Consider the following 121,896-nt stretch of genomic DNA (forward strand, 5'->3'; position numbering starts at 1 on the left):
AAGGCTTTTTTAAGTTTTCACAACGCTTTTATTTTCCATACGTTTAAGATTATAAATATGTAATACAAAGAATCAAAATAAAGAACGGTTTACAATAAGACAGTTATTCAAGTGACTCCAAGTGTTTGGTTATTGGAAGTCCCGTTTTTCAGTTCAGGTTCATGAAAGGTCAATATTCTTTTTTTTTTATTCTAGCTCCAGCGGCTAAACTATTAGTAACGGTTTTGATTTCTCTTGAAAATGCAACTGGTTATTTCCAACGACCAAAACTCGTTTACAATTCTGTAACTTCATCGATCTATAGAAGCTCTTAGTTTGTTAATTAAAATATAATTACCTCGCCAGAGTTTCATATGTCTCGCTATAGTTTAAGAATCGTGATATGTTATGCCAAGCGTGTTAGGGCTCCGCTGCCCATCACTATCAGCCTCTCGGACCTGTCAAAAACCTCCCCTTATATCTTAATGCCCGTTCTTGCGCATTTTTACCCATGACATGCGGCGCGTTCTCGACGGGCGTTTTTTCTATTGTTTCTTCCAAGAAGCAAAAAAAAAACTTGTGAGTAGCAGTCAACCTATATATCAGAGGTTAAAAGTTTAAGTCTCGCTTATCCTAATCTACATACATCCCTTCCATCAACTGTCACCGGAGGTAACACATAGACCCCCTATTGACAGAGGAAGTGGTGCCTTGCCGACTTCAGCCGTGCAGTAAACCTCAGCTGGCCAAAACCTGTCCCTTATTCATATGGCATGACCTTTTTGTAATTTCATAAAAAGAAGAACTTAAATCATGGCATTGCCATACATAAAACATATAATCACAATTATTACAGATAAAAAATACAGGATTTATCTTATTTTTAGGAGTTGTTAAAATTAACCTGCACCCCCTTCACACACACACACACACACACACACACACAGTTCCAATTAATGGAAGCAAAAGGATTATAATGAGGCGACTAAGAGTACTAAAGATTCCAGTACTCTAATTTAACTTTAACCCAAGTACTACTATATATCAGTACTTCAATAAGCAAAGAAATGATAAAAGATAACATATTTAACTTTAGGATAACCTATAGGTTATTTAAGTTCATTCTATGTAATTGACACACATCTTCTGCGATAATGACAAATACTTCATCCATATGTTATCCTGACCATAAATATATATATTTTTTAATATAAATATAGTCGGCACTTATATCTTATCGGGGGTAAAACCTTTCCTTAGGCTGTACTAGCCTTTTTGTTTTTCTCAGTATTTTCTTAATTTTTTTTTGTGCCTATTTTTGGAGTGCCTGTGCACCTTAACACTCATCGACAGATCATGTCGTCACAACAACGTAAAGAATAAACGCATGAATGTGAATTGCATCCTTATCCACTTCTCTCTACACCCTCTCATGCAATTCTGCACGTCTGCACGTCATTCGTTTTACGCCGCCACCTGCCACCCTAAAGCAGCACTAAATCATCTGCTCCACTGCACACACATACCTAACATACCTAACTGTGGCCAAGCTGCCCCAACAATACATACATACATACATACATACACATACATACATACATACATACATACATACATACATACATACATACATAGTAGTGGACGAACCAAACAAGAGGGATGCTGTTGTGCTGTATAGAAGCAGATTCAATCACTGAACTGACATTGTGTTTTGTTATTGACTCTAATAAAGTGCTGATACTTGAACGACGTGTAGTTGTCAGATGGAAATGTAGCACAGATCTTTTGAATGGCACATGATGGCATTCTTTGGTTCTTACCAAGTATTCCCCAACAAAATCTCACCAGCTGGCGGTATGCCATATAGTGATACATTCTGTAAAATACAAGATAATACATAATAATACTAATAATAAGCTTTATTTGTATAGCACCTTTCATACAAGAATTGCAGCCCAAAGTGCTTCACAGCAAAAACATAACAATTAGTACAGAAGGACAGAATAAGAGCATTTACAGTACAATAATCACAGTGTAGATGTAAATGAGTCTGAAGTACCATTATAAAAATAGCAGAATTAAAATAATATAATATAGCAGAATTAAAATTGTATAATAGCTGAATGAATATCTGGTAAGTGTTCCGACAACTATAGGCAGCAAGACGGTCAGTAGGCAGACTATACTTTATAAAACAGTGCTATCCTCTGGTCTGTTTGTTAGCTAATAGCAAATACTTTATATACAGCCTCGTAATATATGACATTTGACATCAGACACAACGATAGTTATCAAGCTTTACAGACGTCGATGTGTCTAAGTTGAGATAGAATTTAATATTTAGCTATCGAGCAATTTGCGGACAACTAATCGGGCTCCATAACAATTCAAGAAAACGAAGCTATCAACTCGATATAGGATAGATTGTGATCTATTTACGATCGATGATCTTGAATGTTGAAATACATGTGATAAGAGCAAACATTGAAGATATTAAATTTGATAAACTGGTGTATTGAAGGCCCCGTAAGGAACCGGTGTGTATTAAAACCCTAAGGAAAGTCCGGTAAGGAACTGGAGTATATAGAAGCCCTAAGGAAGGCCTGAATGGAATTCAGTTGAATATAGAAACCCTCAGGGAGGTAGTTAAGTGGAACTTAGTTGGTAAACATTAACATTAAATGTTAAAAAAGTCCTTTGGGAGGCAATAAGTATAGTTTAATATTAACTTCAAGACTTACGGGAAGCCTAGCTTAGTAATGTTGTGGCAGAATATTGAGTGTAAGCCTGAATTACGTGAAGAAGTTGATGACGATCGTCTCATTGTCTCAGTGTCATTACATCTCATCTCCTTAACATAGTGGTAAAATAAGAATGTTACGGATACTAATTGTGTTGTTGTTGTGAGAAAAGTATACATTTCTCAAGCAGGCTAAGGCTAAGGCTAGGCTAAGCTAGCGCTGATATTTAGCTAATGCATTTGAGTCTTTAGATCCAGTGAAAACTGTACAAACTGACTGGTGGACGGTTGTGAAATCAAGGGGAACCGTAGAGTGTATGTGAAGTTGTTTTAAGTTGGAAAAACGTGAAAGAAGGAGACGTTTTTGTGAAAAGCCTCATAGATTAGAACCAGCTAATTGGGGCTACGTGATGCTGTGTTGCTAATTCCGGCTACTTGATGCTGCTTAGCAATGGGAAATCAAATTGTGATAAATTAAACCTTGAGTCTTACGCTGGAGCATTTTGGGTGGAAATAGAAACCTCCATTTTCTGACCTTCTTCATCCGGTTGGAATAAAAAATGTTTTTAAAAACACATCCGGTTCATAGCTAAATGCCTCTGGTGGACACAATTGAAACTACAGCTAAAATTTGATGAAAGTTTTCCAAAACTTAAATGCCTCCACCTGTAGGACGATAATAGAAGTGCAATTAAATTTAAAAATTGTGCAGCAGCAGACAAGTTTGTAAATTACAATTGAAAATCAAATTGAAATTCAAGGATAAATTAGATGGATTTTTGAACTAAGGCATTTTTTCATTAATACATTTTTTTTGTTGAAAGACTTTTTTTATTTTTTTTTATTAAGAATTCTTTATGATTACATTTTTTGATAATTCTTTTTTTGATTAAAATTGTATTTTGTTCTCTATAACATTGATTGATTGAACATTTATTTTTTCATTAAAATTCTCTGTTTATTAATTTTTTGATTACAATTTTTATATTTTTGATTAAAAAAATATATATATTTTTGTAAGTTGACATTTTTGTTTAATATATAAAAAGATTTGATTAACATTTTTTCTGATTAACATTTACATTTTATTACATTTTTTATTGCAATTTTCTGATTAAAATCTTTAATTGCAATTTTCTGATTAATATTTTTATTTGTTCTCTATAACAATGATTAATTGAACATTTATTTTGATTCAAATTTTGTTTTCATAAATGTTTTGATTAAACTTATTTTTACATATATATAAAAAAAATCTACTTTGATTGCCATTTTTATTATTACAATTTTGTTTTTAGATTAACATTTTTAAGAAAATCCTGAAAAAAAAATCTTTTGGTTAAACATTTATGTTTTATCAAATGTTGTTTTTTTTTTTTTTTTTTTTTATAATTCGTGATTTAAAAAATACACAAGGCTTGTCCTTTATTGGGATACTGAGTACATCAATTACAATGGCGGACAATGGGGACCCAAACCCAGTCAAGACTGTATCCACACTGGACCTTAAAGTAACTATGTTCAAAAGGCTGGAAGCCTCTACTGAACCTGCTGAAAGGAGGAAAGTTAAAGAGAAGATGGAAGAGCTGCTCCAGCTGTGGCAAACAAGAAGACTAATCTCAGAAGATGACAAGCCAGGTCTTACTGCAAGCCAAGTCACTTCAGCCTGCCCAGTCACTTCAGCCTGCCCAGTCACTTCAATACTCCTCTGGGGGTCTGGAGAGCATGACCACGGACAAAGAAGCAAGACAAATGAGTGAAGACAGAAGTGGGATCACAAGGAATGGCAGAGCTATTGCATCGAACAAACTATCATGAATACGTGGGACGTAATGGGACATAAGGGATTGGACCACCAATGGCGAAGGATTGTGGAGGTTACAACGGCAATGTTGAGAAGTTCTCATCACAATCTGGAGGATTCCCATGGGAAGCGGAAAAGAATCCCAGCAAAGAAAGCTTAGGTAAAGAAGACGGCCAAATACACCATTTTGGAAGGAAGCATGACAGTGGCTGAACAAGCCTCCATTGTTAGCAGAACCAGAAGCCAGAATCAAGAAAGGGGGTTACAGGCCCCCCTCATGGCAACTCAAGGAGGGAACATGATATACCAACCATGGAGTCATCGGGATATGGAGAGTTAGGTATCCAAACTTCCTCCCCTCAGCGGCGGAGGACAAAAATGGATTTCTGAATTTGAAAAGTATACTGCAGGAGACCGAATGTGCATGGGTGATTTGAGGAGTGTCATCACCAGACTGGAAGGAAGTCTGAAGGCGAGGGAAATTGACGCTAAAACAGGATGCAGTGAGGCGGTTGATGAACTGTCGTTCAATGCATACAGGAATCTCTACTGGACTGCCCTGAGAGACACTTACCCCAGCACCCGCAGCCTAACAGCTTTGTCCAGCCTGAAAAAAGGAACTGAGGAAGACAGAGCGAAGGTATCTGGATGGATAGCACTGGAGAAAGACATGACTCCTCCCCAACAGTCACCATGTATGCAGTGGTAAAGGCCCTGCCCCCTCGAGTTCGAAAACAACTGGAGGATGTGGTGGGACTAGACAAAGTCTGATGAGGAATGGAGAGAATACCTTGTACACCACAACCTTAAGAACAGGAAAGCAGAAGGGGAAAGCAACAATGAAGTTAATATGCTAACCAAGAGATTGCTAAGGATACAAGTAGCTGAAAAAGATACTGAGGCTTCAAAGATTAAGAGAGAGAAGAGACAAATGGTGATGGGTTCCACAGGTGCAGTAGAAATCCAAGCAGAAGCAGGAGGGCAATCACAGCAACAGATTGCACAGCAGATGAGTGCTCATCTCTATTACCCTACAGGCCAGGACAGTGCTCCTCCCTATTACACTGCACCCCAGTTTAGTGCTCCGCCTTACTACCCACCGGAGCCACCAAGAGAACAGTGGAGAGGGGGAGAAAATCGCTACAGAGCGAGACCACAAGCCCGGACTAATGCATCCTTTGTTTGTGGAGATCCCACTCATTGGATCAAAGATTGCCCAAGTCCACAACGTATTCAGGGGTACGGGCCCCCACAGTACATGCAGCGTGGGAGGGGACTCCCTAACGATCGAAGAGGAGGGATAGGACAAAGAGGTTATGGGAGAGGTGGCAACCCACCAAACACCCATCAAATGCCCCTCTCTGCTTGGGAACCGCCCCAGCAGTGGGATGGCTCCTCCCAATGAGGATGCCCAGAGGATCCAACTGCAGGTGAAGCTATTTCAGCTAAAAATGAACCAATGGTCACCTGTACGATAGAAAGAGAAAAGATGGAGTTGATGGTGGACACAGGGGCTACAGCAACCTGTCTGACTTCCCTGAAGGGAAAAGTACCACCTCTCTCCTCTAAAACCCTTCGGACAGTTGGATACTTTGGAAGATCTGAAGAACAGAAGTATACAGTGCCATTGGTTACTGCAGTTGGTAAACAATCCCTGCTACATCCCTTCCTATATTCCCCAAAATGTCCTGTAAACCTAATGGGCAGAGACTTACTGGTCAAGACAGGAGCACGAATTATGTGTTCTTGTGATGGGTTGGTCATACAGTTTCCAGGACAAATACCCCTGCATGAACATTACCAGGATGATAAAAGAATTATGGTGATGGCTGCCAGCCCCAATCGAGAAATTGAAGAGATCACAACAACAGTGTACTTGACCCTCTGCATTGCACCTACAACTACTTACGTCAACCAGACGAAGAGTACCAACAAGCCTGGGAAGAAGAAAAAGACAGAATGAGAGAGCAACTGATGGTCAAAGACATTTATATAGGACCTCAGGGTGTGGCTGCATATTGTCCTCTCAAGAAAGAACAGCAACAATGGTATGCACTGTCGACTGAAGCCGTGCCACATATCACACTGGCATTGGCAATAGGAGCTGAAGCAAGATCTTTAGGTTCCATGGTCAAAAAAGCCAGAACAATGAACTGGCTCCCCACCAACATTGCCCGCGTATGGAAATCTGACGACGAGACAATTTGGAAAATCACTCATCACAGTATGGATGTTGGCATCTTGGAACAACACAAACTGGAAAGGGATCATGGGGGAGAACACACTAACCATCCTGATACCGAAGAATCCCTAAAGAAAATACCACACTATCTGTGAGCTACTGGAGACTATGATGTAGGTTATGTACCTAATCATCAGGTCTCAGTCACTCTGAGACCTGGATAGACGTCATATTGGTTGCCTCAGTACAACCTCAAAGAGGAACAGATTGAAGGAATAGGAGCAACAATCTCTGGACTCCTAGGTGCAGGAGTAATCAGACCCTCAGACTCCACCCGGAACACTCCTATTTTGCTAGTCCCGAAAGCAGGCAACAAAGGCTGGAGAATGGTTCATGATCTAAGAAGAATCAATTCAGCCACAGTTTCACAACACATCCCTGTACCAGACCCCTATGTGGCGCTACAAAATCTGAACCCTGAACACAAGTACTTCACTGTAATAGACTTGGCAAACACTTTATTTTGTTTACCATTGGATCCTGAAGTACAAGACCTGTTTGCATTCACATACAAGGGACAGAGATACACCTACAACAGAATGCCACAAGGGTACAAAGACAGCCCAGGCCTGTTCAACCAAGCTCTGAAAAAGGACTTAACCATGTTACGCCTATCACAAGGTGTAACTCTGATCCAGTACGTTGACGACTTGCTGCTCGCAGGTACTTCTGCTGAGTCATGCCTACAAGCTACAGCTAATCTCCTCAAACTACTTGCGAGCGCGGGATACAAGGTGAAGAAAGAGAAAACACAATTCAGTCGCCTTCTTAAGAAGACTAATTTCTGGAAACAGCCTGACCTTAACCAATGCACAAAGGACCTCAATCCTGTCACATGGAAAACCAAAGACTGTAGAACACATGCTGGCATTTCTCGGTCTGACGGGTTATAGCAGAACTCATGTACCAGAGTACGTCAATCTGACCCAACCTCTCAGAGACATGCTTTCGGAAGCAGGAAACAGTAACCTCACCGCTGAACTCATCTGGACCACAGAAGGCAAGGAAGCCTTCACCAAGACCAAGCACGCCTTGGGACAAGCTGCACATCTCTGCTCCCCAGACTACAATGCTGATTTTCATTTGGAAGTTTCTGAAACAGAAGGGATGGTAAATGGAGTTCTGTTCCAGAAAAAAGGGGGAGAGAGACATGTGCTGATGTACCACAGCTCAAAATTGGACATTGTGGAACTAGGACAAACAGGTTGTGCAAGACACCTGGCTGCACTGGCAAAGACAATCAAGAAGACAGCACACGTGGTGATGTGCCATCCACTCAAAGTAAACACTACGCATGGAGTAGTGGCTTTTCTGAACTCACAAGCTTTCACTTTTTCACCAGTCAGGAAAATACTAATTGAAGAAGTGCTGACTAAACCAAACATCACATATGTGGCAGAGACAATTAACATGGCAACAGGATTAATTAAAAAAAACATGACTCTCATGACTGTGCATTCGACTCACAACAAGACCTCAAGATAAGGCCAAATTTGGAAACAGAGCGACTTCAAGATCCAGAGCAAACCATATATAGCAGGGGTGGCCAACCAGTCAGAGGTTAAGAGCCAAACATGTTACTATGTTACTGCAAAGAGCCACATCATACACACAGCCACAGATGCTCACCCCCCCCCTCTCCTCTTTTGTTCTCAGCCTTTCTCTGTGCTCCCTCACTCTCTTCCTCCCCTCTCTCTCACACAGACACAAATTAAAATCTAACACACACACTCAAAGACCCTCCCTCCCAAAAACGCACACTCCCTCACACAGACAGACATACACAGCTCTGCTCAGGCAGATTTATTGTAAATGTCACACACCATAATATTGAGAGAAATTGAATTAAACCTCTCCTACCAGTATTCAGAGGCCAGTTATTATCAACAATGAACATTGTGTGCACTCTCACACACAAACTCTCAGTAAATATTTTTGAAAAAGTGTTTTATCTTCCTATGCATGTTGCTTATTTAAATTAGTGGGACTTCTGACATTCCTTGCCTTGAACAATCCTCCTCAAATCTTGCGTGTATTCCGTTGTGGTCACTTGAAGCAATACTTTCACATGTGTGTCAGTCAAAACAGATCGATACTTTGATTTCACGTGTTTCAGGGGAGATAACACCGACTCACAGACGTATGTTGACCCAAACATTGATAGTAGCTTGAGTGCAGCCCGTTTGACATTGGGATATTTTTTCCATTGGCACAGTTTTCCAGAACTCAAGGGTCCCTTCCCTCAGAACAGGTTTCAGTCGGTCTTGAAAGTTCAATCATCTCCAAACAAGTTAAAACTTTATGTAAGTACCTGCCAAATGAGAGGAGACCTTCCCTTATTTATTAAAAGCAGAGTCGGACAAACTCGTGTTTTTTGTAAAGTATGCCATTCAGATGTTAGCATTGCACACGGTGGAATAAGCAATGTTCGCCAGCAAGAAAAATCGTCCAAGCACAAGCATGTCAAGAGGCACAAAACATACACTGTCAATGACTTCATATGTGAAGGCAGACCAAGTGATCAAAGCTGAGGTAAAGATGTCAATGCTTTGCGCTAAAAACAATGTAGCCTTCAGCTTCTGAGTTGATTTCAGTCGCAGTATAGAGGACATGTTTCCCGACTCTGCTATCGCAAGGAAGTCCTCGTCGGGGGAAACAAAAGCCACACAACTCATCAATCATCAAATAAATTGATGATAATAACTCATCAAATAAAATCCATAAATCTTATAAACATGTCTGTACAAGTAATACATACTTTAAATAAACATGTATTTCCTGAATGCATATACCTGTCCCTTATGTGTTTACTTTTACATTGGTGGCTGAGAGCTGTTAAGATATGGGCGGGGTCCGCTTGCTTTTAGCAGGGAGGGAAAATGCACTAATTCTCCCTTTTGAAGAAGTGTCTTAAACAGTTTTAGTTTGTTAACAAATGCACTTTGCAATAGGTCAGTCATATGGTCAGATAGTGTTTACTCAACGATAGGTTTTTCCCCCCCTCGAAGGTGATTGGTTCACTGCATCGCTGGCATTTTTGTGATTGGCTCTTGGGCCACATCAAAATTAGACGCGCTGTCATGCTCTCATACTGACAGCACACATACACACACGTACACACAAATAAAATTCAATATGAACTGAAGAGCCTGAAACTGGGAAAACAGCCGCATGCGGCTTGAGAGCCGCGGGTTGGCCACCCCTGATATATAGGGACGGCTGTTGCTATAAAGGAGTAGAAGGAAATGTGGCTTCCTATGCTGTGGTGCAACAAAATGGGAAACAGATAATAACATTGGAAGCTTATATCATTCCACAACCAGCCTCTGCGCAGCTAGCAGAAATAGTTGCGTTGACACAAGCATTAAAACATGGAGAAGGCAAGAGAGTAAACATATACACAGACTCAGCCTATGCACATGGAGCAGTCCACATTGACGGTCCTCAGTAGATCAGAAGAGGTTTTTTGACTTCATCCAAAACCCCTGTTAAACATGCTTAAAGCCTTGAAGCCTTAAGAGCCCTACTAAAAGCTGTACTGCTGCCATCACAGGTTGCTGTAATAAAGTGCAAAGGCCATCAGAAAACAGATACAGCAGTAGCAAAAGGCAATGACGCAGCAGATAAGGCAGCTAAAGTAGCAGACGGTTACATACAGCAAATGATTTGTCTAAACAGTGACAGAGAAGGAGAGCTTACATTGGAGAGCATTAAAGAAATGCAGAAACAAGCGGGTGTATATGAATAAACACAATGTTTCCAAAAGGGTGCCACCCAGGCAGAAGGAATTTGGAGAGCACATGATGGCAGGCTAGTGGCACCAGCTAAATTATGCCACATGCTGATAAAAAAAGCTCATGGCCCCACACATGTTGGAAAATTAAGAACAACAAGGGATATCGAGGTACAATGGTGGCATCCATACATGAAAGAGATGGTGGAACATTTTGTGACAGAGTGTGACACTTGCAATAATTTTAATGACAAACAAACATACAAGTGTCCAATGGGTCAGTTTCCAGTTCCAGATGCTCCATTTAAGGAGATATGTATTGACTATACAGACATGGGAGCAGAGAATGTTGTAAGAGGATACAGATATATCCTGGTAATGGTTGATCGTTTCACCAAGTGGATTGAAGCCATACCCTGAAAAAAAGAGGATGCCAACTCTGTTAATCAAATGGTTACAGAAGGAACTAATACCAAGGTATGGAGTACCACGCTGCATAAGATCAGATAATGGGACACATTTCACCAGGCATAAGCTTGCAGAAGTAGAGAAATATTTTGGCATAACACACAATTTTGGTTCAATCTATCATACGGCAGCACAGGGTTTGATAGAACGTGCAAATCAAACACTCAAAAGAAAAATTGCTAAAGCATGTTATGGTAACAAGTTAAAGTGGGTAGATGCTTTACCCTTGGCACTCATCTCCATGAGATCCTCACAAAGCAATCGAACACATTTGTCTCCACATGAGCTGTTAACCGGTAGACCAATGCCCGGCCCTCCAAGAGAAGGAGGGCATGGGCCTGTGTTAGATCTATGGCAAATTGAAGTAGATGAATATATCAGGGCACTGACTAAAATCATTGGAGTTTTGTCTACACAGGTGCAAGCAGCAGCAGAGATACCTGAGGGACCACCAGAGACTCCTGTTGGACCAGGTGATTAGGTAAGGCTCAAAGTCCACAAAATAAAGTGGTCTGAACCTAGGTGGACGGGACCGTGGGAGGTGATTGAACGCACTTCACACGCACTCTGGGTAAAAGATAAAACAGGAGCTAATTGGCACCACCTCACACATTGTGTACCTGCACCGGCGCCTTCTCGCTCATTGGCAGAAGTTAGACAAGATTTGTACCTGTTAGAACAAAACGCTAATGAATAATTAGATTGTGAGTCTAGAAAAAGCAACAGAGGGCAAATTGTCCTTAGATTACCCTCACTTTACACCTCTTACGATTACTTGCATGTCTGTCTAAGTAAGCAGATAAAACCAGTTAACATTAATTGAAATAGACAAGAAAAATAATGAAAAATAATATTTCTCTGTGGGGAAGCACTTCGGTGTTGGGTGCTGGGTTAGCATTGCTTGTAATCCTTGTAGTACTCCCCTTGGCATGGTGGGAGTTTGGGCCGCATGAATCAAGTAAAGAACCAGACAATCTAACAACTAAACAATTCCAAAATGAAACTTCACCCCATAACACCCTACTGATGAAACACATGAAACGCATAAAACTCATGAAACTTGACGAAGCCATAGATATTAAGGAAGGTGGAATTATTGTTACAGTAGAGAAAGGCAAGATCACCTCGTTTGAATTTGATGTAAACACCATGATGTCTGCTAATGGCTTCGTATGGAGCACACATTGCAATTCCAACAAAGCCAAGTATCTATGTACACCTCCCTGTTATTTGGAGATGTGTTTGCACACTCGAACGGAGGATGGATTAATCTAGACCATCCTTTGGTTGAAAAATGGAGAATCATAAAACGAAGCGCATGTCAGTGCGGTGTGAGAACCACCTTATCCTAATCCTGATCCAAGAACTTTGCCTGCTAATGGTCATCCGACAAATTAAGTAACCCTGTGGTCATCACGATTTTCTACCCCGACATCTCTGATTCTGGCCTGTACTTTCTAGGTATATCAAAGAATCCTAAAGACCCACTGTTCATCTTTTGGTTGAAGGTAAGAGCCTGAGAAACACCCTATAAATTGCATGCTGACTTAGCCAACAAAGGATGAAAGTGACTTATCTGAATATCACTAGTCTTTAAGAAACAATGGCAGTGGAGACAGGATATCAAGAGAGAAATGTGTGGTTGGATTGGGTGAGATACTCTGTTGAACAAAATCATCAGACGAACTGTGTTGCATGCGCCACTGCTAGACCTAAATTAGCAACTATGTCATTCCCATTGAATCTGAGTAAAGACCCACCAGGTCTCAGGTGTATGCTCACATTGTACAAATGTATTTATGCCGAAGGCTGCACATCATTAGCCTTGTTGTATCCAGTGACCAGGAAGGACGTCATTCCACCTCCATTCAGAGCCTTTTCAGAGGGCGATTATGAGTGCATCAGTAAAACCAGTGGTGCAGGCACTGAGGTAGGACATTTGAAATGGTGTAAATCTACCATCGGGGTTACCTCAGGAGGGATGGTTTTTGCAACAAGTGTATCATTCATGTTATTTGCCAGAGCTGACGTATGGTGGCACTGTGGTACACAAACCCTGTATCCAAATCTACCAGCAGACTGGGTAGGTACCTGTGCGTTAGTACAGTTGGTACTGCCTTTCTACATAATGCCATTTATTCCCGAAGAACTCATTGATCTGTCTAATGGAGAAAGTCCCCAGAGTCGAGTTAAACATTCTGTTCCCGATGGAAGTTTCAGCTCCACAATTTACATAGACTCCATAGGAGTACCACGAGTTGTGCCAAATAAATTCAAAGCTAGAAATCAAATACTTGCGGGTCTTGAATCCATTTTCGTTCGAGTCACTGCTAACAAAAATGTAGATTGGATCAATTACATTTATTACAACCAACAGAGATTTGTGAACTACACCAGAGATGCTGTGACTGGACTGCATGAGCATCCATCCATCGTCTACCGCTTATCCGGGATCGGGTCGCGGGGGCATCAGCTCCAGTAAGGAACCCCAATCTTCCCTTCTCCGGGCCACATCCTCCAGCTCCAACTGGGGGATCCTGAGGCGTTCCCAGGCCAGTGAGGAGATATAATCTCTCCACCGAGTCCTGGTCTTCTCCCAGCTGGACGTGCCTGGAACACCTCCCTAGGGAGGCGCCCAAGTGGCATCCGAACCACCTCAACTGGCTCCTTTCAACGTAAAGGAGCAGCGGCTCTACTCCGAGTCTCTCACGGATGGCTGAGCTTCTCACCCTATCTCTAAGGGAGATGCCAGCCACCCGTCTGAGAAAACCCATTTCGGCCGCTTGTACCCGTGAGCATGAGCAATTAGAGAAAACTAGCCTGATGACACAACAGAACAGAATTGCATTAGACATGTTATTAGCTGAAAAAGGGGGTGTCTGCAAATTGTTTGGATCTATGTGTTGTACTTTCATCCCAAATAACACTGCCCAGATGGATCCATTACCAGAGCTTTGGAAGGACTCAACAAACTCAGCAAAGAGCTAACGACAAATAGTGGGGTAGAAAATTACTTCACAGGCTCCATGGAGCGTTGGTTTGGTCAGTATAAGATGTTGATGTTGAGTATTCTGTTGATTATACCGATACTAATAGGTATATTAATCCTGTGTGGATGCTGTTGGATTCCATGTATCCGCACCCCGACCGCTAGACTGATCACCACTGCCCTGACCAAAGAGAGAGAGACAGAGAAAGGTTCATTTTTGAGGAGGAAACCAAGTTACTTTTAGACTATGATATAGGGGAGTAACAACACAGGACTGGAAGAAGACAATGTTGTGTGAATAACTCCACAAAGTGTTCATTGCTGCCATACCTAAGCCACTGATTATACTATAGTTGTCAGGACAGACGAGGACCCAGGAGTGCAATTTCGAGATCAAGGTTTTATTGAAAACACACACACACACACAACAGGGCCGAATGAGGCACGGCAGTAGTACAGTTCAGGGATATTCTAAACTCGTAGTCGTAAGGCGGAAGGCAAGTCGGGTTTACCGGGGCTGGAGATCAGAGTAGTAGTCAGGCAGGATTTCCGATGTAGGCTTGCAGATGATCTGACAAGTGTGGACTGAAAAACAGGGCTTTCTATACAGGGCATGATGAGTAGTAAATGCAGTGCAGCTGGTAAGTTAACGAGGGTGGAGCAGAGACAGGTGGAGATAATTGAAAACAATTAGTGGTGTTACCAGGCAGGGAGAGGGCTCATGACAATAGTCACAGTCTCTCACAGTCGTATATAGATATTACAGTCTTATACAGACATTACAAGTTTACTGATATTTACAGTCTTTTACTGGAAGTGTTTTTTATTATACTGAAGCTAATTGTCTTTATACTGGAATAAAAAGTCAAGGTCTTTGTTTTTATACTGAAGGTATTTTTTATTAAATTTCATGTTTTCTACCAAAGGTACTTTTTATGACTGAAATAAAAACCAGCGCACTAAGAATTTATTCTTGTATACCATATGCTGAATTTGTACACCACTTGGTGCCTTATATTTACTGGATATTATACACACCATAAATGATGTGTAAAGGGGGAATTGTGAAGTAAATAACTCCTGATTGTATTAATCCACACTTGAAAGACTATCATATGTATTTGTCTACCTCAATCAATATGTATTTCTGCACAATATGTATTTTCTGCACTGAATGTATTACGAGCACAATATTGAATGTAAACACAGTAGGAACACTTCCCCTTTAAGAAAAACAGGTCAACAACCATCACTTCCTGATTGCTCACCAAGGAGCGTGACCGCGCCAACGGGGACCAATGTGGAGAAGGTTACCGGTTTTCTGATAACCATTGTTTTCCCTCTGTGGGAAAGGCATCCCTCATGATGCAAGTTAGTGATATAAGTATTATAGAGACTCCTTTGTTTGATTCTTAGAGTCTTGTATCAGGATAAGTTATATTCATGTTGGTTAGATAATACACGTGGAGGTACAATTAACCCTTTCAGTTTTAGGCAGGTAAAGCCAATGATTTTAGGAGGAATGATACATTTAGTACGGAGACACAAGTTTGGCCTGGTGAATCTGGTTTACAGTTGACTCATTTGTCTTTGTGTTGATCTCATCAGCTCATCTTTTGTTTTCGGAGGATTCCTTCTTTCCAACATATCAGGGTTTTTGTTTTCAATCTCAAATAAATTTGACTCTTAAACTAAGAAAGTGCATATGCTCCAAGACCTTCGTAAAGATTGTGTCTCACAGTGACAACAGTACAAACACACACAACAAACATAACTGTGTCCTTCAGTGGGACTCTCAGCAGCCATTACCTTACACTGGCTAGGTATAGTCAAGAGATTACTGTAGTATTTAGCCATATGATTTACGATCCTTGGTACACACTTCTCGCGAAACCGTCAGACAGCAACCTGGGTTTTTCTTAGTAATTCAGTCTGTGGAAACGGTGATGTGATTAGCATTCTCAGCTGAGAGTATTTTCCATGTTTGACTTATCACGTTAATAAATATATCGATTTAACTAGAAGTTTGCTGTTTTGATTCGACATTCAAGCTCCGAGTTCTTCAACTTTTTCCTCAACACTTCATATGTTCTTTTGCTGTGACAAGATCAATTTCCCCGTTGTGGGACTGATAAAGGATTGCTGATTTCTGATAAAACAGAAAGATACATGGATAAAAACATTGCTTTTTTGCACAGCATAAAAGAAAAGTGAAATGAATGGGTGTCTTAAAAAAATGTGCAGAGGTTATGAGTTCAATAATTAGTATCCTCACCAACACCTTAACTTCAGGACAGTAGCTGTTGGAGTCTTAGCATGTTCAGAAGAATTCACTGAGGACGATGCAATAGAGCAGTGGTCTTCACTATTTTTTACGTGAGAGCCACATTGATAGGACAAAGTCAATAGGAGAGCCACTTTTACCGCAAAGTATGAAAAGCACGTCTGTTTATTAATCTGTCATCCCACCCAGAACAATATGCAATGCAGCCAACCAATGCATTCAATAAAAACAGGATTATTTTAAGACTGGGATGATGTTGTCAAACAATATTTCTGCTGAAGCCAAAAAGCAGTGTTTCACGATTTTTGAGTGTGAGAAGTTCTTTTTCCCCGAGCCAAAATCCATGCGATCCCAAAAGATGCCTCAGTTAATCGTTCAGCTGTATTAGTTGTCCTGTTTATGAGCCTTTGTTGTCCAGAAAGAGAAGAAAGTTGCTCTTTTCTTTTTTTTTTCACTAATTTCTCTTTCAGGTGTGTAAATTTCGTTGAATTTTGGATGCGTCGTTTGGAAATGCGGCTCCAAATGACTTCGCTTGAAACCAGAGTGGGTCTGTTTGCACATTAAGCACAAAGGGTTCTACTCGTGGAGGACAAATAAAAATTCCTGTCCAATTTCCTATGCTCGTTTTGTACAGCTCGTACCTTTCTTTTTTTAATGGGAGCAGCTGTTGTCTGTCCACAAACCACATCTTCAGCATCTTCCGCTCGATTTCGCTGTGGTTTCATACTCCAAAGCCAAATCTTAATTTTCCTAGTTTGTCTATCCAACTGGTGTGTAAATTTTTTTTAATAAGAAATCGATCCATTTTATGTCTGTAGAAACACGTGCTAACTAGCATGTAATGGTGAAACGAGTCAACCGGAGCCAAGCTAATGCAACGTATGAAGTGTCAGCTTGGTCGTAGTATCCTCCAATTTAAATGTTCAAATTTAGCGATATAAATAGTTTTTTAGCAAATGTCCATATTCATAAGCATACTTAAGTTAACATATTCTTAATGAGCTTACATTTATTTATTTATATACTAGCCCACCATGTATCTACCCGTCCAAGAGCACATTCGCCATTGTAGCGCTGGATAGACCGCCAAAACTGACAACTCCGCAGTGAGTCAGTGTCCCACTGAGCAAGATTAAATATCTATAGTATAATATATACAGGGAGAGAAGACAGAGAAAGGGAGAGAAACACAGAAGAAGAGACGAGTGAGCGACAGACAGGGAGAGAAAAATAACTACTCATGGCGCTCTCCAAGAAGAGAGAAGTCAACAGAGCTTTCAACCCAGAATGGACAGACTCATTCATGTTCATCCTTCCCACTGGGAGCACACAACCAGTGTCTCATATGCTCAGAGACCGTGGTGCTCAAGTGGTGATGTGAAACACTACTATGAGGCAAAGCACAACGTTTTTGACCAAACATACCCACTCAAGTCTGAACTGAGGGCACAGAAAATAAGCTCTCAGAGCCCAATGTGATGTTGATTTGTGACAAAATAAAGCAAATAGGCCACCTGTCATCATCATCAGCCATAGAGAAAAGTTTAACCCAGGATGTGCTAGTCTTAGTTAAACTGTTCAATTGTTAAGCTGTGTTGAGACTGATTTATTCTAACATTGGTTGAGACTGTTGAATCAAGATGTGAAACAGTTAAAGAAAAAGGGAAACTCAAGCTGCTGCTGCATTTTATTTTATTTTTCTAAAATTAAGCACTTTATTTTAAGATGCCCATTTTTACAAAAGCTATTTTATTTATTTTCTCAATTTTATTTTTAAATGCAGCCCAAGAAGAACATTATACATATCTACAGTATTATATATATATATATATATATATATATATATATATATATATATAGTTCAATGTTAAGTGACAATAAATATTGTCAATGTTTTTAAATTTAAACGTTGATACTGCTACTAGGCTACTTCAATATATCTCACACTAATTCATAACGCAAGTTAGACATTATGATGCGGACCTTTGTTTGCAAAAATGTTCTCTAACTGGATCCTCTTAGAATTTTAGTGATTACCCCTGCAATAGAGGTTATTCTTCAAAAGAGAGATAAACCCGAGCGTGGTCCCGGAACCAGACTGAAGATACACTGTGCTCGCACTTTATAACTCAAATACCCTGTTCTCATTTGTCAAAAATGGTCCCCCCCCACTTTTTCTTACAAAACATTCTTTTCAGCACTTAAAAAACACTTATAAAAGTCTCACGTGGTCTCATGTGTGGGATGATCTCACCCCTAAATATATATACTGAATACATAAATTACCCTTTATTATATTGTTTTATATTATATATTACAAGGCAGAGTATTCACTGGAAGAAATGTACTATAACAGTATCTGATCAAAGAGATGAAGTAACAAGACAAAAAATCTGTCAGCTTTTGACACATATACTGTATTCATATGTATATATATATTATTTTAAAGATGCTTGTTTTTGCCTATTTTGTCTTTATTGAAAGTACAGCTGAAGAAAGACAGTAAAAGCTGAAGGTCGAAGCCCAGGCCTCTGCAGTAAGGGTTAGTACATGGCTAGGTGAGCTACCAGGGTGCCCCAGCTTTTGATATTTAACAGTTTAACACATATTGCCCAGGTAAATGATGTAATATGCATATCAACAGATATCAATGAAATATCAATGAAATATTGAAATATTATAATATTAAGTTATTTATTAAAATCAAAAGTGCAGCAAAACATCAAATTATACTCATGAGGGCCGATCGGCTTCACTGTTCCATAGACCACCAGACCACCAGGAAAAAGCAGTTAGCTGTCTCACAGTTTCACAAAAAGGCCCCGAAGAACATTTCACATACAGTATATATACACTAGCAAAATATGAGTATCCCTTCTTCTTACTGGTTGTTGTAGGCCACCATCCAATGACGGCCTTTGTTGGTGCGGTAGGAGTGATCATGCCTCTTGGCACAGTTTCATCTTTGGTGTCCTGATTTGGTACCTGTTTACATTTATTGGGAACTTACACTACATTAAGTATACATGCTTGAACTTACACTACATTAAGTATGCATATTGAACAGTAAATCTCTGGTCTGTGTCTCAGCCTGACACAGGGTGCTAAAGTTTTACCATAACATCTTCAAGGTCTCCTCATGCCTTGGGATACTGCTGTTCAACACAACACCTGCTATGATAGCGGAATGGGCATCTTTTCTCACGCACACCTTATCTGGTTATAGTCTAGACAAAGCTAGCTCCCTGCACCCTGTGTGCCACAGTTTATGTAGCCCAATATCACAAATTATACATTTGTCTCAGTGTGCTTTAGAGACTGTACAGGATACGAAACCCTCTTTCCTTAGACCCTCGCATCGCACAAGGAAAAACTTCCTAAAAGAAACCCCATAATTAAAGGGGGAAAAATGGAAGAAATCTTGCGGAAAGCAACATAAGAGGGATCCCACTCCCAGGATGGACAGACGTGCAATAGATGTCGTGTATAGGATAAACAACATACTCTTTTTAATCATGGACATGCATATCATTCTGATGAAAAGTATAAGAATATAACATCGTACATAGTAATGTGTATGGTACTTTAATCAAGGTATAAAAGTACAAAAATATAAATACATAGTAATGTGTATGTCACATGGATCAAGTGATTAAAGTACACCAATATACATGGTGATGTGTTCAGTACATAAATCAAAGTATAAAAGTGCAGTGTACATCTAAGATTGAGCAAGTGACACTAAACTTGGTGATAAATTCATGATTTCCACACTATGTAATATATTTATCGATTACAGTAATTCATCATTTATTGCACAATTTCAAGATCCATAATAATAAGGTTACCATTTAGTGCAGGGACTGTTTAGATCGATATTTCAAGTAAAAATCTAAATGTGTCCTCTCCTGTTTTTGTCTTTGCCTCAGATTTGAAAACAAAAAGCGAGGAGCGGGTGAGATAAGATAGAGAAAAAGTGGAGGTAACAGAGGGAGTGACACCCCGGCAGTCCATCAATGAGCTAAAAGCAGACAGGAAAAATAGTCAGACAGAAAATCTGCAGAAGCAAGTCAAGAGCGAGGTTGGACTGTTCGTATATAGGTCATTCATCCATCAAGGCTCGATCAAAAATCCAACAGCTGCAGCTTTTCTGATTAGCAGTTAGATTAAAGACACATATAGAACAGCTCTGATCATCTGTCAAACTAATCAGTCAGGGGGACCAAGCTGCATGCTGTTAAGTAATGAGGCTGCAGGGTATTTGCCACAGCATATACACATTATAAAAAAAATATTAGGTGTGAACACACACATGCACCAACAGAGCATCACATGTTAAATCTGTAATTGATTAAGATGGGAGATATATGAGGGTCTTTGTGGCACCAGAGACCCCTATAGTGCAAAGCTTAAGAAGGGGGAGGGGGGGTAACGTCTAATCCTTGTGTGTGTGTGTGTGTGTGTGTGTGTGTGTGTGTGTGTGTTCACCTGCTGTATGTGTGGCCATGAATGCATGTCACGTCTGAGTTGTGTTTTTTTTTGTCTGCATACATACTAATGTTTTGTGTTACTTTGTGTGGGTATTGTGTTTATTTGTGTGCATTCATGCCATTTTTTCTTTTAAATATAAAACCACACATAATGGTAAAATCATCATGTGTTTGTTCTGTTCTTATATTCATGCGCTGTGCACTTGGTTGTCATAACAGGCATACTTGGTGAGTTTGTGTGTGTGTGTGTGTGGGTGTGTGTGTGTGTGTGTGTGTGTGTGTGTGTGTGTGTGTGAGTGTGAGTGTGTTAGTGATTAAGTAAGTACTGGGAGAGAGCCCTGCTTGAGAAGCTCTGGAGAGATGCAGTCAGATAGCGTCTTTGCTACAATACAGCAAAAACAGCCAGCAGAGAAACAGACCTGTTTGCCTGAATTCTTCACAACTGATACTCTGTCAACAACTCTGAACCATCTTTACCACGAGGGATGGCCTGGGGAATAAGGGAATAAAATTAAATTAAAAGAGAGGCAGAGGGAGAAGCTCTGCCAGAGCAAGATAGACATATAAGTTTAGTGACATTTCCAACAACAGACTGGTGAGAATATGCAACACACACACACAGCAACACACACACACACACACACACACACACACACACAATACATTACATACATATATAAAAACATTTTGACGAGTTGCTTTCAACTATTTGTTTTTCTTCTACCATTGAATACAATTCAGTACTGTTCATAATATTTCTAACAGCAAGATGAAACAACCAATAATGGTCTGTGTGTTAAGCACAAAGCTGGAGTCAGGACGTGGTTAGCCTAGCTTAGCATAAGGACATGAAGCAACACAGTTAGCTCTAACCAATGGCTTATACATGGTTTGGCAGTGATATAAATAATATACAGTTATAAAACAACACTTTGTGGTTTCAGTGTTTTGTTGCCACCATGAAAAAAAAGATAATATTCATTCTAAAATAATATCTTTGTTTTTTATGTTATTACATTAACAGATGTTCTTGTTATTACTAGATACCAAATTATTCAACTTTTACAACATACTTTATATGGTTATATCACAAATATTTCATAATTTGGTAATTAGTAATAATGAGGATGAGAATTACAGCAAAACAGCCAACATGTAAATCCCCTTAAATTACAAATTGTTCTTTTTTACATTTGTGTTCATGTAAAGTTCAACCAAACAAGATACATTGTGTTCACCTCATCAGCATTGTGTTACTCATACTGTACTGCAGTCTGTCTGCCACAATACAGATTGTACAGACCTTAGCTCTAGGTAGCAACCAATCTATGCACCAACTGTGTGTGCAGTGTGTCTCTACTGTGTTTCTGTTTTGCATTGATAGTAAAATACATAACCTGTGCCACCTTTAAATTTCACATTTCAAGTATACAGTACTTTGGACAGAGCCCGGGCTAGCTGTTTCCTACTGGCTTCAGTCTTTATGCTATACTAAGCTGCTCTGTACTCAGTGTATCTTGCGTGATTACGAGTTCACATCAGCCTCAAAGTTCTAATTGCAAGTTGGAGAGATAGGTTTCTGATGGGTGTGTTACCTCACACGTGAAAATGTGAAAACTCCAAAGTGTCAACAAATCAGTGACAACATGGCTGGAAGCTAACATAGCTACCAATTACATAAAATCATTGAAATCAATTAAGCTGAAAAGATTTACAGACTTTTCGCATCTGATTTCCCTTGTTGAAGAATCAAATACGTAACACAACGAAAGTAGCAATGTTAAGCTATCTAAATGGTGTGACAAGGCTAGCAGTAGAGTAACCATCTTCTAGTGAAGCATGGGTACTCCAAGTTGGATCAATGGGAGGTTTGTCAGTTCTTTTCATTCTGCCATATAAAGGAGATCAATGTCAATATTTTCATCTCACTGTTGAAATAAGTGTATTTCTCATAATCTGAATCATTTTACACTGTAAACAATCTGATTTGGCAAACAGTACTTCATTAAGGTCTTGAGAATTAATACATTTTTAGAATTTTAGAGCAACACCTAGAGAGAGAGAGAGAGAGAGAGAGAGAGGGAGAGAGAGGGAGAGAGAGGGTCAAGGGATGTATGAGAGAGAGAAGCTGAGGGAGGGAGGGACTTAAAGGGGAAAAATATAAAGAGAACTGAGAGGATACACAGAGAAGAGAATGGAAGAGATGGAAAAGGGCAGATAGAGCGTGCTTTTAGCTCAACAGGGTGAACTAACGAAGAGAGAGAAACCACCACGGAGAGAGTTACAGGGAATACGTGGACTTAGTCTACTCAGCAGCAGCTCCGAGGGACATTGAGCGGCTTGTTTGAGGTAACTGCTCTGCTTTACACTCCTAATACTGCTTGCTGATGAGAAACTGAACACAAGAGCACTGACTCTACATCACTTTTCAAATGAAGTCTCTGAGGTACTTGTGTGTTTCTTAATGACAGTTTATTTCATGTGTTGCCAAGTATCAAGGTTATTCCCGAAGTATTTAACGTGAGAGGTGGGACAGTAAGCCGGAGGGGGTTGGGGAGCCTCGCTCTCTTAAATCAATTAAAGAAGTGACAGCTAAAGAAGGAGAGCTGCACTCAGGACATGTTGTGTATATCTAAGCAGGAAAGCCTGATCAGTGTGAGGAGGAATATGCCTGTGGTTTAAGCTCTTTGATCACTTTATGATTATGAGTTTGATGTTTGATGTCAGGAAGTTCAGCATTCATGTAGCTAGCTGTAGAGCTTGCCAATAGTGGACAGGATAAGTTATAAATGAGTGTGCAGGTGGAGCATTCCTTTAGAGACACTGTTTAGTTTTAGTTTAGTTTAGCTGCGGAGAAATGTGATGCTCACAACATTCCTGCATCTTTAGGCTTATACAGAAGGGTTTTGTTTTTCTATGAACAATTTCCTAGTGATGTAAAACACATTACTTATCATTAATGTAATAACCTTTTTCTTTTTAATTCCACTGTCATTTACATTGTTACATTATGGGTGTAATCATCATAATTTGGGAAACAGAAGGGTGTAGCTTATCGGACTGCATTGCAATCATCATCATATTAATGCCTGATGATGTAAGTATGTGTGTACATGATGTTACACTGATGATTGAAACACTTTTTTTTAAATCACTCACGTGCCAGGTGAGACATATGTATCTCCTCACAGAAACATTGAGATTATTAGAGTCACTGTAACATTCACATTGTTTCTGAGAAGAGAAAAATATCTCTGTGCTCTGTTTTGAAAGTTAATGCAGTGGACTGTCTCATGAGACACTTGAATAGCCACAACCACACTGTAAGTATAAGAACAAAAGTTCACAATACCGTGTGAGCAGCAACTGATGAAGTGAATACAGCATACAGTGTGTACAAATACAGTGTACAGATACAGTGAACAGTTTACAGATAAAGTGTACAGTGTACAGATCAGTGGCGGGCCGTCAATTTCACACCTAGGCCTTCAGTGATGTTCTACACAGTCCTACCTGAATTATTCCACCTCTTAATACCATCATTATGACGCCATGGCTCTAGAAACTATACATTTAGACAGAAACACAGTATAACCGGGCGTTGCATCACCCTAACAACAGAGTTATATTAATATTTACGGAACATTTAGTTGTACATAGCAGGCATTCCCCGCAGTACAATTTGCAGTGCCTCTCGGAGGCTGTGAGCCGGGGGTACCGCTCGTAGTTAGTGATTTGAAAGTGGCGGACAAACCCGGCCAAGGCAGTTCTCTTCTCACGATGTCTATCTTTTCTTGAAAAGTTTGTCTTGAAAATGGCGTTGTAATTATATCTGCGACCAAATCGATCTCTTCTCCTCCTTCAGCCATTATGGGTTGAAAAAGAACAGCTTGTAGAAATCTACACAAATTAGCTCGTTCAAAGTTTGCTAGCTCTGCATAGCTCTGCCTCTCAATAGTGCATTTCCAATCAAAAGACGTGGACGTGCTGATGTTATCGTGCGCCTGCTAGCTGGCCCCGGTGTCCCCAACTTGAAATTGGTTGATTGGTTAACGCAACAGTTTTGTGTCCGTTCACTTTAAGCAACAGGCGCCCGCACTGTTGATTCTCAAGGCCTAAGGGCAGATTTCTTGGACCCTGGCAACACATTATGGCTGAAATATGATTGGATAAAAGCTCTAACATAAAGGCCAGCCCTCCAAATCTCGATCTGAGGCTGGAAGCAGCGCAACCAAGAGGAAAGCTATGAAATGAAGAGAATAGACTATGGGGAATAATTTAATACATCTTCGTGGAAAAATATATAAAAGTTTAATGTATATTCTGATGATGTTTAGGCCAGCAGAGAAGGCCTTGCTGGCCCTGACGGCCCACCACTGGTACAGATACAATGCACAGATACAGTAAACAGTGTACAGATAAAGCCTACAGATACAGTGTACAGATACAGCCTACAGATAAAGTGTACAGTGTACAGCGTACAGTGTACAGATACAGTGTACAGACACAGTGTACAGATACAGTGTACAGATACATCCTACAGATACAGTGTACAGATAAAGTGTACAGTGTGCAGATACAGTGTACAGACACAGAGTACAGATACAGCCTACAGATACAGTGTACAGATACAGTGTACAGTGTACAGATACAGGGTACAGATACAGCCTACAGATACAGCAGCTTGAATGATGAAACGTTTGCTTTACTTTTGACACCTTGTTCAGATTTGTTGCTTTTACCTGCATTAATTGACTTTTTGGCCACTTGTGTGCAGCCATAGTAGCTGTAAACACAACACGTTGTTGGCAAACAGTTGCCTATTTACTCATGCATATACTGGTTTGTGCAGCTTTAATCTGTGTACATACAATGTGTAAACAATGGGTTTAAGCATGTATTGTACACAGCATGTATTTAGCTATAAGTCTTTCTAAAATCCTCCTTAATCAGATTGTTCTTCCTTCACTTTACCGATATTTCTGACATTCCAATTAACAATTAACTAAATCAATTTCAATACCAGCTTCAGTCGTTAAATTATACTGAATATTGCTCTCAAGCTCCTTTAACACTTTGCCTTGTCTTAACTTTATTCAGTGTTATTATGTTATGTCATTTAAGTGAGTCAAGCACTCTGATTTGTGAACATGAATGTTCAGTTAGCAGTAATGATGAAAAGCAGTTATGAGACACTTGAAAAGCCACAACAACACTGTAAGTCAATCTGAAATAAGTAGACAATGAAGCAATAAAAACTCCACAAGGAGAACAATAAAGAGATGTGTTAATGCCAGCAGGATTTAAATAGGGACACTTGCTTCTCAGGCAATAATAAATAAGGCTTATGTCTGAACATCTATTGCCCCAGATCATGCTGGGAGGCTTCCCTACTTGTCTGCAGTCAGAATGGAGTGTAATATACATTTTCCACGATGTTTCTGCCTCAATCTGGTGTGGTTTAGTAAGTATTACTTGAGAAGCTGCTGCCTCAGCCTGATGATCCTGCATACGGGTACACGTGTGACAAACAAAGTGGACTGTTGCACACTGAAGAAAACGGTCTTGCCTGAAATGTCTACATGTGCTAAATAAAACATCAGAGCTAGAGCAAAGATGCATAACAGATTTTTATTTTAGAGATATAGAAACTCCTTTATCCTGTATGGGGTTATACCAATATATATCAAGTGACTCTGCCCTGATTTCTAATAACAGCTGTCTCTAGAGGATTTTAGTATTGGAGGATTTACCTCAAACTAACCTGCATTACATTCACTATGATTGAAGTGATAGTATAGATGTTGTTCACAGATGGATAGTGGTCTAAAATAGACTGAATATCAAATGCATTCTACTATTTATTGTAAATGTTGTAGCTTATATGCAGTATGTGCATAAGTTATGAGTGCCACACAAATTACAGCCATGTGTAATTGTTTTTAAAACTATAGGCAATACTGTATATCAGCCTCCACTGTCCTATACTTAGACAAAGCAAATCCAACTCAATCCATACACTCAGTCATTGTAAGCAAATGGAGTTTGCTCAATTGTCATGGAGGTGGATCTGTTGACATATGAGCTCAGTAGGTTTTATGATTTCATCCCTCGCACTTTAAGGACTTCTCGTTAATGTTAAAAAAAGATTAAAAGATATGGAAAACAACCCTGCTAAATGGACATTGAGTTTACCATTTCCAAGGTCACAAATCCATTTTGACCCTCAACTTTAAGCTAACACACACTGACAGTTGGAGCTGTCAGCTGATAGCTGTCTTGAGTAATTAATTAAATGTCACTGTGGTAAATGGCATCTAGTTTATTAAGGGTGGTGGCAGCAACATATGTATCCTTTGAATTCATTTATTGGTTGACTGCATTACATATTGTATGTTTTGGGTGGGATGACAGATTTATAATAAGCAGACATGCTTTTTATGACTGGAAAAGAAAGTGGCTCTCCTATTGACTTTGTCCTATCAATGTGGCTCTCATGTAAAACATAGTGAAGATCACTGGCCTAGATCATGAAAAAAAGACCCAGTACACACAGTTTTTGCACTAAAATAAAATAATAACTTAAGCTATTGCTTACTGATGCATAATTAGAAGTATGCAATGGATAAATCAAATTTAAAGGTGAAGGGTTAGGGGTAGGAGCCCTGGTTTTTACTCTGGGCTTTAAGATTGCTGCTACTGTACCCTTATGGTTGTGTGGATCCTGGTGAGGAATTCATGGTGCAATGACCAGAAACTTCTTATCTGTGCCTCAAATCTGCCCTGAAAATGTCTAACTCCTTGTGTTTTTCCACTATTTTCCAGTTCATCAATAGATGCATTCATGTATATACTGTATATGTATATATACATATATAAGATTTGTGCTAAATCCTCAAATATAAAATGAGGAATAAACATAACCTGAATGATGCTAATGGCCTATCCACCATGGAGAAAATGAGACACATTAATAAATAGTGGGACAAAAGATGATTGTGCTCCCATTACTTAGACAATATTCAAATGTAATATATTCTTTATTTAAGCATCTACATTAAACACTTTTATGGTAAACATCCTGGTCACTGCTGACATTATGCCCCAGTGGAACAGCCAGATGTGAACAGTAGTGATGTTGCTGCTTCTCAGCAACAGAGGAACACAGATGTGTTGTCATTTAATTTTGTTCCTCTGTCAGAGGAAACTATCAAATCTTTACTAGCTATCTCCTGAAACTCTTCTGGTTGACTGGGGCTTCAGCTATGGCTACAGAAAACAACTGCCAAGATGTCCTGCATCTTACATATCCCCCTCTGAAAGAAAAGCTCAATGCACTAAATGCAATAAAGTAAAGCACACACAAACACAACAAAGCACAAACGAAAGTGAAAATAATGTGTATATGACATCATTGCTGAAATATAAATCTTCATACTCAATGAGAATCAATTCTGCCTGAGTCTGGAAGCTAGACAAATCAGCTCACATGACATCCTCGGCACATCTTGAAACCCTTGAACCCCATCACTATCTAAATTCAATTATTTCATAAAATGGGTGATATTGCAGAATGAAGGAGCAAATTGTTGTAGTTTCAATGCAAACAAAATAGGCTGATGACCCAGAAAAAGAGTGGTGGGCCCATCCAGTCAGTTAGAGGAAACAATGGTTTGGTGGCCATCTTAAGGACTAGGAAAATTCCTGGTGGGTCTGTGATGGTTTTGAGGTGGGACAGGACAAGGCGCTCAAAGGAATTCATTACCACAGAGGTCAGGGCGACGGGTCTGTAGTCATTTAGTCCTGTGAACCTTGTTTCTTTGGGGACGGGAATGATGGTGGAGGCCCTTGAAGCATGCTGGCACGTGGCATATCTCCAGTGATGTGTTAAACATGTCTGTGAACACTGGATCAGCACAGTGTTTCAAAGTGGAAGGAGAGACAGAGTCGGGTTTGGCTGCTTTGCGGGGGTTCTGCCTCTTGAATAGGCTGTTGACGTTCCTCTCAAGAATGGAGAGAGGTGTCACTGTGGAAGTAGGGGGGAAGGGGGGAAGGCGGGCACTGAGGTGGGTAGTAGTGGAGAGGCTAAGGCCTCTGTTGAGGTGGGGGAGATGGGGCTCCTGGGGTGGAGTTGATGAAGAGCATTGCGGGGAATGGTGTCAGGTCTGTCCCATTGTCTTTCAAAGCGACAGTAGAACTCATTCAGTTCATTGACGAGGCGCAAATCACTCATGGAGTGGGGGGCTCTAGGCTTATAGTTGGTGATCTGCCTTAGCCCTTTCCAGACAGTGGAAGAGTGATTGACTGAGAACTGCTTTTGAAGTCTCTCAGAGTACTGTTATTAACTAAATACATAAAAATGTATTATATCTATATTTCCTGTCAAATTGCTCTTGCCATCATGAAGTGAAATGCTTGTGATACTTGGAAATGAATGAGGGTAATACATTGGCAGAGTTTATGTGTGGCTTCAACTGGGGCAGCTCGTCTCGTTCCACCTCAGTGGAAGATTGATGACTTCTGGGTTCTGGGATTTGCACCTGTCTTCCCCCCACCGTCTCCCTGTCTCCCTCCTGTCCTTTCCCTCTGCATGATCTGCTCTCTCTCTCTCCTTCTGTTCACTTACTTAATTTTCTTTATCAAATATTGGTGAAATTACATTATGGTGGCTCTGGCTCAGGAGGTAGAGTGGTTGTCCAGCGGTCGGAAAGTCAATGGTTCAATCCCCAGCCCCTGCACTCAGCATGTCTAAGTGTCCTTGGGCAAGATACTGAACTCCAAATTGCTCCCAATGGCCGACGTTGTGTGAATGGTTATCCCTTCTGATGAGCTGATGTGCACCTTGTATGGAATCACTGACTGTGTTGTAAAGTGCTTTCAGTGATCGCAAAGGTCCGTTTAAGGAATAGTGTCACAGTTTTTACGTCTGTTTTAAAACATGCCCACATGAACATTAAGAAAGGTTTTGCTCATTGATATTTGACTACTTTCCATTACAATATTCCTTTTGAATGTACATTCATGTACATTCTTAACTGTGTCTGAGTTAATCAAATTAAATGTCTATTAAAAGTCATTTTCAAAATTCCTTCTTTTCCCATTTTTCACCAAATTAGCTCTGGTTCTTGAACTGGTTCCATTCAGGATTCTTGGAATGTTAGTGCAATGTAGCCAACCAGTTTATGTTACCAGAACCATTGTAATCAAGGATGCGTCATCAACGGAGGGCGTTGCACAACAGAAGTAAACAGCAGTAGCAAGATGCCGTATTGCATTGATTATCTGTGAGCTTTTGTTCTGTTCTTACAGATATTTGTGTTTAACCAAAAAAACAGCATGGGACCACTATTAATATTAATGATAATAATAATAATAATAATAATAATAATAATAATAATAATAATAATAATAATAATAATAATAATAAGATGTAAAAGACTATTAGGTGCATCGCCATCGCCATCCTCTTTCCATCCTGTAGGATATGACACGGCCACTGATGTCGTCATGGTTTGCACAGTAAGTCAAGGACAACTTTCCATCTTTTGATTTCAGCTGGGAACTAACTTTTTAAATTCCAAACCATATTTTTGGTCCAAATGCTCCAGTCCCTTCGGATCAAAATTAGATGCGCAAACCAGAACAGGATCCGTTCCATTTTGTTGGAAAAGGTTTTTTTTGTGTTCTGCTCCATTGCACTGTCCAGTGAAAAAAAGGGGGATTTATTTTTTACTAGAAAGACAGTACCTTTGGAAGATACCCACTTGATTTGACTAACTTGTTAAACCTTAAGCCTCATATTAATTTCAAATAAACTCTTGGATAGATCACATATATTAGAAATAAATTACGTCATAAAGGTACGTTGTAATGGCCAATGTCAATGGGAGGAATCATTACAGCAAGCAAACACTGTTTTAATATACATACAGAAAAATGTGAACTTTAGTAAGTCAGCATGCCGTGCTTTTGCAATTACATAATAATGCCACAACACATAATATAAAAAAAGTTCATTATTTGATCTGGCTTCAATGAGTTTAGTTAATTTCAGTAGATGACTACACATTGGTCAAACCCTTATGGGACAATCACTTAATACATATTTTATTACAGGCAATAAAACTGTAGTAATCAGTTATAATAATAATTTATATGTTAACTGCCATTATATACACTGTATCAAAATAAGGTGTTAGAATTAATTAATTTTAAACATTTATTATACACTGTGTTTCATAGTCGTCAGGAGTTTTGCTATATTTTAACACCAGATATTCTTCACTCCTGTAATTTACTTTCTCCCATGCTCTTTCTCTCTGTTCTTCTATTCTACTTCATCCTCTAACTGGTCAATTAAACCAAAACGTTTGTGTGTGTGTGTGTGTGTGTGTGTGTGTGTGTGTGTGTGTGTGTGTGTGTGTGTGTGTGTGTGTGTGTGTGTGTGCACATGCAGAGATCAACATGTCTCGTCCATATATAGTACCTGGATTGCTGTTATGAAAAGTTGTTCTTTCTCATTTCATCATAATTACTTATTACTTATTAACATATTTATGTTTAATATTCAGGTATGGTGGCTGTATGCGCCTTATGTATATTTGGCTCTAATATTTTACATGAACCCCTTTTAAAGAGCCTCAGTATCCCTGTGCTTTCAGGAATCACCAAAGTTCCAGTAAAAATGTATTAAGATTCTTTTTTTGCTTTTTTTTAGAGATAGGATGAACTGATTGTGAGATAGGGAGAGGGGAGACAGAGGGGATGACATGCAGCAAAGGGCTGCAGGTCGAATTCAAACCCTGGTCTCAGCCTTGGCACCAGGTGAGCTATCTCCTGGCTTATGTCATTCTTACACACACATCACTGATTTACTCTCATTCCCTCGTGACTTAACTAATGCCAATGTAGACTGCTCTATTTGCGTTGAATGCAATTGCAGTGAAAACACAATGGCTTTTGAAACCCAATTAGACACCTGTCCCTAATCATATGCAAACACGCAAACACACACACACACACACACACACACACACACACACACACGCGCGCGCACACACACACACACACACACACACACACAGAGTTTTCTCTAATGTCCAGCCAAGATATTTGGCTGAAGGCTCTTCTGGGTCACATCAGGCTTTATGACAATGACTAACCTTGGAGACAATCACTGCAAACTGCATTCAGTTTGTATGTAATCTATGACAGAACACTTTAATTTTTTACTTTACATAAATACAAAGTAATGAAACGGATGAAACGGCAAAAGTTCAACAGGCTTTGTAGCCATGTTTCTCATACAGACGCCAAAAAACAGATTATGAAAATGCAGTACAGTAACTGAAAGTTGAGTTCTGCAAGAACTAAATAAAAAAAGAAAGAGAAAAATAAATGTTTTTTTGGAAAACCACCAGGCATCAGCTAAATAAAAAATGCTTTACAATCCTGCAAAATTAAGCTTCACACTGTTCTACTAAAGGGTGGAGTAGAAACCATGACAACTATATTCGACTAAATGGCCAATATACAATTTGAAATGTTTACAATAAGCTTACTTAGCAGTATTATCAGTAATACAATGGCATGGCTGTATACGTTGTATTCATGGTCATATGATAGATTTATATTACATCATGTTTAAGGGTAAAAAAAGCAGGGGGATTTTATTATTATTTCAATTTTATACTTTTGTGTTTCATGATGGCGCACCCTTGTTTTGCACAAATTCAAGGCTGGGGGACATTGAAGTATATAGAGCTATCAACCATACAAAAGATTTCTCAGAAACAAGGTTTAAATAATTAAATATAATGGCCATTAACACAAACCTAGCATTCTTAAATTATCCATGAGACTATTGTGTTGCTATGTTGAGGAACATTGAGCAAAACATGAGAAGAACACTTTGAAATGGGAAATTACAGAAGGGGCAGAATCTTCTGGAACAATTAACCATTCAATCATTGTTGCCTCACAGTCTAAATGCTCCAATCATGTTAAAGCATACGACTGTAATACATGGTACACACTCATGTACAAGAGGTATTCTGCTATGCCATAGTAACAGTGTTTCCTCACTCTATATGTGTTGAAATCTGTGCTGGGACACATTGTTGTTGGAGGAACGTACAGTGTGTAATGGTGTGTTGAAGCGTTAACAGAATATAAATATAATGGAATGAAATTAAATATGCAATATGTCTTCTCACTTATACACACACTCTGTCTCTTTCACACACACACGCACACCGTACTTTCTTTTGTACTGTGTTTTAGCTAAAAAGTTATAAATTGCTTCTGTGGCCTGGTGTTGAGCCTGAATCACTGTGACGCTGTCTGGATCTTTAAATATCACTCCAGTGAAACTGGGCCTGAACGCACACGCACGCACGCATACACACACACACACACACACACACACACACACACAAACACAAACACATACACAACCACACACACACACACTCTCACGACGTCCGCTGGCACATGCAGGTATTTGCCTTATGCTGTGTTACAATCACTTGCGCCGTGCGTGCAATTATGAAATCTAATAGATCAGCCAGTGGGCAGCTTATCAAAGTAGTGCACATCCAGTAAGTCAGTAATAAGGAACTCCTGATTAGTACGTTCCATATAGATTGAGATTCACTTTCAGTTTTGCCCAAAACACTGATTGTAAATTCTCATTTCTCTCTGCTAATATTCCATATTTTTAATCAATCCTGTGTGCACAGCCAAACAACAATAATGTTTCTACTGAAATGTAGTGTGTGTATCAAAGCATGTGCCATAGAGCTCCATCACAACATGTGCCTTCGTTACAATGAACCTACGTTGACTCAACCCCACAAAAATCGTCCTGCTGCCACAAATGCTCAGTAGAGCACCAAATGTGGATTAATCCACCGCTAAAAATAGTCCCCAATAAATCTACTGTTTTCTCCTGTTTGAGTAACGTTTAAAAACAACTATAGTGACCAGCTGTTTTAGGAAATTACTGAGCCTTTTTACAGTAAAAAATTATATATATGTGAGATATTTTAAAGAGCCAATTTGTATATTTATGTTGACTAACCCAAGCCTGTTTGCCTCTAAATCCCTGCCGATATCTCAGAGGATTTCAGTCCGTCAAACACAGTAGGTCTGGTATTATGCTCATTGATGACGATTTCCCTGGTTGGAAAAAACAAACAAGCAACCAGAGCTTTGCTGATGAAGAAGAGGACAACATCTCGCTTTGACCATCATGAACAATGATAATGATAATGAAAATGACATAATTGAAAAAGATATGTCACTTGTTACTGTCTTGTTTTCCATTTGTCCTTTAATTGTTTTATTGTGATGTCTGGTCTTAATGCGGCAATTTCCCTTCCTCCAAAACTATTTGGGGACATGGAAGACAATAAAGTATCCGTAACATAACCTTAAAGGGCATACAAAATGATATTTTGTCAGTGTTATTGGGCTTGGTATATGATAGAGGTTGCATATCTATTGTGAAATGTGCCATATATATATTTTAATATTGATGTATTCGTAATAAATCATGATCATGACAGCATAAAAATGATTTCCGATAACAATCGATCGCTGCGCTGAGAGCATCCACTTCGGCAATGTTCGGGGGATGACATCACAAGTAGAATACAGCCGCCGCCAGTGTTCGTCTGCGTTGAAGCGTCCAGCAATTATTACGAGAAAGAATGGACAACATTCGATCGCCAAGGATAATTGTGAAGCGATGTGTTGTATGGGGATGTGGGGCCGTCTCCAAATCTAGCTTTCTGTGGCCAAAAGACGATAAAATGTTGCGTTTATGGACAAGACAAGTGCGTTGATGAAACCGATGATTTGTGGGCAGCACTTTGAGAGATCGTGTTTCGAACAAACTATGCTCGCCAAGGAAATGAGATTCAAAAAGAATTTAAAACTGAACGCAGATGCTGTGCCTAAAATACTGCCGAGACCCCAACCAGCACAAGCCAGCACGCCGATTCAAACACGTGCCGCACAGGATCTCCACCAAATCCAGGATCCGTGACCATCATCCGCATGTTCGCTCCCGTCTGTGTCTCCATCTTGAATACTGCGTCTCGAGCTGCTGTTTCCACCACGTTAAAGTCCCCCGCATGATCTAAATCCACGACACCGGCATCCTCTTCAATAAACTCCTCTTCTTGAAGGTGCAATGAGTGACAACTCACTGTTACTCGATTCTGTCAAAATATCCGAGCCAGAGTCTGACATCACCACGTCTGCCGCTTCTGCCGCTTCTGCCGGGCTGTCTGTGTATTCAACTAGTGGACTGTATTCTACTTGTGACGTTAGAACTCGGTGTCGGGTTTTTCCGGTAGCCGCAATGTAAACATCAGTGGTCGACATACTAAGTCCTGATTTATTAAATACTGCGATCATTGTGTCATAAATAACACATCATTTTACACACAAATAGCATTTACTATCATCAGTAGAAATTCATGTTTATCATTTCGTAGGCCCTTTAAAATGACTTGTGGTTAGGGTAAGACAAACTGAAACAATAACCTCTCCTAGAAAATGACTAACAAAGAATGCAAAATAAAACTGTAGAATATGCTTTAAAATAAACATGAGCCTCGTCTGGTGGCACAGTTATTACTGTAAGCTCTCACAGTGACCCATACTTACTCGACTCTCTTTATAGTTTTTCTTTTTTTATATTATCATCAGCCTATTTTATGTTGTAATTTATACTAAATAACTCAACCTTATCTTAATAGGTGTTTATTATGTTGGTGGAACTACCACCGACCAATATCATCAACTATGAATGGCCTCCCTGTGTTCCTGCGATAATCCCATCATAGTTTCCTGTTTCAAACTCTCCGTAGAAGGGACACTGCTCTGCTCATCCCTGGGTATCGCTGTTGATGTGTGATTGACAGGGTAATTAATTAGCTACTTAGTGTTAAGTGGTGCATGGAATATTACAGGAGACACCTGTCCATTTGGTTGAGAGTTTTCACCATAAAATGTCCAAGCAGCTTATTTCAAGTGGCATTTCTCACATATATTCATGCTCCGTCAGCACACTTGAGTCAACAAACTTATTCATCAAGATCTTTCATCTTTATCAGCCCAACGAAACCCGGTAGGATGTCAATAGATCACACACACCTGAGTGCTTCTCGTGTGTGTGATGTATTGACATCCTTTACAATATTTACGTGGTCTTTTAATTTCATTGGCATAATAGATAGCATAATAGCATTATTATTATATAACACAAAGTACATTGATAATGCTCTATGCTGCCCCTTGATGGCTGATGGTTTGACCTCAATAAGTGCAGTTCTCAGTGCACTGTCCCTTAACAGCCACAGGGGGGGCGTAATGAGCTCATTTGGCCAAAGAAAATAGACGGAATCGGAGTTTCGGGCATCCGGTGGAATCGCAATAGATGCTGTTGTGGCAAGACTAGAAAAGTGTCACCAACTCCACAAGGGCCGCCATATTGGATTTATTCTCCACGTGTTTACATTTTATTTAGCTTATTCTTCAAGCGTGTTGTAAACAAACCTACTACTCTACAATGAGTTCTGAACTCCTTTCTTATGATGAGGTTCAGATGTGGAAAGTCGAAGCCTTGAAGGTATTTTGCCGCAAGCGAAATTTAAAGGTTTCAGGAACAAAACTTGAGCTTATTGCCAGGGTGTTTGCTGCATCAGAGATGGGCATTGAGGAGCAACCAACAGCTAACGAAAGACTTTCAATCACAGAAAAAGAAAAGACTAAGCTTTTGGTTATGCTGAGTGCCTAATCCCTTGACATTGCAGGATGGCTGGGTCAATGAAAACAACAGCATGACTTCTTGGCCGCCGATATACCTCAGCAATACAACATTATTTTTAATGTCTGACCACCCAGCGAACGATGTCGAGTTTCAAACAAACTTTGAACGAATACAAAGAAGGCAAAGCATTTAGACTGTTTGATTCCGGCTGGTTGAAGCAATTTCTTTCAATCCTCTCGCAGATTCTGAGTATTGCTTTTTGAAAGCAAAATGTACACACATTCAATGAATGTTTCCCATACGCCACATTCGGCATGGATCTGCAGCAGTCAAGAAAACTGGCGATATTATGAGTGCTTATTGCAATTGTGTTGCAGGGTAAGCTATTATAAATATATACCTAACTTGTGTTTGTTAATTATTATAAAAATCAATATATAGAAAGTACATTTGTCAATATATAAATCAAGTAGATACATACTACATACCCCAGGTCGAGTTCAGGATCAGGGAATTCATGTGTTGGTTTTCCTTGCATGAAATGCTCACTGCAAATCCACGAAGATTTCTTGGGCTCCCAAGACTTCCCATTGTAATCCTGTCTCTTTACAGCTTTGGTCCATGCTAGCCTTCTGTCTTTGTCCTTTCGTTGGAAATGGAAATAGTTCGAACTGGGGCTTGCAGTCGCAATTTTTGCAATGGTGAAGCTCACAATGATATTCTGCCCATTTATTTAGCTTTTTCCCACTGCTCGAACATCCTTTCACCACACAGTTCCGGTGTCCAAATCCCTTAACTTGAAGAGAGATGATTACACACTAAAAACTACCCAAATACAATGTAAAAACGCATGAAGAATAAGCTAAATAAAATGTAAACACGTAGAGAATAAATCCAATATGGCAGCCCTTGTGGAGTTGGTGCTCACCTTTCTAGTCTTGCCACCCCAGCATGCATTGCGATTCCACCGGAAGCCCGAAACTCCGATTCCGTCTATAGACTTGAAGGGTTTTTCCATTGGGACTTTTTTTTTTTGAGTCAAACAACGCCGGGCTGTGTTTCCATTACATGTTGTAGCGCGAATATCGCTAGAGATAGACCAATCTCCAGAATTAAACAAATAACCGCGGTCACCGCCATCCTCCCCCTCAAACAGCGTGTTGCTAACGAGACTCAACTCATGTCCGTGCAGGAGACTAGAGAGAAAGACCTTTTTCAAAAGTCCCTGTGTTCAGCTCAGAGTACTTTTGTAGCTTCTAACTGAATCTCTGTTGTTTGAAGTTTCTCTGTTTATACTTTCAGATATCTGCTTTATTGAACTATTCGACGTTGACTTTCTGCTGTATAGGAGTCGTGTTAAGTTATTGCTGATGAAAACCCAACGTTCCCGGATTTTGCTGCTTCATAATAAAAGCTTTTAAATAACAAAATAAAAGGGGGTTTCTATTTTGAAGAATTTGTAGGAAATAAAATGTGATCCTCACCAAATTAGTGGTGACATTGACTATCAGCACTCAAAACCTCTGATAAACCTCGTACTACTTAGACGTATGTCATAGTCTGGAATGTACAAAATGTATAAAGGTTTGGCCTGAAATATAATAATTCTGGAGTCTTCCGCCTTCAGTGGTGAACACTTCATGGGCATCCACAGGAATATATCATCTCAACGTAGCCCAATATGTAGAAGAATGTGAAAGAGGCCAGGCCTTTTTCCCAATGGGATGCCAGCCAATGACATGGAAGAATCAGTCAGATTTAAACTGATCAACACACTTTTAATGTCTTTAGAGAGCAGATTTGTAATAGTTCAGATGCTACAATGTACCATATAAAGACATAAATATATTCTGCGAGAACATGTAAGAAACACTTGAGTATGTCATATTACAAAATATTTGCTGTGACATCCATAATTGTGGTGTAGCCAATATTACAATAGGCCTGACATTTCAGGGGCAAAGAGATCTGCAAGTAGGTTATCCACTCTGAAGTACTCCACTTGCGTTGTCCTTTAAAAATTATTTTATTACTCTGTTAGGTTATGAGCCTGACTGAGCTAAAGGCTCTGTGGAGAACACACACACACACACACACACACACACACACACACACACACACACACACACACACACACACACACAGAAAAGCTTCTCCCAAGAGGCATTTTTACCATCTCTTGTTTCACAGAGCACTGATCCATGGCAGCCTGGTCGTGTGATGGTGTAACAGGCAGAGATGTATTCATCTTTGATTTTTCTTTGTCAAGTCAAGCTAATTTTGCTTGTGTGTCACCTGACAATCTGAAATATCCGTACCATACTGAAGCGGTTTAGGATAACTGAGTAATATAAGTGGACCAGCTTCACAACTCCTGCCTCAGAATCTCATATATTACATTACATTACAGTTAATTTAGCTGACGCTTTTGTCCAAAGCGACGTAAAAAAAGTGCAAACAATCATGGAGATACAACTCTGAACAGCAAGAATCAGTACAATAGCTTCAAATAGGTACAATCGTATACGTGAACACTGTCTTCAAATAAGCCAGTTTGAAGTGCAACATAAGTGCAACATACAGAAACAATAGAATACAAATTGAACTATTAGCTATAAATAAGCCAAACCAATATAAGTGCAACATACAAAGAACAGTTATTTTGTTTTCTTCATTCGCCGAGGTGCAGTCGAAACAGGTGGGTTTTCAGTCTGCGTTAGGAAGGTGTGAAGACTGTCTGCTGTCCTAACATCAATAGGGAGGTCGTTCCACCATTTTGGAGCCAGGATAGCAAACAGGTTTGAGGGAAAACTGGGTCCCACTCGTAGTGAGGGAGTGGCGAGCCGATTGGTCAACGCAGAGCGAAGTGAACGCGCTGGGGTGTATGGTTCCACCATGGCCTGGATGTAGGAATCACCAAATCTACAAATAGAGTCAAGCTCAACTACAACCTGCAGCAGCAGTTGGTCTCGGCTAAGGAGAAGCAGCGCTGCCCTTATTGGTTAGGGAATGCTGGCTCCTTACACTTGATGTTTCAACACCCTGATCTGTAAATAATAATGACCCAAGAATCAGATGGACAGCCCTCCTGCATAGTCGTCTTGTTGGAGTTAGTTAGCCGTGTGTTTTCCTTCTCTTGTCCACTGTTTTGAGTCCATGTTTAAATTATTCACACTCAGTTCATTCACTTCCACAATCATTGTGGAGAAGGTTAGCATCTTGCTGCTAACTAGCTTTAGCTAATCCCATGTTTCCAATCACAGGCACAGCAAAAGACTAATTTACCAACATGTATTAATCATCATAATAAATTAATTCATTTTGATTGAGTAAGAAGTAGATTAATAGGTTAACCTGGTCATTGCTCTGGGAGTGACCCTCCTTATGTCACGATCTTGTTGTACTTGCTTCCTGTTTTATTTTGAAATGTTCACTTCCCCTTGTGTCATGTTTTGTGTTACTTCCTCTCCTTGTGTTTCTTCCCTCCCTCTGTGATTGTTGATGTCCAGCTAACCTGCCCTTGTGTGCCTTTATCCTCCTGCTGTGTCTCGTTTCTTTGATTAGTATCTGTGTGATATATCTCTGTCTGTCCCAGTGTTCCTGGTCGGTTCGCCACCTTGTTACTTGATACCTCCTCGTGCCATCCTGTTTTGTTTTTTGCTTTTAAAAAATATTTTTGTAAGCTTTTTTGAATAAAGCTCTCTTTTTCTTTATCCCCTTGTCTGCTGCTCTGCATTTAGGTCCTCACCTTTTTCCCACCGTGACAACTTCATGCCATTAAAGCACAATGAACACCCCTGAATATATATAAATTAATTAATGCTAAGCTATTCAGCTGTCAAAAACACAAATATATATATGTATTTGTTGAAACTAATATTGGATCACTAAATGATTGTCAGGTTCAGTATCATATCATGGATATAATTGAAACTAAGATAATGTTCCATGTGGATGTCTAGCCTCGGGCATCAGAAACCGGTCCTAATTCCGTAATCCAAATACCAAAAGGATCAAGCAAAGCTCTACTGTTGTCAGATTACAGTTTATGAAGTCAATGTGATGTTTCTTGTGATGAAACATTACTCCCTTGTCGTGGAGATAGCACAGCAGTCCTCACAGGACATAAGTATCAATCTCCATCAGAAACAAACTCGCTAGAGATACTAATGTTTCCAAGTTCAGTAATGAAGTATCATTCTCAACATTGTTATCCTCATCTTTTCCTCCAGGTGTCCAAGCTGTGGACTGAAGTGGAGAGAAGACAAGGTGGTCATCTCCAAACATCACCTGGACATCACAGAAACGCGAGCCCGTTGAGTCTTTTCTCCAACATCATGATCTTTAGTAACTCTCACACTTCAGGACAATGAACTAACAGCTTCCTCTAGTCATCTTGGATATATTGGCATTTAAACACTTTGGCCAATGCTTACCTTCAGGGCAAACCTAGTTTTGAGTGCATGTCCGTTTCCAACCTGGAAATAGCCAGCTTTTTAAACTTTTCACTTGCTTTTTTTAACAGCAACACTCCCTGATGATCACAAGGGAATATGCCACTCTGTTTCTGGTGGGCTCTTTTTTCCTGTTGGACTGCAGCTCACACAACCCCCTGCAGGCTCTGCTCCAGAGCAGAACTAAGGCTGGAGTGATGTCAGCCAGGGGAGGGACTGGAAGTCAGACTGTGAGAGGATCTTTGGGGGAAGTTACATCAGTAGAGCGCAGGACGAGGCTCAGGAGACATATGAGGTCTAGAGTCCACCGTATTAAAAGAGGATGGGTGTGGAACCAGTTCTTTGTCCTTGAGGAGTACATGGGATCTGAACCACAGTATGTTGGAAAGGTAAGTAGACATTGGTAATCAGCCCTCTAAAGTGTTCATATGTTTTTCTACCAGCTTCCATTTTAGTGCAACTTTAAAACTGAAGGGTCCATTCAATAGGTCAATAGAAAGGATATAGTAATTAACTAAATAATAACAAACCATGAAAACTATTCTAGACACATACCTGTTCTTATACAATTACCTGCAATATGAAGGAGGACAAAATTTGATCAAACTAACACATTACGATCATTTTTCAGAAAGGAAGTAGTTAAACACACAATAGGTCACTTTCTGCAACTCGGGATCTCTCAATCAAAACAACAACAAAAAACATTGGTGGCGTCGTAATGTAGCGTGGGATCATCGGAGTTGTTGTCTTAGTCCTAGTGCTGTCATTGCTGTCAGCTTCTCCAGGTTTTCTTCATTGTTCACAAGGTTTTTAGGAGGCTTCCTCCTCTCCAAAACTAATGGAGCGACTATTTAAAACCAGTAAAAACAACACTGAGTAAAGCAGTTTCACGTTAAAAACATTAACGTCTGATGACTAAAATCATTCATCTAGTATACATATAGTTAATAATGACTAAGATGGACAAAAAGTCAGTTTCTGAAGCTTCTGGCAGACAACCACAACACATGCTCAAAGGGGATACAATGCCATGACAGGAGAGAGAGGAAACTGAAACATTTGGGATAATGTAAGTACACAACTCATTTACATTTAGGGAACTGTGGCACATATTCAAAAAAGAAGAGTTGCTGTTGCTAGTTGCTGTAAACGATGTGACAAGCCTCTGTGGGCAGGCCTGCTCGGCCTCTCACTGCATGACACTTCTGTATGTAGAAGTGTATGTCGGTCGGCTTCCACCATTTTGGTTTTGCTGCGGTTGTTTGTCTTTAGTTGAATTTCCTTTTTAGTAAATGAAAACATTATTAAATATAACTCATATGTGGTCCACCTCTATTCCAAACCTGAGATAGGTTGTGACAAATCAGGGGCTCAGTCGGGATCAAATAAACCATTTTGGTAAGAGGAAATTTGGCTTTTCTGGTAATTAGGCCAGGTTTGATTTCTCCTGGGATATTTAGTGTTTGGGTATGCTTTCAAAATTCTAGGGGAAAGATGGATATAACTTAAAAAAACAACAAAAAGGAGAAGACTGGCGGATTATTTAATCTGTTCCTACATTTTTCCTAAAATAATTTATTACAAAATGTGGGTAAATGTATTAAATATTGTGTTCAAGATGTTTATTACAAAATACAGCAGATTATTACATAATGCTGTGTTATCACATAATGTGTTGTTACAGACCCTCCCATGTCTTTCAAAGCCCATCCACCCACTTTGTAAATATAGCTTTGTGTTAATACATGTACTAAGCCCTGAACCATTAAACCATCAAACTCCCCCATAGCCACAGAAGACATCAAACAGCTGTTTACAGAGACTGAGGAATAGCGACCGTGACTAGAAAGGAATCCTCATGTGTTTAAAAGGAGGACTTTGTTGTTTTAACCTCCTCTCTCAGACCGGACCTCATAGATCGATGGCCACACTTCTCAGTAATTAAAAAGACAACATGCAAGGGGTGGTAGAGAGGAAGTTTAGGAGATAAAATAACATCCCAAAGCGACTCATTCAAGGGACGCTTTGGACAACATTTAGACAGGCTCTTAAATAATATGTACAGTATGAAGCCATTAGATGCATAGGGATAAATAACACACACATAAGCAAGAATGCTAATTTACATCCGTAGTCCTGAGCCAGGTAACAAAATCCCAAGTGACAGTATCCATACACGGATATACAATACACAAGTAGAAAAGAAAAAATCAACTTTGTGTAACATGACAAGTCATTGGTTTAACGTGAGACATGTATGGATGAGAAGCCCTGTAACTGCCCTGAGGGCTGGATCTTTTATTCCGTGTGGCACTTTGGCTGGACGGCTTTAAATAGACAGGTACATCAACTGTAAAGCAGCAAAGCATCAATTGTGATTAAACAGTTAACGGGTAAATTAATGGAAATTGTAGAAACCTCCTAATGGCACACTCCAGCCTCTATATATTTTAAATTGAATTACTTCCTGCTTGAGCATGTAGCCCCAAGTTTTACAATTGGTTCATTGCTTCACTCTTCAAAGATATCGAAGCCCAGTGACTTTGGAAAGTCTATCAAGCTCTGTTGCTTCGCATGTAAAGCATTACATAATCTTCACTGCAATACCACATAGTATATCAGAATGTTAATAATCACAATATTACATTTCTTATCTGGTAGAATATATCCGTATACATAGGCATAGGTTTGGTTTTAGATCAGGGGGAACGCAATAAAGTTGTGGGTTTTCCAACCAGACTGCTTTCTCTTCCATCAGACATAAATAATTAAAGATATAGCCTGGAAATGTTTTTTAGTTTCACTGAAGGTAAACCTTAACAAGGCTGTACAACAAACCAAAACAATAACATGAAAATAAATAAAATAAATTCTATAAAGACTTGAAATATACTGAAATGTAGTTGCCAAAAACAGATATTTTCCTCTGGAACTCTGTCTTGTGATGCTGTACCTTTTTCGATTAATGTTTAATCCCAGCATCTTTTTAGCAGAGTAATACCATTACACATTGCCACCTATAAATACAATATTCATAATATATTCCCCCCCAGAAATATGCCGTGCAGGGGCATTAACAGCCACACTGGCAGATCGGGTGAAAAGAGAGGGATGAGATATGATAACATTTATATCTGGAGATAACAGAACACATGTTCAGACATTCACAATGTTATTCACATGAAAAGTGACAGAAATAGTTGTGTGAAGAAAGGAAAAGCCGAGCTAGAGAGACGGTAAATAACCAGTTACATTGGGTGGTTATATTGATTATATATTGGTTAAATATTATAAATATTATATATTTAACCTTTGGCCAAAATATCTGGCTGACAATCAGGGCAGTGCACACAACTGTGATTCCTGCAGCTGCTCAGGAGGGTGCAGGCACACATGGCCTCGTTCTGTATACAATGTTACACTGTCAATGTCATACTAGAATACACACTTCTGCTGTCCCAATCTCAGTTTTGAAATACTGAAGTAAATGAATTGACACATTTGTGAACATTGATTTTTTTAATATCTTACCAGTAACACAGACATGAACAGTGTTAGATAGCTGGAGTTGAATTTGGTAACTAATGTATATATTTACAGTATATGATCAGTACAGTGTTAGGTATTTTAGTCAGATCCTTAATCATTTCCAGCCATCACAGCAAAATTTTCCTTTTTCTAATCATCCAACTAGAGAGTTAGTCCAAATGACATTCCTGAAAGTAAAAAGAGCTCAGGATGGTTCTGTGGTTGTGCTCAGTTCTCTTCACTAACTCACAGTACCACAGTAGACTGGAAGCAGCCTTCTCCTCTGCAGGAGGTCTGAGATCTCCAGCTGGCAGCCAGAATAAGAGTGTGTGCATGTGTGTGTGTGAGAGGTAAAGGGAAGGTCAGAGGCAAAGTAAGACCTGGATTTCTGTTGGTAAAAGAAGGTGAACCCGACACATGAACTCATTTTCAGATACATGTGATCCCTTTCTAGTGGAACCCAGAAATGTCCATATCATTATGATTTTAGTTTGTAATTATGTTATGGATAAGTTTCTCAGTCAATGTGGTGCAATTATCTCAATATAATGCTACAATAAACAGTTAGATAACTGTATATGCTATTCAATCAATTAAAATCACATATTAATACTTATGATTGAAACAATAGATACATTTTCGTCAAACCCGAGTCAATTTCCTAAAATATAGGTACCATTTCAGAAGATTTTCATTCATAATACGAGCATTTTAAAAGGTACAGTGTAGCTGCAGTAAAGACAAGAAGATAATAACAAAAGAAAAACATTTCACTTTGTTAGTGAAGATAACTGAATCCATAACTAAAGGCCCTGTCACACATATCTGTATGACAGAAACGTATGCCGGCGCATACAAAATATCGGCAATAGGTTGATATAAATTAAGGGTAAGTTATGATCGTTTGAAGGGCGCAAGACGATATGCCGAACACGCCAGACATACAGTTCTGTATGGCAGAAACATATGCCAGCGAATATGAAAATTAGCTCAAAATGTGTCAGAGTCCAAATACGTCCAATCTTTCCACAGCGGTGTTGTTGATGACGTATACATAACTAATTATTATGCGCATGTCAAACATTGATAGCTTATCACTTACCAATTAAAACGTATCAGAGCGTCTGGACAACGGAGCTGGAAAAGTGCCATCTGGTTCACGTCATGCTGATGCTGGAGAACAGCTAAAATGTTGAATGCTAGCTGTACTGTAGAAACACGTTTAATAAGTTACTCCGTCGTCAGGCATAATCTTAACATAGGGTAGGAATAGGGTATCCGCTCGTTATCAATAAATTGGCTGTAGCATTCACCGTCAGCCGACGTAGCCTATATCTAACGTACCTCTAACGTAGTCACGTAGGTATTTACATACTATATTTACGTTGGTAAATATTCACATATTCACCTACGTATTCCGTATTCACGTATGTCTAACATCACGTAACGTCTGCATATCTTATGAAGCACACGTCGGGTACGTCCGGTAATTTTGAACATGTTCAAAACATCAGCGTTCAACAATGCACCTCAGCGTAACACTGTGAGCTCTTAATGAATACTGCTTATACCTTACCTTATATCAACGTATTTACGTGTTTCTACAGTACAGCTAGCGTTCAGCATTTTAGCCGTTCTCCAGCATCAGCATGACGTGAACCAAATGGCACTTTTCCGGCTCTGTTGGCCAGACGCTCTGATACATTTTAAATAGGTAAGTCATAAGCTATCAATGTTTGACATACGTATAAGAATTTGTTATGTATTCGTTATGTATACGTCAGCTACAACACCGCTGTGGAAAAGTTGGACGTATTTGGATTTCATATATACGTCGGCATATGTTTCTGCCATACGGAACTGTGTATGTCTGGCGTGTTCGCCGTATCGTCTGCATCTTTCAAACGATCACAACTTACCCTTAATTTATATCAACCTATTGCCGATATTTCGTATGCGCCGGCATAGGTTTCTGTCATACGGATATGTGTGACAGGACCTTTAAGTGCACATTTACTCCCTAGCTATTACCTCAAAAATGTAACTACATGTCAGGACTACGGCAGCTACGGAGAGACACAACAATAATTAAAATTAACTCAGTCATGTGCTCCTTCAGCAGGGCTGTAGAACTTGAGTCCAGTCAGAGGTTTTTGAAGTCTTGCACTTGTCTTGGACTCGTAATTGTGTTGGTCTCAGTTGTGACGCTTAACGCAAATTAGTAAATATTATGGGCCAGTAGTCTACTTTGTACACAGTTATGCAGGAGAGCGGAGGATTAGCATTGGAAAGACACTATGGTCTCAAGTGCTTGTGGATGGCCTATCAATAGCACATCTAATAAAGCCGCTCATGCATTTGTAAATGTATCTGACACAAGACAACTTAACGTGGGTAATATTCAGTGTTGTGTGAGTTGTTAAACAGACATTGTTGAGCATATATTTATTTATTCTTGCATAGGAGCTGATCATTGAGTGATACATTCATTACAGCACAGCCCTTACGTTAATTTAAACATGTTAGGGGTTCCTTACTGGAGCTGCTGCCCCCGCGACCCAACCCCGGATAAGCGGTAGACGATGGATGGATGGATGGATGTTACAGAAATGTTGCAGGGTCCAACTGTAAAATTGATAGTTGAAGTGGCTGAGGTGCTTATTCAGATATGAGAGCAACATGAACAGTTGCCATCAGAATAATGTAATGGTGTCTGAAAAGAGCTTTGAGAGCATATCGGTGAAAAGGATGAAAAAATGCTGGACCAGCATGTCTGTGCTGCGGAAACTTGGTAATAGATCCTCAGAGAGATCCAACTCACAAATAACAGATGATGAGGGTGTGTATTCATGGATCTTCCACTTTATGTTTTTCATCTGATAACTCAATCTGCAATCAGTGTGTAGCCCCAATATCATAAATCATATGGAGATGTGATGGCTGAGGTGGTGAATGACATTGTTTATTTTGGAAGCCCTACATTGTGGATAAAGTGCGTACCTCTCTGACCTCCCAGGCTTAAATGATGATGCTTTCTAACATTATTGTGTGACATCTCTGATTAATTCACCACACATTTACCTCTAGTATCTTATGTCATTGTAAATTAGGCTGACAGATATATCATCATTATGAATCAATAATGGATTCATACTCTGTAAATACTTATCTCCACTTTCATTCATTTTGCGACTATTACTAAAAGTTGTAACGTTCCATGTGAGGGAGTACAACACTTGACAGAGACATGTGAATGAGCTGCTGCTATAACTCACCCGGGCAGCACATATACACTTTACACTGAGATCATAGTGTTTCATGTCATTCATTCCCATTTTCTTGTCACTGAAAACAAACAGGGAGAAATTGTTTGCATCATTCAAATGGAGAACCGTAAAATAGCCATAAAAAGCATTTTAAGGGATAAATGTTTGTAATGAACTTATACATTGTTATACATTGGGTAAGATAGTTAAGACTGAGGCAGCAGCGGCTGAGATATCCTGACTTTTACACCCCAGGATGAGTCAAGCTGCCAAAATGCAGGATTCTTACCATTCTTGGGTTGTACTCACATGGTTGAAAGCACTTCACGGATGTGGCTTAGGAAGAACAGTGGTTAGTGGTTCCATTCCTGGCCCATGGACAAGATACTGAACCTCTAATTGCTCACAGTGTGTGAATGTGTGTGAATGTTTATCACCTGATGATCAGGTGGCACCTTCTATTGAAGCCTCTACCTCTGTATGAATGTGTTGTAAAAGCTCTTTGAGTGGTGGCAAAGACAAAAAAAAAAGCTTTATATAAATGCATTGCATTACCTCTACACTTCCCACAATGCAACTTGATAGCATCATTTAAGTGCTTTGGGACAATGTCATCAATATGTTCTGTTCTTTGAGGACTTATTACAAATAAATAAATACAATATAAATATAAACATTAATATATATATACATGTACTGAATATACTTTACATATACAATATTTGTTGGCGCACCTTGCTACACTGCATGAACTCTTATGGCACAACACAATGCAATACATTTCTGGTCACTACCTTACTCTGATGACTTGCACTGAATAGAGTCAGACAGGTTTGCATAGACGGATAGTAACTGCAGGTAGCCAGCCTCAAGCAGGCTTCCAGATGATCATCAGTCATGGTGGATCGGTACTTGGACTTGACAATCTTCATGTGGGAGAAGGCTGACTCGCATTAATAAGTAGAGCCAAATAATGCAGTCAAGGAGGGAGCACATTTCTTCATGTTTGGTACTTTTCCTCTGTGAGTAAGTTCCAAAATTGTCCATGAGCGCTGGACTTCAGCTGAATGTCAGCAGAATGTCAGCCTGTCAGCATCTCATCCTCCACTGCAGATGAGTTCAGGTGAAACAGTGTAGCAATTTTTGATATGAGTGAATCATCTTCAATATCTTCCCTAAATGGGTAGTACATAAATGTAGCAATTGGCTCGAGTAAAGCAAAGTCTTGAAGCCATTTGTTAAAGTCTGACAGACAATTTTCAATCTGCTCTGTCAAGTTGCGCACACACCTTCCCTTGGTCCTTGGCACCTTCCAGCTCTGATGCCAGGTTTTGAAAGTTCCCCAAATCCTGGCACTGCAGCTTTGAGGACAGAAGTTGCATTTTTTGCTTGAAAGCATTAACTGAGCTGATCACATTGACCACGGTTTTGTGTTTTCCTTGCAGCGCTATATTAAGCGCATTCAACATGTTTGTCAGATCGGTTAAAAATGCCAAGTCAAATCGTCATTAAGTTGCTTGTATTCTGCATTTCATTTTCCTGGACGGTGAATGAAATGTTTGTGCAGGTACTGCCACTCACTCAACCCGCAACCAAGGTAGTTCTGTCAAATGTCCCTCCGTTCATAACCGAGTTTCTCAACAGAGAGCTATCCAGACACCGTAAATTGTTTCCTGGGTAAAAAAGATTCTGTCTGGATGTAAATCTCAGTTACTGAAACATGTAGGGGCGGTTTCACAGTCAAGGCTTAAAACTAATCCCAGACTAAAATGCCCGTTTAGGCTGTTCTAACTATAGGCGACCTGCACACTCATTTTAAAATAGTCCTGTATTTAGCTTGTTCTGGATTAAACTAAACTGGTTGCAAGAGGGAGGATTAGAGCTCCTCTAGGACTAAATTGAATCTTAAATTAATCCTTCAAGGAGGCAGGTTTAACCTCTGCTTAAATCCAACTGTTAGTTTGTGAGGCAACATAGACTACTTGGAATATCTAAAGATGAATATGCACGGCAGAGGCCAGCGGGATGAATACTTGTTGATAGGAGTAATCCATTAAATTACTTTGATGAAATAACTTTTTGAGACCGCTTTAGAATTTACAAAGAAAATGCATTGCAAATAATATCTTTGATTGGGCCTAGCCTTTCCTCCTTGTCTCAAAGAGGAAGGCCTTTACCCACTTCGCACCAAGTTTTGCTCACTTTCAGGTTTTTGGCAACTGGAACTTTTCATCGGGAAACTAGTGATTTGTGTGGTGTCAGTGAAGTGACTGTTTGTAGAATAGTTCAAAGGAGGAGTATTCATATAAAGTTCCCTGATGCTGCTGCCCAAGCCAAATATAAAGTGAAATTCTATGAATATGGCCTGCATAGATGGATGTCATGTTCCCATCAACTCCTGATGCTGAGGAGTACAGGAACTGTGAGAACTGGTTTTCCATCAATGTCCAGGGTGTATTGTATTGTATGTATCCTGATTTAGAGTTTCATTTAATTTATTGCTCATGAAATTCTCTGGCTACCTTTTCATGCATGGTCATCTTTTTTGTTCTCTGTTGAAAGGTGGTGGCATCATCTTCTCTCAGGGATGTTACAGCAGATGTGGATGGCACACACTCACTGTGCCCTGGCTCTTCAAGCCTCTTCAGATTCCTTTCCTCTGGGAATAGAACACCATTAGAAACACAAATATAAACATATAATCCATAGTCAGACTCGTATAATACCAAATACCTATGTAAATGTATGTACAGTAGTATTATGTTCAGTGATGAGTGTGCATGCCACTGTGCCTCACAGATTAGCAACATGAGAGCTGTGGAAAAAGATAGACTGACAGGGGACCATAATTACCTGACAATGTAACTAATTAACTTTCTGTGGTGTATTTACCATTTGTGCTCAGGTCTTCATCTGAACTTTCTACATGGTCATCGTCTGGTATACCACCCAGAGGTTGCTGGTGCTTTATAATTCCAAACAGCAAGTCCCTGAATTTATCAGTTTTGTTAGTTTCTGGTGGTCCTCCACCAGTCTTACATCTCTTCTGGCCTCTGCGTTCAAGCTTTTTAAAGCCAGTTTAAGGTTCTTCGACAGAGTCTATAAAGGCAGATATAATCTACATGACATTTCGGAAAATATAAATTTGAGAAATATGAAATATATATATAAATATAGTATGGATTTTAATTTCTATAATTGGATGGTTGGATACAATTTGCTTTAGTAGTTTTTTTCATATTCACTAAAGTTTTCGAACGTATTCTTTTTGCATCTGCCATACTTCTGTCTCTAGATCCACATCAGAATTGGTGTTTTTGAATCCATTCCGGGTTTTCATGAGCACTATTACACCAACAGCATGTGCTGATACTTAACCTAATGAGGCTTAACCCAGGTGTTCTCGTTTAGTCTTACTTACCTTACGCCAAGACTCTATAGTCTGCGACTAACTAAACCAAATTTAAGCCACTTTTATGCAAACTACTTAAATGTTTTAGATTAACTAGTCCACATTAATGTCACGGTAGGGAAAAGGTGAGGACTCAAACGCAAGACGGCAGATGAGGAGATTAACAAAAGGAGGGCTTTATTCCAAAAAGTTTACGAAATTACGAAATTACAAAATAAGTCAAAAAGTAAAACTTTAAGCACAAACCGGGACGACACGGGGAGCACGAGGAAGCACAAGGAGACATCTGCAAGGCTGACACTTAGATGACGAACTGACCAGGAACTAAACACTAAACGAGGGGAACGAGACACAGCTGGGGAGAAAAGCTAAAACACAAGGTTAAGGTGAACGGACCCAGGAGGAACAAATCAACAATCACAGAGAGGGAAAACACACAGACAGGAAGTACAACTAGACATGACATAAGGGGGAGTGAACACTTCAAAATAAAACAGGATATACAAAATCACGATCATGATAATTAAGGCCTATTCCTGGCTTAATCTAAGCTCTGTCTGTGAAACTGCCCCGTAGTGTTTCACCGCAGACAGCTGTATATGATACTTAATAACCTCCGCTTCCATGTTAAAGTAGATGATACGTGATTTTTGCCACCTCATCGGGTATAAATAGTTTTGGTTGTGATCCGACTCTTGCGGTTCCACAGGCTATAATGCGGTGGCGGGGGACTTCCGCTGGGGGTGACCACTGCTGCAGCATGGGGCTCCCTGATGGGGGTGGCCCCTGCTGTGTTTGACCTGGTGCACAGAATAATTGCTGTTGTGGTAATTGGTGCGGGTAATAACAATGTGCAGAAAAGTGAGGAAGAGATTTTAGGTGAGGTAGGAGTAAGTGAGGTCGGGAAAAAAACAAGAAAAAAACAGATGAAAGTGGTGAGGAACAGATAAATGAAATGGATCAGATCAGTGAGGGGCAGGAAGGAGTCAGGTCGGAAAAAGAACGGACAGAAAAGGGTAATCCACTCACTTCTCTCAGACAAGGGCAGGAAATAACGGAACCAAGCGAGATCAGAAGGCGAGCTGTGAGTTTTTATTCCTCCCTCTACACCAGTGAGTATGAGGAGGAGGAAACATTGTTAGAGGAGTTCGGTGGTGGACTACCTCAGGTCTCTGAGGAGACCAACTCACAGCTTGAGGAGCCGCTAAAGATGTGGGAGCTGGAGGCCGCTCTGCAGGGCATGCAGGGAGAGTTTGAAGAGTTTTTTTAAAAACCTTCTGGGACTTCTTAGCAACAGATATTTTAGATGTTTTTAACGAGAGTCTGGCCTCTGGTTCAATGCCGATGTCCTGCCTTTTACCTGGTTTTGATAGCATCATTGTTTTAATCGGCCTTCGCGGATGACTTTCTTGTTATTGTTAGAAGCCAGAGGGATGAAGAAGACAGTTCTTCCCCAGAGCCTGGCCTGGAGAACGAACGGCCTTAAGTATCTCGGAGTGTTTTTAGGGAAAGAAATTACTGTCAAGGAGAACTTGGAGAACGTCACAGAATAGTGGAAATGGCTGCTCATTGAAATGTCTTTGAAAGGTAGAATTTTGGTTTGGAACAACCTGGTGGCATCCCAATTGTGGCACCGTCTGACCTGTGTAGACCCTTCCTCAGGTCTTTCAGCCAAAATACAGAATTCCTTTTGGGATGGTCTTCACTGGGTGTCACACCACAAGATGGCAGACTGAGGCAGAGCCCGATGATGGAGTCCCTCAACCACCCCAGGTGTCCAACCCCCTCCCGATATGGGAAACACAACACCAGGTGACATTTATTCCCACTTTGATGCTGCAGTTTTCAAACTCCTCTCTGAATACACAAACAAGAAAAGCCAAAAGCCTGGAGAGAGGGAGAAAGTTCATCTGGACTAAAATAACTCCAGAAGAAATGAAGAAGTCCACAGGCATGTTGCTGTACATGTCAGTTTTGGATCTGCAGAAAGATGAGCAACTTTTGGTGTAAGCAAACCATTTTCCATGTGTCATTCCCTGCCACTGTCATGTCCCCAGACTGTACAGGACAGTTCATGGCCTTTTGATCTAATCTTCATATGAGTGACCCAGAGAAAACAGGAGCAACAGGAACAGTCACTGGCAGTACCACCAAGACCTCTGCATGTGAAGGGACACTCAGAGAGGAGAGCATTACCCTGTGGGGAAAAACGCCTGGACATATTTTCCATTTTATGGGAGTAAAAGACTCAAAGCTTTTACTGGAAATAGTTGTATACATTTCAAACTTCAAATGTAACATGTTAAATCTCTTATTCATGTACAATTGCAGTGTTTTTTGTTCACTAAAACACTAAACTCAAATTCCGCTTTTGTGTTTCTCTTCATTTTAAACTGTTAGTACACTCTCATAACATACAATAAATTGTAAATGACTGCCAGGTATTGTTGGAAAATGGGCAAAAGCACTAACTCACAGGACATGTTCTGACCTTTTTATAGTCAAAATAAGCTAAAAAGTCCAGGTGAAAATGTTGAGGCTGTTTAGGCTTAGGTGTTAAAGGGTTAATCCTGCTGTTTTTAACAAGTTTCCATTTTGTGTTCTACGCAAGACTGTCTTCCAAGTTTCTTTTCTCTTTGAAAATTGGTTTTCAGTCTTTTTAATGTAGTTTTTACTGAGAGTGTTTTTATCATGGGAGCTGCCTACAAAAAAAGATAACAAAGAAAAATGGCAGCTCCTAATCTTCCTCTCGAGAGAAGCCAGCATGGCCATATATGTGAGCAGGAAGAACAGAATAGAAAACAGAGAAGGGCAAAAGGCCAGAGCAGTAACTCTTGTAACATAAGAGCCAGACTCTTGCGAGAGTTCACATTTTACAAACACATCGATGATTTAGAGACTGTTAAACAGCGTTGGTGCTTCAAGGAAGTTGTTTATTTTATTGATAAAGATGAATTACACTTTGCACAAGTTTTTATTGGATCATTTAAAAATTAAAAATAATGTACATTTTAAAACATAATTAGATTTTTTTTGCACTTCATTTGTAAGCTGTTTGTGAAGATAGAAAATGTGTAAATAAAGTGTTTTTTGAAAAATCTAAAAAAATATGACTACAATGTCCTTTTTGCGAAAATGCAAAAAGTCACTTTTCAGGTGAGTTCCCACCAATAGCTTGGAATACTACACTTAAAATATGACACACAACTATAGGATCTTTAGGCTTATGAAAAAATACATTTGTGGTATTAGGGAATGTAGAAAGCACTTTTACAAGCAAACTTCTCTGTTCTCTATAGTTCTCTGTTGGTCCAACTACAAACACGTGCCTGCAGAGGCTGTCATTGAGCAGGTAAGGCTCCACCCGGGTCCCTGATTAATCTGCTGTTGGTGCTAATAGCATGGTCACAGCTTGATTATCAGCAGAGGAGGCAGGGCTGCGTGGGAGAAGGGTGGCAGACGGAATCAGATGACCTTATTCCACTTGGAGTTTGAGTCGGAGCTTTTAGTGCTAAAACCTTTGCTTGGATCTGAGGAGGCAGGCAGGTTTAGAAGATTATGGCAGAGCTGGAGTTACAGCTAAACACTTGCACGTCTTATCAATTACCAATTTCCTCTAGCAGGCAAACAGGCCACACAATGTGATATGTACTTCACTGCTTGTCCTGAAAACACCATAATTCTCCTTCACTGGATCTGTGACAAATAAAGTTTTTTATTCCAGATTACAAGCCCAGCAGGACTGTGTGTGTGTTTGTGTGTGTGTGTGTATGAGAGAGTGTGTGTACTCAACAGAAACAATATAGCCTCTATTAGTTTTTCATATGCAGTTTAGTCTTTTATAATTAAATAACAAGAAGATGATTTAAATATATTAGTAGGTCAAATGCCGTTCAGCTCAGGTCTAATGTTAACAAACCAAGACTATTATTTCCTTGAACTGCATCAAAACCCCTTTACATGAAAGTGGTCCCCTGTTTGTGGTGAGAATGTGATCTGACCCAACTACAATGCATACTCGTTGCAAGCTAGGATGTGAATGAGTGAAATCAATAGCTGCTAGCAGCTAACCGTAGAATCAGGGCTCAAGACTAACGGTGCCCATCATCCCCGGGACGGCAGAAAATGTGTTTGGAACGACAGAGATCTTCCCCCGGTACGATAGGGAGTTTTGTCTGTATAACTACTGCTGCTGCGCTTAGCAAATGAAGCTAAACCAAGCACTGACAACAGAGTGTGTCATCTCATGCTGTTACTATAGTTACTATCACGCTACTTCGAGAGCACGAGACCTTCTAAAAATAAGAAGATTCTGAAAGGTCCACACGGTACCGGTCCATCTATCTCCTCAGTCACAAGCTAAGGTCTGTGGTTTTCACACATTTAAATGGATAGCTGTTAGGCAGTAAAGTCATGTGGTGTGTTTGGTTAGCCAGCTGACAGCTAATGTAACAGAGCTCCACACAGAGGAAAATGAGGCGTAAAACAGTGAACTGTAGTTTAGGCCAAGTGTCCATAAAGCCTTTTGTTTCTGAGAAAAGGGCTGGTGCTGGTGCTTGGGTTAAAAATAGAGTATTTCTGGCAGAGAGCCCTGAAGGCTAACTTTGTGCGCTTACACATACAGCGATTAAAGCACGGCCCTCACTGGCAACATTCAGTATCCGGTCGATTTGTCGTGATATTTCTTATGTGACATATCAAACAGCTCGGGACAGACGGACACGGCAAAATCAAGCCCCTCCTCCATTTCCTTGGTAACCGGGCGACAGTCCCGCCCCCTCTAATATATAATTGGTTCCCTGAAAAGGAGTGACGGAGACGACACCAGCGACTTCATAAACAGTTCAGAGATTTCTGGAGAAGTTTACAGTTCATAAATGTACTTAAGTACTGAAGATGAGTACAGTTTGGATTTACAGACACTTTACATCAGTTTTACGTTTAACCAAACTTCTGTCAGAGATGAAAGTAAGCAGATACATTTCCTTCTATTCTGTACTGCAGTACACTGCTGAGTGAGGTGCAATAACATTTACATACACTTTTGTTCCAAGTGCTTTACATTAACTAAATATAAAATAATAAGAAACAACAGTTAACTCGGTTATAATCTGGCTACTTTTTTTAACCAATCATGTTAATCCTTTATCTTTTAGTGTGATTTTGTTTCTATAGAGCTAGCAATAATAATATTTCTTAATGATTTATGTGAGATGTTTCCACCTGGGAGATGACTTCTTTCAAGTCTGCAACCATCTACAGAAACAAGGAAGCTCTGGTTGTCAAGCAAAATGCAAAATAACATTTCTTCTTGAATTAAATAAGTGCTATTCATTCATGCAAAATAGATATAATTTTCTAAACATGTTAGTGGTGATTTTATTATACTAACAAATATACATGATAATAAGAAAGTAAAGACCAACATTTTGATTTTGGGCTCTCATTTGACACAGATCGGATGTTTTCAGACGAGAGTAAGTGGACACATAAATCCCATTTTTTCTAATCAGATCAGGGTCAATTTCATATGCGGTCCTAAATCCCATACATATACTGGTCATTGGACCGTTGTGTCAACGTCATTCCGGGATTCATGTGCGTGTTTCCTCCTCATACTTCCCTGCGCAGGAGCGGATTACTCAGCATACAGCTTCCGACGGGAGTAGTCTGTCTTTAGAATCCTGCTATGATGGCCTTGTCGTGAGGCGCTGAGTGTGTCTAGGGCTACATTCCAATACCTTTTGGGGGAACTTTTCCTCCATCAAACCCTCCACATCACGGCCAAACCACTCGTGACTCACCATAGTCTTCTCACCCTCATCCTTAACACAAATAAATTTGTAAACAAATGTGTTCAAACAACGCATAAAACAAAAATGGAAAATGACGACTTGCAAATCTTTTGACAAGTCACAATAAACACAGTGTACACCATGACTTCATATTCATATTGAACATTCCCTTCATAACACTGCAGAGTTGGTGTTTGTTGCTGAGGTCACTATATAGAACTCTCCTGTTTGTTAGCGTCCTCGCAGCTCTTTTGGCCTTTTTGGGCGGCGATATTTCATATCATTGCTCTCATTCCATAGCTCTGCCTGACCTTTGCAGTGACACTTCCATTTGTCACTTTATGACTGGTTAACGAAAGGACCACAGCAAAGTATATAGTGAGGTCATCAGCATTCATCAAGCAGACATTAATCTTACTCTTAAAGTCAAGTTTACAATATTAATATTCAGAACTAACAACAGCAACATTTATCATAAATGACAAATACATGTTATTTAAAACACATTATTACACGGACTTAGTTGAATACTTGAACCTGATTGGTCAATTTGGACATTCTACAGTCTATTATTATTGCTATGTGTAACAGACCGTTGCTAAGGACACTCTGATCACAGGACCATGTCCAATCATATCATAAAGAAGTCCGATAAATTTAACAGCCTTTGACAGTAACGGTTAAAAAGCAACATATGGAAACTGAAAACACAACATCAGGAAAGTGCCGTTTCAGCCAGAAGAGATTAATATTGTAGACGAGAAGAGTTAAAAGAGGACAATTAAAAATAAAATAAAATTATATTACACACCTGTCATCAGATTGACTCGCTCTTCACTGCTGGGAAGACATCAATGATAGCAAAAGAGTTCTACTTTTCCTTCACAAATCTCTCATTCATCTTTGTTTATATAAGCAACATATAAAATCTTCTTTGTCGTGTTTTGGAGAAGTTTCCTACTCATTAATACATTTTCTGTCTCTACGATGTTTCACTAATCTTTATTATAACAAATGCTGAAAATGAACATTATTTATTTATTAAAACGGATGAAAGCTTTCAGAAAACAACACCTGTTCTGTGTTACACATCTGTGTTACACATTATTACTAATGACATTGAATTTGGCAATAAATCAAGTTGTATTGTGACAGATAGCTGCTGTAGTTAGAACATTTAGGAACTATATGATTTAATGTTCTGTGGTTTTCCCCTCCTGCAGCTCCACACAGACATGGACCATGGAGACAATGCAGTGAAGTACACTCTGTCAGGAGAAGGAGCTGGCTCCATCTTCACCATTGATCAAATCACAGGAGATATTCATGCACTGGTGGGGCTTGACAGGTCAGTACTCATCAATTATAATATCAATGCAGTCATAACGAGTAATGAGTGCAACACAGAGCTTCTATTAGAGAAATGACTGACATCTACATTGGAGGATCTATATTACAGTCATATGACTGATTGCATATTATATCTTATAGCTTTCACTGAAGCTGCTCGTGAAGGAATTAGTATCAATAATGTATCGCTGTTTAACATTGTAATCATTGCAACAAATACTTAATGATGTAATGGGAATCAATAACAGTTTGAAATGTCCTCAGTTAGGTCCGGCTGGATGGGAGCTTAAGATGTGTTAAGACTGATATTAGCACTTTGGGAAAAACATACAGCCCATAATTCATGCTGACATAGCACTCTGCATCATCTGCCTCAACTTCATCGTCCAGCAAGGTGCTGTAGTGGCCAATCCAATATGAGCAGGCATGCGTTCCTGGTAGATAACCAAATGTACTGTAATGTAAAGACAAAATAATTGCATGGTTTACCTTGCAATTGTTGCTGACATAACACCATTTCATAAAGCTGTAAAATCCCGTTTTACAGCTTTATGAAATGGTGTGCAGTGTTTTGGCAAATGATACACTTTGAAAGTCCTTGATTCGCTACACAAAGCTGGCCTTCTGGGATCACACTTAAATATCTCATGACATGAGACAACACTTAAACTCCAATACAACTCCATTCATTTTATTTTCGATTACGTGTAATTTTCAATGTGATTTCCAGTCTGATCAATCCAGGAAACCATATTCAAGCATCATCAGTGCTATACCATGTTTATGCATTAAATATGCAAAATAACACATAAAATGATAGTAGCTGCCCATCTTTTCTCACTTTGTGTGTCTCATACTGTACTACATTTAAATAATATGTAGCATGTAGAGCTAACCTTGCCAATCGTGCACACTGAGGTCATTTAGCCAGCTGGTATAATAAAGCTAACATGAGCTAGTTATGCATGTTAATGGAGTGTTCTTTAATGTGATTACTGTGGACAGCTGCTGTATAATTTATAGATTAACAAGCTATTAGGTTAAAACAAGGAGCAAATGGGAAACAGGTTGTCACAGGTTCGGAGGAGAGTTCTCTTGTCCTCAGAAAGGACCTGAAATATTGTTTCAAAACCTTTTTGTGTCCTGAAACCTCCATCTGTAAGGATTGTTTAAGTAAAGGTGACGAAAACTTGGATAATATTCATGGAGGGATCACAATTACACTATGGTTAAAAATCTTGCGTAGTAAAATGTGGATTAAATAAAAGAACAATGTCAGCTGTAGGATGAACCATAAATTCCCAAACCTTTCCGTCCCCCTGAGACATTTTGATGATAGTAAAACAATGTCACAATGTCACGCTATGTCTACCTTTGCTGTGCTTCCAGACAAAAGTATTATTATGTCCTTTATCAGGAGAGTGTATGTATAGGACATTTTAAGTATTAAATGTTCTGTTTATACTTTAAATCTTCAATACTCAATTTACTCAAAATACAGGGACTTACATATGTATATATATATATACATATATTACTATATACAGTATGTAAATAAAACAAGGAATATATAAGGAGACATGGATAAGTAATATGCAGTCACATTCTGCTACAAGGAAAAAAAAGGAAGAAAACAATCTTTGGCAGCGGAGTTTTAAGGATGATCACACAGTATGTGTTGCTGTAATACATGAATCATGAATATATTGTGTAGAAGACCTATATCGTGTCAGATGATATATTCAAAACACAATTGTCAACACTACGTAGGTCAGTCTTCTCATCCAATAAGTTTTTTTTTTATCATTAATGGTACTTTTTACATTGAATTGCAAAACAGCTTCACGTATCTGCGGCACAAACATCAATATTCACTACTGGAGAATAACATAATCATAACCAATGTCATAATGCTATGCTATGATATTACAATTCTTACATAATCCACCCATACATTCTCATCTTTGGTGTTTGTTCATGTGTATTGTTGGTTCATGTTTTTTAGTGGACAAAGAACAATACAATACATATAAAATCCTTATCAATCTTAAAGCCTCGCTCCATAATCATTATCTGGTCTTTGTTGATCGGACATGTTCACATCAGCGCGTTATGTATTATGTAATATGTGATATTTTACAGGGAGGAAAAGTCATACTACACACTGAAGGCCCAGGCTGTTGACATGTACACAGGCCTCCCTCTGGAGCCGCAGTCTGAGTTCATCATCAAGGTGCAAGACATCAACGACAGCGAGCCACGATTTCCTGAAGGTCCTTACAGCGCCAGCGTCCCCGAGATGTCTCCGACAGGTAGGACTGCTGGAGGTTGAAACAAGACAAGAGGACAAGAGCTCTCTCTTAGCTTAAATGAAGCTTCTCTTGATATATGTCACCTTCATTTCCATTTTTAAAGAAGAAAAAAAAAGGTATATAAATATTTTGGCAGTAGGGACTTGGCTCGGGAACTGAAAGGTCGCCTTTTCAAGTCCTCGAAGTACGGAGGAGTTCTCCCCGGATGCTGTATAGCCCTTTTCTTTTCTTTCTTTCTTTCTTTCTTTCTTTCTTTCTTTCTTTAGAGAGTATCATCCATCGACCATGCAAAGCACACTCTTGTTTGATTTCCTTGGATAATACCAGTAGAATATGGTTCAGAGCCTAAATGATCACCATTACAAATTATACAAAATTACAACCCTATGAATGACTTCCAGTAGAGAGTGTCTGAAAATGTTTGCTATTATCCCCATATTTAAAGATACTGTGTGTCTATGACAAACAACTTGTCATGGAGCATGGACCAGCTCAGTGATCAGTATCTGGACATCTTATGTTGATACGTGAAAATACGGTTGGAACAGCCAGACCACATCTCAGGGAGGTCTGTAGTGCAACCACATTCACCTGAACCCTTCTGTCCATTTCAAGCTTTTGCCAGAGGGAAATCTAAACACTTCACATGAGGATGGCACTGGAGGAAAGTAAAAGCATTAGTTGTTAGAGTTTGCAATCTAAAAGTCACATTTGTATCTTTATTTTGTGCAATGATAGCATTAAATGAAAGGTCAGAGAGTCACAAAAAGCAATAGGAATCCTCTCGTGGGTCCTTGAGTATAATACATTTCATGGCATCTGGGTAGTAACTGTTGACTTGGAGATCATCTGACTGAGGGATCAACACTATACGGGAAAACATGGTGAACAATTAAAACTCAAACTACACAACATTTGGAAACCATTCATTCATCTTAGAAGCTAAATAACATTAATATAATTATATTTGTAAATAAATGTTGTAACCAACTGTCCTCGTCGCAAATGTTTAAAAGTGAATGAAGCTAAAATGTTTATGCTTTGTTTAACAAAACTGAAATTCATACATTATTGTGTTTCCATAGGTTTTAGTTTCTGCTGAACACACACATACACACACACACACACACTGCACTAAGCCAGACTTAGTGGCCCATCTGTCTGCTAAATGCCATTACTGAGAGGTAATTTAACAGTCAAGGTATTTAGGCTTTAAGCTGCTAAAGCTTCAGCTGAGGCCCAGTGTGCTCTAAGAGAACACAAGTCTGACCTCAGTATGTCTCTGTTGCAGTGAAATACAGCAACAAACTGTATAGCAGATTAGCTAAGGTAGCATACAGCACAAGTTTCCATATGATAAAAAACATAATCCTTTGAGGAGACGACTGCTCAGAATAGATGCAGCCAGCCATGTTTTCTCTTCACAGCTCCTGGTTGCTCTGTTTTCTGTGGAGTTGCTGACTTCTTATGGAGAGTTTTTAAATGCTTTGAATATGAGCCTCATACGACACATGTTCACTTATTGCAGGGGTTGGGAACCAATGGCGAGCCATATATGACTCTTTCGATGACGCAATATGGCTCGCAGACAATTTTGAGCTGACATTTTTTAACATGAATAATAATAATAATAACACATTAGATTTGTATAGTGCTTTTCTAGAAACTCAAAGATGCTGAATTTTTGTTCATCTTCATCACAGAGAAAAGCTGCTCACACAGGTATGTGCTTCTAAACATGTAGAGCATCTGAGCGGGCATGAAGGCAGGTTGAGGCATCGTTTCGGGAATGAAGCGTGGAAATTGTGCAGCGCCCACAGAGTCATACTTTGCCTTGAGTGTGTTGTTACTCTGGAGGTCAATCAGCTCCATTTGGATATTCACAGGTGCTGTTTCCACATCAACTGCAAACAGATTGCTGAGCAGTTCAATTTAAATTTCTAACCTGCAATGTCGGCAAATGCGCTCCGTATATCAGCAGAATGCGCGGTCGGGAACATAGCGGTGGAGATGTTTTGTCAGTGTTTGGAGACACGTAGTGACCAAAGTTTCCTTGCTGCATCCGAGTCTCCCACAGGCAGCTTGGCTTGGAAAGCTCTCACTGCATCATGCATGTCCGTAATCACACGGCCCTGAAGCTGGAGGTTTAACAGTGAGATGCATCATTATGTCGCACAAAAAGGCCAACTCACATCGTCCCAGAGATCTGTGGTGTGTTTCCCTTTGCTTCCAAAAACTGGCAGATTTCGTCACGCAACTCGAAAAATCTATTCAGGACTTTCGACTCAGCCATCACACCGCCATGTTCAGAATGTATCTCCTCAGGAAAAGACTTAAATTGACTCTTATAAAGTTTCCTGTATGTGTTACTGTGTTCCATTCCCAGAGCTTTACAACACAGCGCTTTCTGGTGTATGATGCAGTGATACACCGTCAGCTCACCTGCACAGGTCTCCCGCTGCATCTTCTCCCGCATTCTGCCCACTAATCCGCTCTTTTCATCACATCGCAGGCGTTCCATCTGTTGTCAGTCCCGTCAGTTTGTCCTGGGGCAGTTTCATTTCATTCACAAATTGAAATACTTCCTCAAATACGCATTTTCCCGTGGTTGTGCCATGCATTGATTTATTTACCAAAACCGGCCAGCCAGTTATGATCGACATATGATATTTTCTTGCGGGCCAGATATAATTGCCTTGGGTTTGACACCCGTGCAGTAGACACTGAAATGTGCTCATATATTAGATAAATAACATGAGCATTTAGTTTATTTAATAAAAGAGCACCTGTTCAATGAAACACTGATACCGCTTTTAGTACTCGGAGATGTGTTATACTTAAAATATGCATGCATAAAGTTGCACTCAATTTTATTAAATATATGGCTCTCAAGGAAATAAATTTTAAAATATTTGGCTTTTATGGCTCTCCCAGCCAAAAAAGGTTCCCGACCCCTGTATTATTGTGTCATTAACCAGGCTAACATGATTAAAATGTATCTTGTAGGAAACACAAATGTTTTATCCAAATTTCATAGCAATCCATCCAAAAGTTGTTTAAACTTAGATAAGAAAGAATGTCAATTGCTTTGTAATTTTGTCTGCTGTGGAGTACCAGGGAACCTCCTAGATCTTTGCAATGTTGCCATGACAATAATACGCTAACGCATGCAATCACAACCCCCAGTGTCCTACTGAGAAACCTTCACACCTTTGCTCCTATCAACTGAAAGCCCACACACTATAACTGTAGTGTGTGTTCATCTCAGATCAGTATGTGTGTGTTGTTAGTCCAGCTTTTAAGGACAAAGCAAGGGAGCTTGTTTTAACATTTATAAAATAATCTGATTTTAGTGAGATACAGACTGAAAGATATGTTGCCTCTTTCAAAGCTGAGCAAAGCCCTTTTAAATAATCTATAAATGTAAATATGTTTTACAGTCATGATTCTGCTCTTCCATGTAAATATTGCAAGATACAAGGCTTCAGGTGCTACTTTTGCCAAAACCAGGAAAATAACTGGTTTTACTACTTGACTGAATCAAGGTAGACACATTGAAACTGGTGTGGGCTCTCCATTTTAATCTACAGTATTAATTTGTATGCCTCAGTATTATCGGAGCACATCAGCTCAATTTCAGTCACAAACAAATATATGTGCTCTCACTTCCCTGGGGTCAAATATAATTTATTTTGTTTCATTATCATTAAAAAATGAAGTGGTGGCTGTCACACCAGACCATCAAAGGTGGCAACCTCTTTGTTATACACTAATAATATCTCATGATCTCAAAATAGAAATATTCTTTTTTTTTAAGATATTTATTTTGTTATCTTGAAAAATGTTTTTCTCAAGATAGTGAACTTGTAATCTCCATTTCAATACAAAGACAAATATGTATTGAGGGGAAAGCACATATAACGTGTGTGTGTTCAGGAACCTATGTGACACAGGTGACTGCCATGGATGCCGATGACCCCACATACGGCAACAGCGCCCGTATCGTCTACAGCATCCTTCACGGCCAGCCATACTTCTCTGTGGACCCCAAGACAGGTGAGAGCACAACAACATTTATGTTAGCACTTTTCCTTTACACCTTCCGTAACAAATCAGGAGTTATTCATACAGTTGTATACCAGATCTGTGACTTTTGCATGAACCCGCAGCTCACACTCCCAGCTGTCTCGAAAACATGAAATTCATGCGGTCATGACACAGCGAGTGAGTCTTGCACTGGAATGCTAAAACAAGCTCAAAAAGGGACGTAAAGATTTTCAGTCCTTAAACAGACATCTCAACCGAGCAGTAACTACTCTGAACATGAAGTGTCATGTTTGATTTTCACCCTGAGGAGCAGCATGCGTCAACATCCTGCCTCTTTATAAGTACAGACTGCATCAAAGATGAAGGCATAAAGGTGCTTCTTCTGGGGAAAACCATGAAAAATGTCAGAAGCCATCAGCGGCCTTAACAAGCCACTAAATCTGGCCCTATTTAACCTTGGTGCTGTTTATTAATTTAACATGTGACAAATCAAAGTGAAGTATTTAATGGCGTATTTAAATGAGATTCTGTGTTGACCTAGTTTTAGGAGGCGCAGGACAAAATCAAAAGTTTGCAGGTATCAAAATAAAAGCAGTTGAAATGCTTCCCGAAAAAGGTCAGCAGGAACACATAGAAAAATAGAAGTAAAATAATTTCATATTTACATTAGTAAGTAGATGTTGGTATCTGATGTACTGACCTCAGACCAGCGTTCATTACCTGAGCCTGCTGCACTCTCCGCTGTGGTCAGTTGATGTTAGCTGCTATCACTATTTGAAAGTAAGTAGTAAAAAGAATGCTGCATTGCTCCAATAAGTACAATTTACTCAAAAGAGTTACTTTAGTCCATGTAACAGATTCAATGTAATTTATTACGACCCACCTCAGCATGACACACAGCAACTCTTGAGCATAGAATTGTAGCTCTTTCTTCCCAGCTCCTCCTGGGCACTCGCAGGCCTGATGGGATATACTGTCAAGTGTGTTCTGGGCCGGCCCCAGGGTCTGTAGTTGGACGTGCCCAGAGAAGGCAGTTAGAGGTGAAATACAACAACTGGATCCTTTCAACACAAATGAGCAGCGCTTAAACTCAGAGCTCCTCACCCAACCACTCTGTCTGAAAATGTTTTATTTTACAAATGAAAATATAACAATAAACTAATCTGTTCTGACTTAAATGCTAATATATTGGAAGTAACAAGTTAAGTTCAATACACTAAGCGCTAGATTATTTGTACGTAAAGGTGCAATACTGTACTTCTGTGTAACATTATGCTTTGATAGTTTGTATGTTGGCTTGGGTCCGGGGCGGCAGAGACGAGGGAACAAATTGTTTTTGTTTTGTGCCGACATAGTACTGCCTCTCCAGCGGGACAATTACGGGCAGCAAATATACCAGCACCGGGAGTCACAGGGGGCAGATGCAGCACTGGGTCTCACCTGAGTAACGGCAGCAACATAAAGTTTGACGTTCCGGCGGGAAATTGGGGCAGTCTGGGATCAGCAATTAAATGGTGATCAAGAAATAAAAGTCAAGAAACCACACCAGAATGAATGAAAACCATGTACACATATACAGGCATTGATGTTTACCACATTTAAAAAATGGAATTATTGCCTCGTGGTTGTACGCCAACCAATCAAGTTGCAGTACATCCATGTCCAAAACGTAATTTTGTCCTATTAGACATTTGTGTGATATTGTCATAATTAGCATATGAATTCTACCTGACTGTTCAATTGATTATTGAACAAAACTTCTGTTTCCAATGTCAATAATGAGTTTTGTGCTAACAACATTTAATGTTCAATTGGATTATTGACTTGATAGTAGTTATCCTCATGTCATAAAGTTTAAATTCAGAATAGGCAAAACATACAGATAAGGTCAAAAGGCCTAAATAACTTATCTTTCTGTATGGGTTGCTGTTCAGAGGTCCGCACTGCACCTCTCTGAAAACCTTTATCACACCAGGAAATCTTTACTCTAGTTAACCACAAGTTCTTCACCTTGTCTTTTTCAGTTCTCTCTCCTGCTGTGCTGTATCTTCCACTGTCCTTGCCTGAATCAATGTCGCTCTTTTTTTTACTCTTCTCATGGCTTCTTCAATGTTTGAACTCCATGCCAATTCATTCCTAATCAAATGCTGCTAACAGAGAAGCAGGGGGCAATTAGGCCAAATTAGGCATGGGAGGAATGAAAAAGGGCATCAACAGGCAACGTACTGTAATACTCTGTCCTAATGAAGTTCAGAATCTATTATATATGTCTGTCTATCTCTCTATAACATACTGAGTACCCTTTTTAAAGCCCTCCTCTTCCTCCAGGAGTGATCAGGACAGCTCTAGCCAACATGGACCGTGAGGTGAAAGGGGAATACCAGGTTCTTCTCCAGGCCAAGGACATGGGAGGTCAGCTGGGGGGGCTGGCCTCCACCACCACCATCAACATCACTCTCAGCGACGTCAACGACAACCCACCGCGCTTCGCTAAGAGTAAGACTCAACAATGATGTCTGATTGGTTGATTGTTAGGATGGATCAATTGATTGGTTTGTCTGTTAAGATGAATGAATACAATCAGACTCCATGTTCTTTCTTAAATTGCACTTTTTCCCTTTTCCTCCGTCATTCTCACAGGTATTTTCCATCTGCGGGTGCCAGAGTCCGCATCCGTTGGCTCAGGAGTGGGGAGGATTCGAGCCCACGATATGGATGCTGGCAACAATGCAGAGGTGGATTACGCTATTGTTCCAGGAGATGAGGGAAACATGTTCGACATCATCTCTGATGGCCAAAGTCAAGAGGGAATTGTAGTCTTGAAAAAGGTACATAAACTCAGATGCACATTAGCTGCTTTTCAAACAAATACATTTACTGTAATGCATTAGCTTGTAAAACTCTGGACACGTTATTCAAGCCAAGAATCAAACTTTAAAAAACTGCAGTCAAGTAAGATTCCATCCAATAGATTTTAGGTAAAATGAACTGGTGATGAAAATATGACAAAATGACAGGTTGTATGAATGCAGCTTCGTGGAGACAGCGTCTGGTCTGATGTGATACATTTCAGCTAAACATTCAGACATTAAACATGCTCTGATGTGCAGATTTATCTTCAACCAACATTCAACGAGGCCCCTGCATGATTGGAAATAAAGACACCTTTTGATTTCATGATGTTTATACATACATATATAGTTTGTACACTACCATTTAGATATATTTGGAAAGAAAATATTTTTAAAGCTTTTGCATTCCTGACAACTTTAGTATTAGAAAGCAGGCCTTTTATCCAAGCCCCAAACCATTTAAAGGGCCTACGAAATGATAAACATGAACTTCTACTGATGATAGTAAATGCTATTTGTGGTGTAAAATGATGTGTTATTTATGACACAATGATCGCAGTATTTAATAAATCATGATTTAGTATGTCGACCACCGATGTTTACATTACCGGAAACACCCGACACCGTGTTCTGACGTCACAAGTATAAAATAGTCCACCAGTTGACATCACGGCAGAAGCGGCAGAAGCGGCAGACATGGCGATGTCAGACTCTGGCTTGGATATTTCGACAGAATCGAGTGACAGTGAGTCGTCAATAGACCCGTTGCACCTTCAAGTTTATGAAGTTTATTGAAGAGGATGCCGGTGTCGTGGATTTAACGTGGTTTAACGCGAGTTTAACGTGGTGGAAACAGAGCAGCTGGAGACACAGTATTCAAGGTGGAGACACAGACGGGAGCGATGTGGATGATGGTGACGGTGATTCTGGATTTGGCAGAGATCCTGTGAGACAACAGAACACAGACAGGTATATACATTTGACTATAGTTCATAGAACTTCTCAATATATAGTAAATATATCATAATAAAACATAACATTATCCTCAATCGTAAATAGATCGCAAGCTATCGATAGCTTGCTAGCGAGTCGATAGCTTGGTTTCCTTGAATTATTATGAACCCGACTAGTTGTCCGCAAATTGCGCGATTCCTATATATTCAATTACTTCTCTACTTGGACACATCAACGTCTGTAAAGCTTGATAACTTGATTCTTTCTCGAAACTTCTGCGGTTGAGGTTCTATCGTTGTGTTTGATGTCAAATGTCATATATTACGGGGCTGTATATAAAGCATTAGCTATTAGCTAACAAACAGACCGGAGGACAGCGCTGTTTTATAAAGTATAGTCTGTATACTGACCGTCTCACCTATAGTGCTTATGAGCCTGTTGTCAAACACAGGCATATAAATAGTATGAAATTAAGATGACGTTAATATTGGCCTTTTTTCTGGATATTGCCTATTGTGTACATGTCCTTACCACTCTTCTTTTGTACATTTAGGTGTACATGTGAAAACTGTACAATTATGGAAGCAATTGAAGAGCTGCTACCAAGAAAAGGATGTCATGGAGGAATTCAATGAATATGAGGGACATGGTGCAAACATAACCTGCATAACAGATCACCCAGAATTCATATCAAATTGTCTGGATGTTTGGGTGTTGCAGACAGCCTACTAAAGGTATTCAAAGAGGGACAGACAACAAGCAGGTGATCAGTCATGTAATGAGTAAGTTACTTGTGTAATGTGTAGAGCTCAGAAACTTTGATGTATTTTTGGGAAGTCGAATTGTCACTCTGGCAAAGTTACAGAATACATAGATAAATAAGCAAATAAGGTTGAAGTGATTACCATTGACATGTATTATCTTGTATGTTACAGAATGTATCGCTATGTGGCATACCGCCGGTGAGATTCTGCTGGGGAATACTTGATAAGAACCACAGAATGCCATCATATGCCATTCAAAAGATTTGTGCTACATTTCCATCTGACAACTACACGTCGTTCAACTATCCAGCACTTTATTAGAGTAAATAACAAAACACAATGTCAGTTCAGTGATTGAATCTGCTTCTATACAGCACAACAGTATCCCTCTTGTTTGGTTCTTCCACCGACTGCTGAGTGGATCTGGGACTTCGAAAGGTTTCTCATCAACATTGTCTTGGCACAAAGCATTGAGTCTCAGTCAAGAGTTCAGTAACATACTCTGCAAAAAATATGTTTTATAATCAAGCATTATATATAATATGTATGTATATATATATATATAATATATATTATGATGCTGACCTTTGGAACAACCAACTTGGATTGGAACTTGCAGTCCAGCTGACCTGACACGTGGTCGCGCCTGCATGGACTTGTGGTGTGTCCGTGGAGGGGGATCCGTCTGCACAGCAATTTTTTTCTGACATGTCTGAAATGTACAAAACACAACTTTACTAATAAATCTTTCAAACCAGCTTGAAATTGTATTGCATGTTTATACATGTCTGCGTAAGGAAAATATCTAATAACATTCATAATAGAAGATGTGGTTAAATTCATTGAGAGAGCAATGATATTAAATTAAACAAATATATGAATTATGTACAGGCATGTGGTGATTGTATTTTTAACACGTCATGTGCAGGTCTACTGGTACTACAACTGTAATGTACAGGTGACATACAGTCTGTATACTTACTGGTGTACACACAGCTTCCTCCCCAGTGTGGATGTCCAATAGATGGTCGCTGATCATACAGGTATCCTCAGTTCTATCAGTGGCTTCATTCACCAATGTTTCAATACCTATGTAATAATAGGGTGATAGTTAAAAGTTAAATAGAATCACACTTTTACTCAAACTACAGAATAAAATGGGGAAGCCTGTTATAAACATTGAATCTATACTTAATTAAGCTAATGAAGTGTAATTAGCTAAAGTTATTAATACTACAAACAATAACACACAGATATTGGCTAGGGCCTGGTGTAGATAGATAGATACTTTATTCATCCCGAGGGAAATTTAGGAAACATTTACATTACAGTTTACATTTGTATGTCAACTCGTTACATACAGTAGGCCTAGACCGATTATGGCTTTTTGCTTGAAACAATAAATACAGTAAACAAGCTTTGTTGTAAAACATCACATCTAACACATGGAGTAGGCGTTGTCTTTCTCCTCATTGGTCCCCGTTGGCGCCATCACGCTCCTCTGTCAGCAGAGTCAGGAAGTGATGGTTTGTTGACCTGTTCTCTTAAAGGGGAAGTGTTCCTATTGCTCTTACATTCAATATTATACTTGTAATACATACAGTGCAGAAAATGCATAATAGTGCAGAAATACATTCATAGTGCAGAAATACATATTGATTGAGGTAGACAAATACTTATGATAGTCTTTCAAGTGGATTAATACAATCAGGAGTAATTTACTTCACAATATGCAACCTCTATCATATACCAAGGCCAATAACACTGACAAAATATCATTTTGTAGGCCCTTTAACACATAAAATGCTGATGTGTTTAACAGATGTCAAGATTACATGGCCTGAAATCGATGAGACCTGATTGTCAAATGTAGAGCAATCCTATCCTATAGTGCAGGGCTCTTTCAATGACGCGATATGGCTCGCAGATAATTTTGAGCTGACATTTTTAACAACATGATTAACAAGTGATAAATAATTATACTGTGTCATTTTAAAGTAAAACATTTAGCGGTGGATTTTGTTTTAGTTCTCCCCTCTCCTTTCCTCCACTCTGTCTCTGACTGTAACTGTGTGCGCACGTGTGTGTGTGTGTGTGTGTGTTCGCGAAACAGCTGAGGAGAAACTGGCAAAGCAAGCAGTAGACCTGGGGTGTCAAACTCAATCACAGAGAGGAGCAAAATTAAGGCATCGTTTCGGGGGTGAAGCTTGGAAACTGTGCAGCGCCCACAGAGTCATACTTTGCCTTGAGTGTGTCATTACTCTGGAGGTCAATCAGCTCCATTTGGATGTTCACATGTGCTGTTTCCACGTCAACTGCAAACAGATTGCTGAGCAGTTCATGCGCAGTCGGGAACACAGCGGTGGAGATCGTTTGTTAGTGTTTGGAAACACGTAGTGACCAAAGTTTCCTTAACGCATCCGAGTCTCCCACAGGCAGCTCGGCTTAGAACGCTCTCACTGCATCATACATGTCTGTGATCACACAGCCCTGAAGCTGGAGGTTTAACAGTGAGATGCTTCATTATGTTGCACAAACAGGCCAGCTCACATCGTCACTTTTCGTCCCAGAGATCTGTGGTGTGTTTCCCTTTGCTTCCAAAAAGATTTCCTCACACAACTCGAAAAATCTATTCAGCACTTTCCCTCGACTGAGCCATCGCACCGCCATGTTCAGAATGTATCTCCTTCATTCACACATTTAGATACTTCCATAAATATGTATTTTCCCGTGGTTGTGCCATGCATTGATTTAATTACCAAAACCGGCGGGCCAGTTAAGATAGAAAAATTATATTTTCTTGCGGGCCAGATATAATTGTGGCCTTGAGTTTGACACCAGTGCAGTAGACACAGAAACGTGCATATAAATGAAATAAATAACATAATTGTTTAGGTTATTTCATAAAAGAGCACCTGTTCAATGTGAAAAGTGAGTTGTGAATATTAAATAAATAAAAATCAGAGGGGGGAGCGGGTTTCCGTTGGGGGGGGCACAGACAATGGTAGGGGAAACACTGATAGCGCTTTTAGTACTCGGAGACGTGATATACTTAAAACTCAATTTTATTAAATATATGGCTCTCAAGGAAATAGATTTAAAAATATTTGGCTTTTATGGCTCTCCCAGCCAAAAAGGTTCCCGACTCCTGCTGTAGTGCATTCTTTATCATGAATGTTTATATGTTTAACACTCCAAATCAAACAAAATGTTACCGTATCTAATTCAGCTTTAGGCTTTTAAATTCAGCTAAACTCCCATATGCAAACAATGTCCAGTTGTAGTGATGCTTCAGTGTACTGTGCTTTGACGTGTCTCTTCAGGTTTGTAGAATTCTTCCCAGCGATCTAGTAGCTGTAGGGCTTCTCTCCTTACTATAACGTTACTGCACACTCACTATATCTCCCTGCAACAGTATTTATTTGATTAATTTATCGATTATTTGGGAACGATACAACATAGATTGACAGACGGAAAACAGCTCTCCGATGCAAGTATCATAGCAAATGCTACTTTGTAACACCTGTACCTAGAGGGGCTTTTATGAAACTAAGAGATAAGAACAGTGTGGTAAAAAAAAGTTTAACAGAATACAGCGACATACATTTAGAGAACACATTAAAAACATTACATTTGAAAACTAGACATGGTTACATGTTTGTTGCTGAATTTATCAGGATTTGGTATTGTCTTGTGCAACAAGTGATAAAGTTTGCTGCAGATTTCAAGTTCCAGGATTTTGTTCCTTTCAATATATTTGAAGTGGCTATAGGATAGCCCTCAGTTAACAATGAGGCTTCTATCATAAGATTAAAGTATAAATATTATTCTTTGAGTACATTTATGCTTCATTTTCTGCAAATTCTCAGCCACATTATCAGCCCATGAAATAGGCGTTATCAGTCGCTACTATAATATATCAGAGGGGAGGAACTGCACCTACTACATTGTAAAAGTGAAAGTAAAACTAAAAAACAAGTAAAACTGAATGGAACGTAACACTTTGGAAACACACAAACAAACACATTCTTTAGGATTTGACAAAATAACTACTTGGTCAGGTTTAGAAAAGATTGCTGTTTGGGTTAATTGAACTACGTTTGTAAAGTGAAAGTGAAACATTGTGAACATAAAGACAATGACACATTGTACCCCCTGGTCTCCCAGTGTTTTGTGGCTCATCCATCACCCCCAACCTATTCCTACATTCGGTAATCAACCGTATGAATAGATAATAAAACCTACTAGTTGGTGTAATAACCTACAACTATAAGGCTGATAACAACTGATAACACCTATGTCAGGGGTTTGCAACCTGTAGCTCAGGACCCACATACGGCTCTTAACCCCTCTGGAGTGGCTCCTTGTAAATTTGACAAAAAAAACATGGTACTAAATTATTTTATTTTTTTGTTGCACAGTGGACAATCTTTCAAAGGGAACACCTTATCTTGGAGTTCGAGGGGATATTGTAAAACTGAAACTATTTAATTTTTTTATATATTTCGTCCACTAAAAAATTCATCACATTTTATGCCTTTCACTGCAGGTGGCTTTTCTTGAGTTTCAGACCCCCACCAAACTCGGTATGCCAATAATGGATAAAACCAAAAAAAGAAAAGTCTCGGAGTAGTAATAGTGTTTAATTCTGCGTGGACAGATGCATTTGCTTTTCCGGCCAACAATGCTGTCTTACCTGTGTACTTGATATGTGGCGAGAAATGAGCAAACAACAGAAAATGTAATGTTGAAAGACATTTCAAGAACAAACATTTTGTGGGAAATTTGTGAGGCTGTTGTGAATTGTTTGAAATTGAAATGATCACAACCTCCTTGTGGAATTTCATAAATGCAACAAATATAGTTTAACTATATATAAAACTTATAAGCTGGCTCAATAGAAATTTTATTTGGTGAAAGAGGGGACAAAATGGCTCTTTTGATTGTAAGGGTTGCCGACCCCTGACCTATGTAATAGGCTGATAACATTCAAACAGGTTGGGAAGTTGTCGTGCGTGTAATAATGCTGTAGAAATGTAAATTATGCTGAATATATCATTTATCAACTGGTGAGTTTACATTACATACAATGGGAGCTCTCTGCAGTTGAGGTTAATGAAGTTATCTGGACAGACAGTGTTGAAGCATAAAGACAATAGAGTATCATTAATATGACGTCACTGCTCTACCCTGCTAAATATATCATCAAATAGCAAGCAAGAACCAAAGACACATTTTGCAAACACCAGCATTTTGCTAGTGATCTAAGAGTGGGAGGAATGTGCTGATGTGGCTGTGATCCCAATCATTCATCCTCTTAACCTTCCACTGAACCAAGGTATTAGGATAGATAATGCCATATACACTCACGCATGCAAACACACATTCTTATGCACCCTTAACAGTCTTTATTTTGCAGAGTCAGCCATTGGATTTCCCTGATGATTTACGATCCGTAGTATATATTGGGAATGGGGAAGAGAAAGAAAGAAGGTCTAAAGTGCACCAGAAGGGTGGGCGGGAGGGGGTAGTTTATTACAACTTGAACATATGACACTCACTCAGGTGGATCACAGCTTCTAGTTTCACTGATTTAACTTTAAAAGGAAATCTGATCTCAGAGTAGTGCTCTTCCAAAAGGAGTCATCTGAGGACTGGAGAAAACTTTATGGTGGTTAAATATTCCGTCTTGAGGAGATACCACCTCCACACTCACATACACAGCCACAGAGAACCACATACTGGAACACACAGCACACGTGTCACATCACATAAAGCACGTTACCATCAGAGGGCTGCGGGTGCTTTTATTTCAGACTGTCCTCTAAATCAGAAGAGACACAACAGATACTTTCTGAGCACGATACTTCTCTTATTTTTGAAATCCATAAATCTATAGCTCTCAGTACATTCTGTCGCGCCTTGCTGTTTTAAAACAAAGAGGCGTATTGCCTTCAGACAGTAAAAGTAGTCGTGTATTAAAACAGGTTAGTTCAAACTTTGAGTTTGACTCCATAGCTGTTAACGGGTGTCTCCTGCACATTCAGTATCACTTTGTGTGTGAGTCTGTGTGTGCAAACTGAGTGGAAATGTTTAAAGTCAGGCTTTGAAATTGAGTGAGACAGTGTTTCTCTGAATGTGGGATTCCTTTACTAACAGGGTTGACTCGGGACAGGCATGAGCAAGGGACATAAAGTAGGTTGGGATTATTTAGAAAAATGGGGAAAAGCTTTACAGTCAATAAATGCATTCTTTATGCATATTTCCAAAGAGACGGTTATGTTTTTGGCTTAGTCGGTCTGTGTGTTTGTCTGTCAGTAAGATTACTGAAACACTACTTGCTCGATTTTCATGAAACTTAGTGGAAGGGTGTAGCAAGGGTCAAGAAAGAGCCCATTACATTTTGGAGTGGATCCGCATTACTGCCGGATACACAAATTATCTTTCAATTTTGTTTCAATTGAAAGTTGTGCTGCATTCATGTGTTGGGGTGGGTGATATAGCCAAAAATAGTTTATTTTGTTAATTATTTGGACCTCTGATACAAGAGATGTATGTGAAAATAAAAGTAAACAGTAACATTTTAAATTTCTCAAAATGTTTAATGTTCATGAGAACAATAATTTCAGATATAACTGGTTTTAAGATTAGTAGGTTTAAATAAATACCAGGCTGACTTCAGTAAGTACAATATGAAAGAGGTATGACAGTGACAAAAATTTAGAATTTAAGGTATACCAAAAAATTGACAACTTTTCCTGCAGGATTTGCTGATCTTTCATAAAAAAAAAAAAAACTATAGTGCTGTAATCATGTAACCACAGTTCTTCCTTTCCTCTTCCTCATCCTGCTCTGTATTTACAACTTCACTCTCCTCCTCCTTGTCTGCCCAAGTCATGTTAACTTGGGAGGCAGCTGGATTTGCGTCACAAGGTAACACGATACTCACGCGATCCCGCGAGAATAGCTAGCATGCTGGAAACGGTATTGACAGATCTCTACCGGTGGACACATTTCTACAGCTGCACAGTATGTACCGTCATATCGCCCAACCCTATTCGTGTGGTGTCGGAATAATTTGAAAAAAAAGTTCCTATCTAGGAAAGTTCACGTGAACGCAACAACTCAAAACCGCTGGGGTCGGGTGCGCTGTCACACGGGTGGCAGTGATGGTCAGGGACCTCGACGGACCAGACCCGGGCAGCAGAGGCTGGCTCTGGGGACGTGAAACGTCACCTCTCTGTGGGGGAAGAAGCCGGAACTAGTGCGGGAGGTGGATTGCTACCAGTTGGATCTGGTGGGGCTTACCTCCACGCACAGTCTTGGCTCTGGAACCGTACTCCTGGATAGGGGTTGGACTCTATTCTTCTCCGGAGTTGCCCAAGGTGTGAGGCGTCGGGCCGGGGTGGGGATACTCACTAGCCCCCGGCTGAGCACCGCTATGTTGGAGTTTATCCCGGTGGACGAGAGGGTCGCCTCCCTACGCCTTCGGGTTATGGGGGGGAACACTCTGACTGTTGTTTGTGCCTATGCCCCAAACCGCAGTTCTGAGTATTCGGCCTTCTTGGAGACCCTGAATGGAGCCCTGCAGGGGGCTCCAGTAGGGGACTCCGTAGTCTTGCTGGGAGACTTCAACGCACACGTGGGAAACGATGGAGACACCTGGAGAGGCGTGATTGGGAGGAAGGGCCTCCCTGATCTAAACCCGAACGGTCGTTTGTTGTTGGATTTCTGTGCTAGTCATGGAATGGCCATAAAAAACACCATGTTCGAACATAAGGATGCTCATAAGTGCACGTGGTACCAGAGCACCCTAGGCCAAAGGTCAATGATCGATTTCGTAATCGTATCATCTGATCTGAGGCCGCATGTTTTGGACACTCGGGTGAAGAGAGGGGCGGAGCTGTCGACTGATCACCATCTGGTGGTGAGTTGGATCAAGGGGTGGGGGAAGACTCTGGACAGACCTGGTAAACCCAAATGGGTAGTGCGGGTGAACTGGGAACATCTGGAGGAAGCCCCTGTCCTGGGGATCTTTAACTCACACCTCCGGCGGAGCTTTTCAGCTATCCCTGTGGAGGTTGGGGGCATTGAACCTGAGTTGGCGATGTTCAAAACCTCTATTGCTGAAGCTGCGGTGATGAGCTGTGGTCTCAAGGTCTTAGGTGCCTCAAGGGGCGGTAACCCTCGAACACCGTGGTGGACCCCGGTGGTCAGGGAAGCCGTCCGACTGAAGAAGGAGTCCTTCCGGGTTATGTTATCCGGGAGGACTCCGGAAACAGTTGCAGGGTATCGAAGGACTAGAAGGGCGGCAGCTTCTGCCGTGTCAGAGGCAAAGCAGCGGGTGTGGGAGAAGTTCGGAGAAGCTATGGAGAAGGACTTTCGGTCGGCACCAAGGTGCTTCTGGAAAACCATCCGGCACCTCAGGAGGGGGAAGCGAGGAACCATCCAAGCTGTGTACAGCAAGGGTGGGACCCTGCTGACTTCAACTGAGAAGGTTATCGGCCGCTGGAAGGAGCACTTTGAGGAACTCCTGAATCCGACTAACACGCCCTCTATGGTTGAGGCAGAGCTGTAAGCTGATGGGGGATCATTGTCAATTTCCCTGATGGAAGTCTCTGAGGTAGTCAAACAACTCCACAGTGGCAAAGCCGCAGGGGTTGATGAGATCCGTCCAGAAATGCTGAAGGCTTTGGGTGTTGAGGGGCTGTCTTGGTTGACACGCCTCGTCAACATTGCGTGGAAGTCTGGGACAGTGCCTAGGGGTTGGCAGACCGGGGTGGTGGGTCCCCTATTTAAAAAGGGGGACCAGAGAGTGTGTGCCAACTACAGGGGTATCACACTTCTCAGCCTCCCTGGTAAAGTCTACTCCAAGGTACTGGAAAGGAGGGTTCGGCCGGTAGTCGAACCTCTGATTGAAGAGGAACAATGCGGATTCCGTCCTGGTCGTGGAACAACAGACCAACTCTTTACTCTTGCAAGGATCCTGGAGGGGGCCTGGGAGTACGCCCATCCGGTCTACATGTGTTTTGTGGATCTGGAGAAGGCGTATGACCAGGTCCCCCGGGTGATACTGTGGGAGGTGCTGCGGGAGTATGGGTTGAGGGGGTCATTTTTGAGGGCCATCCAATCCCTGTACGCCCAAAGCGAGAGTTGTGTCCGGATACTCGGCAGTAAGTCGGACTCGTTTCCCGTGAATGTTGGCCTCCGACAGGGCTGCGCTTTATCACCAATCCTGTTCGTGATTTTCATGGATAGGATATCGAGGCGTAGTCGTGGAGGAGAGGGGTTGCAGTTCGGTGACCTGAGGATCTCATCGCTGCTCTTTGCAGATGATGTGGTCCTTATGGCATCATCGGTCTGTGATCTTCAACAGTCACTGGATCGGTTCGCAGCCGAGTGTGCAGCGGTTGGGATGAGGATCAGCACCTCCAAATCTGAGGCCATGGCTCTCAGCAGGAAACCAGTGGATTGCCTACTCCGGGTAGGGAATGAGCCATTACCCCAAGTGAAGGAGTTCAAGTACCTCGGGGTCTTGTTCGCGAGTGAGGGGACAATGGAGCGAGAGATTGGCCGGAGAATCGGAGCAGCGGGGGCGGTATTACAGTCACTTTACCGCACCGTTGTGACGAAAAGAGAGCTGAGCCAGAAGGCAAAGCTCTCGATCTTCCGGTCGATCTTCGTTCCTACCCTCACCTATGGTCATGAAGGCTGGGTCATGACCGAAAGAACGAGATCACGGGTACAAGCGGCCGAAATGGGTTTTCTCAGACGGGTGGCTGGCGTCTCCCTTAGAGATAGGGTGAGATGCTTAGCCATCCGTGAGAGACTCGGAGTAGAGCCGCTGCTCCTTTACGTTGAAAGGAGCCAGTTGAGGTGGTTTGGGCATCTAGTAAGGATGCCACCTGGGTGCCTCCCTAGGGAGGTGTTCCAGGTACGTCCAGCTGGGAGGAGACCCCGGGGAAGACCCAGGACTCGGTGGAGAAATTATATCTCCTCACTACCCTGGGAACGCCTCAGGATCCCCCAGTCGGAGCTGGAGGATGTGGCCCGGAGAAGGGAAGATTGGGGTTCCTTACTGGAGCTGCTGCCCCCGCGACCCGATCCCGGATAAGCGGTTGACGATGGATGGATGGACATCTTTGTAGCGTTCATGTTGTTTACAAATTTCAACTTAAAGCTCATGAACACACCAAAGTCGGAGGAACAATTTCTTAACTCTGGAAATGTGACCATTGGAGGAGCATATGAATTGGCCTTGGTCGAAGTCTGTGTTCTCCAGGTCTACTTGTTCTGGGTGGAAGTCTTAGTGCCATTGTGTTTGTGTGGACCTCAGTATTTGAAGTGGGAAACAGAAATTGATTAAGAAGTTTAGCCAGAGAACTAAAGGAGATTGTAATGGCGAAAGACACAAACGAGCCTCCACCTCTGAGGACATACCTGACGCGTTTCCTCCAGTCTGTTTTATTATAGAAATGGAAAAATACATTTAACAGGGATACAGAATTCCATGTGCACTGAACTCTTTTGTAAGTTGATCCATTGTTCAAAAGGAAAACATGAAGTCACAGTTGAAAGAGATTCAGTGAGCGGTGACATGCCAGGTTTGTGATTCACAGGCTAAAAGTTTGATTTGGTAATACATATAAACATTAAGCCTTACGTGTTTGGGTGAGTCTTCCCTAAGTTTTGAAAATAATTGTCCCTCATTTAACTTAATTTCTTAATGTTTAAACCATAAAATGGCACAGACCACACTGAGGCTGCAGGATGAATGAGTTTTTCTGGTCTTTAGTTATGTTTGTTTAATAAGTCTCTTAAAATCTAGAAGTGAGTGACAGGATGACAGCCCTTTGCAACACAACATATTCAGGATTCATGAGACTGCTTTTCATGATGTGATGAAAGAATGTGACCACACATTGGGTTGATGTTCAGGCTGTGACGTCTTCTGATGAGTGAAGCAGCCTGTCAGATTAGTTTTATCTGTTTACTTCAGTAGTCCAGTCATTGGGGTTTTAAGAACCACCAAGCATCTCCCACATTTATCTTTCACAAGTATGGGAGCCATTGCTAATTAATTTGCTATTTAAATGCTAATTATTTTTCGTATTGCTGGAAGAAGGCACAACTGCATGATTTGATACATCAATTGATTTGCCAATTAGAGTTCAGTGCTTCTGTACTCATATTTGATTTTGAGTAGGAATTAACTAAAGTAAAGTAAGATGTGTCACTTAGTGATGTTTTTTACTGTAAAACGAGATCTACTGTAAATTGTTGGAAATATCCTGGAAAAGGTTTTTTTGACTAGGAACACTCAACTTACAATCTTAAAAATGTGTCTTTTAAGATGCACTAATAAATGCTTTGTATTTTAGTTTCTTTCAGCGTATTGTTTTGATTTAATGGTCTGCAACTTCACTGTTTTAGTTCAGTCTCAATTTCCAGCAGCAGCAGGCAGCTGTTAGTGTTAAAGTACCTGCTCAGCACCAAACAGCAGACAGACACAGTAAGAGACTAGATGGCGATAAAGAGACACATATTTCCTTCAGAAGTTGGTGGAGACCAAAACAGAGCTGAAAAGAGATTTAATATCAGACTTAAATGTATCAGAAACAAACACCCTTCCAAATGAATGCTAATGTTGCGTGATGTATTAGGCCACTGTTTGCCAACACATCTGTATAAAATGATAATATGTCAGTTTTGTGTTTTTGTGTACAGCACTGCCCCCACTTAATGCAGGTATGATGCACCTTTACCTGAGAGTAAGGCTTGGTGGGAGATTTAGTAAATCTGTGTGACTTTAGAAACGTTATGACATCTAGGGAACAATTCAGACATTTACACACAGGTTGCAGACAAATAGTGACAATAGCCCTTTTTTTAAATGATTGTAATGTGAAAAGTGGCATATTGATAATAACCACTCTCCATTCTGCTGTTCCTTTCTTGTCTGTGGCAATCAGTGAAACCCTCCCAGGCTCCTTCACTGCCAATCAGCCCTCTTCCCTTTCCCCTCACTTAACCCTACAAGTGTCTGTGTCAGCCAAGTGAAACCCACAGTGAATTGTATTGATCCATGAGAGGTTTTACTGTAACTCTTTCCTTTTTTTTAATCATGTCAATGGTCTACATCAGACAAATTCAGGTCAGTCAGAAGACACTTAACCCCTCTGTAGCACAGAACATCTGAAACTTTATTAGAGAGATATTTTCTGTCTCCACCATTATCTTCAGGTGTTCTACAGCATGCCAGGCTGAGCGCATGTGCTTACTGTAATGAAATCAGAGGGATGAACACTGAACACAATGAAAGATTATAAATGAGAGACAGGTGAAGGGGCACTGCAATATTGTGCTCAGAAATGCCAAACAATCAAGTGTACAAGAGTCCCAACTGCTGAACATTTCATCATGGAACCTATCGCTTGCACCCAGCCAGTATATTATCTTTATATAACTTGCAATGTGTAAGAAAAAATAAATTATAAAACTTGTTTTTATTTATTTACTGTAATTAAGTTATTAAATGTTTGTCAAGTCACTTCAGTTTTTGAAGAGAAAGCACATCATTTCTAATTCCAACTACTATTCACAGTAACCCGTCACTGTTGAGTTCAAACTCCATTGGCTTAATTTTCTGCAATGCGTGCTCGTCTGGGATTTTTCTTCTGTTGTTCATTTGTATGATAAGTCAGAAAACCTGATCCTGAACCTGGGTGAACCTGATTATCATATGCTTTTTCTGCCGCAACATTGCTGCACTATTTACACTCTACACACTGAATTCTAACTGAAGCAATTTCTATATTAACTGGATTAGAAAAAAGCAACGCTCCGTGAGTATTGTTATTTATTCTCATTAATTTATCAGAAATTGGTCATAGATTCGGAAAGAACTGTCACTTGCTTACAGGTATGGAGTATGAACTACACAATAGCCAGTGATCATCACAACAGATACATTTACAGATATGGAACATAGTCCAGCTCTTCATTCAGGCCTGGACTTGTACTTCAACATCCAAAATGTTTCTCTTTGTAGCTGTTTCTTTAGTTTATCTCCTCCCCTCTCAGGCCTCTATGGCCTCTATGCCTACTATGCCTACTATGCCTACTGGATCCATGTTGCTGTTTATAATGCTTGGCCATGGGATTTCATTTGCTGTGGCATATTTATTTATTTATTTCAGTGTAGGCATTAAAAAATATTTTTATTCTAATTTAAGATCTTTTGCAATCTGGTGTGTTTTTCATGACCATTTTTAGATATTTCCTTCATGTTCATGTTTTTTAGTGTCAGTTTTATTTTCACTGGTTTTCAGTTTCAGCTGTTTTGTCGTGGAGGGGTAAAGGAGAGTGTCATTTACATATAATCTGATGCTAAAGAAAGAACAACCTGCGGCTTCATAAATGTGCTTATAATGCATTATAGACATGACCTTCATAAAAAGTGTTACCGCTATCTTTTATGACATAATTTTCTACTCATTCATGTTCACGTATATGCACACGCTTTCCTTGACATTATCTTTCAACAGCTGGTTGAGAGGGGTGTTTGTAGGAAATGACAATGTGTGTAGGTAGCTGGAAGTAGATAAAAGTTGAAGTCATGTGTGTTTGTGTAGGCTGGAGAGTGTCTGTGTATGTGTGTTTGGGGTTTTGTGTGTATGTATTTCTTAAAACCTTCCGGTAGTATTCCTTGCTATACAATGGCCAGTTGCTTGTCTTCCAAGGAAATCCTCCACTTTAAGTAGGTAGAAGCTTCAGTCAAAAGATCTGCGTGTCTTATTCCTGATATGTTTTACAAAGTAAGAGGCGAACTCAGGAATGTGAATCAGTTTCAGCATCATGAGATAAACTGAATAAGATATGTATATGAATGTCTTTGTACAGCTTGTGGCTACATTTCTATATCAAAGTGGCTGTCTGCTGCATCTGTGACCTTTTGTGTGGATGTATAGTATGTATTCTTTGCTGTTGGTCACAGTTGAATGTCCTGATGATCCACAACAGCTTCTGGTTTTAGATAGCAGCTCTGTTAACCAGGTTGTTTGTCAAAATGTTTGCCATCATTTCCATTTAATTACAGATAGTTATGTTTATTATCTTTAATGTGTGTTGCAAGCACATTGCATTCCACATACAAATATATTTTGATTATGACTTCTATGTCTGATAATTACAAGTACATTTCCTCATAACTACAAGATCTCAAAACAAAATGAATAAATATTACATGATTTCAGGATTGTTATCTTGTAATTGATTTTATTGTAGGTCACTGTTGTACTTGGATGAGGTAAAAGGGGAGCACATCGACTTTAAGCAAAATGCTAACAGTTGTGTTTCTGTGCTGAACAAGTCTAACTTATCAGTCAGGAGAAGCAGGTGACTCTCCTCGGCCCCAAGAGCTCCAGGCTGTATGTACTAGTTTGTGATAAGTAATCAAATTACCACATGGTACATCTGCAGCCAAATTGTAATTCAGCATAGAAAAACTGTTCACATTTAAATTCACAAACCTAAAATGAATTTGTGGGTAGAACAACAGCCCCTCAGAATGTCTATGCATGTCCCTGAGGAGTAATAACTACTTTATAAGATTTGCTTTGTGTGTGTTTGTGCCTCAATATCTCCATTTGTTATTCAGGATTTAGGTTGATGAGTGATACTGTCGTACAAATCGGCTAAGCTGTTAAAGATCAATGTCATTGGCTCAAACAATACTCTGTGACAGTAATGATTGCTAACCATTGTCCTTTTCTCATAACTACTACACAACTACGCTTGTAATTGCTGGATACAGATCTTGCAATTACAGACAAATATCTAATATTAATAACAATAGTTCATAATTATGACCGTTGAGAATGCTTTGTACTTTTTTGAAGTATTTTAATAAAATCAAGTTTCATTTTTCTTGATTCTTGTCCAGTGACCTGCCTTATATTTTCTTGTTTCAAGATACAGACATGAAGTGATATCTGTCAGAAACATTGAAATATCCCTTTTGTGACGATTTATTCATTTGTATTAACAATACAAGATCTTTTCAACAATTATAAACAGAAATACCTCTCAAAGATGGAATGGCTAAAATTATTCCACATGGATCATAATGCTCTAAACATAAGACTTTTATTTAAAAAATGACACATAAAAAGTGGAGTTGTCTTTTATTTTGTCAAATTATTGAAATGTATTTTTCAAATGGTTAACATGGCTTAAAAAGTATTATGTGGTTGACACAATGTCTACACAGGCTGCGTTCAGTATTGAATGCAGGTCACCCTTTATTTATTTATCCTTTTATTCTTGTGTTTCTGCAGACTCTCGACTATGAGACTAAGAAGTCCTACACCTTCAAGGTCGAGGCGTCCAACGCACAGCTGGACCCCCGTTTCCTCCACCTGGGGCCCTTCAAGGACTCAGCGACAGTCAAGGTGAATGTCCTGGACATAGATGAGCCTCCTGTCTTCACCAAGCTCTCCTTCTCTATGGACGTATACGAGGACACTCTTCCAGGAACCATCATCGGCTCTGTGACGGCTCAAGACCTGGATGCTAGCAGCAGTGCTGTCAGGTAACCAGGAATGCACTAGTCAGTGTGAATAATATTAACAACACCCTGTAGTGTTACTGCATATAGCCACTGTCAACGTACACAAGGGAACTTAAACATTGTTTCAGTAAGATGATTTAGATATAATATTAATACTTTAGGGTGCATTCCAACCCTGGTGCAATGCTTTTTACCCCCTTGGTGCCGCTTGTTTAGGTTGGTGCGTTTACTACCATTACATTTGATTAATTAACTCTTATCAGACCACAAATTAAACAATTATCCTCCTCACTCTCCAGCGCTAAGAGACTGGTTTGCCGCCAGGAAAGCAGTCAGCAGCTCAGTAGTCTCCTACTGTTACAGAGAAACTATTTAGGCCCAGCAGTCTCTGGCCACAAGCGCGTTCTTCGGCTCATATTATGTAGTCAGTGTAGCACATACCTGTCAACATTGGAATTTCAAAATAAGGGAAATGTTTTGGCGGACTCTGCCCATATTTTCACAGCTCTCAGCCACCCAGCCCCTACCCATATAATGTAAATATAAACACATAAGGGACGGGTATATACATTCAGGAAATACATGTCTATAAAATGTATGTATTTTATTTATTAGTTAATATCATCAATTGATTTGATGATTGATGAGTTGTGTGGCTTTTGTTTCTCCCAACGAGCACTTCCTTGATGGCAGAGTCGGGAAACATGTCCGCTACACTGCGACTGAAATCATTGCAGAAGCTGAAGGCTACATTATTTTTGACGAAAAGCATCAACATCTTTCCCTCAGCTTTGGTCACTTGGTTTGCCTCCGACACAGTTCTTGTCACAAATGAAGTCATTGACAGTGTATGTTTTGTGCCTCTTGGCGTACTTGTGCTTGGACGCTTTTTCATGCTGGCGAACATCGCTTTTTCCGCCGTGTGCAAAGCTAAAATCTGAATGGCACACTTTACAAAAAGCACGAGTTTGCCCGACTCTGCTTTTAATAAATAAGGGAAGGTCTCCTCCCATTTGGCTAGGTACTTGCATAAAGTTTTAACCTTTTTGGAAGGTACAACTGCGTCTCCATCTATCTCCCGTTCACTGTGACACTCATCCATCTCTTTTCGTCTTCTTCTGTGTTATTGCTCCTGTTTTCTTCTTCTGTGTGTTTACTGGCAGATAACGTTTTTCAGCTCATGTTAAACATAATACTTCCACCTGCTCTATTGGAGGCCACTGTACACTATTTTAAATTAGGTCTTATTTTTTTTGAAAGGTTAAAAATACGGGATAATTACGGGAACATATTTAAACGGGAGGAAAACGGGATAGAAGTAAAAATACGGGATAATCCCGGGAAAAACGGGAGGGTTGACAGGTATGGTGGAGCATGAAAGCATGGGGGAATTAGCAATCTTGCTAGCAAACTAGTCAGCCACTAAATGTGTAAAATGTAACAACTTGATGCTTCATCCACACACTCTTGTCATAGAGTAAGAAAGCACATTGTGTTCTGCTCATTTTCTATAAGCCTACTTAAACGTATTGTGATGTTAGCAAGCTAGCTATCTAGTAGCCAGCAGCTAGATGAGTAAAATTTAATAACTTTGCTTCATCCACACACTCTTGTCACACAGCATAGGAAAGCATATCACACTGGTTAAGACAGCTGTTGTGTCGTAGGAGGAGCTAACTGTATGAGCATTTTGTATTGATTCACCGAATCAATACAAAATGTGCTTGTTCCTTGAACCCGTTCTTGGTATTATTACATTTCCAGTCCTAGGTGGAAGCTGCACCAGCACTTTCCAAGTTTAGACTTAGCTTTGTTATAGCTTAAGTGTATACTAAATCGAGATTTAAGAATTACTAAATTAAAATGAGTTGCACAACACAGACAGTTCTCAAGTAGAGTTACTAGCTAAATATTTACATCCGCTAACTGCTTTTAACTGTGATTAACTAAACCTAACAAAGCATCTTGGACAAATGATCAGCCTATTTTTTTTTTTTTTTTACAACACATAGTCTACATGTTGTTATAAAAAGAATAGTCCCATAGCTCTGCTGTAAGTAGCTAAACATGCTTCTGTGTCAGCGGAGTTATTCACCCATTCTTTGTGCTATTATAATCACTTTTAAAGCACAAATCAGAAAATTACAAGAGTTGTAATTATTCTGTAAATCAATACACGGACCAAACCAAACCAAAACGTTCATTCTTGACACTGGACAGAATAGTTGACTTGTCTGATCAAGAAGTCTGTAACATATTCTGAAAAATGGAAATGTGTTTCCACCGCATTCAGGGACAGTTCTTCTGTGTAGGTCACCCAGATAGCAATACACAATCACTGTAGTTACGTTTTGCGTAAAACTAAAGAAAAAAGGATTGGAAATTTGTGTAAAAAACTCTTTGGTTTGCAATTACATGTTTATGGCGCAAGTAAAATGTGAGCCTTTGTAGACAGTTTTATTGATTAAAATACAAGTGTATTTGTTGTATGAGATGCGCATGAGGACGACTGGAAAAAGAAGTGAGACTATTACACAGTCGGCCAACCTTGTCTAAAAGTAAATTAGTTGTATTTAAAGATATTTTCTAGGAGACAGGGTTGAAGAGACATTCCATCTTGTGTCAACAATTAACGTTGATTTCTTTGAACCATGACGGCAATGTTTTCTGATAACTATGATCTTTCTCTCACCAAACAATTATTTTATGTAAGAGAACATGCTGGAGTTCTCTTAAGGTTGGCAGAAACATTAATGTACCATTTGTGCATTGACGCCTTAGCATTTGGTAGAAAGAAAATAGTTCAAACATGAAACTGCTCACAACAAGTACTGTTGGTTATCTTCAGTAACCTGGTCATGATTTCTGGAAAGAGAAATTGCAGTTGAGTTTTTGAAATGTAGTTTATAGACGCCTCCATTATATTGGAGAGAAGTCAGACATCTCTACGGCAGATATCTCCAACACACGCAGATATCAAAAACACATACAGCTTTAGTTGTGCTGATTTGAGTAGGTGGTAGCTACACCCCAAACCGAAGCGCAAAACACCAAACAGATTAGCTCATTTGGTGCTTGAAAACAACAGAACTTCGCTGTTTTTAATGGGTTCTCTAGTGGCAAACGTTGTCTTTACTGTGCCCCACTGCGGTAGTGAGGGTGCTTCTCTAATGTGGGCCCTTTAATGACTGCACACAACCTATCACTCCAACCTGTTTCTCTCTCATGTGGACTGATCTTATCTCTGCAGGTATTCCCTGGAATGGCAGACAGAGTCTGACAGCTGTTTTGACATTGACACTCTTGAAGGAACCATTTCCACTAATGAATACCTGGACAGAGAGTCAGCTGTTCATCACATTATCACTGTAGTGGCAACCAAAGTCAGTAAGTATTCCACACAGAAAACATGTAAAACAAAAGCACACACAGCCCAGAGCTCATCATCCACAGAGAAAACAATGTGTTCTGCGGCGAGAGCCTTTTAACGTATTACCTTCTGTCATCACCTCTCTACGTAGTGGTGTTCATTGTTAGGAGCAGTCAGAGGAAATAAAAGAAAAATACATTTAGCCCTGGACTTATCCTCATGGGCTGGACAGAGTTTCACCTCCAACATTACAATGTGTACTAGTGATGGAAAATATGAAATCTCCATCAGGTGTGAATATTTAAATATGTACTTTGTGTAGTAAAATGAGAGAAAAGAGTTTGATCTGAAAGGCTTTAATTATCATTCCACAATATGTATTAACAGTGCTGGATGATTGCACATGTCTTTGTGTCAGTCACTCCTACTCTACTCGCTTTGTTAAAACCTCTTAAGGGGTGGGGGACTTTACTCAAAAATACGAAAAATATCTACAAACGAAATACTCAAAGTAAATTGAAAGCTGATCTTCAACCATTTGCACCAGATGCAGGATTTTGGTCTCATTCAAAATATAACTCTCTTATTGTTCTTTCAAAACATTTATTAATTACTCCAAATGCTTCTGGCACTGAGTAATAGTGGTCTGAATATACTGAATTTTAAGAAAATACACTCCGCCTGAAGTTTGTTGTTGAAAAAGATGCCTGAAGATGGGTATAGCTGGTAGGTATGGACTGGAAAACCAAATAAAAACATAGCACCAAGTGTTATGAAGTAAAACTTCCAATTTCAGATAAAAGGGAAAAAACTTAGTTTATTAGACATTTTTTTCTAAGAGTAACACCAGACGTACACAAACTGTGCATGTGTACATATTATAATATTTATTAATAAAATATTATTTGTATTGCTCATAATAGGGCTATTATGTACCCAATTATCCCTGCATGTATGTAAGGGAAGTACAAATACATTTCTTGTAATATTTTTGTGTTTTTTTTATATTTTGTAATTAATAAATACAATTATGAAAAAGATTACAACATTTGAAAAAATAAAAGCATGCATCAGATGTGTAAAGGTCGAGCAGTTCATTGGCTACACAATAAAAGTGTTACCGGGAGGCTGAACTGCTGCAGGCTCCATCAATAAACAGAAGAAGAGGGCTGGCACTTCCTTTTCAGGTGGACACTGATTGGCCTTGTTGGCTTTAGGAATCTTAAGGAAGCTCTGATTGGCTCAGACCAATTGTCAATCGAACAGCTGATGCCCGCACACCACGCGGGTATCAGCTGTTCGGCGGCGCATGCAGACGTACTGCTCCGTGTGCTCCTTGTGAAGAAAACATCTCACAAATGATTAGTTGATTTCAAAGATTGTAACAGCTGTTCATGGGCTTTCATCAATCACGTCTGCTCATGTGCTCGTCTTTAAACCATTTTCACCATGTCTGTTCCAATGTAAACTTCAGCCCCATACATTGCACTTAACACATTGTTTCATTGTATTTGCATTTGAAGCATAGTGAAATCTCAGTATATGGTGTGTTATAGACATGGAAAAAACCAGAAGCCTCCCCAGGGGGGCGTGGGAGAGTTGAAGGTGACTCATGGATCCACTTTAAAATAGTATTTCAACGGGGCATGGATTAAAATAATTTACCAGCGTAGGTATTGTAATGATCAGTAATCACCCAACCTCCCCTAGAGAAATGCGTCAGCCCCATACATTGCACTTAACACATTGTTTCATTGTATTTGCATTTGAAGCATAGTGAAATCTCAGTATATGGTGTGTTATAGACATGGAAAAAACCAGAAGCCTCCCCAGGGGGGCGTGGGAGAGTTGAAGGTGACTCATGGATCCACTTTAAAATAGTATTTCAACGGGGCATGGATTAAAATAATTTACCAGCGTAGGTACTGTAATGATCAGTAATCACCCAACCTCCCCTAGAGAAATGCGTCAGCCCCATACATTGCACTTAACACATTGTTTCATTGTATTTGCATTTGAAGCATAGTGAAATCTCAGTATATGGTGTGTTATAGACATGGAAAAAACCAGAAGCCTCCCCAGGGGGGCGTGGGAGAGTTGAAGGTGACTCATGGATCCACTTTAAAATAGTATTTCAACGGGGCATGGATTAAAATAATTTACCAGTGTAGGTACTGTAATGATCAGTAATCACCCAACCTCCCCTAGAGAAATGCGTCCAATCTGAATCAGCCTTAATTCTGACTTTTGGATAGTAATCAACAAGATAAATAACTTCCTGTCATTGTGGGGCTTGTGCTTGTTAAGGGGTTTAAGCTCAAAATTGTACCTTCAGACTTTTGACAGGCTGTCACAGTAATAATGGTGCTGACAAGGCCAAGGTCGCGGGTGGGCAGCAGTATCTCAGTCAGGAGGGACTTGGCTTTGGATCTGGAGGGTCAATGGTTCAAGTCCCCGAAAGGACCCAAATGGAGTGTGGACTGGTACCTGGTGCCAGTTTGCTTCCTGGGCACTGCCGAAGACCCCCACTCTGCTCCCCGGGCGCATGTACTAATACTAGGATGGGTTGAATAAAGAGTCTAAATGTTAGTGTGTGTGCTGTGCTTTGTACATGTGCGAGGATAAAAAGAGGATTCAAAAATCCTCCAAAGTAGGATTTTGAACATTATCAATTATATAGTTACTGTGTCTTCCTCCTTATTTAGATACATCTCAATACACTGATTTAGAGTATATTAATGTCTCACAGTCCGAGGGTTTGCTGTGTGTCCTGTTCCCGCTCGACTTCATCATTCAGTCTTTCTTGTGAATTAAAGATTTTTACCTTGATGTAGAATCATGAGAAGAGAATAGGAGTTTTGTTTTGAAACAAAATTTTGAACTGAGCCATGTTGGTTTTTAAAAAGACTGACTTCAGAATGAAACATCACAAGTCATCTAATTATAACATGTAAGTCTTGTTCTTCACTAACAGGGCAGCTGTAGCAGGTAGAGTGGCTCAGCCACCAGTTGCAGGGTTGGTGGTTTGATCCCTTGCCCTTCATGCCCACATGTTATGTGTCCTTGAGCAAGGCTTTAAGTCCCAATGGTGAGGGCCAGCTCCTTGTTTGTGTGAATGAGCACTATATAAATGCAGGCCATTTAACGAGAGATCATGATTAGTTGTCCTCATCATTTTCTCTACTGTAGGTTTACATTTCAGTGCTTGTCAAATAGCCAATTACATTGGAGTGAGGGCAACAGGCAATCAGCCCCACTCAGCATCACATGTGTACCGTCTGTTTTTCCCACACTGAAGACCCCACATAGCCATCACATTTAAAAAACATTTAAAAACTATTCAATTCAGCCACTAACATTAAATTGATAAATAACGTCAGCAACAGAGGAATTCTTATGTCATGCATTAATCCAGAATTATATGAATTTCTAAGTTACTCAGTATCACTAAAAATACACTTTGTTCTGTTGTTAAATGTGTTAAAGTTTTACCCAGATTTCAAATGACCAGTCACCTCTAAAATGTCAGATATCCAGATACAGATGGAATATTAATATTAATGCAGTCTAAATCAATGCGGACTTGATGTTCACTGTAATTGGATTACAGAACTAAAGTATTTTTATTTTGTTGGAAAAACGTTCACACCCTAAATGCATTTCGTCATCACATGATTAGCATGAGAGGATGGAGTTTGCCCAGTTGTCATGGAAATGTCACATTGGAAATCACATTTCCTGTTTTTCTGAGCACTTGCAGACTTCATCCATGTTGGCTGGAAAAACTATGACTTTTACCTTTATCAGCTGATGAAGAAAGGACAAGTGATTTGTAGTAAACAGTTTGTCATGTTTCAGCCATGTATTTACTTATACAGTTTAACAATGTGTGCACATCGAAGAAAGAAAGTTATGACATAATAAAACATACAGACCATTGGGTCCATTTCAAGTCCTTTGGGAAGCTGCATGTCATGCATTCTAACTTCAGCACTTTCCTCTGCATGTTTGCTGCAGCTGGAGTGTCTGTGGGGGAAACTAAATTTAGACAATTTGAGCAAGAAGCTTAACTCATGTTGACTCTTTGTGCACCATATGACTTCCTCCTGTAAGCATCTTTAGGAAGCAAAGGACTGGTGAGTCACACTCTGCCAGCCTCCCTCAGTAGATACAGAACAATATAAATCCTCTGACTAAAGTACATGTTGTAGGTTAAATGGTGGGATGATCCACAGTGACTGAAGAAGATGAACTGACAGGTGTTTGAATATGGTTAAACACACACACATAAACACACACACACACACACACACACACACACACACACACACACACACACACACACACACACACAGCTGGGATCATGTAAACGGCCAAATATGTCACTTTTTGACAGAACTGGGCACAAATACCCTGAGCAGCGAGTCACAGACTCCAGGCTGGCTGTTTCATGTTCCATCTAGTGGCGGAGGTTGCTAGCTAAAAGTAAATAAATCTTTCTTTCATTATGTAAAGTATACTATGGTACACACACTAATGTACTAAGTCCAATTTTTTTAGAAGCACTGGAAAAGATAGTAACAGGAAGATGTTTTTATCATACAATTTCAATATATTTTCAGAAAATGTATTAACAACATCTCAGAGATGCACTCTGGTTGTCCATAGGCTGCTAAGACCAATCTTGATGCTACTATCTTGTTTGCAAGATACAAATGCTCAGAGGTAATCAAGCACTTACATACCAAATTACTTGTGTATGATAGGAACATTTCATGTGAAGATGTTAAAGAAAAAGTCACATGGTTACCAAAAAGAAAAAGAAAAAAGGTCCATCCTCCAGAGGGATGTGAGTTTCCAGAGCAGCAAATTTATTTATATAACCCAACATCACAAATTACACATTTGTCTCAGTGTGCTTGTAAACAGCATACAACACCCTCTGTCCTTAGACCCTCGCACCACACAAGGAAAAACTTCCTAAAAGAAACCCCACAATTAAAGGGGGAAAAAATGGAAGAAACTTCAGGGAGAAACTGAGGAGGGATCCCTCTCCCAGGACGGACAGACGTGCAATAGATGACGTGTGTACATAACAAAATAACCTAGTAAAAATACAACATCCATGTGACAGAATGACAGATGTTGTGATCGAAAAAGAAAGGATGAATCCAGGATAATGTGAAAAAGGCTTCCCGTTGTCTCAAAAAATTAAAAGTTATATATATATATATATATATATATAAATGTGGGCGTCAGGCAGGACCAGGGCAGCAGGCACAGCCACAATTCATGATCCAGACATAAACTTTATCAGTGGCAACCTGCCACATGAGAGACATAGAAACTCCAGAGTTATAATAATAATAATAATACATTTTATTTGTAAAGCGCCTTTCCAAGCTAAAAGCAATCTCAAGGTGCTACAATGCAAGACAACAACAACAACAACAACAACAACAACAACAACAACAACAGACATAAGATTTTTCTGATAGGCTTTTTTGAAAAGAAAGGTTTTTAGGCCAGAGTTAGTAACATACATTTACATAAATACATACAGATAGAGAGGGAGAGGAGAGGAGAGGGAAGGGAAGGGAGGAGAGAGGAAGAGAAGGAGGAGAGCAGGGAGGTGTCCCCCGGCAGTCTAAGCCTATAGATGATATATGATTTATGAGATCTTTAAAATATGCTGGAGCCTGACCATTTGTAGGTCAGGAGAAGAATTTTGAACTATATTCTGTATTTTACCGGGAGCCAGTGCAGAGCAGCTAATACAGGAGTAATATGATCCTGTTTTCTAGTTCTTGTCAATACACGTGCCGCAGCATTTTGGATCAACTGAAGAGTCTTAAGGGACTTTTTGGGACAACCTGATAACAATGAGTTGCAGTAATCCAGCCTTGAAGTAACAAATGCATGGACTAGTTTTTCTGCATCATTTTGAGACAGGATGTGTCTTATTTTTGTAGTGTTATTTCAGCAATATTACGTGGATGAAAGAAGACAGTCCTTGAAATTTGTTTTATGTGGGAGTTAAAAGACAGATCCTGATCAAAGAAAACACCAAGATTCCTTACGGTGGTGCTGGAGTCCAAATTAATGCCATCCAGATTTACTCAGTGCATGGAGAGAAAAGCAAGCCACAGCAGCAGTCAGTGAAGGCCACTCAGTCAACACACAGTGACCGTAGATATGTTTAGACAATGATATCGTGTAAAAAATATTAAATTACAAGCAAAAGTCTTGCATTTAATGTCATGTTGGTCGTATGCATTTACAGCAAAATGTGCTTAACGTATTAAAAGTAAAAGTACTCATTAAGCAGGCATAATGTTAAGGTGATATATAATTATATATTTAATTATAACACTATTATCTCTGCTTACCATAATAACATAAGCAGAATTGTGATGCAGCTAATTGTGGTGCAGCTAATTTAAAGTGTTTTTAATATACGTTTGGGTATTTTAATGTACTCTAGAATGCTACAGTATGTTTCATGGGGTCACTACAGTAGATTTTCAAAATTGTAATCTGCCAAGTAACTATAGCTTCAACTGCCAAATGAATGCAGTGGAGTAGAAGTATAAAGACACAATTTACTGCACAGTGGGTCTCATATCTCTCTCTCTCTCTCTCTCTCTCTCTCTCTCTCTCTCTCTCTCTCTCTCTCTCTCTTTTGTTGCTGTCCCAGCAAGCATGTGTGGGACTTTATTGGTTGCAGTTCCAGGACAGAGATCCATTCATACAGACATCAAATATGGATCATTTCAAGTATGAATGCGGACCGCGTAGGCAGGAAGTTAGAGTCCAGGGAAAACATTGTAATTGAGCATCGAGCACTGTAATGTGTTCATAGGTTACACACTGGAGCCATTATTTCTGATAGACTGTTAGTATGTTATCTGTTTCCCAGAGTGTATACTTACATCTGACTTCATGTTGACCCTACAGACAACCCCGTGCTGTCCTCTAAAGTGTCAGTGACTGTCAATGTCCTGGACGTGAACGAGTTCCCTCCTGAGCTGGCGCTTCCTTCAGATACCTTTGTCTGTGAGAACTCCAGAGTGGGACAGGTAAACTGATGATTGTAAATGAAGAAAATGATAAACACTAACAAAACCATGTGGAACATTTTCCCTGCCAGCCAAAAGACTTGACCCAGCATTGTTTTGAATTGAGTTTTGCACTCTGATTCAGCAGATTCTTTCTCTGAGCAGGTGATCCAGACGGTCAGCGCGGTGGACAAAGACCTTCCTCCTGTCGGCCAGAGGTTCTTCTTCAAGTCCCCCAAAGAGCTTCGCGACAGAAATTTCACTGTTCGAGATTTTGGAAGTAAGTAGGAAGGGGGATGAAAAGGAACGAGAAAGGAAGCTCTGTAGTGAGTTTCTCTGGTCCACCCATCGCTCTCAGAGCCTATGTTTCAGCTGCAGCAAGCAACTGTAAAAAGCCCCTGTACACTACCTGCTCAGCAAACTGCAGACAGACACAGGTAGAGCCTTTTAAATGCTCCACTATGTTCACCAGCTACAGAGAAGGTATTGTTGGTGGAGAGAGTGAGAGTTGAGTGAGTTTGTAAAACTCCAAACAAATCATAATGTTGCTCCCTAAATGTTAAATGTGTTAAATAACATTTAGTCAGAAAGCCACAATTGAACCATTGATTCATAATCATTTCCAATTCATTATCAAATTCATTATGGTTTTACTTTTCATCAGTGCCATCATAAGGTCAAAATTTCAGGTATTTGATTGGATTTAATGTATTTTATTCTATTTAATTTATTTGCAAATGTAAAGCTTTTTCCATGGGAACATAACTGTTATTGGTGAAACAAAAATAAAACACTTGGTGCTATTTAACATTCCTGTCCCCACTGAATAAAGAGTGTGTATGTGCCTGTTGCCTCTGAATGTTGCTCTCGGATGATCAGCTTTCACAAATCCTCCCCTGACATTTTCTGTTTCCCCTGCAACACCTCACCAACAAGCATTGTTATATTTGTGTATGTTTGTACATATACAGTCAGCATCACGCCTGATAGAGTCAGACACACAAGCCTGCAGCCACCAAGGCCAACTGGAGCGTGTGTGTGTGTGTGTGTGTGTGTGTGTGTGTGTGTGTGTGTGTGTGTGTGAGAGAGACAGGAACAGGGTGCCTTAATGGTCTCTACCTTGTCAGGCTACATCTCCGTCCAGCAGGAGGTGGATGTATCTTTTCTGACACACACACACACACACACACACACACACACACACACACACACACACACAATATGCTAAAAAAGTGTCTAAATCTGTAGTTTGAAAGATAGAATCATCTTTTTAAACACTGTGTATTCTAAACAAGCTGCACATCCTCTTTTTCCTCCAATATGGAATATTAGCATCATACAGGCACCTGTGTGTGGGGAAACAGGAAGTGTGTCGCATGATCTCTCCACAGCTGACGTTCCTCAAAGGGAAAATAGATTGCACAGAAATTGTTCCAATAATAAATTAATAATACTGTCGTGAGGTGCAGCGTGGCGTGATCAAAAGAAAACATTACTCTGACAGAGAGGTTTGCTTGAAAAATAAGGAGTTTTATTTTTCAGCCATCCAAAAAGAAGCCAACAATTAACATGAATCAAAGAAACAAAACATTCTTTCTGAATTGTACTGGTGCTGCTCCTTCCAAACAAACAAAAAAAAAACAACAACCCCCTTTACTCTCATTCCAGTCACATACATGTATATAGCCACAGAGACCGCCTCCTCAGTTCAAACTGGCCAATGAGGTTGGTACTCTAGAATAGAGTTTGCAAGTTTACAAATATACATTGTTTAATCTCAATTTAATTATAACAACAAGGCCTCAATACTGAACCTTCAAAATAACTAATTACTAATACATCATTCAGTATTTTAACTTAATTAGCTGCCAATTCATCATCCATCATTTAACCAATCACCTCATAGAGCCCGCCTCCTCATACACCACATATAATGACTGCAGCTGAAAGAAAACAGCAAATCAATGACTTAAATTACTGGAAAAAAAAATCACTCGAACCAAGCCTATGTAATCTGGTCTTCTACCTGCTCCTGTTTCTTTTGTCAATCTTTATTTGGGCAGTGTCACTCTGTATCCCTATCTAAACTATTAGTTTGGAGAGAGTTCTATTTGATCATATTTAATACAAATGATGGCCAATAGTACAGAATCACTGAACCTTTCGGAACAAGAGGCAGTGATGGAATTTAACATTTAACATATTTTATGTTATCATCGTCCACCATGACACCTGATACATGTAATTTGTGATTACAGTCACAGTTCGTTTTCATGCTCCTGAGTATTTCAGCTAATCGCTCACATTAACAATACTTCTAACCTTCTACCCACATTCCTCTCAGTAAGCACTTTCTCAGTGCATGTCTTGAAATTCTAATAACCTTCATGCACAAACTGAGTGTGTGTTGCCCTACTGGAAATGTATCAGTTTGAAGAGATACGGACCAGGCAATAGTTCAGAAGGCACAATGGGGATGCATTGACCTTCAGCTCTTTTTAATCTCTGAGACAAAAACGTTTCTACTTAAAACATTGTCCAAGTTACTGCCCTGTGTCCTACAAATGATGTTGTTGATGGAAAACAACATTGTTTGCTGGATTATGTTCCCATGCAATGCTTTGAGTGAATGCGCTACATTTATGCACCAGAGTCACAGGGAGGCAGCTCACCGGGGTCTGGGGTTCATCTGACTCCCATCTGCAATTATACAGAGTTTTCCAAGCAGAGACATCTCTGTCCTCTGTGCTCCCTGAAAATATATGTAAATGAAACTTGAATGCGGTTTTCTTTTTTTTTCTTTTTGTCTTCTCACTTTGATGTTTTACCTGCTTTATTCAGTAAAGTAGTTTCCCTTCTGTAACATTTTTTTAAAACTGGGAAACATCAGTGGTTCAATCATTTTTCCTTAAAATGAGGGAACAGTATGTGGGCATTAACATTTGAAACAATTCTCAGGATTGTGGAACATTTCCCTCTCTGGGAACCATCACCTTATCGTGGTGGAGAGGTTTGTGTGTCCCTATGAACCTGAGAGCTGTGTTGTCTGGAGCCTAGTGCTCCTGGTAGGGTCTCCCAAGGCAAATTGGTCTCAGGTGAGGGGCCAGACTAAGAATGGTTCAAAAACGACTTCATGAAAGAAAGGAAAAGGAAAGGAGAGACCCTGCCCGGAGGAAGCCCGGAGCCCCCGTCTGGAGCCAGGCCCAGAGGGAGGGCCCGACAGCGAGCGCCTGGTGGCCGGGTTTGCCACGGAGCCCGGTCGGGCACAGCCCGAAGAAGCTACGTGGTGCCTCCCATCCATCGATCCTGTGGGCCCACCACTCATGGGAAAAACCGCTGGGGTCGGGTGCGCTGTCACATGGGTGGCAGTGATGGTCAGGGACCTCGACGGACCAGACCCGGGCAGCAGAGGCTGGCTCTGGGGACGTGGAACGTCCCCTCTCTGTGGGGGAAGGAGCCGGAACTAGTGCGGGAGGTGGAGCGCTACCAGCTGGATCTGGTGGGGCTTACCTCCACGCACAGTCTTGGCTCTGGAACCGTACTCCTGGATAGGGGTTGGACTCTATTCTTCTCCGGAGTTGCCCAAGGTGTGAGGCGTCGGGCCGGGGTGGGGATACTCACTAGCCCCCGGCTGAGCACCGCTATGTTGGAGTTTATCCCGGTGGACGAGAGGGTCGCCTCCCTACGCCTTCGGGTTATGGGGGGGAAAACTCTGACTGTTGTTTGTGCCTATGCCCCAAACCGCAGTTCTGAGTATTCGGCCTTCTTGGAGACCCTGAATGGAGCCCTGCAGGGGGCTCTAGTAGGGGACTCCGTAGTCTTGCTGGGAGACTTCAACGCACACGTGGGAAACGATGGAGACACCTGGAGAGGCGTGATTGGGAGGAAGGGCCTCCCTGATCTAAACCCGAACGGTCGTTTGTTATTGGACTTCTGTGTTAGCCATGGAATGGCCATAACAAACACCATGTTCGAACATAAGGATGCTCATAAGTGCACGTGGTACCAGAGCACCCTAGGCCAAAGGTCAATGATCGATTTCGTAATCGTATCATCTGACCTGAGGCCGCATGTTTTGGACACTCGGGTGAAGAGAGGGGCGGAGCTGTCGACTGATCACCATCTGGTGGTGAGTTGGATCAAGGGGTGGGGGAAGACTCTGGACAGACCTGGTAAACCCAAATGGGTAGTGCGGGTGAACTGGGAACATCTGGAGGAAGCCCCTGTCCTGGGGATCTTTAACTCACACCTCCGGCGGAGCTTTTCAGCTATCCCTGTGGAGGTTGGGGGCATTGAACCTGAGTTGGCGATGTTCAAAACCTCTATTGCTGAAGCTGCGGTGATGAGCTGTGGTCTCAAGGTCTTAGGTGCCTAAAGGGGCGGTAACCCTCGAACACCGTGGTGGACCCCGGTGGTCAGGGAAGCCGTCCGACTGAAGAAGGAGTCCTTCCGGGTTATGTTATCCGGGAGGACTCCGGAAACAGTTGCAGGGTATCGAAGGACTAGAAGGGCGGCAGCTTCTGCCGTGTCAGAGGCAAAGCAGCGGGTGTGGGAGAAGTTTGGAGAAGCTATGGAGAAGGACTTTCGGTCGGCACCAAGGTGCTTCTGGAAAACCATCCGGCACCTCAGGAGGGGGAAGCGAGGAACCATCCAAGCTGTGTACAGCAAGGGTGGGACCCTGCTGACTTCAACTGAGAAGGTTATCGGCCGCTGGAAGGAGCACTTTGAGCCCTCTATGGTTGAGGCAGAGCTGGAAGCTGATGGGGGATCATCGTCATTTTCCCTGATGGAAGTCACTGAGGTAGTCAAACAACTCCACAGTGGCAAAGCCGCAGGGGTTGATGAGATCCGTCCAGAAATGCTGAAGGCTTTGGGTGTTGAGGGGCTGTCTTGGTTGACACGCCTCGTCAACATTGCGTGGATGTCTGGGACAGTGCCTAGGGGTTGGCAGACCGGGGTGGTGGTTCCCCTATTTAAAAAGGGGGACCAGAGAGTGTGTGCCAACTACAGGGGTATCACACTTCTCAGCCTCCCTGGTAAAGTCTACTCCAAGGTACTGGAAAGGAGGGTTCGGCCGGTAGTCGAACCTCTGATTGAAGAGGAACAATGCGGATTCCGTCCTGGTCGTGGAACAACGGACCAACTCTTCACTCTCGCAAGGATCCTGGAGGGGGCCTGGGAGTACGCCCATCCGGTCTCCAATCCCTGTACGCCCAAAGCGAGAGTTGTGTCCGGAAACTCGGCAGTAAGTCGGACACGTTTCCAGTGAATGTTGGCCTACGCCAGGGCTGCGCTTTATCACCAATCCTGTTCGTGATTTTCATGGATAGGATATCGAGGCGTAGTCGTGGAGGAGAGGGGTTGCAGTTCGGTGATCTGACGATCTCATCGCTGCTCTTTGCAGATGATGTGGTCCTTATTGCATCATCGGTCTGTGACCTTCAACAGTCACTGGATCGGTTCGCAGCCGAGTGTGAAGCTGTTGGGATGAGGATCAGCACCTCCAAATCTGAGGCCATGGCTCTCAGCAGGAAACCGGTGGATTGCCTACTCCGGGTAGGGAATGAGCCATTACCCCAAGTGAAGGAGTTCAAGTACCTCGGGGTCTTGTTTGCGAGTGAGGGGACAATGGAGCGAGAGATTGGCCGGAGAATCAGAGCAGCGGGGGCGGTATTACAGTCACTTTACCGCACCGTTGTGACGAAAAGAGAGCTGAGCCAGAAGGCAAAGCTCTCAATCTACCGGTCGATCTTCGTTCCTACCCTCACCTATGGTCATGAAGGCTGGGTCATGACCGAAAGAACGAGATCACGGGTACAAGCGGCCGAAATGGGTTTTCTCAGACGGGTGGCTGGCGTCTCCCTTAGAGATAGGGTGAGAAGCTCAGCCATCCGTGAAAGACTCAGAGTAGAGCCGCTGCTCCTTTACGTTGAAAGGAGCCAGTTGAGGTGGTTCGGGCATCTAGTAAGGATGCCACCTGGGCGCCTCCCTAGGGAGGTGTTCCAGGCACGTCCAGCTGGGAGGAGACCCCGGGGAAGACCCAGGACTCGGTGGAGAGATTATATCTCCTCTCTGGCCTGGGAACGCCTCAGGATCCCCCAGTCGGAGCTGGAGGATGTGGCCCGGAGAAGGGAAGATTGGTATTCCTTACTGGAGCTGCTGCCCCCGCGACCCGATCCCGGATAAGCGGTAGACGATGGATGGATGGATGGTGGAACATTTCACAAAAACTGTGGGTTGAATTTGTATTAGTTATTGGTGATCACTTTCACTAGGACGTGGTTGTAAATGTCTGCAAAACGAACCTCTTATGCTACATGTGTCCAGCTCCTGGTTCTTTCTCATGAGTCTGTGTTACTGCAGCATCTGTTGTAAACGGACCAAACTAACCATGAAAGGATTTTACTAAGAAATATTGTGTGTGTGTATAGACGGAATCAGAGTTTCAGGCTTCCGGTGGAGCTTCACGATTGCAAAAATTGCGACTGCAAGCTTATTCTTCAAGCGTGTTGTAAACAAACCTACTACTCTACAATGAGTTCAATTCCTTTCTTATGATGAGGTTCAGATGTGGAAAGTTGAAGCTTTGAAAGTATTTTGCCGCAAGCGGAATTTAAAGGTTTCAGGAAAAAAAAACTTGTGTTTGCGGCATCAGAGATGGGCATTGAGGAGCAACCAACAGCTAACGAAAGAATTTCAATCACAGAAAAAGAAAAGACTAAGCTTTTGGTTATGCCGAGTGGCGTTTCAGTGCCTGATTCCTTGACATTGCAAGATGGCTGGGTCAATGAAAACAACAGCATGACTTCTTGGCCGCCGATATACCTCAGCAATATAACATTATTTTTAATGTCTGACCACCCAGGGAACGATGTCAAGTTTCATGAACGAACTTTGAACGAATACAAAGAAGGCAAAGCATTTAGACTGTTTGGGTCTGGCTGGTTGAAACAAATATCTTTCAATCCTCTTGCAGATTCTGAGAATTGCTTTTTGAAAGCAAATTATACTCATTCAATGAAAGTTTCCCATAGGCCACATTCGGCATGGATCTGTGCAGTCAAGAAAACTGGCGATATCATGCTTATTGCAGTTGTGTTGCAGGGTAAGCTATTATAAATATATACCTAACTTGTGTTTGATAATTATTATAAAACTCAATATATAGAAAGTACATTTGTCAATATATAAATCAAGTAGATAGACTACATACCCCAGGTCGAGTTCAGGATCAGGGAATTCATTTGTTAGTTTTCCTTGCATGAAATCCATCCATCCATCGTCTACCGCTTATACGGGATCGGGTCGCGGGGGCAACAGCTCCAGTAAGGAACCCCAACCTTCCCTTCTCCGGGCCACATCCTCCAGCTCCGACTGGGGGATCCTGAGGCGTTCTCAGGCCAGTGAGGAGATATAATCTCTCCACCGAGTCCTGGGTCTTCCCCGGGGTCTCCTCCCAGCTGGACGTGCCTGGAACACCTCCCTAGGGAGGCGCCCAGGTGGCATCCTTACTAGATGCCCGAACCACCTCAACTGGCTCCTTTCAACGTAAAGGAGCAGCGGCTCTACACCGAGTCTCTCACGGATGGCTGAGCTTCTCACCCTATCACCAAGGGAGACGCCAGCCACCCGTCTGAGTAAACCTATTTCCCGATTCTCCGGCCAATCTTTCGCTCCATCGTCCCCTCACTCGCAAACAAGACCCCGAGGTACTTGAACTCCTTCACTTGGGGTAATGGCTCATTCCCTACCCGGAGTAGGCAATCCACCGGTTTCCTGCTGAGAGCCATGGCCTCAGATTTTGAGGTGCTGATCCCCATCCCAACCTCTTCACACTCGGCTGCGAACCGATCCAGTGAACTGTTGAAGGTCACAGACTCATGATGCCATAAGGACCACATCATCTGCAAACAGCAGCGATGAGATCCTCAGGTCACCGAACTGCAACCCCTCTCCTCCACGACTACGCCTCGATATCCTATCCATGAAAATCACGAACAGGATTGGTGATAAAGCACAGCCCTGGCAGAGGCCAACATTCACTGGAAACAAGTCCGACTTACTGCCGAGTATCCGGACACAACTCTCGCTTTGGGAGTACAGGGATTGGATGGCCCTCAAAAGTGACCCCCTCACCCCATACTCCCGCACCCCATACTCCCGCAGCACCTCCCATAGTATCACCCGGGCCAATCAGAGGTTCGACTACCGGCCGAACCCTCCTTTCCAGTACCTTGGAGTAGACTTTACCAGGGAGGCTGAGAAGTGTGACACCCCTGTAGTTGGCACACACTCTCTGGTCCCCCTTTTTCAATAGGGGAACCACCACCCCAGTCTGCCAACCCCTAGGCACTGTCCCAGACTTCCACGCAATGTTAACGAGGCGTATCAACCAAGACAACCCCTTAACACCCAAAGCCTTCAGCATTTTCACACCCGCTGCTTTGCCTCTGACACGGCAGAGGCTGCCGCCCTTCTAGTCCTTCGGTACCCTGCAACTGTTTCCGGAGTCCTCCCGGATAACATAACCCGGAAGGACTCCTTCTTCAGTCGGACGGCTTCCCTGACCACCGGGGTCCACCAAGGTGTTCGAGGGTTACCGCCCCTTGAGGCACCTAAGACCTTGAGACCACAGCTCATCACCGCAGCTTCAGCAATAGAGGATTTGAACATCGCCCACTCAGGTTCAATGCCCCCAGCCTCCACAGGGATGTCTGAAAAGCTCCGCCGGAGGTGTGAGTTAAAGATCCCCAGGACAGGGGCTTCCTCCAGACGTTCCCAGTTCACCTGCACTACCCGTTTGGGTTTACCAGGTCTGTCCAGAGTCTTCCCCCACCCCTTGATCCACCTCACCACCAGATGGTGATCAGTCGACAGCTCCGCCCCTCTCTTCACCCGAGTGTCCAAAACATGCGTCCTCAGAACAGATGATACGATTACAAAATCGATCATTGACCTCTGGCCTTGGGTGCTCTGGTACCACGTGCACTTATGAGCATCCTTATGTTCGAACATGGTGTTTGTTATGGCCATTCCATGACTAGCACAGAAGTCCAACAACAAACGACCATTCGGGTTTAGATCAGGGAGGCCCTTCCTCCCAATCGCGCCTCTCCAGGTGTCTCCATCATTTCCCACGTGTGCGTTGAAGTCTCCCAGCAAGACTACGGAGTCCCCTACTGGAGCACCCAGCAGGTCTCCATTCAGGGTCTCCAAGAAGGCCGAATACTCCGAACTGCGGTTTGGGGCATAGGCACAAACAACAGTCAGAGTTTTCCCCCCCATAACCCGAAGCCGTAGGGAGGCGACCCTCTCGTCCACCGGGCTAAACTCCAACGTAGCGGCGCTCAGCCGGGGGCTAGTGAGTTTCGCCACTCCGGCCCGACGCCTCACACCTTGGGCAACTCCGGAGAAGAATAGAGTCCAACCCCTATCCAGGAGTTCGGTTCCAGAGCCAAGACTGTGCGTAGAGGTAAGCCCCACCAGATCCAACTGGTAGCGATCCACCTCCTGCACTAACATCCAGCCTCTGCTGCCCGGGTCTGGTCCGTCGAGGTCCCTGACCATCACCGCCACCCGTGCGACAGCGCACCCGACCCCAGCGGTTTTTCCCATGAGTGGTGGGCCCACAGGATGGATGGATGGATGGATGGGAGGCACCACGTAGCTTCTTCGTGCTGTGCTCGACCGGGCTCCGTGGCAAACCTGGCCACCAGGCGCTCGCTGTTGGGCCCTCCCTCTGGGCCTGGCTCCAGACGGAGACCCCGGGCTTCCTCCTTTCCTTTCCCTTTTTTTCATGATGTCGTTTTTGAACCATTCTTAGTCTGGCCCCTCGACTGAGACCAATTTGCCTTGGGAGACCCTACCAGGAGCACTAGGCTCCAGACAACACAGCTCTCAGGTTCCTAGGGACACACAAACCTCTCCACCACGATAAGGTGATGGTTCCCAGAGAGGCATGAAATGCTCACTGCAAATCTGCGAAGATTTCTTGGGCTCCCAAGACTTCCCATTGTAATCCTGTCTCTTTACAGCTTTGTTCCATGCTAGCCTTCTATCATTGTTCTTTAGTGCTGTTGGAAATGGAAATAGTTCGAACAGGGGCTTGCAGTCGCAATTTTTCCAATCGTGAAGCTCACAATGAGATTCTGCCCATTTATTTAGCTTTTTCCCACTGCTCGACCATCCTTTCACCACACAATTTCGGTGTCCAAATCCCATAACTAGAAGAGCGATGCTTACACACTAAAAACTAGCCAAATACAATGTAAAAACGCTTGAAGAATAAGCTAAATAAAATGTAAACACGTAGAGAATAAATCCAATATGGCAGCCCTTGTGGAGTTGGTGCTCACTTTTCTAGTCTTGCCACCCCAGCATGCATTGCGATTCCACCGGAAGCCCGAATTTCTGATTCCGTCTATCACAACATGATAGATCTTCTACCATCATGTCTAAGAGTTCCATTGTTCAAAAAACTATTAAAAACATTAATGAGCCACACTTGCATTGGCCGACACCAAATGTAAATTACGCTGCAGCTAAGAATAGTCTCTCCTCCTGTTTGAGTAATGTTTGTTAAAAACTACAGTGAGGAAATGTCTGAGCCTCAGAAAGGGTCAGGAAGTCAGAAGATACCACAATGTTTTTTACATTTCACAAAGACAGACCATAAGAACATTCTTAATCCTTCAATGTATTATAAATTAAATGTAATGTTTAAAATAAAAAGATGAAACCTACAGATATGCTTATGCTACATGCATGCATTTGTTGGTATACTCTTCAACGGTTGGTGTGACATTGAACATAATAATTTTCTGGGATATTGTCCGTGATATCACCCTCTGTTGGTTTCCAGACAACACCGCTGGCATTGTGACTCGACGCACGGGGTTCCAGCAGCGGCTGCAGGATGTTCATGTTCTTCCTGTTGTGGTTGAAGACAGTGGTTACCCTGCCCAGAGCAGCACAGCCACCCTCACAATCCGAGTGTGTTCCTGCGGGGCAGGAGGTTCGCTGCTGACCTGCTCCGCTGAGGCCATTTTCCTGCCCGTGGGCCTCAGCACTGGAGCTCTGATGGCTATTCTGCTATGTGTTGCTCTGCTGATTGGTAAGCTAATTTTTCTTCTCTCACATAATAAAAACTTAATGATGTGATGAAAACACCAAAACACCGTTCATAGGAATAAAACCAGCACATTGCATCGCACAGTTAACCATTTATGGCCAGTCCAGGTTCAGTCTCAGCTTGGGTTGTGATGTATTATGTATTTCTTCTAGTTCTACTGCCATACACCTAAAACTAAATGCTGTGTGTGCACAGAACCTGAATGTACAGAAGCTTTATGTTCGAAAAATATTCTTAATAACGCCACAAATTTAGGATTCAATTCAAATAAAAGTATTGATCAATATTCTTATATGAAGAAGCCAAATTTTATTTCATACAAAGGATGATCAATAAAACTCACACAAATACAGGTTTGTAAGGTCTGCTGTGCTGCTTAGAGAAGCAACTCTCTCAGCCTCCATATTTATACCCAGTCTAAAGACAGGAAGCCATGAAGAGCTTCCAGGTCAGTTTTCCTGAGTTCTACAACATGGGGGTTGCAGAACACACAGATGTAATAATCAGCTCAGGTCCCAGACGTGCTAATTCAATCGACTCCGCTATCAGACATGCTAATTTACCAAGCTGAGAGCCTTTTCTTTAGAAAGTGCAGTTCACCTCCTGTCCCCTGCTGGGTTTAACACTTCTTTGTTAACCCTGTCTTGTCTTCTGCCCTGTCTCCTGTCTCCTGCTGTGCTTTACACTCAGTATTACAATCAGTATTACCTGTATTTTTCTATCACTTTATAATTTACTATCATTGTTTACTTACTATACAGTGATGTGTGCCTGATTGTCTGTTTATTTAAATGTTTTACATAATGGGACTTACTGTATATAAAGTACTATACAGTCATATAAAGGGCACATACCTTTCTTTTGAATATGTCTGTATTTCCCCAAAACAAGGTCAGACTAAAAGCATTCCAGGGGACAGAAACAGGAAAATAAACACTAAGTATGCAAATGTGACATAAGTAATGTCAGAAAATAGAGCAAGATGCATTACTTTGTTTCAAGAAGTCAAATGCAGACATGGCATGCAGACAAGAGGAAACATGTGCACACTAGTTGGTCCCATATATTGCTGGTTCCAGCCACACTCTTGCTTCTGACAAAGTTGATGAATGATGGTTTTTTCTGTTTTCGCCTGATCTTCATGGTTTCCTCTTCCAACTCTGATGTTATTGTTGTCAGGACATTATCATGCCTCTATCTATACCTTCCATCGGTCAGTGCTTACTAACATGAAGATGAGATGTGCTCCAGGGGGGCCGCTTGTCCACACAGTGTGCACCTTGGATCTAGTTTTAGTCCCCACAGGAGAAGTTTTGTTGGGCTCGGCACCCACTCCCCCAGAACTTTGACAGTTTTCTCCATCAATGAATCCATTGCCTTCCATACGCTATTGTCCACTTTGCATCTTGATTTTCCGGATTTAAAAGGTCATCCTGGACCAAACAGCTAGTCCTCTACTTCCTCTCTGGAGAAACTGCAGTTGTCCACTCCTTTTTTCCTCCATCAACTTCCTGACAGACTTAAGCAGTTGGATGTAAATTCTGCCCTTTTGCGTGCCCTCTTTCTCCTGTTCCTGTGGTGGTTTTCTACATGTCTTAGGCTGCATAACTTCTGTTATAGTTTTTGTCGCAACACTTCTTTTACATTCTCAGGTCTCCCCTAACTGCTGCTATCTCTCTCTCCTGTCAACATATGTTTCACCTTCTTCATACAGGCCTTAAATCTTCCCAGCCCCAAGTTGTAGGCGATTGCCATGAGCTTCTTTTCTACAGGCTCAGCAAGAGTTGTTTCCAGTACCACATCCAGGTCATTGTTAAACTGTGTCCAGTTGATTTTGTTCACAATCTTGGGCCACTTAATCCTCACTTTCCTCCCGGTATATAGCTGCCTTGTTGTTGCCCTCTGTCACCTCCACTGGCTGTTAGTGGCTCACACTCTGGTTTGGTTCGTCCTCTGTCTTTAGGATGAGGTCTTTCCATGTGCGTTTGCCTGTATTTGGGAAATAAGTTAATGTTAATGTAATAAGTTAATGTATCTTAAAGTACATCTCTAAAATTCATAAAATAGCTTCACATGTTTAAATGAAAGCTGCCAGTCTGCACTTTATCACATACCAGATATTGTGTGCAGTGTGTTGAGACATTATTGTTACTTACCCTGCAGTGTCCACAACTCTTTGAAAAGTACATTATTTTTAGGGTTTACAGTATAAAGCTTTTTTATGAGGGCATGTTGGGATGACTAAATGCACCTTGACATAACACATTTCTGTTACAACTTGGTGAGCTGGGGAAAAAACTATTCTTGTATCCAGATTACACTTTTAATTGTGATAAAATAACGTTCTTTCTACAATTTATGCTCTCATTTTAAAGGTTTCTAGCTTGCAGCTGATTATAAAGAGAGGCATTTCAGCAGTGAACGCATGTGATGTAACACTAGAGGGGGCCAACAACCAATGACAAGCCTCTAATGATCAGAGAAGCTGTATTTTCATTTACTTCTTTTTCCCTCCTACCATCTCTTTTTATTCCCGCCTCTGTTATGGAGAATTGTAGTTACGTAACAACCTGTTCAACCACGTGTACACAGCTCTCATTGTGAGTCTGAATGTGTTTGTCCATATACAGTTCATCTTGTGTTTTACATTTCAGATAAAGCACAAATGTAATGAAAGCAGTTCTTTAACCTGCTATCACAGCTCATTCACCGCACTGTGTGTGTGTAGACTGACTGATAGTATGTCAGAAAAGAATTGCAGCCCCCCTGAGGACATTGTCCTCCTTTATTGATGTCCTCTGTAGAGAGAGCTGAAAGGGGGCATAAAGGAGGAGAAAGAAGGAGGGGCTAATAGCTGCTAACATACCATCCACCTTTTTCTTATGCCTGACAGAGAGAGACATTTCCTCATACATAGGAAATAGCAGCATGTAGAATGGGCTTGCAGATATCACGGCATGTTGTTAAATCATGAAGAATTACTACCATAACATTTGTGCCTATAATGACTAAAACGAGTTTTGCCAAAGAATGTTCCCTGGAAAAGGTGCAATGCAAAATAACAGAACAATGGGAGAGATTTTAAAAAGCTTTGTGTCTGCCTGGGGTAATGGCATCTCCTATTGTTTTATTAACGTCCTGTTAGCTCTTGTTTCCTTCAGGACAAAAACACACGAGCAGGCTGGGGAGAACTGGACTAAAAGAAAAATATCTGTCCATTGGCTAAAACCAAAATAAGTTAAAAATGTTTTGCTTTTTGCAAGAGTCTAAAATACAATCATAGTCACTTTACAGCAATACAATACAGAGAAAAGCAGCAACTCCTCACATTTTGGTGGTGGAATCAATAAATGTTTGCCATTTTTGGTTATTGAATTATCTAAAAATATTGATAAATTATCAAAACTGTTGTCGATATACTTCTGTCAGTCGTTAATGAACTAATTGTGTTGGCACTGTACTTAATTTGCGACATGATCCGTTGCTCTATAGCAGGGGTCGGGAACCTATGGCCTTTCGATGACGCGATATGGCTCGCAGACAATTTTGAGCTGACATTTTTTAACATGATTAACAAGTAATAAATAATTATACTGTGTCACTTTAAAGTAAAACATTTAGGAGCAGATTTTTCTTTAGTTCTCTCCTCTCCGCCGCTGTAAGTGTGTGTGCCCGTCTGTGTGTGTGTGTGTGTGTGTGTGTGTGTGTGTGTGCCCTTCACGAAACAGAACAGAGGAGAAACTGTGCAAAGCAAGAAGTAGACCAGGGGTGTCAAACTCCATCACAGAGAGGGCCAAAATTAAAAACTGGGACTACGTCGAGGGCCAAACACGGGCCACATTTATTGAACAGGATAGACATATTGGATAAAGTGCAAAAAGATATGGAACATATTTAGGTATGCTACATTCTCCGAGTATGTACATATGTCAGAGCCAGATGTTTGGAATCTTTTCTTAGCTGCCAGTTTAATGTTTGGAGTTCTGTGGAAACCCTCACTGCATCAGTGAGACTCCTGTATGGGTTTGTGTTCATCTTCATCACAGAAAAAAGCTGCTCTCACAGGTATGTGCTTCTAAACATGCAAAGCATCTGAGCGGCATGAAGGTTGGAAACTGTGCAGCGCCCACAGAGTCATACTTTGCCTTGAATGTGTCATTACACTGGTGGTCAATCAGCTCCATTTGGAAGTTCACATGTGCTGTTTCCACATCAACTGCAAACGGATTGCTGAGCAGTTAAATTTTGCACTGCATCATACATGTCCGGTGCTTATTACATGTTACATTTCCATTGCTTTACAACACAGCACTTCTTGGTGTATGATGCAGTGATACACCGTTAGCTGCATCTTCTCCCGCATCCAACTCTTTCACCGCGCATCTAAGGCGTTCCATCTGTCGTCACTCCCGTCAGTTTGTCCTGGGGCAGTTTCATTTCGCACACATTTAGATACTTCCTCAAATATGTCTTTTCCCGTGGTTGTGCCATGCATTGATTTAATTACCAAAACCGGCGGGCCAGTTATGATATTTTCTCGCGGCCCGGATATAATTGTGGCCTTGAGTTTGACACCCATGCAAACACTGAAACATGCTTATAACTTAGATAAATAACATAATCGTTTAGTTTATTTAATAAAAGAGCACCTGTTCAATGTGAAAAGTGAGTTGTGAATATAAATAAAAACAACTCAGGGGGGGAGGGGCAGGGTTCCGTTGGGGGGGAGGCACAGACAATGGTAGGGGAAACACTGATAGCGCTTTTAGTACTCGGAGACGTGATATACTTAAATATTTGGCTCTCAAGGAAATACATTTTAAAATATTTGGCTTTTATGGCTCTCCTAGCCAAAAAGGTTCCCGACCCTCTATAGGATTATAATTTATGAAGTGTTGGTCCTATCTGCCACAAGAGTTAAAACTAAATATATTAAACTTGGACAGATAAGACAGGAAAGAATTGAAAATAATGTTTTAAGCAAGGATTTAAAAAGAGTACTGACTCCTGAGGCAGGCAGTTAAAGCACATCAGCTCTGAGTGTAAAAGCCGATTAATTCACCTTTGGTTTTCTTGCAGGATTTTGACAAGGCTAGAAAGATCTTCCCTTAGAATATGAGGCTACCTTCAGGCTTATAAAGGCTCGGAGGGTTTTAGAACTTTGGGGCCAGACTTTGCTGACCCTCAAGGACTAGTAGCATGGCATTAAAACCAATCCTAAAGTGTACAGGAGGCCAGTGTGGGTAAGTCTGTGCTTCTGTCACCAAGTCTTAGTTAAAAGGCTGCAGCCCTTTGGACGACAGCTGTTTGAGTTACAATAATTCAAGAAGATGAAGAACTGAGGCATACATGACCTTTTCCAGATCAACAGAAAGGCCTTAATTAGCTGAAGGTAACATGACTGAACAACCCTCTTACCTGATATTAAAAGCTAAAATTGGAATGCGATTACTATCTAGCATTAAAGATCAAACATACAATCCCTGAAGGATTAAATTCAAATTGAAGTTTTTTGTCACATGTACAAGTACAGTGAGATGCTTTTGTTCTGGCTCTCTCTGGCAATTCTGTACTATTGATTTTAACTGCTGTCTTTATCGTCCTGTGCAGTCAGGCTGCCAGCATACTCTCCATGGTAATAGTTCACAAGAAATGTGGTTCCCATACCAAAGCTCTAGAGGTGCCTCAGGAAGTAAAGCCTCTACTGTGACTTCTGCCAACGGTTTTGACAGATTGGTAGAAATAGGAGTATAATTCTTTTTGGCTTTCCCAACATTAAGTTATTGACATTAAGAGAAAGATTATTTCCTATTCATTCATCACTGTTGTTTATCAGTCCAATCAAATTTGCTGTAATTGCAGACATCTAGGAAGTGTACAATGTGGCAAGGAATACAAGAAGCCATCAAAGAAACTGCTCTTCATTTAGAGTTTAGGTACTGTGATGGATGTTTGAGGAATCATTTTAACGTTCACCTTTGCTTTTTTTCTAACCTGTGGTATTTTTCTTCTGACTGCTTGTGTTTCCTGTCCCTGTCTGACTTCTACAGCTGTGTTTCATCCTTGCAAAAAAGTGAAACATATATGAATGCTTTTAAACCCGTGGAAAACATACCTGATTAATTAATTAATGTGCATTAATTAATTTTCCAAAATAAGAGACCTAATCCAAAAGGACAGTTAGACTAGGGCAAATCTAAAGTGCAATGACATCATGACTGGCAGCCGCATGGTTTGTCCACATTAAATGTTTCAGTACTACAGTCGAGTAAGAGCAGTAATACATGAAAACCTTTTTTTCTGCAATGCAAAGTTCACACTCCTCAAAATACACTTTTTCTCCTGTGTGGATATTACGGGTCACATGATCAGAGACTTGTGGACCCAATTATATTAACTAACAGCAACTAAAGATGAAAGCATTGGAACCTGCCAAACTCGGGTCTTAGGTCAGACACAGTTACAGGAACTATTTGGATCAGTGAAGAGTTCTAATGGGGAGTGCAGGGCTCTATGACAGTCCCAACAATTCAAGTATTTTACAAAGAAATGGATTTCGTTGATTCATACATCCACGTGTAATGTTTAAAATGTGTCAACATTCCTGCATTTCATTAAGGGCTGAAACAATTAGTCAATGAATCGTAAGTCATTTTCTTACTATTTTAGCTTCACCAATGTGATGTTTTTCTTTTTTCTGAACATAGTTTCGTATTTAAGTCATTTAAAGACTTCACTTTAGGAGATCTTGACAGCAGTTTTCATTACAATCGGATATTTTATAGAATAATAATAATAATAATAACTAATCACTAATTATCGTCAAAAAACCCAGATTTAACAATAATGAAAATTGTTTATTGGAGCCCTAGTTTAATTCACAGTGAGCTGCTGATGCTCAATTCACTTTTGTTTCATAGTGCCCCTATTCCGCACCAGAGTTTAGTTAGAACATTCTGTATGTTTGTCTGTAATGTTAGATAGTAGCTTTCTGCTCCATTACATCCTAGAGAGATTTCAGAAATTTACAGAGCCAACAACCCCCCCCCCCCCTCTTCTCACAACACTAAATACATCCTCCTCTAATGCTCCCACATGCAGCAGCATACAGTACTTCTGCTGATCCAGCTGAATCACAAACTATTAATGTATAGTTTGATATTACCCTGCCCTTTATATTGTACAGTACTTGTCATATGTCTTTGTATATGTATGTATATTTCTCTATATTGGCACTTTTGTGTAAATGTCTTGCACTTGTCTCACACAAACAGAATGTTGGCTTTAACCTGAGTCACAAAGGAAGCTAACAAACAGTGCATGGCTTTCAGTGGATAGATTTTTCACAGACTGTCTTCTCATTTGAATTCTCTTCTGACCTACTAAAGTGCCTCTGTTATTATTTCTGGAACCGTGTTCATTCCTTTTTTCAATCCTTGGGTGTACTATCCTGTACGTTTTTTCCCCCCTCCAGCATCAAGCCGTTCACAAAAAAGCCCTGACGCAGACACAAGATGGTTCTCTATAAAAGTCTCCCAAAGAGCTGAACATGCTGAAACATCAATATACTCTAGTACATAACAGCAGCCTCCATTAACCCAGCTCATAGTCTACACTATGACCTTGTTTAGTTTCTATAGCACATACCCCAAGGGGAGGTTGTTGTGTTTCCTACTCTGTGCAATGTTCTGCCTCACAGATCAGACAATTGCTTTTCTAATGGAGGGAAGTGTGTGGTGGGTGGGGCGAGTTTCGATATAAGGACGACATAACAAATCTGCATGCAGAGCTTCCAGTAAGGACTTTCATCAGCAAATCAGAGAAAGGTCATGATGATCTCTGATAACCTGCAGTCAAATACACACACCTTTCTTAAGAAGTAAATAATAATACAATTGCGTTATTAGTCAGTCTGCAGTAAGGGGCCCAGATGCACTTGAGAAGTGAGTGTGCCGAAATGCAGCTGGTGTCCAGACATGTAACAGCCACCTCACTGTCGGTTACTATAACTAGAGAAAAAGGACAGCTGCCGACATAAACCACCATGTTCTGAACAGACTACATTTTACAAACTTAACACAATACTCAGTCCATCACTGCATCATGGGAGCTGATCATCCAACAACAAGCGTGTGCAGGCTTTCAGCTCAGCTGGTTGGAGCTCAAAGTGTGTTTGAAATAAGTTAAATCCTTAAAATCCTTAAAACAGAGTTCAGCCAAACACTTCAGTATTCAGTGCATCTCTACAGCACACTCCGCTCCGCCATTTGCAAAATATGTATAAATATTATCCAGTGCCTTTTTATTGGGCATCAGTCTCGCATTAATGCACGTATTGGCAAAAAAAAGACTTGAGGAATAAATAAACGCTTTAGTTCAGGTCGCGGTTACGTGAGACACAGAAAGAAATGCCGCCAGGCCAGTTCCCCAGACTTCCTCACTTAACTCGAGTCCAACAGAAATACAGAAGTAAAACATCCCGAACACAGTCAAGTACCTGTATCCTTCAGAAGACAGCCGTTTGTGTGTGTTCAGCTGTCTAACAGAGTGTATGGTAGAGAGCAGCAGCAGTGGTGGCGTGAGTCAAGTAGAGGAGGCCTCACAGGGCACTTTAAACTCATTGATTGTCTGCTTAAAGCAGCTGCCTTTGTTTTCCTGCTCCTATTGATTATACAGCAGTAGACAGGACACACAGTGGACGGATAAAGTTGCCTGTTATCAAAATTGGAAGAGAGGATGAGTGAGTGAGTAAATTAAAGGTAGAGAAATAAAGCAGTGCAGAGGGAGGAGCAGAGACCTAATACATATATATATATATATATATATATATATATATATATATATATATATATATATATATATATGGTGTATTTGTAGAATTTTATGTGATCATAAAATCTTCAAAGGTTTTCAGATTAAATAAGTGTGAAAACTTGGTTCAGTCAAAGTATTCAACCTCATGTCTGCCATGATAGAGCTGCTGCTTGCAAATCATCAATGTTATTTAACATAGAAACACAGGACTCTCCCCAAAAATATACAATCCTATATGTTTATGATATGACCTCCAGTTATAATTAGTTTAACTAATAAGTATTGGACAAATCAGGTTTGAATCAGAGCTTTAGTCATTTCAAAATGTTTCGTTGTTGAATCTGGAAAACATCACCATAGTCTCCAGACTTAGGCTGAAACAAACATTACAGTAGAAGCTCAATTATCTGTGCTTTATGTTTATTTGTCCGATGTCTACATAAATTCTAGAACAACATCAGAATAGCTTCTACAAGAGAATGTTTTTGTGTAATATGTTTATCTGGGGAGATTTCACTGTTGTGTCTGAATGAATTTGAGTCATTAGAAATGACCGCGTCCTTCAATATACTGTATATCCTCTTACATTGTCTTCGGTTGTGCATTAATGTCAAAATGTGAGAGTGCGCATCCACAGATAAGATGAAACGCAGAATTTAAGAGAGCAGTCCAGGACAAAAGTGTAATCAATGTTTTGTGCGACTTGAGTGAGCAGCAGGACTTCCTCTTCTCACTATCTTCAAAGCAGCTCACACTTTGTTATGGCAGTTTCTATCCCCTCACATGCAGACTCCAACTGAGAGCAGAGCAAATTACCCTTAATAGAACCCGGGAGTGAAGTGTCATCTTCTTAGACCCCGATATCAGGGTACTTTACACTGTGATCCATCAGCTTTTCAATTTGTCAGCTGACTTAAAAAACACAATGAACATATGAATGTATATTTAAGTCCATCCATCCATCCATCGTCTACCGCTTATCCGGGGTCGGGTCACGGGGGCAGCAGCTCCAGTAAGGAATCCCAATCTTCCCTTCTCCGGGCCACATCCTCCAGCTCCGACTGGGGGATCCCGAGGGTCTCTTCCCAGCTGGACGTGCCTGGAACACCTCCCTAGGGAGTCGGCCAGGTGGAATCCTTACTAGATGTCCGAACCACTTCAACTGGCTCCTTTCAACGCAAAGGAGCAGCGGCTCTACTCCGAGTCTCTCACGGATGGCTGAGCTTCTCACCCTATCTCTAAGGGAGATGCCAGCCACCCGTCTGAGAAAACCCATTTTGGCCGCTTGTACCCGTGATCTCGTTCTTTCGGTCATGACCCAACCTTCATGACCATAGGTGAGGGTAGGAACGAAGATCGACCAGTAGATTGAGGGCTTGGCCTTCTGGCTCAGCTCTCTTTTTGTCACAACGGTGCGGTGCACAACGGTGCGGCCAATCTCTCGCTCCATCGTCCCCTCACTCGCGAACAAGACCCAGAGTTACTTGAACTCCTTCACTTGGGGTAAGGGCTCATTCCCTACCCGGAGTAGGCAATCCACCGTTTTCCTGCTGAGAGCCATGGCCTCAGATTTTGAGGTGCTGATCCTCATCCCAACCGCTTCACACTCGGCTGCGAACCGATCCAGTGACTGTTGAAGGTCACAGACCGATGATGCCATAAGGACCACATCATCTGCAGAGAGCAGTGATGAGATGCTCAGGTCACCGAAATGCAACCCCTCTCCTCCACGACTATGCCTCGATATCCTATCCATGAAAATCACAAACAGGATTGGTGATAAAGCGCAGCACTGGCGGAGGCCAACATTCACTGGAAACGAGTCCGACTTACTGCCGAGTATCCGGACACAACTCTTGCTTTGGGCGTACAGGGATTGGATGGCCCTCAGAAGTGACCCCCTTACCCCATACTCCCGCAGCACCCGGGGGACACGGTCATACGCCTTCTCCAGATCCACAAAACACATGTAGACCGGATGGGCGTACTCCCAGGCCCCCTCCAGGATCCTTGCGAGAGTGAAGAGTTGGTCCGTTGTTCCACAACCAGGACGGAATCTGCATTGTTCCTCTTCAATCAAAGGTTTGACTACCGGCCGAACCCTCCTTTCCAGTACCTTGGAGTAGACTTTACCAGGGAGCCTGAGAATTGTGATTACCCTTTAGTTGGCACACCACCACCCGGTCTGCCACCCCCTAGACACTGTCCCAGACTTCCACGCAATGTTGACGAGGCATGTCAACATAGACAGCCCCTCAACACCCAAAGCCTTCAGCATTTCTGGACGGAACTCATCAACCCCTGCGGCTTTGCCACTGTGGAGTTGTTTGACTACTTCAGTGACTTCCGTCAGGGAAATTGACGATGATCCCCCATCAGCTTCAACCTCTGCCTCTACCACAGAGGGCGTGTTAGTCGGATTTGGGAGTTCCTCAAAGTGGTCCTTCCAGCGGCCGATAACCTTCTCAGTTGAAGTCAGCAGGGTCCCACCCTTGCTGTACACAGCTTGGATGGTTCCTCGCTTCCCCCTCCTGAGGTGCCGGATGGTTTTCCAGAAGCACCTTGGTGCAGACCGAAAGTCCTTCTCCATGGCTTCTCCGAACTTCTCCCACACCCGCTGCCACCCTTCTAGTCCTTCGGTATCCTGCAACTGTTTCCAGAGTCCTCCCGGATAACATTACCCGGAAGGACTTCCTTCTTCAGTCGGACGGCTTCCCTGACCACCGGGGTCCACCACGGTTTTCACGGGTTACCGCCCCTTGAGGCACCTAAGACCTTGAGACCACAGCTCATCACCGCAGCTTCAGCAATAGAGGTTTTGAACATCGCCCACTCAGGTTCAATGCCCCCAACCTCCACAGGGATGTCTGAAAAGCTCCGTTGGAGGTGTGAGTTGAAGATCTCCAGGACAGGGGCTTCCTCCAGATGTACCCAGTTCACCCGCACTACCCGTTTGGGTTTACCAGATCTGTCCAGTCTTCCCCCACCCCTTGATCCAACTCACCACCAGATGGTGATCAGTTGACAGCTCCGCCCTTCTCTTCACCCGAGTGTCCAAAACATACGGCCTCAGATCAGATGATACGATTACAAAATTGATCATTGACCTGGGTGCTCTGGTACCATGTACACTTTTGAGCATCCTTATGTTCGAACATCGTGTTTGTTATGGCCATTCCATGACTTGCACAGAAGTCCAACAACAACCGATCGTTCGGGTTTAGATCAGGGAGGCCGTTCCTCCCAATCACGCCTCTCCAGGTGTCTCCATCGTTTCCCACGTGTGCGTTGAAGTCTCCTCTACGGAGTCCCCTACTGGAGCACCCTGCAGGGCTCCATTCAGGGTCTCCAAGAAGGCCGAATACTCCGAACTGCGGTTTGGGGCATAAGCACAAACAACAGTCAGAGTTTCCCCCCCATAACCCAAAGGTGTAGGGATGAACTCCAACGTAGCGGCGCTCAGCCGGGAACTTGTGAGTATAACTGTATGACCCACTGAACACAGTGTGATGCCAAGCAAGGTTTGCTCTTATTTGTGGCTTGCATTGTGGGATGTAGCAGGCCACACAGAACTGACTAGCGATGTGAACATTTTAATTTAATACGAATTAGGATGACATTTGACAGAAAGCTCTGTGATCTGCGCAAGGACAAAAAAACAACTGATGCAGTGGTGTGGCATGACATTTTGTTTTTATAAAGCTTTAAAACTTATAAGATACATTGGGACTTGGCTTACAAACTGGAAGGTCCCCTAGGTTCTGTATACTGTATACCAACTACATGCAACCCCATGTCATTAATTAAATCAAGTTCTTTCTCCTTGAATGAGTTGAATATAGTGTATGATTGGATTAAAACAAATAAATTGGCATTAAATATATAAAATATACCAATGCTAAAGGTATTGTCTTTTGGTCACAACACAAAGCTATCAATATCTGGTGAACCATTACAACAGATGGACAAAGATACATTGCTGGGCCTTGTTACCTATCATGGATACAGTTGTTAGTAAAATGTGCCGAGGCATTGCAGTCACAAGAAAGGGTTCTCCCTATATACAATTACAAATGCTGGGTCAGGTTTCTAAATCATTCATTTTATGCCACCTATTTACAAGTTGCACAAACATGGCAACATTGATCAGCTGTACTATTTACTCAAAGAGGCCAACTTTTCAACAAAATACCAGATTTGCCGGTGACGGTCATATTGTGGTATCCTGTTATTTACATTTAATATCCGCCTTATAAAAAATAAATAATCCTTTAAAAAGAATATGCAGCTGCATTTATTGCCATGCAGATGACAAACTAAATAGTAGGAGGGATAACTTTGTGCTACTTTTTAATATCCGTGTTTTACCTTATATGAGTATTGTGTTGCTCTTAAGGCATTTTCAATTTCCTCTGTAGATAATCTGTTAATAATTAATAGTTAATAATATTAACTTAGTTCCGTTTGCCTCGTGCGATGACGTCACTTCCGGTTGAATAATTTTTTATTTACGCATTTTCTGTTAGTGGCAGAAAAACGGAACAGAAAGGTAGTGCATGCTCTGAGATTAGTCTACTTGCATCCACTAGGAAACACAATAGAGAAGTTATTTTATTTAACAGTGGACATGTTAAAGATAATATATTTGTAAAGATTTAGTTAAACATGGTGTCTGATAAGTTATTTAAAATCAGGTTTATTTAAAGTCACAATTACAATATATAAGCTAACAGTAATGCTAGTAGCAATGCTAACTGCTACCTACAATGCTAGAAAGAAATGTATATTATTTATAATTATGTACAATGCATTGTTTATTTAGTGAGAGAGACTGAATATTATTTGTATTGTCTTTATTTACAGTTTTTATCTGCAGTGTAATGAGGAAGTGTGACAGCAAATAGTCAAATTTACTACGACTCTGTCTTCATTGGTGGCGGTTTGACTTGGTGTTTAATCAGAGTTTCGACACACTGCATAAGAACATTACAGTATAGTATAATTGTTATCCACATCATCTGTAGATATATAAAATTCTCATGCTTTTAAATAACACCAGTTATATGTATTTTTAATTAGTATTCAATTTAATTGTATGTATTCTAAACAATAATCTCTTTAATAATCCCATTAATAATCCCCCCCTTTATTATTATTATTATTATTATTATTATTATTATTATTATTATTATTATTATTATTATCAGGAGATCATTGTTATAGTTTCTTCTGTATATCCCTTGTATCCAAGATTACAGATACAAAACCAGAATCCAAAGCTATGCAGTTAGAAATATGCTATAATCACAACAACAGTAAATATAAAGATTTTAATCAATATCCAGTATGACCTGAATCAACAAGTCAGAGAAAAGAGAAAGAGACTGGGCCAAATGTATAATGCATACATAGATATCACCTAACCCATCATTTATTCTCTCTGTGTCTTGCAGTCATGGCAGCATTATACATGGGCCAGAGGCGCCACAAAGAGAAAGAGACTCTGATGACATCAAAAGAGGACATCCGTGATAATGTCATTCACTATGACGATGAAGGCGGCGGCGAGGCGGACACTCACGCGTTCAACATGGGCACTCTGTGCAACACACACTCACAGCGCACCAGCACTCACAGTAGCACCTCCAAGAAGGAGAAAAATGGCTACGGAGACGGGGTTCTGCTGCATCTCAGCACCCACTGTAACAATATCAGGTCACCTGATATCCACCGTCAAACAGCCAGTGTCATTACTGCTGTAAACAAAAAGGCCCCTCTCCCTTCCCGTGGCAGAGTGACTGAGGGAGATGCTGAAATTATCAGGGAGTTCATCGCACAGCGGCTGGAGGAGAGTCAGCAGGGTTACGCTGCCCCGCCCTTTGATTCACTGGCAACATACGCATACGAAGGTGACGGCTCGGTGGCCGGCTCGCTCAGCTCCATAGAAGAGTCATGGGTAATTGACGATTCAGGGGATTTTAGCTCCCTTGGAGACTGGGGACAGTCTTTCAAAACACTGGCTAGCATCCTGGACAAACTGCCGCCTACTGTGACCGAGGAGAGCTGAGAAGAAGCTGGACAGCAGAGACACTTTGGGAGTCCATGTGGGAATTTGCTTATTTTTCTAGACATGTTTTTTTTACTGTGAAATAACTGGCTATAATGATGTGAGGACTTTTTTGAAAACCGTCCATGTGAAGTTGTTGATTGGTTAACGAAAGAGAGAGAGAGAGAGAGAGAGAGAGAGAGAGAGAGAGAGAGAGAGAGAGAGAGAGAGAGAGAGAAGAAATCTAGCTACAGGTGCATGAACAGGTAAACTTGATAGCTCCTCAAATTGCCTGAGGTACTATACGTTTACATGTATTTTAATTTATGTTACTTAATAAAAATATCTTCATCTGATGTTGTGATTTCAATTTGAGATCCTGAAGTCTCATTAAAATATTTTCTAACATTGATTCAATCAGAAAATCAAATGCAATGTTGGTCTTCGGTGATCCTCTAACCCAGTGTTTCTCAAACTTTTTCAAACGAAGGACCACTTAACCAATAAAAAAACACTCACGGACCACCTAACTCCCCAAATATCCAAAAACAATAGGCCTGCTTACCACTCCAACAATATATTACAAATGACAGCCTAATAATGACAGCTTTATGTAACCTTCTCTATATCGCTCCTTCACACATTAAAAAGCATTTCGT

At 40.9% G+C, this 121,896-nt stretch overlaps 1 protein-coding gene across 1 annotated transcript; it reads left to right on the top strand.

Moving 5' to 3' along the window:
- The first annotated feature begins 41,047 nt into the window (after nucleotides 1–41,047).
- On the top strand, nucleotides 41,048–121,593 carry LOC115022459 (cadherin-12-like). The gene is made up of 12 exons (XM_029453437.1): nucleotides 41,048–41,353; nucleotides 58,192–58,316; nucleotides 60,461–60,630; nucleotides 64,567–64,686; nucleotides 67,006–67,173; nucleotides 67,318–67,505; nucleotides 84,586–84,839; nucleotides 88,069–88,205; nucleotides 95,146–95,267; nucleotides 95,412–95,526; nucleotides 106,108–106,359; nucleotides 120,645–121,593. The coding sequence occupies exons 1-12, from the start codon at nucleotides 41,048–41,050 to the stop codon at nucleotides 121,256–121,258; spliced, it is 2,571 nt and encodes an 856-aa protein (XP_029309297.1). The 3' UTR covers nucleotides 121,259–121,593.
- The last annotated feature ends 303 nt before the right edge of the window (nucleotides 121,594–121,896 follow it).

This window comes from Cottoperca gobio, chromosome 17 (assembly GCF_900634415.1).
Source record: "Cottoperca gobio chromosome 17, fCotGob3.1, whole genome shotgun sequence".
Classification (NCBI taxonomy): domain Eukaryota; kingdom Metazoa; phylum Chordata; class Actinopteri; order Perciformes; family Bovichtidae; genus Cottoperca; species Cottoperca gobio.

Excerpts from the sequence above, each read along its gene's own strand:
- LOC115022459 (XM_029453437.1), top strand. The coding sequence starts at position 41,048 with ATGATCACAAGGGAATATGCCACTCTGTTTCTGGTGGGCTCTTTTTTC. Across the intron at positions 58,317-60,460 it reads GCACTGGTGGGGCTTGACAG|GGAGGAAAAGTCATACTACA; the intron begins GTCAGTACTCAT and ends GATATTTTACAG. Across the intron at positions 67,174-67,317 it reads CCCACCGCGCTTCGCTAAGA|GTATTTTCCATCTGCGGGTG; the intron begins GTAAGACTCAAC and ends TCATTCTCACAG.